This window comes from Melanostigma gelatinosum, assembly GCF_949748355.1.
Source record: "Melanostigma gelatinosum genome assembly, chromosome: 21".
Lineage (NCBI taxonomy): Eukaryota > Metazoa > Chordata > Actinopteri > Perciformes > Zoarcidae > Melanostigma > Melanostigma gelatinosum.
Genome location: NC_136654.1, coordinates 12,892,668 through 13,003,961, shown reverse-complemented (window position 1 = coordinate 13,003,961; position 111,294 = coordinate 12,892,668). Strand labels below are relative to the sequence as shown.

The 111,294-nt window shown below is 43.8% G+C and overlaps 3 protein-coding genes across 5 annotated transcripts; 1 reads left to right on the top strand and 2 right to left on the bottom strand.

Moving 5' to 3' along the window:
* Positions 1 to 3,716: 3,716 nt before the first annotated feature.
* On the bottom strand, positions 3,717 to 38,180 carry LOC306795221 (1-phosphatidylinositol 4,5-bisphosphate phosphodiesterase delta-3-A-like; the record flags this gene model as incomplete). Its single annotated transcript, XM_079293664.1, has 16 exons — positions 3,717 to 3,930; positions 4,404 to 4,553; positions 5,029 to 5,164; positions 6,613 to 6,791; positions 6,968 to 7,084; positions 7,578 to 7,731; positions 7,821 to 7,964; positions 12,367 to 12,519; positions 12,705 to 12,849; positions 18,575 to 18,776; positions 20,247 to 20,472; positions 20,627 to 20,756; positions 22,102 to 22,330; positions 28,442 to 28,553; positions 28,640 to 28,695; positions 38,090 to 38,180. The coding sequence occupies 16 exons, from the start codon at positions 38,178 to 38,180 to the stop codon at positions 3,782 to 3,784; spliced, it is 2,373 nt and encodes a 790-aa protein (XP_079149790.1). The 3' UTR covers positions 3,717 to 3,781.
* A 1,721-nt stretch (positions 38,181 to 39,901) lies between these two features.
* Positions 39,902 to 49,268, top strand: acbd4 (acyl-CoA binding domain containing 4). Its single transcript, XM_079293668.1, has 10 exons — positions 39,902 to 40,073; positions 40,510 to 40,640; positions 41,236 to 41,356; positions 44,855 to 44,939; positions 45,098 to 45,215; positions 46,592 to 46,689; positions 46,809 to 47,019; positions 47,696 to 47,913; positions 48,414 to 48,473; positions 48,567 to 49,268. Exons 2-10 carry the CDS (start codon positions 40,550 to 40,552, stop codon positions 48,693 to 48,695), a joined length of 1,131 nt encoding a protein of 376 aa, XP_079149794.1. The 5' UTR covers positions 39,902 to 40,073; positions 40,510 to 40,549; the 3' UTR covers positions 48,696 to 49,268.
* Positions 49,269 to 50,030: 762 nt separating this feature from the next.
* Positions 50,031 to 71,029, bottom strand: LOC306795219 (rho GTPase-activating protein 23-like). 3 transcript variants are annotated; one of them, XM_079293663.1, is made up of 23 exons: positions 70,841 to 71,010; positions 69,323 to 69,353; positions 68,953 to 69,045; positions 68,046 to 68,124; positions 67,879 to 67,939; positions 66,018 to 67,470; positions 62,931 to 63,039; positions 62,716 to 62,755; positions 62,481 to 62,618; positions 61,006 to 61,308; positions 60,856 to 60,917; positions 60,503 to 60,609; positions 59,828 to 59,940; positions 58,263 to 58,415; positions 57,554 to 57,632; positions 57,266 to 57,339; positions 57,079 to 57,168; positions 56,857 to 56,982; positions 56,736 to 56,780; positions 56,508 to 56,601; positions 54,660 to 54,684; positions 53,265 to 53,296; positions 53,010 to 53,148 (listed from the first exon to the last, which is right to left on the bottom strand). In XM_079293663.1, the coding sequence occupies exons 1-22, from the start codon at positions 70,952 to 70,954 to the stop codon at positions 53,272 to 53,274; spliced, it is 3,414 nt and encodes a 1,137-aa protein (XP_079149789.1). In that variant the 5' UTR covers positions 70,955 to 71,010; the 3' UTR covers positions 53,010 to 53,148; positions 53,265 to 53,271. The 3 variants fall into 3 exon arrangements, with proteins under 3 accessions (XP_079149788.1, XP_079149787.1, XP_079149789.1); XM_079293662.1 differs by lacking the exon at positions 54,660 to 54,684 and having other exon boundaries at positions 50,031 to 53,148; positions 67,885 to 67,939; positions 70,841 to 71,029; XM_079293661.1 differs by lacking the exon at positions 54,660 to 54,684 and having other exon boundaries at positions 50,031 to 53,148.
* Positions 71,030 to 111,294: the final 40,265 nt, after the last annotated feature.

The following is a 111,294-nucleotide window of genomic DNA, read 5'->3' as shown; positions in this document are numbered from 1 at the left end:
AATGCATTGATGTTATTCCTACGGTCAGTCAGTGCCAAAATGTGAGTGACCATGAACAACTCTCTCCTAAGTCCCAAAACGAGTGGGCTAAAACTCAAACGTGTGATGTCATCAAGTGTAAAGTGTGGAACTGCTCCATAGGTAGTGATTTGTGAAAGGTGTTATAGATGACACAGGGGAATTGTTCTAAGTAAATGGGTACATGTTCTGTCGCACAACTGAGAACACTACAGTAGAATAAAGAACAGCCATTCTGTAGGTCCACAAAATCAGTCTCTCATTCATTGGTTGCTTCTGAATTTCCACACTAGCACCTATTTAGTACGTTAAAACAGTATGTACGATTTTTTTTTGCATGTCTGAAAACTTGGGCTTGAAACCAATTGTACATTTTGCGTATTCTTGTAAAACATTACAGCATGCAAACACTTACGCATTAATATCACACAATGCAGTGCGGTATTGATACCAATATTAACAGACAATAGCGTCAATAACGCTTCAATTTAAACTCAAACAAGATTTCCCTTTTTCTGGCCGTCATATATATTTTTTGGAATTAGTTCAGACTTTATGATTCCCACAAACATTGTTTGGTCACATGGGGTTGGCACAGGTTACCATGGTTACGGAAACGTATGTAACGATAGTACACATGTATTGATTGATTTTGTACATTATACCTGATGACTTCACATGTTTTGATGCTTCCTTCTCTGGAGTCGCTCATGTTCACAAATACGGATAGAACCTTCCTCGGAGATTTAGGGGGTGTTCCCCTTCAAACTGGATTCAAGGAAACATGCTTTTATGATTGAGATTTGAATGAAAAATACAAGCAAGGGCAATATCATGCTGAATTTATACTTTTATTATTTTTTTTCACCATAAAAAAAAACAAACACGTCATTTGGAAGTGTTCGTTAACAGTTTGGTTAAGAACATTACTCAAATACCATCTGGCAGATTCTTCACTTTGTTCAACTATTTTCAGTGTTTTTAATTCCATTTGTATTCTATCATCGTGTATATTACCTGTTTCAAGAAATAACATCAGATTGACAGCTGGTTTATGACAAAAGCAAACAGTATAATACTTCAAATATAATAAATAAACAACAATGATGTCAATGCTTTGGATTTGTACAGTTACAGTTTTTGTTATCATGACTTGCTACAGTTAAAAAAACACACCGTTGGTATTTAACCATGTTTCTTACACTTACAGCTCCTGATACAAGTGAGAAAGTGCAGTGTCATCAGACACAGGGCTGGGATTTGTCTGAGATGGTTAAATATTGGCCCAATTCTTCAAGAGCTGTCTGATAATCTACTTCGTCAAATCGAATCAGACAAAAATGTTCCTTTAACAGTCTTCTCACGATGCCAAACATATTTTGAAGTTGTTTTTTCTTTTATTCCAAAGATTTAGAAGATTGGAGACTAATACTGATCTCACTTCATCTCCCGAGCACACAGTCCTGATTCGGTAACACTTTCTATGACGCCCATGTTTATAATACATCATAGACATGGAAAGTGTTGCCAAATATTCCTGCAATTCAAAAGGTTTCTTCATGAGATTATCCTAGCATAAATATTCATAGTTCTTCTTGACATGTGTAAATCAACAAAAAAGAATGTTCTAAAACCAGCTCCAATAAAACAAAACAAAAATAACACGGTGTAAATCCTTTTCTTGAACATAAGATTCTTCATGAGATTATCCTAATATAAATATTCATAGTTCTTCTTGTTATGTGAAAATCAACAAAAAATGAATGTTCTAAAACCAGCTCCAACAAAACAAACGGTCCGTCCTCAATAAAAACAACGCTGTGTAAAACCTTTTCTTCAACATAAACTACAGCAGATGACTTAACAGTGTGATGTCTAACATAGAGACACGTCTCATTATCTGTTCAAACACTGACACTAATAAAGCATTTTATTGCAAGCCAATGCAAGCCAGGCTTGCATTGCACAGTACGTATCTAAGTAAATTAAAGACAAAGTCAAATAAAGCTAAGAAAAGTAATTGCTACTATGAAGCACGTACATGTACGCCTTGTCTAACAAGCTAACAATAAGGCAGCAAATGTATCTAGTGCATCATCATCTATTGCATAACAGAGCTAATTCTATTTATAGTACAAAACTCTAGATGGCTACTTAATAATGTAGTTTGGTCATTCACTGATAGAAAGGATGAACAAATTGATTGTGTCGAGCTAAAATACAGTCACTGTGAATCAAACATTTAACAAAAAAAGTTATCTCTTCAAAACACATTTTACATTTTATATAACAACGCTGAGCTACATTATTAAAGTACTAGGATGGAATTTAACTGCCAAAGGCCCCTTCAGTTGTACAGCGCATGTCAGACGGGCAGAAAAGTTTCTTCATCATCTACAGTATCATCTTCAAAAATCTATCGTTATTTTCCACATGGCTTTTGCTTTATAGTATTGGGGAAGTTGCCACGTTTGAGTATTAAACTTCAACGTATCCTCATACAACCATTTGTATGATATCTTACGAAAAGGGAGTTTGTCATTTTTCGTGCCCCTGCCGTGTTTAGGCAACAAAACTACTTGGTTAGGTTTAGGAAAAGATTGTGGTTTAGGTCAACATAAGTACGTACGAAACTTACGTGACAAATAAATCAACAATTGTGTTAAAATAACTACGGAACTTATGTACAAAAGTTATGTGATAAATAAGTCATCGTCTGGGTTAAAACAACTACATAGCTAGTATAGTATAGCTACGAAGAGTGAAAACAGAATGAAAACAGCCTGCAGATTAACACAGAGCTGTATTAGGATACGGTGCTGCTGCCTGTACACACAGATTTCCAGTATCCGTTATTGGAGTGCCTGTAAACATGTTCTCAGATTACCTGCGTAACCTGGTTTCTCTGAGTAACCTGGTTACTAATTTGCTGGTTACGAGTATTATGTGATCATAAACTCCACAATGCGCTTGGAAGTAAACCTTGAAATTACAATATACAGTACTACTATGAGTTACTGGTTGTTGTAAATATGAATCCTGTCATTATTAATCCTTTTCATAGTGGCTGTGAATAGATCCTTTTTAATGTAACTCTACTGTAAGAAGGCTAAAGCTAATATGAGGCTTTAGCTGTATAAATATAACCTTCCAAAGTTACAGGGTCGAGTTTGAAATTCACTTTTTGTGTTTCCCCTGACATTTTCTTCATCAGCTGCGACAGAGGGATACTTTTTAGTAGTTGCATTGTTGACAGGACAATGCACTGGCAAAACACCTACACATGACTGACAGGTCAAAAATAACATCAGATAAAATATACTGCAAGAAGATGATTATGGTTAAAAATAAGTCATTCCTTCAGAAGGCTGGAGACTTGGCATGTTTGAGAGGTTAGCAAGAACTAGTATGTTTAAAATGTCATGACAAAATCTAGCAGCAAACTTTGGTCACGGTCTCATAGATCAATAGACTGTAGGCTGGTTCAATGAGTTGTCGGTAAGTTCTCGAGTCTGTGCTCTGAAAAGCAAAACCTTCATTAAATGGGGGATTAAAGAGACACGACACTATCCTCTCGTTCCATAAAATGCAGACAAGTTATGGCTATAGCTGCAACATTTGTAAAACAAGGTTATAATCATTCATTTGATCAATTCGGGCCCGGATCTTTTTTGTTGTTGTTGCCTGGATCAGGGCAGATATGTCTGGGGACCCATGGCAGCTTCCACTCTTCATATTGCTACTGTATGTGGGAGAGATGGGCTTAGGGTTTCTTGGTTGAAGACTTGGCCGGTGACTTAGCTGATGATTTTGAGGGACTGCTCTGACATTGGGTGACCTTAAGATGGACGAAGAGGGAGGAGGGCGAGAGGCTGGAGCCATCCAGCTTGAGCAGTCGGACGTGACGGTAACCTGCAGAGATAAAGGAAAGGACAAACTGAATCGAGTGCTGACTAGGAGGACGTCCTCTCATGTCAGTAGTAAGAGGGCTACTTAGCTGTTATCAGACAATGTTCTGCAGTGTTTTTGGCTAACAGAGCTAACAGCCAACGAGGCTAATTCAGCTTATGGCGCTAACAGCTAACGTAAGTGTGAGGAAGTGTTACACAGCCAACATGAAGCGTTACACAGTCAACTACAGTTCAGCTGCACAAAGCCAGTGCAGATAACTGCATGAATTAAAATGAGAGCATAATATGTCAGCGGTCTAGACTTGGGGCAATTGTGGATTGCTTTTATTCAATCAAACACTACAGCAATGCTCTTTACACACCTGGCAATGATCTGAACTCTACTGAGTGCACTAGCTCATACATATTTGCACCCTCAAATAAGTAATTGGTACAGTCCCCTTAACAGCCAGACTCTACCATCCCCACACGCACCTGTGCGGAGACTCGTAAAAGGCAGGGTGAATTGCCCTAGGAAGTCATTGCTTGAGGTATAGTCATGGTCCTCCACCATGAAGCGAACCAGTGCCAGGTCAGGGACATGGACGGTAAAGTTGAAGGTACAGTCCCATCGTGGGTTAAAGCCTGGAACAATGAAAGACCACATGCTAACAGACTTATTCACACCAAATTTGTGCAATTTTACTTGCTCATGTTCTATCATGCTCATGCAGTAAGTGCTTCCCAACCTTGATGTACCTCCACAGCCCTGTCAGATGAGCTCAAGTACCCCTTTATCAACACATCATGTTCCAAATGTGTTTTTTGAATTTGTTTTGAATTGATGTTAAACTGGGTGGTACTTAACACTATTAATTGTATAAAAGTGGATATTGTTACAACTGTCAATGCTTCGGTTAGTTTGCATTCCTTATTCAACTGTTTTCAACCAGGGTCCATTTACAGTTTTTTCCTGGAGCTTTCAACTAGATCGCATGGTGTTTTCAGCGACAATATCAATTGTAAGACATCTCTCAAGCTGTGTAGAAATTCCTATATGATGTTGATGAAGCCATTTCATTTGACATAGGGTATTTCTTTCAATAGGGTAGGTATTTACCATTGTTGTCGACATGATGAGTTTTCTTCTTGTTGTTGTCTATGGGAACACCATGTACCTCCACCCACACCTGAGGGTCCACAATTGAGCTGGGTTTGTCCCATTCTGGTTTCGGCAACTGCTGAGCTGAAATGACCTAGAACAACAATAAAATCAGAGCTTGATCTGATTAAAGCAGCAAGAAGAGCTTATCCAGCAACAGTTCTGACACTTTGATGCAGTGACACTCTTTGAGTATACTATTGTGGTATAGATTTCCACCATGGCTTGTGTTTGTATTGAAAATGTTACAACTCCCTAGAACAGAGGTCTTCAACAGGGGGTCCTGCAGGGTGTCCGCGAAAGTTTTGGTTGATTAGACAATTTAAAAAAATTAAAAAAATTCTCTAAACATGAATCTGTCCATTATTTTAATAGTTCAGTTTTGTATGAAAGATAACAGGTATGTTTATGGATGGCAGTGGCACTAATAGGCCATCACTCATTTTTCGTTTCCACATTTATGTTTTAAATGAAAACATCAATTTGTACAGCTTGTATGCATGATTATCATGCAATTGACAGACAATGTTGATATTGGCATTGGTATCAGCTGACAAGTGTTATGGGAAAATATGTCATGGTCTTATGCTTTAGGATTGAAGAATGTAAGTCTTTAAAAGTGCAGGCACAAAACCTATTTGAGTAGATGATTCTATCCGTTTTGCATCCAGGTGTCTTGTTATCTGTTATCTTATCTGTTTTCCTGTGCATTGTTTCTGTCTTCAAAGACGGCGACACACAGAGGTTTAGATTATGGTACTTCCTGATGAGCATCAGCTGAAGAGCATGACCCTCTGTATGTATATGTGATGTGTGATGGTAAAACAGGTTTATTCAGACTCTGTATTTCTTGTATCTGAACTCTTTGATTGGGTCACAGTGACCCAATCAAAGGAAGCAGTATAAAGGTCCATGTATCTGACTATGTTGTCAGAGCACCTCTTACAGATGACGGTGATGTATCTGTGAGACAGTGTTCTCTTTGCTTGCAAGCAAATAAATTGACTATTACAACCTTGATCGTTCATCCAGACTCTGTTTCATTTGACATTGATTTGATAACACTTTGACACTCTTCTCCCGACTTTTCATTGAAATATTCCACAACACAAGGTATGTTTATAAAAGGCAGTGGCACGGCCTCCCTACTCACTGTACCTTGCACATGTTTAAAATAAAAACATGAATATATGAACCTGTGTCTTATTTGAATAGCTTAGTATTGAATGCACAATAAAGAGGTATGTTTATACATGGTACTAGGCCCATTTAATATAAAACACAATTATATACAATATATATAGTCGGGGGTCCCTGCTCCATCTCTCTATCAGTTCGGGGGTCCTCGGCCTGAAAAACGTTGAAGATCCCTGCACTAGAACCATTGCAGTAAGAAACATTCAGGCCAGTCACGATGATTACATTATCGACTTATTGTATGATATATGGACTTAACCTTGAAAATATTGATATTATCAATATTGTACAATATATGGACTTGACATTGATCATTTATTTATCATTCATCATTAGGCATCTTACCCGAACAGTGAGCAGAACAGGTCTGTGGCCAGAACCTCCACCAACATTCTCCGGGTTGAAGGTGCTGTCGGGCTGGCACATGAAGGGAGGTTTCAACGTGTACCCACAGTGATTGTTCTGCAGGAACTTGCCTTCGTTGAGGTCCATCTGCTCACCAGGTGTCTGAAAATTTAAAGCAACTGGAGAAAGCACAACTGTGTTACCAGCATACAACAACCCTGTTCTTTTGATGCTACTGGGGCTGGGATGTGGGGGGTATGGGTAGCACACAATGAGTGGACTAAGAAGACTGTGTAACAACTCTTGTTTACTCTGTCTGCTTCTCTTGTGAATAGAAAATAAAATGAGCTCTTACCAATTTGACAGCCTGCGTTCCACATCTCCTGAGGGTTGTAGTTGGAGGACTGGAGGCGCTGGCCTGACGGGTAAATCCTGCTCAGCTGGTGGCTGTTGTGACGGACAAAATACATCCCTGGAGGGACAGGACAAGAAAAGTCCAATTCATTTAGTAATTGTTAAAGAAAGCTAAAGAAGCTAAAGAAAAACTAATTTAGCTTTTGTCCTTGTGCTGCCTGAACAAGATAGAATCAATCGGTAACTGTTTGTATCAACCAAATCTTAATCATTTGTGGGCAGCATGCAAACTATTTCTCTTTAATTTTAGAAAGATATACCCTTTTTCCACCAACATTATTGCGTATATAGGGAAGCCAATGCGGTAGTGTCCCAAAACATGCATTCTGTCTACTGACCACCAGGGGGCGACTCCTCTGGTTGTATAGACGTCTATGAGAAAATGACTCTACTTCTCTCTTGATTCATTACATCAGTAAACATTGTAAACATGAGTTTATGGTCTCAATCTCTCGTTTCAAGTCTTCTTAAATACAGCATGATGTTCATTTAGTGAATTATGGTCCTTTTAAGTTTGCTTAGTTTAGTTTAGTCACATGCACACATCATACCTGAGTCCTTCGCGTGCCTGAGCGCTTCACTTTCGGAAAAAGACGACATGTTAGTTGCAGGGCCTTTGGCTGCTTGCTCAAAGCTTTTAAAGGGAACACTGCGGGTGTACACCACCAGCTCTGACAGCTCTGGACTCAGCTTAGACACACCTGGCTGAGATGACACACACACAAAGCCATCACATTACACAAAAAAACATGATGGGGAGCCACTGCTGCTACTGCTGGTGGTGCCGTACCCACCTTCTTGTCCTCTGTCTTTTGGCCGGGTTTGCCTTCGGCGCGGCTGGCCTCCTCGTCTGAGGAGCTGAGGTCTGAAGAGCTGGAAGAACGTTCCTCAAACGCATGTTCCTTCTTCCCCTTCACCAGGATTTTACCCTTAAGATCCTACGCACGCAACCAAGACATTTACACAAACGATACATTAACAACTTGTTTGAAACTGATTCTTATTTTGTTGTGCATAGAAAACCGCTAGAGCGGCAGTTGCAGCCACCATGACTGCTACATTACGATCCCCACTCTTATTAAAGCAGTGGTGGGCTGTCAGGGCCTGCAAGGCCTTCTCTGCTGGCCTAAACAGAATCACAAAGCTATATATATTTTAGAATTTAATAATTTTTCTTAAATACACCATGTATTATAATTTATAAAAATATTTTTCCCATTATCTTATTGTCTCATTGCACAGCTCCTGTCTTCCTCAGTTGCTCTGCTTCCAGTGCAGCTTGTTTTAAGTAGAGCTTTTATCCAATCAGATCTCACCTCTGTGTCTCTAGGTAAGAACAGAGCCAGAGGCCTGCAGAGTCTCACCTGCATCCATGTGCAGTTTAAGTGAATGGGGACGATGTTGTTGATTGTCATCGTGTTCAACCAATCAGATCTTTAGTTTGACATGCTGGGTGTATTCTTTGAATGTGTCAGAACCTGCTAGCTGGCCTACAAGTACGTGATTGGTCAGTGGGCTAGCCTGACGTGTTGGGTGGTGACAATCCCAAAATCTGCTGCCTCTGTGGAGCGGACATTTTTAGCCGTCAAACACATTAAAACCTACTCAAGAAATACAACTATGGAGGCTCGACTGTCTTCACTGGCGTCCATGAATGGAGAAGGACTTCTTACTGGAACTAAAACGCACGGATTTACTGAACAACCGTGAGATTAAACTCTGTTAACAAAGAAAGGAGGATGCACTTTGTCTTTAAATAGTGAACAGCAGCTCTGGTAATTAAATGCGTTTGTTTTTACATCTGCAGTAGCTTTAATATGCTTGTTTATATATTATTATTTGTAAAACTTGTTTTTATGAAGATTTTTGTTTGGTTTTATATGTGATAGTCCAATGTTGCACTGGGGACATATTTAGCAGGTGCCAGTGCTGGCAACTTGGCGACTTTATCACTAAATCTGGTGACTTTCCAAACCCTCATGGAGACTTTTTTTGTCAAAAGCTACTAGTGACAAATCTAGCGACTTGTTCTGGTGTTATTGGAGAATTTTCTGGTGTTTTGACGTTAAAGCAGTACGTTCTGCACTGTGGTGAACGAGCAGCGGGTGCTGCTGTGAGCCCCTCCGCCGCCGCCCACAGAAGCCTTGCGCTGCAGTCAGAGCAGAGAGGAGACGCACTCTCGGCAGATAGTGTATTTATAGATGTTGGCTTCATTTTTACACGAAACAAATAATAAGCGTAGCTGTGTTTCAGCTGCAGGACAGCAGTGAAGGCCCAGGTATAACATGCACGGCCCGCCACTGTATTATAGTAATACAGCTACTACCACTACTACTTTATCAGAGATATTTATTTTCATGCATGCTCAGAACATCATGCTTGTTATCTGTAGTCTTTGCGGGGTGGTCAAGTGCAACTTTTTGGCTCAGAGGCGACCGTCGGCCTTAGTTCTTTGATGGTGATTTGGTGTGTCTGATTCCTAACATTAATGCTCCAGTGCTGTGCTTCATTTCAGACCAAGCCACTCCCTCCTGCCTAGCAGTAACCCTTTTCCTGCCTTTTCCATCACCTTCCCCGCCCACATACTCACCGACCTCCCATTTTCCCGAATCCTCCTCTGAGTATATTTACCAGCCCTTTTCCACACACACAGATTGTGATGTTGCATATGCCCTTACTTCCCAGCCATCTGAACCTTAGCCTCTACATCATCTGTACTACTTTATTGCTTTCATACAAGCCCTGTAAAAAATACATATTACACAGTATTACATGCATTATAAAGAAACTAAGGTTGAATATCCAGTAAACTATTTGATTTGGCTGCAAAGATTTTTAAGACATCTTGTATCTAAAGCATCTAATAATGAATTGGCCTTGTTTGTATAATCCCTAGACATGTAACCAGTGCTTTTATTTGTGAACTATTTGTCACGCGACCTCTTGCGAATGCTTCACTATGGGGGGATATAACCTAAGTTTCAGGCCTGCCTGCCTGTAAGCTTATGAATCTTCTCGTCATTAACCGCTCCCGTTTGCCTGGGCTGTCTGCATTTGGGTCCTCCCCTCATCGCTCCCACTTGTGTGACACTTTTACCAGGACTGCCAGTTACATAATGAGGTCTGACAACAGTTATATAAGGACAAAACAGTACGCAAGTGTGAGATCAACAAAGCAAACGATCTCAGTGTGATTACAGGCACACGGGTGAGGTGCCCCGAGGGAGTGTGATTACCGGGGCACAGATCATGAGTGCATGCACACCAACTACTCACACACATGTTGTGATTCTGTGGAAATGTAGAATAAGTGGGACTAAGAGGTCGGATATTAAAAAGTGTGTCAGAGTGAAGTCCCTGTGTGGGAATCTCACTGAGAGACATTTGTTGGCTATTTTTAACCACATCCACATTCCACTGAAAAGTGGCAACCACACTCCAAATGCTTATCTGGGCATGGAAGGATCATCATTGTGTGCTTCCAGAGTACATAGGCATAATCTGTCCCAAACAAAGAAGCTATTCATTTCAATCAATTAGGGATGCACGGTTATTATTGAATAATAATCACGATTTTGAATTTCCACTATTGAATCGACTGCACTACTGGTGTTTAAAATGTGCACTCTGCTCACAGGGAACTCATGTGCAAGTCAAACTAACAGCCAGCCACCAGATGGAGATATTTAGGTTTCACTTTTGGGGAAGCTGTCACGCTGTTGCGTGTGCACCCTACAGCGACAGCCTGTGACGAACTTTCCTGAATGTTGCGGCTGCAGTCCAGAGTAAGAGTAACAGAGTGCTGCAGGAATGAGCTCTAAAATTCAGAAATGCGTCAGCATTTTCACACTTCCCTCGTCTCAAAGTCAGTATGTCTTTTTTCAATGTCTTTTTGGTTCAATGCCGGAAATAAGGTCTGTGGTTAACACAAGCTGTATAGGTTTTGTTCTTATATATAGTCTATGGTTCTAGCACATAAAATACGTCAATAAATACCCCTTGAAGCTTTTAACTGATGCGGAAGTGTCTTAAAATGTGCATTCTCTCTACTGACCAGCAGGGGGCAACTCCTCTGGTTGCAAAAAGAAGTCAGATTGTATAGAAGTCTATGAGAAAATGACTCTACTTCTCTCTTGATTTATTCCCTCAGTAAACATTGTAAACATGAGTTTATGGTCTCAATCTCTAGTTTCAAGTCTTCTTCAATACAGCATGATGTTCATTTAGTATACATGATAATACATGGTCCTCTTCTGTTCATCCTCTACTTGCTCCCTCTTGGTAACATCATACGTCAACATGGACTTCACTTTCACTGTTACGCCGATGATGTCCAACTCTACATCTCCACAAAAGCCATCACCACTGCTACTCACTCCACTCTCACCAGCTGCCTCACTGACATTAAATCATGGATGCAAACCAACTTCCTCAAACTGAATCTGACATGATCATCATCGGTCCCAAATCCCTCACCAAAACCTGTCACAACTTCAGCCTCACCATCGACAACTCCACTCTGTCTCCCTCCCCACACATCCGCAACCTTGGAGTCATGTTTGACAGCAACCTCTCCTTTGAACACCACGCCAAACAAATCACCAGAACTGCCTTTTTCCACTTAAAAAACATCGCCCGTCTCCGCCCATCACTCTCCTCATCTGCTGCTGAAACTCTGATCCACGCCTTCATCACCTCCAGAATTGACTATTGCAACAGTATTCTTTACGGCACATCATCCAAAATCCTACCTTGTGATTGACAGGTCGCTGCCTCAACCAGAGCCATATACAGCATCTCTATGTCACTACTCCGCATTCCAAATATGGAAAAAACAACATGGCGAAATTCAAAACAACGTCGCCAAACTCGAGGCTATAAAATGGCAGTCCACAAACCAGTGGGTGACGTCACGATGACTACGTCTACTTCTCATATACAGTCTATGAGCAGTGAGACCCCCGAGGAGCAACTTCGTGCTCAGAGTCTAAAGGGCGACCCGCTCTACCCTCTGAGCTACAGCCGCCTCTCTGTAAAGGAGATGGGCAAAACTAAAATGCACTGAATTCAGGTGAAGAAGAACTTCATTCTATATCTTATTTTGATGCAAAAATGTGTTAATACGCAGGAATGCATCGCAGCTTTAAAGTGAAAGCAGGGCTCGGTTCATTTAAATGTGAAAGTGCAATAAAAATAGTTTGTCCTTAAAATCAATGATTAATCGTGATAAGGGATCCGCTTCTCAAGATTGAAATATGTAAATCATGCAGCCTGCGGTAAATACAGTCAAACTTATGGAGACAGAACTTTCGTCTGGTTCAAGGACAGTGTCTTCCTTGCCTCTGGAGAAGGAAGGTTTTGAGGATCCAATCCGTCGAGGGGCTGGGTGAGCAGCTTGTCTCCCAGGATGGATCGCAGGTGTCGGGCCATCACCGTCTGCTGCTCCACGGAGCAGTGGTTCTCCAGGGACAGGATCAGAGGGTAGGGAGACGCCTGGGAGGGAGGGATGATGGGGCAGAGTTGGGTACAAAAGGAGTTTGCCATAGAACAAAAGAGAGGAGGGAAATTACCATTTGAACTGTCAGCAGAATTGTCAATGCACATAAAACTCTTACACCGCATAGATTTTTAGAAGTATATAATCTTTGTCACCACAAATGAATTAGCGAAGTACTCACTTTAAAAGCATAGTCGTTGATAGTCTCAATGACTTTGACAAAGGGTACTTTGGAGGTGAGTGTGTGTCCGTGATAGAGGACTGGCTCTCCTTTATCTCCATCCCAACAGTCCAGCTCCACACAGCGGCAGCCATGTTTCAAGGCTCTAAGAGAAAAAGGAAAAACATCATTTGGAACCTCTGTGACTCACTCAGTAAATGTCTCAATTTAGCAGCAACATCCAGAGACTAGCTGTGTTCCTGTCCACATCACGCATCCCTATCAAAATGCATCAAGGCCCAATTGGCATCTTTTCGATATGTTATGGTGAAATAAGAAGTTTCATCATTAGAGGAGTTTTATGTTGAATTTTACTTGTGCTCATGCACCGTGAACTACATCTTTGGGATGTAGTCTGGCCTGGGAGCATATCTATGTTCCAAGGGCCCTAAGTTCCCCGGTTCTATATTATTTTAACACCTTAACTCTCCTATTGTGATTTGGTTTGGGACTCATTTCAAGTTGGAATGTTTCATAAAGATGATCCTGTTTTTTTAGTTTTTATTGGAACAAGGCTTTAAAACAAAAACAAGTTATATATTTTTTTTTATTTTGAGGGTCTCTAAAGTCTTGTTTGGGTTTCCAGAATGTTTTATTGCTGCTCCAGCAATAAAGTTGCATAAAAATAATTGTTTCTTGTAGTGTTTTGTATGAATCGAAAAAGAGAGGGCAAATTCGACCCACAAATGAAAAAAGGGACGTGTCGTCAGGAATTCACGTTCCCATGTTCAACTCCATGCTATGTTCCCTGACTGTTTGTACGTTCCCTGAACGTACAAACACCCGCTCGGATTTTCTGACACAAGTTCATAATTTCTGTAATTGTGTTTGTGCATGATAGTTTCAAAAACATATGTACTCGGCTAGTTTTCGCCGAAGGAAGCATTAAGCTATGACGTTTAGTTTTTCCATGACTCCAGTCGTTTGATAAGTTCCCTCAAGTGTAGGCCGTTTTGTATTGAGAGCCATACAGCGAAAAAATCTGTTGACGAGTTCCCACAATAACCCATGTCATAATAAGCGTGTGACGAGCTGGGGAACATCTTTTTCAGGTTACCATTATGTGCTATATAGAGATAGGGAACATAGGACCCTGAACCTGTCCCTGTCATCTAACACAGTATTTTTGTCTCATTTTTGTCACTCTCTTTGTGCCCCCCTTTTAACTCTCCCATGCCCACCTTGGGGAGATTCGTCTCATAGTTTGAAAACTCTGCTCTAAAGCAGTGGTTCTCAACTGGTCTGGCTGCGGGACCCACCATCACCCCTTAATGACAAGCCGGGACCCACGACCCAAATTATATATCTATATATATATATGTTTGGGTCTGACCATATGGCTTCAACATGTGCTGTGGACAAAGAGAATCAGGCCTTCACTTTTTCAAGCAAAGGTTTCATCCTGATTTGTAGTTTGATAAGAGCAAGCCTCCTCTCGGAATTTCACACAAGGGTGTAAATTTCCCCCCCCCAAAAAACCATGGTCACCTGAATGCACCGCTGCAATCTCATTGGCCGAGAGCCAAGAGACCCCAGGACCCCTGTGGTTCAACCACTGTTCTACAAAACCGCCTGCAGTACACACCTCCAGGCTTTTTCCGTTCGACCTCGGTTGAGACAGGGAGCACACAACGCTCTCTTCGCCCTCGGACCCCCGTCCAGGCCACAGAGAATCCAGCTTTCCCCGCCAGCGCGACGCTGGGCACGAGGAAGCAACGGCCCTTCACCCCGCCTCAAACCCTGTCAGGTCATAAGCCATTTCGCTGGACGAAACAGCCGTGTTCCACGCTGAGTAAAGGCCCACTCCGCCCGCGATAACGAATCCGCTTCAGCGATCCGTTCTCCGCTTTTTGCTTTTCTTTTGGTGCACACATTCCGGCGAAGGAAAGACGACCAAGCCTCCCTCCTTCACCGACGATTCCCGGTAAGACGCACGGACCACGCCGTCAGCCGAAGTTAGATCACCCTCCCTGCAGCGAGGATAGATCACGTCTGCGTTTCGCTCCAGAGCGAGCCACGCCACGACGGCCCGAAGCCGGCTCAAACGCCACGCCGACCCGCAAGCTCCCCCAAAGCCCCTTCCTGACGAGGAAACTGACAACTTCCCCAAGAACACTTCAACGTTGCAACGAAGCATCGACAAGTAAGATTCTTGGCATCTGGGCGTAGCTTAGCTTAAATTAATTTAAGTTTAATTCAGGCCATTCATTTATACGTTGATATTCCTGTGTTTTTGTGTGTTTAAGTTACTGTCGCGTGATATTGAGACATTGCGCAACTCCTTACGGAGCAGAGAAGCTCCGCGGCATTGTGTATGAACTGCTATGACTGTTTGCTTGGGATTTATTTTGATTTATTTTGATTTGTTTTATTACACTTCGTGTGGTATTCTCTCCTCATTGAATCAGCTCTGTAAGTGAAGTGTGGAATCTCGGCTATCGTACATAACTGCTGGCAGTTCTACCGACAACGGCACGTTGTGTACGATACGGCCAGCGATCCCCATTATCACTATAACGCGGACCGCACGCAGAAGTTTGATTCATGACCCCCACCTTTGCTCTCTTTCTTGTCTCTGCCCCTGGGGAAACTCTGTTCAAACGATCGCCAGCCTTAAATCACACACACACACACACACACACACACACACACACACACACACACACACACACACACACACACACACACACACACACAGACATACACCCTCATCCATTTTATTCATTGTTTAGGTATTAGGCATATACAATTGTATGATAACGTTTGTTGGTTGCAATATTAATTGAGTTGACCATTTATTATTTTGATTTAATAAACTCTGTTATACTTTAAGGAGCAGTCGTCTGTGATTACTTGTGCATATGTATTTGATAAGACTGTATGTAGTAGCCTGTGCTCGAACTTAAAACCTTCACTGTCACTGAATGTATAGTCATACGCAGACTATTGACATTATGAGTGACAGTTTATATATATATATATATATATAAAATTTGGGTATATCTATATTCAAGAAGTCTAGTAGCAGTAATGTATCTGTGTAGTAAATAACTGTCAAATCAAATAAAGAAAGTACACATCAATTATATTTCAACAAATATTATTCTCATTTTTCAAATTTAACTGGATGGATTATAAATAACACATAGAAATACATGAATAAATGTTCTGGATTAAAAAATGAATTACTAAACGAAATTCATTTTAGCAAAATAATTTTCACTGAATTGCCCTGCAGCTTTAAATTCAGTTCATTCAGTGTGAAGTGAAAAAGCCATAATATTATATTTTTCTCATCTTCTAAAAAGAGAAATTAGTGTTTGACTGGACAGACTTTTTCAGAGTCTAATGACTCTGGTCTCTCTGGCCATTTCTCTCTTTTGGAGATCGTCCTATGATTTGACTTTCAAGACTCACACCTCAATAAATAGTCCTGCTCTGCTCTCTGTATCCTCGTCTCTCCCCGTGTGTCACGGTGTGTGTACATCTCACTCAAGTCAGGAAACTTGTCAGAATACTCATATTTGATTGGCTGAGCTGCATCACGTGATGTGATTCACACCGCATTGGTCGGTGTTTCTCCTGCACTGCTGAACAAGTTCCGTAAATGCTGGAATAATTCCGCTGCATAAAAAATGCCCTTCAAAATAAAATCACAACTTTTTTTTTTTTTTTTGTCAGGCAAAGGCCCACGACCCACTGAAAACGGGTCCGCGACCCACCAGTTGAGAATCACTGCTCTAAAGGAGGCTTATCATGCCGGAGCCCCTCAGCGGACTTCTTGTGAAGCAAAGGAACAGGGTTCTATTCTGGACAATCAGCACTGCTGTTCTTCTGGTCCAACCAGAGTCTCATTTCCAGAGCCCTTGGCATGAGCTTTCCCAGGGAAGCTGACATCCCTATAACTGAAGCAAAGCCACCATTGTCCTTTTATAGCGCTGGGGAACTGTCTGCTAGTCCTCAGGCACTGTTCCCAAGCTCCACAAATCACTGAGGAGCAGTGGCGGGCCGTGCATTTTATACCTGGGCCTTCACTGCTGTCCCGCAGCTGAAATACCACCTTGTAACCACATTGTGGCGCCACAGCTCATTTTTAAGGCTGTAACTATGTACGTCTTCGTATTAAACCGTTCGGTAAGAGTCGTTTGAATAAGGCTCGAGCATTTAGAGAATGCAAAAGCCTAAATTCAGGAAAATATAATGTTCTCAGCTGGTCTGGCTGTGGGATCCACCGTCATTCCTTAATGACAAGCCGCGACCCACAGAGAGTGACATTTTACTTTCACAACATGTATGTTGAGCGCACCTCTCTGCAGTGTCTTTCCTCCTCTCAGCACCTTGTGTCATGGTGCAGTTCAACTCAGTCAGAATGCATTTTGATTGGTTGACCTAAAGCAAATTATAGAAATGCACTGCAAGAAGCTTACAACGGAAACCGTTTCCAGCGGATTATGAAGTTCTTGAAGTCGGCTAGCTAGTGTTCGAAAATCACCTCAAGCTTTTGGGCTTATCTAACATTGTGATGCAATGATTCAGATACTATTCTTAGGGCATGGGACAATGTGAAAATGTCATGTCACAATTATCCTGGGCACAATATTTATAATTCACGGTTTTATTCTGCTAATCATCAGAATATGCTACAAACTCTTAAAATGGCACTAAAACATACTGGAATTGCTTTACCTTGTATTTTTTAAGAAACAAACATTTGTATTGTTTCACAGATACACGTCTTTCTTTAGGTAAACAAACTATTTCAAATAAGGTAATCATAAAGTCCCCTTGCATCAAACAAGGATAATCCTTTTTTCTTTTAAAACAGCAACATTTTATTCGTCTTTTCTTTCTTTCTTTTTTAATGAGGCTCTATTTTTCACTTCTCTACCATGATAGTGAGCTAGAGAGCTTTTTAAAATCACTTGTGATGATATTTATTATTAGGCCACCAATGGAAATTCACCATGATCAACTTATTGTGTTTGAATATCGCGATCTGCGATAAAATTGTCCCATCCCTAATTATTGTAGGCATCTGCTGTTAACCTAGCGTTACCCTTTTGCTTATTATTCTAATACTTCATGTGATCATGATGACAGATAGCAGGCTTCAATGACCACAACAACAAGCAGCCGTGTGCATCACTTTTTAGTGTCCCATTGTCACATTGATGTTGTCGTGTGTCGTTAAGTTGGTGAAGATGTTTCTTGATTTGCTTGACCCAGCACTGAACAACACCTGCTGCCTGATCACTGGCTGCTTGAAACCCACCAACACAAGCAACCTTCACCTCCTCACTGGCATTGCCACTGCTGATATTAGACGGGAAGTTGCCAGCCGAGTGGAGAAAACAAAATCTACTAGTGATGAACGCCATCTCCTCCATGGATGTCACCCTCCGGCCCAACGGCTAAAATCAAGAAGAAGCTTTCTCAGCCATGTCCAGCCCCTAATAAAGTCTCGGGAAGAAACCAGACTCCAACTCTGGAGGGAAAAGCTTGAGAATGACCCTCCTCCAACTGTCATGGGAATACCCCCCACTGAAAACCTTCCCCCTGGCCCAGAAGCACCATTGGCTCAATGGAAAACACTAAACCGCCTCAGAACAAGAACGGGACGATCAAAAGCTGCTCTGGTCAGATGGGGCTACAAAGCTGGCCCAACCACATGTGAATGTGGAGAAGCAGACCATACTATCCATTTGCATGTGTTTTTCTTCATTTGCAGTGTGTTGAACTCTCAAGGCCAACGCACGATTGCATCCTATGAAGCCGAACATAGGATAGGATGACTCAGCTCTCCCATTTGTTAGCAAAATACAGTTACTTACCGGATGTATGGCTCCGTGCTGCTGTCCCCAGTCAGCTGGTCCTTAGTGAGGTAGGTGTTGTGGGAGGACGAGATGAAGTAGTGCGCCAGTGGGCGTTTCATGTCTTGGTAAACCCTGGCATGTTCCGGGTTAAACGCACAGTTCTCCTTAGACAGCATGTACATGGTGAAACCATTGGGGGTCATGAACTGGTTCTTCTGGGCTGTACTGGGCAAAAGGCACAAACACAAGTCAATAAAGGAGGGCAACTATTATATCGTGAGCAAACTGGTCATCATAGTGCAGCTTGTAATATACAGTTCAAAATTTTACAATTTTAGCTCAAACATATGTGTTTTTCTGACATTAAGCTGATATGATAGCATTTTCTCAAATAAAAGAGAACCATATTTTGTCTTGTTTTTGAAGGCTGTTTAGAGTCGGCCAGGTCAGGTTATGCTTTTCAGAACTCGTTAGAATTATGTTTTGATCGACCACGTCGGACATGAAATGCGTCTATAGTTGTTCAGAACAGCCTCACTGTAATGTCGTCATGAAGCTGAACAGTCACTGAAGTGGGCGTCAATGTTGGATCGTTGATCGAGGAAAGTAAGTAAATTTCATCGTTTTGACTTTAGAGTTGGTCAAATAAAAGTTGGTAGAGTACTAGGAATTGTAAATCTGTGGACCGACATTTTAAAAACTATAAAGGACCACTGCGATATTAAATTAGCAATGAATGTGCAGCAGTTTCTTCACTAGACTTTTGCCGCCAGACATTTTCTTGGGCCTCTGTCTTCTAATGCCCGTACACATGCAAGAAATCTGGGTGTCTTTTTCTATTCTGTTTTGGAGGAATACTTCACCCCCAAAATGCCGATTTGTATATCAAATACTCATGGGTGTTATGTTGAATCTTTGAAAACCACTGTTACAGTGTTAAACGTAGCCCCCATTTACTTCAGTTTATCAAGACTTTTGATTGTTTTGGATTGTCCCTTCACCTTCGAGGCACGAGAAAAAGGTTTTCTTCAAGAATACAAGTTGAGTGAATTCATATTTGAATTCACTCAACTTGAAGTCATTTTGGGTGAAGTATTGCTTTAAAATATGAATTTTTTTGACAAGAATGCCAGTTGTCGACGTTAGTACACATTTCCACATAAAATCTCTCTTTTGCATGACTGGAGACCATCTTATATGCTTTTATCTCATCCTGTATTGACGACTGAATGGTTCTTTATGTGGGACTCAGTCAGTCATCCCTAGATCGTCTGCAGCTAGTTAACTCAAATTACCACCCTCACCATTGTAGGCCTCCACCAACCATGTCATGGTTTGTGCCAAATTTGAAGAAATTCCCTCCAGATGTTCACAAGAATAGCACTTGAGTTTTAAGCAAAAATGATCTTGTTGAAAGACCCAGCAAGACGTGGAACAAAATTAGCATTCATTTGGATGGATGGAATTGTTTGTTTTTTTGGCAACCTGACTTATCCAAGTCCAATATTCACTCTTCTTTTAGCTCTATTTTGGTCTCTACCCACTTATTAGAAGAGCGGGACATGTAGTCACAAACTTTGTCAGTCTCCCATTTGGTGCTGAGCAGGTAGCGTCTAACAGGTTTGGCTCAGCCGCTTTGCTGAACCAGATAGGTCGGTGACTTGCAATATATTGTCACTTAGCACCGTACCCCACTCATTGAGTTCATAGGTGAGAATGAGGCTTTGGGCGTGGATGAGTGAAGCGTCCTCCCCCTGGTCCTTCAAGAAGTCCCTCAGGTCCACAGTGGAGAGTACACAGTCGTTCGCGGAGTAGCGAATGAACACGGTGTCCAGGTCTGGTCTCCGTAACAACTCCCTGCAGAACACCTCAATCTCTCCGTGGTCCAGACGACCATCAGCTGACTGGTCACATTTCTATCAGGAGGAACAGAGTCAGACAAAGTTGATCGCTCTTTGATTAGTTTGCCACGGTGGTCTCACTTCGTCCAAGTGACACAAAGTCAATCAGATATGTACGTGTGTGTGTGTGTGTGTGTGTAGGTGTGTGTGAGAGTGTGTGCTCCGCTACCTGGAAGAGGCTATGGGCATACTGGTCACTCAGGTCAATATTGATCATCTGCAGCAGCGTCTGGACCTCGTCGTAGCTCATCTTGTCATCGTGGTTCTGGTCGGCCCGACTCAGATAAGAATGAATCCAGGTGACACACAAACAAGGTCAAGGAAGCAGCAACAGCTGGAACATGTGAAGTGTTTGGTGGCGTTTTACCAATATGGAGCTTCGAAGCACAGAAGTCATTCTTAATTATTCAGATTCTGCCTAGAGATACTTTGTGTTGTATTCCGGGGTCTTTTAGACATTTCCTTCAATCAAAAAAGTGGAGTGCGACAAAAGTGCAAACATATATTTTTACTAGATGTTGACATTCTGGTTCGGGACTTGCAAAGGTCCTTGCAGGACACTTATGGAGTTTCCATAATTTATGAAGTGTTATACTCACTACTGCTGCATTTCAGTAGTCATTAACTACTCTCAAAAATTAGTTGAATAATCGATTAATTGCAGCAGATACATAATTATTTCTTTCACCAAATAACAAAGATCAGTTCTCGTCAAAAAGGTCTCAAATGACCAGTAAAAGAGGTGAGGTGGGAGGTGAAATAGCAGAGTCCTTGATTGGCTCTGAGAGGCTGTAGACAAACGTGCCACGATCTGATTGGACTAAACTCCCTGTAGGCTTGTCTGAGCTGGAGAAACTGTCTGACATCAGTAACAGCAGGACTGGAGATAAGTCTGCAATGAATTATTACTATTCTACTATAAAAAAGACATCGGGTGCAATTAATATGCTATAAGATATCCATCTACAGGATATCATTTATTAAATATAATTTTCAATTTTAAAAAAGACATACATATACTGTATATATTCTACTGTAATTGTATATGACATATGTACATATATATATATATGATGTATGATAATTATTGGCAGTATAGAGAGCTGCAGAAATAATGTCTAAAACCCGTAAATGAGCCAGAGTTTTTTGCTTTACCAGTTCTCTCGTCTCATTGTCAAATTGTTTTTGGAATTTATTTTTGGTTAGCTGCTTGAAATAAGGTCTGTGGTTAAGAGATTTTAACGTTTTCTTCTATGATATAAAAAAACGAATTTCGAAGCTTTTCAGTGTCTTACAAAAGGCGGTTGCTAACAAGTGGCTAAATAAGGATATAAACATTATCCTGCCGAATGGAAGACTGCCTTTTAGCTTAGTGGTGGTGACTTGGAGTCATACAACTGTGGTGTAGTTAGTTTCACACTTTTTAAATTGCAGATTGCATTTAGGCTCCAAAATCATAAAGGTATCAAAAAAGTTGTTTGCCACAGGGTTTATTTTCTGCAATAATTCAAAATCGAATGTAAGATCCCACCGGCTCTCTGTCAAGGGAACCAGTGCTATGCTAACTCCCTAGTTAGCCTACACAAATAGCACTCTATTGTCTCTGCATATGCAGTGTAGACAAATGAACAACAATTAGGATATTGGTTGAGTTTCTCCTTCTGAGTCATGTTGTCCACCCTCCCCTGCAGGGTTCGGATGCCGCGGGCCCAATGCTGAGCCTCCTCTTGGCTCTGGCACAGGAGATCCAGGCTCTTGCGGGGCCCTTTGAAGACCACCGTCAAACACCGCTGCTCAGGGACGGAGCCGACCATCTGCCGCAGCGTCTCTGACTGGCAGCCCTCACGCACGCACTCGACCTCCATGACGGAGACTGGGGATGTGTGAGGGGAACAGAGAGGAGGAAGGTGGAGGAAGAGGAAAAATGATGACTACGTCCACTTCTTACAGTCTATGGTTATTGCTCAGTTTTTCTGAGGTACGGTTTTAGTATTGATCCTTAGCAAGAAGATCACAAGATTGGAGTTTGGATGGAAAATGAATTGAAGAATTTCTCTGAAATCCTACCCAAAAGACTAAATGTCCTCTGTGGGTCTGCTATAGAAGAGACAAAAAGAGTTTCCGCGGTCAGGGCTGTGTACCGCTAAGGTTTCTGACACGTTCCTACTTGAAGTAGTTGCTGTTTCAGCAATACAGACGGAACACTTTGAAGATCCCTCAAAACAGTCCCAGTGCTCCACATCATGCAGTCGCTGAACTCTACCGTTGGCATGAACGACATTCCTTTCAAAAGATATTCCCTCATTTGTGGTGGTGGGGAGCGCCCGCGTGTGTTGGTCTAAGATCTCACCATAGGTGTTCAGATGGGTCGAGATTTGGTGGATGGGCAAGGCATATGATTTACATAATTGTTATACTGTCAAAGCATTCGGTGAGCCCTCGAGCTCCTTGTGGTCAAACCATGTCCCCGGGCAGAGCGTTGATACGGCTGATTTTGAAAAACCTGGGATACGTTCAATGATTACGCTTTTCAATGTTCGACGCCATCAAGTTATTTTTCTGTCTTTCTACAACTCTGGTATGTTTGGTCTTGGTTTATGGAAAGGTTGAGAGTACAGTACAGCAGGTATCTATTTGATCTTCCCGACATTTCACCAGGGTGTGCCGTATATGACGGTATTTAAAGGATGTAAAGGGTCTCAAGTCTTTGGTCTGTACTATCAGTAAAGAGTTACGATAGCAACACAGAGTGAGATACACACAGAGAAAAGAGGTGAGTAGGGTTGTAGCTTTTTTCGGAAAAAGAAAAATTCAAACTAACACGTAAGTACCTTTGAATTAATTTGAAAGCAACCCATGGAGCGTAGTGCATGAGTCTGAGATACAGTGAGCTGTGACTGACACATATCAGAATTATGTTCGCGGGAAACTAATTTTCCCACGGATTACCTTTGATTTTGGCGTATCAGAATCAAATAGAAGATAAAGCAGGGTATGCTTTAGGCGTGGCTACTTTGTGATTGACAGGTCGCTACCACGGCGTTGTAAAATTTGGGTTGGCTGAAAATGTATTATCCAGCGTTCTGTTGTACTTAGCTCCACCCTCTTGTCTCTCTTCTTGTTCCAAACAACCAAGATGGCCACAGCCAAAACGCCAAATTCAAGGCTTCGAAACCTTCGTCCACAAACCGATGTGTGACGTCACAGCAGTGGTGGGCCGTCAGGGCCTGCAAGGCCTTCTCTGCTGGCCTAAACAGAATCACAAAGCTATATCTATTTTATAATTTAATATTTTTTCTTAAATACACTACATGTATTATAATTTATAAAAATATTTTTCCCATTATCTTATGTTCTCATTGCACAGCTCCTGTCTTCCTCAGTTGCTCTGCTTCCAGTGCAGCTTGTTTTAAGTAGAGCTTTTATCCAATCAGATCTCACCTCTGTGTCTCTAGGTAAGAACAGAGCCAGAGGCCTGCAGAGTCTCACCTGCATCCATGTCCAGTTTAAGTGAATGGGGAATTGTTGATTGTCATAGTGTTCAACCAATCAGATCTTTAGTTTGACATGTTGGGCGTATTCTTTGACGTGTCAGCACCTGCTAGACGGCCTATAATGACGTCAGCATTACGTGCAACTCATGTGCAGGTGCAGTGTGTGCTGTGATTGGTCAGTGGGCGAGCACGTGACTAAAGTGAAACTTGTGCTTGCCAGCAGAACTGAGGTTGTTAGCAGTCAGAGTTCAAGTGGAAAGATATGGAAGAAATTATGGCATTTTTAGTTTTTTTTACTTAGCTTTGTTTTTTTAACATCAAATGGCGGAAGGAGGAGAAGCTGATTTAGTGGCGGAGTTACTGGGAACGCCTTTCTCAAGAAGGACATTTCCGGACAAACTGGACATTGTAAGAAAAGGATTTGTGCGCCACTTTCAGTCGGCAAACTATGAATGGTATTCCTGGCTGCCGGGGTCGGAGAAGAGCTGCAAATTGTATTGCTGGGAATGCCTGTTATTTGCGACTGAACATCTTGGTGTATGGAGCCATGCTGGATTTGGTAACCTGAGCTGCCTGAGCAAAGCCGCTACACGACACCAAAGTACGGCGGGACACTTGCAAGCTACGGTGCTCTTAAAACCGTTTGGAAGGACCCTAGTGGATCTCCAGATCAAAGATCAAGTTCGCAGGGAAACGGAGCACGGATGTACTGAACAACCACCTCATTGAACTCTTTGTGAACAAAGACAGAAGGATGGACTTTGTATTTAAATAGAACAGCATTCGGTCAGTGAAACTGCTTTTGTTTTCTTTACATCTGCAGTGTGTTAATTTTGCCGATCGTGTCGTTTATGGATATTGTTCCCTGATGTAAATAATATTTGAATGGCTCTTGCTCTTTAGTGTGAGTGTTGCTGGATTGTTTTGTCATGCCTTGTTTTAAATAAATGTGATTCTTTCTTGTGAGTTAGCTCTTGTCATCATGTTAATTACATCGATTTTGACCATATGCATTGTCCGTTAATTACGACGCATCCCGTCCTGCGTGGGGTTAGGGTCCGGATCATTGAATCAGTTTGGGCTGTTTTCTTTTACAAACAAGAATGATGGTCTGGAGAAATGGGGATTGTGTGCGATTGCTTAGCCCTGTTTGAATCAGTAGGAACAGCTAAACGCTGCGGGGAGAATGCAGCGTGAGTTTGTGCGTGTTGTTTTCCTTAAGCTAGTTTAGCATAGCCTCGCAGAACATTCGCGCCTCAGTTGTGTTTTGTTTAGTTTCCGGGTCAGACGCTGACCCGGAAACTAAACAGACAGACAGACCGGTGTCTCCACCGAAAACATTATATTTACCACAATTTAAGCTTCTGCATTTTCCAAATGCACCAGTATTATTGTTCGGTTCGTAAGCCTCGTATCGAACGGTTGAAAACGAATACGTGATGTTACACCCCTAGAAACAAATAACCGTAGCTGTGGAGCCATCATGAGGTTATTTGGTGGCAAGACAGCAGTGAAGGCCCAGGTATAAAATGCACGGCCCTGCGTCACGGTGACTACGTCCACTTCTTTTATACAATCTATGATTATCCACATATTTAAACAATTATATCTCTATCTCTCTGACGACTGAGTTTTCACTGAACCTTACATCACTGGAGAAGAAATAATGAGAGAAAAGTGAACCTTTAGTCTCTTGCGCAGCTCTTCCAACCACAGGGCATCTTCATGCTTGAACAAATGCATTACACAGTCACAGCTCTGGCTTTTGACCTTTTCTATTTGTGACATTCACTTACAGAGTCAAACCCAGGTCTATTCGCAGTTTCCATCTTGCATTCTCTGCATTATCTCTTAACAGTACTTTCGTGGTAGTATTAGTAAGATACAATATCATCATTATTGTGTATTAATTTTGCTCTGTGCACATCTACAGTCTACATTCTAGCACCAATGGCAGTTCACTTTCTCTTTCATGCTGTTATTCTCTGCGTGGTGTGTATTTAAGGTGGTCATTTTGAGTCACTAAAACACACAAACATATCATTTGGACAGATATTGTATTGACACACACATCTGAGCAGCATAGAAAGATAATAAAATATATCAGAAAAGATAATAGTATATTGTCTCTATCCATTTATTTACTTTTGTTTGACTAATCTTAAACTATTCATTTCTTTTCGGTATCTATGTACTGATAATGCTTGTCACGCCACTTTTTACAATATGCCGTAGCTTCTGCGCTCAAGTTGGATTTCAGTTTGGATTTGGTGCTGTATCCACACACTTATTCTACTGCATGTCAACAGGGAATCATGGCTATGGGGTACGAGGCGTGGCTCCAGGACGGGCTCCTAGACCTGTTGGGTCTTCTTTGTAAATACCACCTTGTATTTCTGCAGGATCCTGAATGTGTACGGAGACAGTGGCTTGGCTGCGAACAGCCCTGCACTGTTGATTCTAATTCATACTAAATGTGGACACTGTGGTGAGCTGTCTGTCTCACACACACACACGCACACACACACACACACACAAATCCAGCGAGGGTTCCACCAGTGCTTCCCTCACAAACAGGGCCGTTTGTGCGTTATTTTTCATACTTTCACAATCTCACCCCACTGTCTCGGGATTTGAATGAACCAAACCAAACATCACTGTTGCCCACACGTCAGCTGGTGTTTGCCCAATCTCTATTTGCCTGCGGTTTCACTTGAAACTACAGGAACAGCCTTGTGCACTGTGTACCTGACAATACACAGACAAAATACTGCTCAAAATACATCTAATGCTGTTCCTAAGGAAGATGCTCAGAGAGTCTATGTACATGATCTCTTCAAAATGTGATGTAATTTAATTTCATAAATATATATATAAGTGTCTATGAAGTGTCTGTTATATTATTAAGGGGATTATAAAGCAAAAAAAACCAACATATTTTCATTTTCTAGATACTTTCACCTCTTCATAATTCCTTCAAAAGAACCTCTCTGGGATTAGGGGCATCAGACCTTACCTCATCTTAAAGTGTCAGAAGACAAAAAGGTTGGAAACTACTGCACTAGACCACCCAGTCACAAAACACCAAAAACAAAACTAACATTTGATCTAAAACAAGCAGAAGGAATTACTGGGTGTGGCTGACAGGCTTCCACTTTTCTGTTACCTACGTGTCGAGTCCAAGTAAATCAGCTTGGGAGTTTTTTAGAAGCAGGTATTGATCAGAGTACATACAATTCAGCTAAAACAAGACATGAACAAGCAGAAGGTACCGGGTAGCTGTGTTCGGATGAAGAAGCCACATTTTTATTTAGAAGATACAAGTGAACCAATATAGAGGGTGTCACCCAAACCTGCACACCAAACACACGCCGTGCCACATCACAAGCATATCTAGTCTTGTGGCAATTAGAGGCTCTTGCCCTGCACTTGGGAGAGCTAACCCAGTAGTAGAGTCGTATGGTAACTATATAGCACCAAACCACAGGAACCAGGGCAGACTCCCACCACCATATAATGTCCTATAATCTCACTGTTTGAACTGCAGCAGCGTCGGGTGCCATTTATGGGCCAAAACTAGTTGGGCTCTATAATCAGGGCACCGTTTGTGACCCTGAGAGAGCGGAGACGAGGGGGGAGTAGATGTGCAAGCAACAAGTGAGTGGCATTTTAAGCGAACAAAAATAGATACTGTGTAGCCATGTTTTACCTGACACACCCAGCACTGAGCTCTTCTGGCAGAGGAAAGGCCTGCTTGTTACCAATTATCACTTGGAAATGGTTCTTTACCTCTGGGTGGGGTAGGTTGGCTGAAACTCTTTTGCCACCAACATTAGTGTGTATATATACAGGGTTTTTTTAAATGAGGGAAAACTCACATAAAATAGGTGATATACTCCTTTCCCATTACCAGTACAGGAGTAGCATTTCTGTTCTTTTTTTATTCTGGTGTGTCACGTTCGACGCAACAAAAAATGTGTCGTAAACGAGCTTGGTAAACAATGATTATGTTACAGCGGTACTACTTTTTAAAAATATCTGCTACTTATTCAGTCTCTCTTTCAAACTCTAAAACCAGAGTTGGTGATTGTTGGAACAGTAGAAAGGCCAACAAAGACGGATTTGATGAGTTTGATTTGATTTGGTCAAGTTTGAATGAAGTGTGTTTCATAACGAACAAATTGTGTAAAACTGAGCAGGTCAGCCTATTCCTATTCAGCAATCAAGGCACGATCTGGAAATGCGTGACTGATTTACTTTTGTTTTTGGATCCATTTGCCTTATACTGTCACGTGAAATGTAACTTTAACAAAGCACTGGGGCACTGGGGACATATTTTGATGTAAATTGTCTTACTCGGTCAATCTGTGGTCATCATGAGCAAGTCTAAACGGTCCTCTGCCTCGTATCCTGCATGTTGTGGTTGTATATTTTGTACAATGACCTGTGCATCAATAAATTGCCTCCGATTGATATAAAAGGACACTTACAGGATTGCTGGTCCTTGGCCCAGCTGGAGGTTTTGTGGGACTGGCACCAGACAGTGACGCCGTCTCCCAGCAGCTTCAGAGTTCGTCGCTTCTGCCAGCGAGGCGAGCGGACCTTTTACATGTGAATGATGAACCCATTAAATCTCATCGAGTGATCACTAACAACCAGTAGTAGATTCTACTTAGCAAGAGCTTTACCTTTACCATACTGGAACCCTGCAACATCCGCTTCACATCTTCATCCTCCTGCACTCCTGGAAAGCAAAAAGACAAAAGGATGGTTGAAGAAAGACGGATATGATGTCATGAAAACTTGACTCGATTGTGTGCAGGATGGCAGTGAGTATTCACAGAAGCTGTATAACTCAGTAGCACTGGAAGAAGACTGGAAGAGTGAGGAGAGAAAAGGGAGGATGAAAAGAGAAAATAGAAGGGTAGAGCATAGTTAGAATTCAAAGTACGTGTTGTGGCAGCCGGGGTGGGCGAGCCCAGGGAGTAGTGATGGCAGGAAGATACTACAGACTACCAGAGAGAAATGGATTGCACTTTGCACACGCCCCCTTAGTGCCAGCAGGCAATCAGCGCAACAAGGCACACCTGAGAGAGCCGGCCAGGGGAGCTTCATGGGCGGATATAAAAGGAGAAGGAAGATGTGAAGTCAGGGGAAGTAACTTAGGTGAAACCATTCAAGACGGTGAGATATTGTGAGACTACTTAGCCAACGACCCTGGAACGGAAGACTACCCCCACTGGATTGCCCCCGGCTACTGACCCCTGCTTGGAGGAGAACGACGCCCCTGCCCAATCCCTGGACCGTACGAGAATTGCGCCTTGTGTATCAGACCCCGGAACTGCACCTAGACCCTTCTCTTGCTTAACGGACTTGTATTGGCTGTGTGGCTGCTGTGTCGTTACCAATACCCCAGTAAAGTATTTGATTGCCACGTCTTTACGTCTCCGTGTCTTTATAAGTATTGCATATTGTCCAGTAACACCCCTGACCACCCCGGGGCTGTTACATTGGTGGAGAATGTGGGCATTCTAACCGGCTTCTGGACAATATCTAATATTTATATTACGCGTCGTATCGACATCAAAATGTCCGCGCCCAACCCTGTGCAGGAGCTTCTCGCAGGTCTCATAGCCAGCAATGCGGAGACTCAGAGGAGGCACGAAGAGGCACTGCAGCTGCAAGTACAAATGCTGCAACTTCAACAGCAAACCCAGCACCAACACCACCAGCAAATGGAAAAATATATGGAGGTGCAAACCAACCAACAGGAAGTGAAACGACTGGAGCGAGTGAATCCCTCGCGCTTCCTGGTCAAACAAACAGCCAGTGACGAAGTGGAAGCTTTCCTTCTGACTTTCGAAATCACTGCAAAACGTGAACAATGGCCCGAGGAACGGTGGGCAGACTTGATCGCTCCTTTTTTGACGGGCACCGCGCAACGGGCTTACCAAGACCTAGCCAATATTTCACCCGTCACCTACGCAGCACTGAAGGAGGAAGTGCTTCAGCGTAGCGGGGTGACTCTTCTGACAAAAGCGCAGCGATTTCATGAGTGGAATTATGATGCCACCCTCTCTCCAAGAGCGCAACTGTATGATATCACGCGGATCACTACCGCCTGGCTGATGTCGGAGCCCCTCTCATTTTCCCCCCTTGATCGGGTAATCATGGATAAGTTACTGAGGTCATTACCGTTTGAAGCAAAAAAATTGGCAGGACAAAAAAATCCCCGCAGTCTCGAGGAACTGACTGAGGTAGTGGAGGGCTGGCAAGCGGCGCAGGCTCTGGTGCGTGGGGGAAGACCGCCCAAGATGGAAATATCCCCCCGGCCCCGACTGTTGAAACATGGAGATTCCCCACGAGAGCCGGCCATGAGGACCCCTCCCGTGGAAACCCCCCAGCGCAGATCCCTGTTAAACCCCGACACCCGCAGGTGTTATGACTGTGGGGAGATGGGACATATTGCCTGGAACTGCCCACAGCGGGGGGACGCCCCCATGCCCACAGCTAGCGAGACTAGTCACCCCTGTGGACTACTGACCACCTGTTGGGCCCAACAGGGCGATTTGGCCCCACTCACCCCAGTACGAGCGAACGGGCATGACGCGACCGCCCTGGTCGACTCCGGCAGCGCCGTCACCCTCGTCCGCCCCGACTTCGTCGAGCTACCCTATCTGAAAAGTACAGTATCAGTCACCTGTATTCACGGGGAGACCAGAGACTACCCCACCGCGATCCTAGAGCTTCACACCACCCAGGTAGGGAAGGTCGAGGCGATCCGGGAATGGCCCCGGCCCCGCACCAAGAAACAAGTAAGGGCATTTATTGGACTGGCGAGCTATTACAGGCGATTTGTCCCCCACTTTTCCTCCCTTGCAGCTCCCCTGACGGACCTAACAGGAAACCGGCTGCCAGAGCGGATCCAGTGGACAGCAGAGACAGAGGAGGCCTTCGAGAACCTCAAGAGGGTGCTGTGTTCAGAACCAGTGTTGGTGACCCCGGACTTTGAGAAACCGTTGGTGGTCCAGACCGACGCATCAGAGACCGGGGTAGGCGCCGTCCTGGCCCAAGTACAAAATGGTGAGGAACACCCGATAACATACATCAGCAGAAAACTCTTGCCCAGGGAACAGAAATATTCCACAGTGGAAAAAGAATGCCTAGCCATCAAGTGGGCCCTGGGCGAGCTCAAATATTACTTATTGGGACGAAAGTTCACTCTGGTCACCGACCATGCCCCATTGGTATGGATGTCGAGAAATAAAGAAAATAACGCCCGGGTCACCCGCTGGTTTCTGTCTCTGCAGCCCTATGCCTTCTCTGTCGTCCACAGATCCGGTGCCGCTCACGGAAACGCCGATGCCTTGTCCCGCAGGGACGCCTGGTGTTCCTGGAGCAGTCCTCCCCCCAGGTCAGATTTAAGGGGGGGGGTGTGTGGCAGCCGGGGTGGGCGAGCCCAGGGAGTAGTGATGGCAGGAAGATACTACAGACTACCAGAGAGAAATGGATTGCACTTTGCACACGCCCCCTTAGTGCCAGCAGGCAATCAGCGCAACAAGGCACACCTGAGAGAGCCGGCCAGGGGAGCTTCATGGGCGGATATAAAAGGAGAAGGAAGATGTGAAGTCAGGGGAAGTAACTTAGGTGAAACCATTCAAGACGGTGAGATATTGTGAGACTACTTAGCCAACGACCCTGGAACGGAAGACTACCCCCACTGGATTGCCCCCGGCTACTGACCCCTGCTTGGAGGAGAACGACGCCCCTGCCCAATCCCTGGACCGTACGAGAATTGCGCCTTGTGTATCAGACCCCGGAACTGCACCTAGACCCTTCTCTTGCTTAACGGACTTGTATTGGCTGTGTGGCTGCTGTGTCGTTACCAATACCCCAGTAAAGTATTTGATTGCCACGTCTTTACGTCTCCGTGTCTTTATAAGTATTGCATATTGTCCAGTAACACCCCTGACCACCCCGGGGCTGTTACAGTGTATATATATATATATATATATATATATATACATCTGTTGAACCGCAGCAGCTCATATGGGAGCTCTGTAATTCATTTTGGTGCTGAACCACCATTTGGGTGCGGTTAGAGATGAGACGATATAGACGGAGACATAAAGAAAGACAGAGACTAGATGATGAGGAGGAAAAATGAGGAGTGAGAGATATAATGAAAAGGTTGGTGATGGGACAGAGGAGAGGACACTCCAATTCCAATTAGCTGAGGGCTTTTGGCCTGTTATGAAAGAAATATCCTGTGACACCGTTCACGAAGATGACACATTTTAACCAACCTAATTATTCATTTCAGCAATCTTTCTTAGCTTAACCCTCTGAACCCCAGAACCTGCCGGCGGGATTGAAAAGCATGTTTTAAACAAAACAGCCAGAAGTTTTAAAAAACGTCTCTCGCCCAGAGTAAAACTTTAGCTTTAAACAGGTCCTGTAAAAAACATAAACTTCTGCGCTCAAGGCAAGGCAAGTTTATTTGTATAGCACATTTCAACACGGCAATTCAAAGTGCTTCACATAAAACCAAAAAAGCATCAAAACATAAGGTAAAGAAAAGGAGATTCATTCATTGAAACATTAAAAACAATCGTAAAAACACTAAAAAGCAAATATAAAATACAGTAGTAAAATGTAGAAATGCAGAAAATGTATTAATATCCTTGAATCTGGTTCAATTAAAGGCAGCAGCAAACAGAAAAGTGTTGAATCTTCAATCTCAGCGCGTTTCCACTTCTATGCAGATGACGGCGTGCTTTGTAATGGAGTCGATACTCATGTCAATATTACTGCTGGAATTAGCTTGACCCCGGTGAGTGAATCCACTAATCACAGTGATTTCCTTAAACTGAACTGAACCATAGAGTCTGAATCTAATCTGAAGCTGGATATCAACCAGTGATTTTCATCTACTTACAATGAGATGATTATATGTTTGAGAAAATATCAGTATGACAGTAATTTCCACGACAAGTTCTTCAAATGACAGTTGACAATGGAAACAGTGGAGACGTATCTCTACTCTCACAGATGATAAATAACTCTGGCTTCAGATTTTGTTGCCGAAATCAGGGGCACATATTTACATGAGGGAATAATGGACTGCGATCATGCAAAGTGGAGATGCAAAATAACAGGATAGTCAGGTCCTGGATTGTTAAACAGACTCCTGATGAGTCTTGTAAACATATTTTGTTACCATGACTAAACTTATTTCACCCACTCATGCAATCAGAAGTCATGATAATATTCTGCATACCATCCTGTTAGACAATATACATTGTAACTTAAAATAATAAATAAATAGAACCGGGGGAAAAAAAATGACACTTCAGCTGAAATCTTTCAGAACTCAACATATGCATGTTGCAATGGCTGTCATGTCAGATTTATGAAATACCAAGATACAATGTTCTTTGTCTGTTTAAATGTAGCTCAAGCGCAAGTTCAATCAGGAAGACACTCACTAGTAATCTCTGTCTTTCCTCTCCTTGTAAGTACTCTATCAGCTGATTGGGGGCGTGCACTTTTAAGTAACCAACCAGATTCGGCACACCGGGTCCTCAAGCCAATCATATCGTTGCTGTCAATCTTTAAATAGTGTTCTCCTCTCTGCTGCTGTCAGGTGTCATTTCAGCTAAGCAGATGCAACCCTCCTCCACCCCAGTCGCCTCCAGTCAGCATCACAGTCGTGCTCCTGAGTCAGCATCAGATAGCAGCGACTCCTGTCATCACCACCACCAGTGTCTGGACTCCAAGGGGGGATTAGGCCTGTTGGACCTCAGTATCCCTACCCTCGGTGATAGTACTTCAGGATGGAGTCCAATCGCCAAAGACTTTGCACTTTTTCATATTTGACGCTTGTATAATAAATCATTGTTAAACTTATGAAACAAGTCTCTCCTGATTGAAATGAATACAGCTGCAACTTCCTTTGTATACTGCCAGACTATACTGTGCAACATCTGTTAACCCACATCCAGATGATGACTGGGATTATTAGAACAGTGGCAGTCTTGGATTGGATTAGCAGAGGGGAGCTCAGTAGGAGGTGATGCAAAGTGTTTGATGGCAAAGGTCTTGTGATAATCCATGAATCGTTATGAGTTAAATGATAAACATGTTTCAAGTACATTCAACAGCTTTAGACAACCAGTAAAAGACAGAATCAAGTGCATGAAACATATTTTAATTTTAGGAAATTTCTAGTAAATGTTTTTATGGAGAGCAAGATTTAAAAATATATAGAGAATAACAGTCTTAAAAACAACCTTAAAGGCACAGTGTGTAGGATTTGGTGGCATCTAGCGGGGGTCATGTAACATAATAGCGTGAAGGGCTCTCTCTGGAGCCATTGTTGGTTTGTCCGTTTTGGGTTACTGTAGAAGTTTATGAATATTATATTCAATTTCTGCCAATAGATCCCCGAAATGCTACACACTGGTCCTTTAAAGCATTGATAATAAACGTACAACATTAAAAATATTAACACTGCACATATTATATTTTGTAGGCCACTTGGGGGCGGTGGAGTAAGCTGAAAACACAACACCTCTAAAGCACACTAATTACCATGTTGCATCTTGTTTGTTTATTCAAGAAAACAGTGGCTTTAGAGGTGTTTATAGGCACATTCTTTTCAACTTTGGACAGAACCAGACCTTTTAATGCACAAACTTGAGTGATGTCATTCCCCTCATCCAACTCAAGAAAGCAAAAACTGTTTGCTAACAATAACCATAACAACTTATAAAATGATGTATCAATGTTGGGTTTATGGCTTGTTCACTGTCCCCAACTGGCCAAAAAATGATTAATGTTATATTTTATTATAAATATGTAAAAACAGGTTATGGGAGGGTTTCCTTTGTGTACTGGAACCCCACTTAAAGCCGAGCAATCTAATCAGTGACCATCCGGTAATTGCAGTGACCAATAGCAAAGCAATGTCTTTAAATGTGAACATTATGATGGTCTCAATACTGTGGCAATGTAAAAGGTTTGCCATGTGTGGAATGTCATGTATCTCAAGTTTCCTTTGAGTAGGGGCTTAAAATGGGCCTGCATGGGCCGCTGGGATTTGTTATCATACGGCGTGTTTCAATGTGTAGCGAGGGGAATAGTACGTTCTAACTTATGTTTTCTAGTCCACTGCAAAACGGTGTCCGTAACAAGTGCTGCGAGTCTCCTTCACAGACACTGCTGAGTCCTACGCTGAGTAAGCAGGAGTCAGCAGCTGAAACAGAAGCCTCACTGTAGTTTGGGAAGTGCTGGGTCGCTTCACCCACAAAGGGGTCTTGAGACTGGGAAAACACACGCTACATGCAGACACACACACACACACTCTGTGTACAGAGCTACTGTAAATGAGGAGAGTATGACTACAGCGGGGGGTGAAATTCAGTGGGCCCCTTTGAAGTGACTGACCTCAAAACCGCAGAAGCTTGTTTGCTCAGCAGGTGCGATGAAACCGTGTGGTCTTGACCAATGACAAACGTTCCGCATAGCAGCTTTAAAAAGGTCGCGCAATGAAACACAATGAAGCAATACCCGCAGGAAAAACAATTAAATGTTGTAGGCAGTCTAAATTGTACTTGATCAAAGTTTTCAAACTCGATGAACTAATATGTTTTGCTTGTGGAATCTTAATCTGCAAAGGCATAAGTAACTGTAGCTAATATGTAGTGAAGTAAAAAGTATACTATTTTCAGTAGTCAGTATTGGAGTATAACTACACAAACAAAGTACTAAGAGGCCGCTCTTAATAAGTTCAAACTTAGCTAGGTACAACACAAGTGTTCACTAATATAAAATGGGTTGCGACGGACAAATTCACTTTCACATTGAGATTATCTTTACTAGATATTTACATATTTACTGACTGAACCAACTGACAAAAGTAACATTAGTTTGCAAACAGAGTGTTTGGAGTGAAGAGTAAAAGACGCATCTGACCCGATTTAATAATGATGTCAGCTGGAAATAATTTCAATTAAACGTCAGATTTTTGCTTCGTGTCGGCCTCCCTCCTGCACCTCTGGATGTAGGGGTCCTCCATAGAGGGCCCTTACCGTATGGCAGTTTCAACCGCCCTCAACCGTTAGCGACATCACCAGGCAAAGCTTTCTGTCACTTATATTTCTGAGGATTTATCACTCTTCCCACATTGACTGCAAACAGCGAGAACGAGGCTGGTGCACAAACTAACAAATACACGTGTCGGTAAAGCACAGCTAGAGCCTTTCAGCAGCCCACACATGTTAGTGGAGGCCAGTGGGCAGTGAGGCAGTAGTGAGATGGTCTATATTTGTTGATGCTGCTGCTCTGCACTACCAGTATTAACAGGCTTCTCTCTGACATTTAGGGGCTCAGCGGGGCTGCTGCTGCTGGTGTAGTATCTGCAGACAGACAGGCCAAACTATGGTGGGTTTATTAAGGATCACAGCTGGGAGCACGCGGGAGAACATACAGCTTAGCCCCTTTGACCAGAGCAACATGGTTCATTTCTTAATTTAAAGTTACAGCTTAGAGGGTCAGTTCACCCAAATTACAAAAAAAGAAGGACATTTTTTTCACATTTTCCCTTTGTCGTATTGAGCCGTTTCTGGAGTTTAATTTGTGACGCTTGAAAAATTTTAAGTTCACACTGTAAACTCTTTCCAGTTAGATCATCCATAGAGCATGTTGCTTTCATTGGGGACAATGGCTTTAGGATAAAATAGTCACAATCAAACTGCAAATTGGCACTTTAAGATTAAGACAAATTGAGACATTAAAGGGTAACTTTGGCACTTTTCAACCTGGACAACTATTTATGAAATTGTTTATTGAACAATCTATAAACGGGCTGTAATGCGATCGCTCGGGGAAACTCCTCTCTGTCACCGTACGTCTACTTAATTGTTTATCAAAAGTGACGACAACATTATGGAAAGGGCCCTACAGAGAAATAATAACCACGAGAGTTCACTGAGCATGCAGAGCCTGAGGAGGACAGCAGTGAAACCTGGAAACATGTTGCCCTAAATACTCTGGTTGGGGAGAAAATGTGCTTAACCAGCTGGTAAATGTTTACGTTTCCCAACGTGGGACACCGAAGTTTAAAAATCCCTCTGGATAAATACACGGCACTACATGCTGTAAAAAAACAACACAATACTGACCCTCATCAATAAAAAGACATGAGCTCGAATGTCATGAAATCAATCTTCAATTTTCCCAGTTTACAGACACTACGTTTACTCACGATTAGTCTGTCGCCAATATTTTAAATCATTTTATTGATTTTTTTAGTCGGTCATAAAACAAAAAGGTCAAATATTCACATAGTTTCAGCTTCTGTGATGTGAAGATTTGCTTTTTTTCGATATAATTTTAAATTTACTATCTATGGATGTTGGACAGTTGGTCAGAGGAAACAAAACAAACTGTCATTTTTCACAACATTTTGACATTTTATCAACTACGATTCATTCTGATTAGTCACATTAAAATAACCAATTGCTAAAGAAGACAACCATTCACTGCAGCTGTTAACTTTATATGATTTTATGCTGGGTTTCATGTTTGCCATTGGTCCTGATTTAAAGTATCACACACTATGGTGTGTGCGTGTGTGTGTGTGTGTGTGTGTGTGTGTGTGTGTGTGTGTGTGTGTGTGCGTATGTGTGTGTGTGTGTGTGTGTGTGCGTATGTGTGTGTGTGTGGGTGTGTGTGTGTGTGTTCATTTCGAAGGAAGACAGACACAGAAATACAAAACAAAACATCGAAGTTTGAATAACATTTACTCTCTATTTCCATTATGGAACCTTCATGTCTGAACCTACTTTTGTACTGAGGACACAAATAAAAAAAATTAAATATTGAAGTTTAAATCACTGTTTTTAAAACAAATGTAAGTAATTACATAATAATTAATGTTTTTAGAAGAAATACGGTAACATTTTTGCTATGCTTGTTTTTTACTGAGGTTTATTCCTTGTATCTATTCTGCTTATTGGAGAGGGGGGGGGGGGGGGGTAACGGTCCACTGTGGCGACAGTATATCAATATGAGTATGTCAGAGAGGAGAGGGGGGGGGGAGCATCTGTAACAACATCTGTAACACAAACACTCACCCAGACTCCTCAGAGGATCAATGGCCTTTGATTCGGACGTCCCGGCTCCGTTCTTCACCGCCGGGGCCGCTTTCTTTCTGTTGCCCAACATGCCGCAAGGAAGCTGCGCTTGACTTCGCTCTGCCTCCCTCTCCCTTCCTTCCTCAGCCTTTTCTCCCCCTGTTGGTCCGGGGTCCTGCGTTGTTCCTCGGGCTGCGAGATAAGCGGTCTAGCGGTTCAGCTGCACGGAGACCCCGCAGGAGGAAGACACGAGCACCTTCATGTCGGTCCGCGCGCTGCACCTCATGCTTTTATCCTGGAGGAGTCTGGGCAAACCTTTCACCCTGCTGATGTCACTGAGATGAATTTATAAATATAGAGCTGTATAAACCACAACAGACAAGGGCTTCCTGAGGGGGACTTTCAAAATAAGAGCCGTGGAGGTCTCGTAAGGGTTTTGATGTCTGGTGCCTTATTTAAAGACTCAATCAACAGATTTACACACAGCTTTAAAGTAGCATAGTTGAAAAATAAATCTCACTTTATTTCTACCTTTTGGATTCGATTGATTTTCTGTTGTGTCAATCATATTAAAGCAGGTCATTGTCAACAATGTAGCAATTTGTTATGCTTTTGTTTTGACGGGAAAACTATTAGCACTTCCGGGTGTCGTATTGTGTGTCTGTGGTAGCTTGACGGAATCCTAAACGGATTATAGACCGAGGAGAGACGCTCAATGTGTCCACGGTGAAATAGCCTTCCTCTTCTCGGTCCACTGGTCTCTCATTTGATCCACAGTATGATTGATGATAACTGGAAACAGCTGATCCTCTCACTCTGTCCCCTGTAATTGGGGCGATGGTTGCCGCGGAATGATTTATGCACAAATTGGCCCGCGTGCGCAGTAATACGCGGACTGCAGACGCTCTTTAATGAATGGATGTCTCCAGTTGAATTGACGCAGGTCCAGCTTCTGTGCTGCTATCGGAGCCATTTATTAAATTGCACTGGCATTATTACAGATTATAGCTTTTAAACAGTGATAACGACAATTCCAAAACTAGCTCGAGGTACTTGCGAATTTACATTGTATACAACTGTATCAGAGGCAGATATTGAACTTTTTACACTGTTACATTTGTCTGAAATCGTACAAATAATTTAAAAATAGCAATTGTTGGTTGGTACCTTCCTGTCCAGTGAAATTCACGTATCTCTAAATTTGGTCATTCAGAAATTTCGGACGAAGTGTTCTTTTGCAGGTTGAGAAAAATCTCCCAATTCTTAATATAAATAAACTATTAGAAACACACTGGATTATTTTAGAAATGCATCGCCACAAAATGTTCAAAGACACGGGGCTTCTCACAGGACAGCGACGCTACAAAGTGATTTTATTTAATATGATGCGTTGCTGTAGACTAAACTACCCAACAGTACACTAAGTGGTTAGAATTACCACAACCATAATCTGCAGCAGTAAAATGCCACATGCACATCAATGCAGCAGTAATATTAATCCAAAAACATCGCCTAACGACCTCTTGCGAGGTTCTTTTACTAGCAGTGGATTTTCACAGTGTGTTATTGGTTTTATTTTAGGAAAAGATCAGAATAATTTTTCCGCCGTGCTTTGTGTGTCACGTGCTGCTTTTCTCGATTTAAATGTATGTTGTATATATCATTGTATGTGAGTATTATTATCATTAGTATTCATAAATGTACATTTATTTTTAGGGGTGCCACTTTAAATGTACAAGTGGGCGTGGTCAAACGTGGGTCACATGATTTGACACGGAACTCGGCTCTGTACGTTACAGTGGCTGGAGATGGTTGGTTTGTCCCAACGTCCTACGACCCAGGTAGGTCCATGGGCAGTTTCGTCATGCAACGTTTACCGTCAAAGGAAGTAAACCCAAACACAGCCGAGACCACCATTCACTCAGAGTCTCTCTGATACAGACCAACTACAAGTGTGCCAGTGACAGGGCACACAGCAACTGACGTAAGAGAAGTTAACAAGCTAACTGACGATGCTGTGGCTAAGCTACACCGGCCGGGGTCCGTACCTCGGTCAGCTAACGTTATAACTAAGTTAGCTGAGCAAGCTAACTTAGCTATCGTCAACTCCCATTTGTTGCACTTGGTATTCTTGTTTAGTCTTATCCAACCAAACCTAGAATTTAAGTAACGTTAATACTGTTGTTTCTCGGCATACGCGTGCACCAGAATATCACGTGTATGATAACGTTATGTGCATGTTTAAATTCAGACATGCGTTCCATAAATACAACAAACGGTGCTCGGTGTTGCATTCTGGCGTATGTCAAAAATGTGTGTCGTTTAAGCGAACTGTCAATGTTGGTGTTCCATTCCACTCTCCTAACGGACGGTTGCGTGTGTGTGTGTGTGTGTGCGTGCGTGTGCTCTCTCGGCTCCAGTAGCACTCGTCCCTTCCGTTAGATTATACGAGTTAGTGTCATGCCAGTCCTGGCGATGGCAGAGCCCGTGGTTGATCACCAGAGACGGTTTCAGGCCGCTGTGGACGTCATCCATAACCTCCCCAAAAATGGTATGTAGCCTTTTACAACCATCAACATTATTTCACATACCGTGTGTTTGTTGTGACTACACTGTAGCAATGACTCATTCATCTTTACTCTTGTGGGGTTTACCGACACTTTGCTATGCTGTACAGAGAGAGAGAGAGAGAGAGGGTAAAACCAAACGTCATTTAATACAAACAGGAGGCTTAATGTAAGACTTATAAGAACTATGCATTATCTCTTGTATAACTGGTCACATCATACTATTATTATTACATGCATGTCATGGCGCCTCATGATTTGTTATTGTGTACTGATACCAATAAGAAGGCCACACTAAACATTAGTCTTTTTCAATGGAGTCTGGTGTTTAGCACATTTCATTGCAACAACTACTCTGAAGTTGACAAAATGTTAATTGCATTTGTTGATTTATATCGTCAGCCAGCGATATTGCTTTTAACATGTGAGCAAGAAACATTAACTGTGAAATGTCTGAGTACAGCTTGAAGTCTCCTCTGACCTTCTGTAATTCTAGACTGCTCTCCTTTATGGTTTCCCTTTGTCCCGCTCAATGGAGCAATAAGCAGACAAAGCTCATAATGGTCTGTTACCCTGCAGGTTCCTACCGACCGTCCTACGAGGTCATGCTGCGTTTCTACAGTCTGTACAAACAGGCCATGTGTGGACCTTGTTCAGTGCCTCGACCCAGCTTCTGGGACCCAGTGGGTCGCTACAAATGGTGTGTGTGTGTGTTTGTTTGTTTGTGCGCAAGGCTTGTGTGTCATTGTCATCAAGAGTCAGCTTGTTTTTCATAACGCCATGCAGTTCGTACTCTACATCGTATTTCCGTTTCAAATCTTTTTCATTTTATTTTTCAATATTAATTTGGCCAGTGGACATGATGACACATTTGTTGCGTGGAGTTTGGTGTGAGGTTCTCTGTGGGTTGGGTAGTTTGTCTTGTTAGGTATACGTCTCCACACTTCGTCTCCTTCTAGTTCTCTATCAGGAGCAGCAGCAGAGAGGTTGTGTTGCACGTTACGTCGATGGAGAGAGGATCAGTGTCTTGCTTAAGGAGATCTTGACCGGGCACATGGCTTAACTCTGAGGCTAACGTGGGGTCAGTTGAACTTGATGGTCGCTAACACATCCTGTCAGTTCACTTCACTTCTAACAGATTAAGAAGGTGCGAGCAAATCCTTAAAGGGACAGTTCTGGGTTTTGAAGTGTGGTTGCATGAGGTACTTTGGGTACATCCCAAGTCTCTTAATTGCATCCCCGTTTCCCTCACTTGGGTCCTTTCCTTGCGTCTTAGTCCCTCCCACCAGGGATGCATGGAGGAGACCATGCAAGGAGAGAGGAACGACGAAATCTGTTTTAAGAGACATGAGATGTTCTTTCCTCAGTTGCGTCACTTGAAGCGACGTCTGTTTCTGATGACGGAGGATCAGCTGATCACAGCTGGATCAGCTGTCAGTCAGCTTTAACAGCTGGAGAGACTTTTGAGAAGTTTGTGTCTGTTCACATGATCACTGTACTTCATAATATAAACTAATAATAACACTAATAACTAATAAAGACGCACAGTAATCACCACTGTAGAGGTGTTTCTCTCTGTAGTCTGTTAACAAACAGTGTTCTGTTTATAAGCGCAGGATCGATTTCTACCGGCGGAATGCGATCGTCTTATTCATGAATTATTTGCGTCTGTACGATTTGAAATTCAGATTGTGACGTCGATATTAAATAACCCAGAATATGATTATTGTTTCCCTTAAATGAGCTAAATAAGAGCTTTGGGACGGCCGTCAATATGGCGGCACAGAACAACTTCCGGTTCAAGCGAGGATCGAGGAGCGAGGAAATGAGAATTAAGAGACTTGGGATGTACCCTTTGATCCAATCCCAAAGTCCCCCGAAAGCCTTGAACCCTGAACCCTCTGGGACTTATCTGAAGTCACCTGTTAAATGTTTGAGTGTGAGAGGCTACAAAGGCTTGAAATCGTGTGAATACGAATGGGACAGTACTTTGCTGCGACATATAAAACGTCATGTTCTGCACAGTCGTGGGTATTTCTTTTATATTTTTTTATTTTGAACCGGAACGTCTTCCACGCTCTTTCCTCAAGAGATGAGTTATTCGTCAAATAATCTATTTACTCGTTTTTGTCCAAATAGCTTTAATAACAAAATTAAATGTTTGATGACTAAATCGGTGAGCTATAGTCTCTGCTTGGATTCATCATCTTTGTGTTTTTATAGTCTATCTTTAATCCCTAATGGTTATGTGTAAATGTAATATTCCAGGCGCAACACCCACGTGCCGTCCTCTTTATCCGACTTCCACTAGTAACTCCGTGATTAACGTCACATTGCTATGAATTGTGGGTAATTCCCTGAGGCAAAGTCTGCAAAAATGCAGCCTTGTGAAAAGTGTTCATAACGGGCTCAAAATGTCTGCCAGAGAGTCCTCAGACACTCGACAAACAGTGCCTGACTTTAAACCTCACAGTCTGTGATGTGGAGTATTTTGAATGTGAAACTAATCTATACTGGGTGGTTTTGTTTTTTGTTCGTGGAGTCTTGTGGCTTTGGGGAGAGCATCGATTAGTTTCACTTTCAGGTCGGATAGGGCTGTCTGACAGCTAGAAGAAGGTGAAGGTACTCTCAGTACTGCCTGTTAAATGCGAGTAGTGCTGTCGCTGTGTACTGGCATGTACAGTCATATGTTTTTAAAATAACGGCATTAAAAGGAATAATAACTGAATGTAATTACATTCTTTTTATCTGGCTGTGCTCTATTGACAGGTGTTCTTCTATTTTTCTCTGGTTTAGTGGATTTAGAGCTCGTCATGGTTAAACGTTGTGTAATAGTGACACTCGTTTCCCAGAGATGTTGTAACGAGACCAGAGTAGGAAATTCACATCTTTTTTTGTGGGCAATTTTTGCCCCCACTGACTGAAATCCAGGGGCATTTTCAAAAAATACAATATATGAGCAATTGTCATCAAATGGCAATAATAAGACGAGTAGTAGCCTACAGATTCAAAGCGTTTTCTTAGATTTATTTAACAAAAAACAAACAAATCAGACAATCACATTCAATTTTATTCTTATTTCTTTGTGGTTATTTATTGTTATTATTAAATGTTTTAAAAGACGATGAACAATTATTAAGTCAACGATGCCTTGATTACATATATATCAGCCATTGTATGGAATTATTGAGAAAAAATATTTTTGTAGCACCTCAAATATTGTGATATTACCCATTTTGTGCTGAACTTATGCATTTGTCATTGTGTGGAATTTTTGAGAAAAACATTTTTATAGCACCGTCAAATTTTTAAAAATGTGCCATTTGAAGGTACAAATTCAGTTCAGAGTTTTTACTGAGTAAAATATCTTAATTGACTGTCAGTCAGGTATTATTCATTTCCTGCAACCCTCAAATCAAAGAATAAAGACACTTTACGCATAATTTAGGTGTATTTTCCCTTTGACGAGATGCAGGTAGCATGTTTTATACTTAATGTGAATATAATTCATACTTTGTTGGCATCTTATTCTGAAAACCGGATGTTCGTCTTAAGAGACCGGATGTTGTCTCACGTTAATCTTTCCGCTAACTTTCAAAGTCCTTCGCTCGCTCCCGATCTGCACCGTTTAAATGCGTTGACCGTGAATGTCAGCATATAGGTGCACTGACATGTAAGTGTCTGCTGAGTTGACCGCAGTCTCGCAGTCACAGGTCTGATTAAGAAGCGCTCCATTTTTTTCAGGGCATTTTTTGCCCCTCTCCTAGTGATATCAGGGGCAAAATGATATTTCTTAGGGGCAGTTTTGCCCTTTGCCCTCGTGTATTTACGACGCTGAACGAGACACACATGAGGCAGTTTGAAATCCTGGATATATCCTTCAAACGCACATTGTAAAGCTTTTTGTCTGAAGGTTAGATCATATTTAGATAATATTTCTTTCTGCCGTTAGTGACAGTGTGGGCTCCGGGGTAACGCTGAAAGCTTGATGGAGTAGCACCAGGGGGTGTGGCTTAGCAAAGGGTCAATTGACACTGAAGAATGAAACTGCAAAGCAAATCTTGAAATACATTAATTAAGAATTCCCACAGCATAGCATAGGAGTACAGAAGACTTTGTGGTCAGAAGTACTGTAGTTTATGGGATGACGTGTAACAGCCGACTGTTTGTTGACCGGTGGTTCCTGTGAACGTGTCAGGGACGCCTGGAGACGCCTGGGAGAGATGAGCAGTGAGAGCGCCATGGCAGCATACGTGGACGAGATGAAGAAAGTGGCACAGGAGGTACACAACGCACCTGTTTCAATACAACACCATGAGTTCATGTAAAGACTGCATAATAAACCTCCTTCTACACCTTGATGTGAGGCATGAAGACAGCAGATGAACACAGCGACGTGTAATTGGACTCTAGTGATGAATAGCGTTTCCTCTGACTGCAGGTGTTCGACGCCATGCCCATGAACGCGAAAACGGCCTCGCTCTTCCAGCACTTCGAGCCGCTCTACCTGGTGATCGATGACATGCCGCGGCCCCCAGAGTCTCTGCTCGCACTCGAAGGTCAGTGACCCTGAACCTAAAATAACAAAAGTCTGTTTGTATACATACTGTTTACATTACACCCTGCAAGCACTTTTGGACAAATGTTAAAGTAGTGCTAAGATGTTACAGGGACTGTGATGAATGCAATCTCCTGTTCTGATAGCAGGTTTTATGTGATATTATAGTTTCTATGTACAATTGCACATCTTCAGTCTTATTGAATGGTAAGCGTTGTTAAGCGCAGGACATAAACAGACCTGTGGTCCATGTGGACTGTTCATCATGGTTTTCACATTGTCACCCTGTAGGTGGTAAAGGCAGTGAGCGGGCAGCAGAGGAGGGGGAGGGGGAGGAGCAGGGTGGGGCTGATCAGGAGATGAACCTGTCTGAGGTCATAGACCTCACTGGCAACACCATCCCTAACGGTACGTAATGGATGGAGCGCGACTCAACCCCCCCCCCCCCCCCCCCCCTCTTAGTCTACTCTCTGGTCTCAGTGAACACCTCAATCTTCTTCTACGTCCTCTTTAAGTGGCGAGCAAAACTGCACCACAGCCAACATCTGGTAAGGGTCACAACGTCGTCTGACACAATCATAAATATAGGTTAATAATAATCTATAAACGGCTGCAGATATCTGGAGGCAACGTGACAAGATTTTAGTTTCTGTTTGAAGTGAGAGACGGCGAACAGTCGACTGACTGGACAGCTACTCTATCCTACCTGCCTCTGCTCTGTGTGATCTATATCTATATTTGGGTCATAACAATAGGTTTCACTTTTAAGCCGAGTTTAAGTTTAAAAGGCGACTGTGGCTCTAAGACCTGGTTCAGAGAGGAACTGAAAATAAGTCAGTTTAAATCCTCGTGATCCCACCAAAGAAAAGAGGAATCTTCAAGTTTCGTGTGAACTGCTCACTACAGCGTCTGGATTATCTTGAGTGACCGGATCACCATTTCTGTGTTGAGTTTTTTAAATGTATGTTTTGGTGCTTTGAGCACCACAAGCCGAGTAAAATCGAGTCCCATGATATTAGAGAGAGGGCAGACGTCTCTACAGCATCTGGATAGATAAATAGCACGACAGGTTAAAGGAGGGATTTGTATTCTATTTTATTTTGGGGGAGAACTGTCCCTTTTATTTTGTTTGCTTAAACATGATTTATTAAGAAAACAACCCGTCTCGAATAATGAACCAAGCTTTGTCCAACTCAAAAACAAACTTCCAACAAAAAACAGATCAATGTCCTTCTTTCAAAGTGCTAAAATATAAACCAGGAAAAATGAATGCAAAAGAAAGGAAAAAACTCCAAAAAGGGAATGGAACTCACTGGGTGTCGGGTTGGGTGAAATACTAATCGGCCTCCTGTATACAAAATGCTTGTGCTCCGGCAGACACTGGTGTGTGTGAGGGTTTGGTGTTGACCAGTGACTCAGAGAGCGAGATCTTCTGCGACTCCGTGGATTCGGTTGAGCAACTCGGCAACTTCAAGGTACGACTCGCATCGCCCAACACACAGACCAGACCAAGTACAGCCAACTGCCCCGTGAGCAGGAACACGACATGTAAAATGTCTGTTCAACCATTTCAAAGACTGTCTTTCAATTGCAGATTCCTTTCGTCAAGACCAACAGTTTCCACAACGGCCACCCGTCCCTGGAGCCGGCTCCCGTTCAGAGCCACCAGCTGGAGGGCGGTGTGGGGGTGCGGCAGGTCGGAGCAGGTGAAGGTGGAGAGGGGGCAGAGGATGGAAAGGGTCCCGGTCCCAACAGGAGGGGTCGAGACACCGGGCGGGAAGGTTCCCACCACAACTGGAGAGAACGTAAGCTGCTCCAACACGGGAAAGGTCAATAATGGATAACTCTAAGGCAACCTTGTTAAGCTCGTTCTGGTTGTTGAGTTTAAAGGGACAGTTAACTCCCAAATCAGAAAGAAATATATTTTCCTCTTGCCAGAAGTGCTGCTCATCAGTCTAGATTGTTTCAGTGCTAGTCGCCTAGCTTTGGAGATTCATAAATGAAACGGCTCGCAACGAGGTGTGTGGACGACCTTCAGGAACCGGGTCATGGTCTCTTAAGGGACGTTGCTGTAGAGTTTTTGTTTTTTGTTTTTTTGGGAGCTTTGAGCACCGCAAGCTGAGTACAATATAGTCCCATTATATTAGAGAGACGTCTCTACGGCTGATATCGCCAACACTATCTAGATAAATGGTACTACAGCTGAGGTAGGAAACACATTTGTTTGGGATTTTTTTGATTTTGGGGTGAACTGTCCCTTTTTAAAGGGATTGGCTGGAACTTTAAAAAGGGGCATTGAATGGAATTTCCAATATGAAATAAAAATCAAATCCATGCATTATTTACATGGTTATTTATATTATAATCTTTTCTTTTATTCATTATTGATCACAACAATGTTTGCAACCTTTTCCACTTTTATCATTACAGCAGGGCCTCACTCTGTTGTTACTGAGACTGTATGTACCCTTGTGTCTGTAGGTGGTGTTCCTCAGGGCAGTCCGAGGTGGAGGGGCCTCGGTGGTGGCGGTGGCGGAGGGGCCGGCCGAGGAGGAGGGGATGGTTCAGAGGGCGGAGTCGAGAGGCTCCACGACACCCAGCTCCAGCAGCAGATCATCCTGGCCCTACGGAGGCTCAGAGAGGACATGAGGAGCGTGATGGACCGGCTGGAGGTGGTGGAGCGGCTCGCCGCCACCCACGTAAGCACCAACAGCATCATTGTTCTCTGTCCACGGCAAACAGCTGATGTCAATGCAGATGGTCAATCTCTACTTCTGCTTCATTAAAATGTCGTCATAGAAGTCCAGAATGCTCACGTGAACAAATTTGTCTTTAAGTTTCAAATGTAAAAAAACGTATTAAAACCATATTGTGGAAACAGTGCATGTGCTGGGGACTATTTTCAGCAGCGGATTGAGACACATTATAGTGCAGAGTTTCTCAAATGAGGATAGTAGTACATAGGGGTAATTTGGAATACTTTAAAAGGATATGTGAGATTTGTTTATTAAATATATATTAGTCATGCATAGTTCCTGTTATGTAGTTCATAGAGAAACAACTTATTTTTAATATACCTATTTTCTTTTACTGCAACAAACACCTTTTTCTTTTTCTACTTAAGTAGTTTCACGTATTTCAAAGTAAAATCTAGAAATATCCAGACTTTACTCTCTAAGCTGCTGTTTATGTGCGACAGGCCCAGACTTCAGAGTGGAGGCCGTGTCTGCAGTGTGCAGCCGCAGCCTCGAAGCAGCAGGTTAGTGTCGGCTAGATATCCTGGAAAGTTGTTTCCGGTACCGGTATCACAAATGAGTGTTGTGATTAACGAGGCGTTTGTCTTTCCCCTCAGGAGGAGAGGTGGTGGCTGTTTGACGTGTCGGGTCAGACCATCGTCCTCTTCCTGCTGTGGCCGTTTGTCGCTCAGGGTCTGGTCTCCCTGCTGAGGAAAGTCCAGCGGAGAAGCCGCACGTCTTCATGAGCTGGCGGAGACGTCCGGCCGCTCGCCTACACAGGGATCCACCGGTGCAAGACGTCTCGTTTTATTCGGCAGCGAAGCATCAAATCAAATAGGAATTGACGGGGAGGACTGGTCCTCCCTCACACGGGCGCTGAAATGAAGGGACTAGCTGTCTGCTCGCAGAAGAGATGCACACCTCCGAATCCAGAGACCCTCTGTCACTACAGCACATAACTCTGTTTAAATTATTCTAGTGGAATCGGCAGGAAGCAGAGCATGACCTCGTCTCTACCAAACCTGGAGAAGTGCAAATACTGATCATGAGCCTAAATTATTGGTTATTATTTAATCTGAGCGAGACACCATCAATGTACTTATGGATTTGCCATAAGATCTGTGTCTTTTGTAATATACTGAATATTATTATTGTCCACAGTATCTGCTTAGAGATGGAAGAAGAAGTCAGCGTACAGGTGTGGTTGCCTCATCATTTCATGGGAATCTTTCAATCTGATTCTTGACCTCAGATTGTTTGGTCAGTGTCTCTTTTATGTAGTACACTGAAAGGATCAAGTATAATACCAATGCATGAGCTCAAATTAATAAATCTATGTTGAATAGAAGGTCGTGGTGTGTCAAGTCTTGGTGGCAAATATTAAGAATGTAAACACAAGGCCTCTGGTTTAATAGTGACTGTGTAGATGCACTGATATCAGGCCGATACCGACGAATTGATTTATTCAAGTCTGTTTCTATCTACTGTAATTATGATTCCTATGTGACATGCTTATCTATATTATGAATTTAATATGAGTAAAGTCATGTATATATCACTGATAACAGATAAATATAAGATGCTTTAAAATGCTATAAGTCACATAGAAATGTGTTAAAGCTGCTGAACCCTAGCGCATGTTTTAAGGCTGACTTGGATATTATCGGACGATCATAAGTGAACTAGTGAGTGAGCTACTTTTTACGGTCCAGGATGGCTTGAGTGTGTTTAAACATCCAGAGATCCTCTGGATGAGACGTGAAGTCTCTATACTGATATTCTGTGATGAATCCTATTTAGTTCTGGATCAAAAGGTAAGATATAGGAATACTGTACATTACGGTATATAACGCATCTGCTGCTGCCCTTATGTGATGTATTTGACATAATCGGTTTCACATTCCACCTTAAGGCCTTGTTTATTGAATGCACACAGAATGGGACAAATAAGCCTGATGAGATGAGATACTTAAAAGGGTGACGTAATATATTTGTGTCTCCGCTATAATTGTTTCACTGTGGAGGTAAATGCACGTTTAAGTTCAGTTAACCACATTACAATCCAAAAAATAAAACAACTCTTCAAAAACAAATAATTTAATATATTATGTATAATAATTATATACACAGGTTAACTTAACAAGGCTTTGTACAACTGTTACAAAAATTGGTCCACGCACAGCCACCCACGTACACGCACAGGGGCACAGATGAGGGACAGACATGGAGTGTGGTTGGATGCCGGCGGCAGGCAGTAGTTTGGTTTCGCTCCGGTTTCATTTCTTGAGTCTAGACTCAACGGGAGAGAAAAATACTGAAAAAACATCACTCGGTTAAGACTGGTTTTGTATTTAAGGAGGTAATTCACTCACTTGCACTGCTCCCGTGACGATACTGCTAACACTGATATGATGTATAAAGTGGAGCCTCTCTGAGGTTCTTTCTTTGCTCTAATGTTGTACACAAATGACCCAAATAGAAGACAACAGAACATTTTGGCATGACTTCGCATAGCTGCCTTAAACACGTCCTCCGATGAAACAGGCCCCCCCCCCCCGACATACAGAAACACGATATGCTTGTGTTGAACACTTAGAGTTTGCATATTTTAATGTCACTGAACCCATGCACACAATATATATTTCTATATATTTTAAGTCCATGGAAGCTTTGGCATGACGCCCAAAGTCCCGTCACTCAGAGACAGTGGTGGAGGTCCCTGTAGATCCACAGGAGGCTTTGCAAGAGCTCGTAAAGGGCTGAGACGGAAACTGAGGAGACGTTTCCTCTGAACTGGTGCTGTGATATTTGCCACGTGGGTTACGTTAAAGACAACAGTCGGTTTCCAATGAAAGACGGGAGTCTGCTGGTGTGAGGGTTCGTTGTAACAGCAGCTCGGCTCTGGAGTTGAATTTTAAATGTCTGATATGGCTTTCTCTCAATTTTTTGAATTTACAGTTGATGGGTTTCATTCCAAAAGATGATTTTAGAACTGAACGGTAAAGGCATTTTAAAAAGGTCCTTACTTGTGGCACCACCTAGTGGTTGTAATAAGAACAGCACTGTGAAACATGGCAACACGTCTCACCGAGATTGTTTCACTTTCTTTACATCAGAATCCATTGAAAGTGAACTGTTGTTCGTTGGAGAGAGGTAGGTTTCCTTGTCATTACTTCCCCGGGAACACATCAAGCTGGATTCCAGCTCTAGTTTATGAAGCTACATTTGAAACCATGTCAGCGTGTTGTCTTGGTCGTTTTAAGATTGGATGTTTGTTCTACAACACTTAGTTAAGATGATCTTCTGCCTTCAGAGACGTATTTCTCTTTTCTAATATTGAGGTCTGCGTGTTGGATTATCCCATCGTTTTCACACAGATTTAGCTTTTTGCCTCGTTCACGTAATCTAAAAAGAATAGTTTGCCGCACAGCTGAATACACAGTTATCATTCAAAGTCATTGGGTGTGAAAGGGTCTCCAGTTACAGTGCTGTGAAGGCTCGGTCACACCAGCTTTTAAAACGGAAAGATTTTGCTGCAAAATCAATTGATTGGAATGGAATCGTCGTGATCAGGGAATTGGCCTAAAATCCTCGAAACTTCAATCTTTGAATTTGCAGCGCTGACCAACAGCAAACTGTGCTGACCTTTGAGAAATGGAGAGCTGGAGAAGCTACTGTAGTTATTAGATGTGTTCTTCTATTCCACCTCTTCTACGGGAGTAAAGTGTTCCACACACTGTGAATTTATTGTCCTTTTAGCGACCAAGCTAACACGCCACTAGCGTGTCCTCGACTGGTTATATAAGACGTGTGTGAGTGTATGTGAACATACAAGCTAGGGGAATCTCTGCTGAGAAAAGTCATCAGATTTTGGTGAGAATTTGCCTCAAATACCAGGATCTTAATTTGCTGTGTCAGCCCTAATGTCCTTTTGAAAACATACAACATGGATAATTACATCTACAGTTATTCTGTCAGTAAAGGGTTAAAGATGAGTAGCTTTAAAAGTAGTTGAATGGTAGAATTTGTATGTTAAGTAATGAGTTTCACATTTTTCATTTTGGAATGAAACTCTGCAGCTGCGCACAAAGACGTCCTTCAGCGTGAGATCAGGTCTCCAACTTCAGAGGCAATAAAAAGTCCAGAGGGAAGAGTCTCCACAACGCAGATCCCCATGGCAACATGATGGACACTTCAGAAGCAGTGACACGGGATCCAGTGTTTGTGAGTAAAGGGCTAGTACTTGGTACTGTGTTAGTAGATGAAACACTCCGATTAAACGACCACAGTGTGACGACGCCACGCCCTCCTCTTGTCCCGTGGGTCCAGGGCCGATCTCCTCAGGACCACAGCGTGAGACTCCTGGGCAGGATGAGGGGGGGGGTCTATTTGTTGAACTGACCCAGGACCTACAGTCGATCCCTGAGGAACCCCAACACGTCCATGCTGACCCGGTGTTCCTTCAATGGCTCTGATCACCTCCAGCCTCTCTGCTCTCCATCCTTTGACTCGTTCCTCGCTCCTGCCCAGCTCAAGCTCCACATTCATGGAAATAGCCCTTGTCCTCCCGCCTCTTGTCTTCCTGTAGCGGACTGGCGCCGACTGGTTCCAGTCCGGCTGCTGGGTCCCGTAAAAGCTGGAAGCCTGGAAGAGGTTGGGGAGCCTGGTGGGGCAGATCCAGAAGGGGACTGTGGGGTGTCCTCTGGCCGGAGCGTGAGGCCTCAAGTGGGAAGGAGGATCAGACATGGTTGGGGGTCTTGGGTATGTGGCGCTCTGATGGTGCGAGCAGAGGAAACTGTTTGGACGAGGTTGCGTGGCCGTTCTTCTCCTGCTCTCTTCACATTTGTTGGCCGTTCTGTTCCCCTCTTCCTCTCCAGACAACGATTCTTGTCCCTCAGCGACCTCTCTAGCTGTGCCCCCAGTCTCCTTTTCATCCCTTTTGTCTTTTTTCGGAATAGTTTGTTCTCCCTTGACCGCATCTTTCTCTCCTCTGTTCCCCTCCTCTTCCTCCTCCCCTCCCCCGCCTTCTCCTCCCCCGTAGTTGCCGGTTTTGACCGGCTCGTGCTCGGAGTCCTCGTCGGCGCTGCCGTCCTGCAGGTGGGTACTGAGGCATTTTTTACGTTTGCGGGTCACAGCAGAAATGATGGACTTGGGCAGGAAGTCCCTGGCGCTCAGGTCCTTCTTGGAGAGCGAAGAAAGCTGAAAAGGTTCAACATTCCAGTCACATAATGGTCACTTCTTACTTCATATTCCAGAATCTGTGACCCTATTCACATACCGGTCCTTAAAGGACAAGTGAGAGGTTTGTTGCTTACCTTTGATTTAAGTGAATCGCTGGTGGTGGAATCTGTGAGGAAAAGGAAAGATTTGGATCAGAACCGCGTCAGCAATACACGAGTGGCGCTATAGTGTTAGGAGTGTGACAATCACAGCACACACTAGCAGCACTGCAAGCTGTGAGGAGAACTCTCGCCATTATCGGAGGATCTGCCTGCTGTTCGTGTAAATGGCTAGAGTTCCCCTGTAACATCAGTGGGTAGGGGTGTAACGCTGCGCAGGAGTCACGGTTTGCTTTATGAGTCATGGTCCGGTGGGAGTTTGGTAACGGGGGGAAAAAACGATGATACGTTTCTTGTCATTTATACTGAACAGACGTGTTTCCATTCACATATTTACTATGCACATTCTGAAGGTATGGCCCACTTCAGGTGGTTTTGGTCTTTGACGAGAGTTGATGAGTTTGATGGATTATGAAAACGCCTATGATGTAGCGAACATTGACCTCACGTGACTGATCAGCTGTTCCTAGATATATATTTATGTTGTCTTCGTCTCCAGATGAAACATGGCCACTACTAGCTGACATGAAAGAACAATTCAAACTCGCTCAATTGAAACAACTTCCTGAACACCTCTCTCCATTTTTCTATTGCAGACGCTTAGAAGGCAACTTATTTTGTTGGGTTAGGGTTCGCAACCTCAACTGTAATTTCCCCACTGAGGGACTAATAAAGGATTATCTTATCTTATCTTCTTCTACTCCTATTACTGGTGGAATACAGCCATGTGTAGCCTACAGCGACAACTTCTGACCAAACCAAGCTGTAGCCAAGTTTACTCACTCCAAACCAGTTGATGGGAACGTGCCCAATCCGCTTTTCTTTTTTTCCCCGACATTTTAAAAGTTGCTTAAAATGTGCTTTACAATTGAACGGAAACACGGCTACTGACGGACTGAGGGAGCGATTTGCCCACTTGCAACATTTAGTAAACTATTTTCAATGTCAAAATAAGGAGCATTTCAAACATGTTTTGTATTACACTGTATGAACAAATAGTTTCCCAAAAGGCTATAAAACTAAAAAAGCATATCTTATGGCAGGAAATTGAGTCCCGGTGATCAGCACATGTGGGGGTTCGTTAGAATATTCAATGTGTTTCTATTCACGTCCCCGACAACAGTGGAGCCATGCAGACGCACCATGTTGACAGATGACAGCTAAAGGTTTCCGGGGCGGAATTTGAACGTGCAAACTTTGATTCTGTTCTGCACACGCAAACCGTTACAGCCCTATCGGCAAAACAGGAGGATGATGGTACACTGGTGGGAGACCAAAACTGACGGAAAAGTCAAAATGAATGGAAAATGAATTGAAGTGCAATAGAAACAACCAAACACAAAACACAGAAGGAGGAAGACCTGGTCCTACCGAAGAGGCTGATCCACTGTCTCAGCTAGAGAGAGCAGAAAGGTCCGGGGAAAGAGAAGGAAGAGAAGGACAGAGCTGAGTCTCGCTTCATAAGACCACCGGCAGCATGAGTAGTACACAATGTAGAGCGCAGGTTAGATACGGAAGCAATTCAACATTAAGGGTGTGATTCAGCCATACTCGTGATAAGCTCTTCACTTTGAACTGTATTACAGACGGAGTGAGGATATACACTTCACACGTTTCCTCGGATTGGATGTGTTTGTGTAGGCTCCTCTGGTTCTCTTGCAGCCCTATGTAGAAGGGCTATGGGTGCTTCTCACCTGTTTGTGATGTATGAGAAGACCTAGAGTGGTATTAACACGTTGGCTCTTTCAACGATTATACTATACTAAACTATAATAAAGGCTTTTGAATATGTGCGTCCTTGGATTGCCTTCCCGATTGTCCCGTATTAAAGACGGTCCCCGTGTTCCTTTGGGGTGAATGCAAACCATCAGGATTCTGGTTTCTGTAGTCGGCTCAATCTGAACTACAGCGGCCCTACAGGAAACAGAAGACCCAGATAGGAAGGCTTGTGCATTTGTACTGTGGCAAACCAGGGGGAAAAGCCGAGCCGACACAGCACAGGAGGCGGATCCCCAAGCTCAGGTTGGGGGAGGTGATAGAGGGAGTATACTATCCGGTGCAGGTGCTGCAGCCACGAGGCACATGGCAGTGGTCACACCTGCAGCCCGTGAGCTAATTGGAAGGAGCATATATTCCCAGGGCTGTGAAGCCTCTGGGGGAAAAAGAGACAGACTGACAGACTGGGCAGAGGATACAAGGATCCATGGAACCTCTGGAGAGGAGCTTCAGCAGACGGGAGGTAACGAAGCATACTCACCTCTCTGCTCTGCCCAAACAGGACGGAGGAATCGTCTCACGCTGAGTGTAGACCGAAGGCCAAAGACCCCGACCGGGAGGAATCTTTTGTTTAGTTTGACCCAATCCTGCTTTACCCTACCCTGTTTATTAAAGGACACTTTTGGTTACATGGCTACTGTCTCTGAGTCCCCTGTTTTATCGCTGAATCTTGCCTCCACGTCCCCCGGGTTGCCACAGTACCTAGCTTTGGATTAGTAGACATCAAACAGAGAGTTTCTTGGATAATTGAACAGCACCTCGACCAACGCGCAAACATTTATGGTAGAAATAAGGAAGCCTGTATAGAGAGGTACGACACAGCGTTGTACCGTCGGTGTCTGATTTACTTGAAACTGAAAAAACACTGAAGCGCTACATTGTTTAGTTGGCTCAGTTTTCACAGTCTTTCTCTGTGTTTTCTTGCTGCTGCGTTTCAACCACAAATCCATTTTCTTGATTTTTGTCTATCGTTCAATAATAAATAATGAAGATTTGGCAAATTTTTCATAGGCGCAACCCACATCCTCCGCTCATCTCACAAATGCGTGTTCCTTACAAATGTGGCACCATTTAAAAAGGGAACTGAACAGGCTTTCCACCGGTATACGATTTATTGCCAGGAAGCATTGTTACAACAAAGAAATAATCTACCAAACACAAATGTCCTTACTTTTTGTGCTCTGTTAGTATGATTATTTTAGGAATTAAAAATGACTTTTTATTAACATTTAAAAAAACAATCTCTTAAGTAGTACTCCCATTTGAGAAACCCTGACCGAGGATAAAAGTGCCATTCTGTTCATTTTGCCAGTAGAAAACGTCATCAGAATAATGGAAAACCAGCAACTGCACAGGTAATAAGTTAATCAGATGGATGAGTTGGATCCTCTCATAGTGAACATGTATCCTTCTGACAATATCACAGATTAGACACTTCCTCACCTGACGCCTCTCCTGGCATGCCGGGCCTGCCGATGTTGGACAGCAGATGGTCGATGTTGGGAACAGGCTGCATGTCGCGCTTATCCTCTGGGGCCTGCACACACACACGCACACACATCCAGAAATACACAACCATACCCAAAATGAAAGTGCAAAGTAGAAATGAGGACATGTGAATACAAACAATCCCTCTGATGGGGACGTTCTCTGCTCTTTCGTCTGATGTACCTTCTCCTCTTCATCGAGCTCTCCGGTAGTGAAGAACCAGTCGTGCTGTTGAAGGAACACAACGCGGCGTCACTGATGAGACAAACACACAACTGGTGAAGAACGGCGCAGCGGGTCTTACGTGCAGGATGAGCGTCTCCACTATCTTGTAGCGGTCGGGCATGTGGGTGACCATGTCAGTCATGTTGTCCTCTGACGTCCTCACCAGAGTGGGACCAAACACCAGGGCCAGGTTTCTCGGCTCCATCTGAAAAATGACATCAAAGCACCGCTCACGTCCGGCTCCATGAATGACCTTGAAGACACAAAAACCGAACTTGCTAATCAGAGGTAGTGAGGTTACCTTATTCTGTTCACAGTGATCTGCCACCTTCTTCAGGTGACCCACCAGGAACTTCAGAGTGTGATGGTAGTGATCTGGGAGGTCATGGAGCTGGATGAAGAAGGATGGATGAATGGAGCAGAGAAGAAGGTGAAACAGAGAAGAAGCGTATTCCTTGCTGGATGTTCTGCTGTCCTTTGACTCGTACCAGTTTCTTCATGGTCTTCAGTCTGTCCTCCGCGTCTTCTATCCGGTTGGCATCAATGAAGTCGATGTATTTGTCTGCAGACAGAGAAGACGTTTCATTAACAAGCAACTGATAATTGGAAATATTTCAGCATTTGGTATGATATTCACATGCAAACGACAGGCAGCAGCATTTTTAAGAAATATTTGTATCCAGAACGGTGGAAAGTAATCCTGCTTTTATATTCTACGCTTCACAGGTTGGTTGTGATTCATGCTACGCTCCATCATGAACAATGACTGAATGCACCATCAGTGAACAGCGGCTCGGGCAGTTTTCGGAAGAAGGACTTGAGCAGGCTGCTGATTACGTTCAGGTCCTGCCATCTCTGTGGAGACAGGAAGAGTGAGGGTTCAGTATTTCTGGTGCAGTGAAAAGAATGACACATCTGATCAAACAAAATGATGTTTGGTACAGGACTCTTCTGAGCTACGACTCCAGCTAACGCGTTTATTGAACGCTGCAGGAATGCGCCCTAGAAGCCGGAAAACGAGTCAGCGTTTTTGTGCTTCCGGTTCCCTCCTCTTGATAGATTTTAACGTTGTGTTCTACGGCATGAAATACATCAGATACTCCTCATGAATTTTGAAGCTTTTACGTGTCTAAATGAGACAACTAAACATGATCACTGGGGCACTGGTCCGCCTTTAGCTCAGCGGTGGTGACGTTGAAATCATGGTACAGTGATATCGTTTAACAGCCTCACGTTTGCTTTTCACTTCAAAAATCATAAAAGTGGTGATCCTTTGTGAAGAACAAAATGTGTAATTATCCAGCTGTTTTCTGCAGATAATCCAGAATCCGATGGAAAGATCCCCTCTGCTTTTTGTCGAGGGAACCAGTGCCATGCTGACTTCCAGTTTGGCCTAAATATGTCATCCCTGCAGCACTCCGTTTCAAAACAGGTTTAAAAAGCGCTGCGATAATCGTGAACCCGTTCTCCATGCATCCTGCACACCTCCTCAGCAGTGTTGATGTCCATGCCCTTGTTGAGATGCTCCTGCAGGTTGGACACCATGGCGTTGTTGCCCGGCACCCGGTAGATACCGGTGTAATCCAAACCCGTCTCCTCCACCACGCCACAGCACATCTCCACAATCAGAGGGACAAACTGAAGAGGGGGGGGGGGGGGGGGAGGGGAAAGGGAAGAAATGAGAGTGGAGGGATGAAGCGACAAAAGGGTGTTTGGAATGAAACCAGAAAGTAGTATTCTAGGTTTCTACTAGAACATGTTCACATGCTTTAATGCCACTGCTGGCTCATTCCTCTTTGTTCATACATAGCCTGTTTTATACAACATTATATACATAAACACATGGCTTTTTATGGCTGGCTTAGAGTATTTTCTGATTCATGGAGTGATTCAAAGATATATCCAAATAATTTCTTCTGTAAACCTTCTTCTGAGTCAAAGGTGTTTACAGTAGAAATTCAAAGGCTTTGACTCTAAGATGTCAAACAAGAATCTTGAGCCTGGCTTTATCCAATGTTCACATTTCTGTTGTGGAAATGTATGCAAATTAGATCATAATTGTTACCTAATTTGTATATTTAAACAGCATTTCAGAAAACTTGTTATATAAAAAACAAAAAAGAATCTAAACGTAAGTAATCACTGGGGAAATTTCATGGTGAGATCTATTTATTATTATTTTTTTTTTAAACTCTTTTCACTTTTAGTCCCCCCTTTAATAAAGATAAAAAATATTAGCGTTACAGTCCTGCTTATTGTCAGCTTGGCAGTACTGATTCTGAAGAATCACTTCCCGACCACAGACTACAGAAACAAATCTCACAAGAGCCTCCTCAATAATAAACTAATGAAAACAAGCCAATAAAGTAGATAAAGGTTACTTTTGGGTTATCAGCACAAACTCTTGCAGCTATGGCACTTAGTGTGCTCTGATGAAAGGTAACCTAGTGGAAAGGTATTCTCTATTCACTCCGGCTGGATTTAGGAATGCTCAAATTCACCCTCAACCACAATAGTTGACAGCAAAGTAGTCTCAAAACGGCCCTTTGGAGTTTCTGGCTGACAATATCTCCAAAAAAAAAATCATTCAAATGTTATATTTTACATTCCCTGTTTGAAAGAGAACAAGAGAGGATTTTTCCAAACCCTGCATATCTTCCAAGCATGTATGTTACGAGAGAAAATGAATAAAGAGTCCATTTAGACCTCCGTTCTACTTCTTCATCATTTAATATTTATGAAATGTTAAAGTATCAGCTACGTGGTTAGTGATTTTGTCTACATTACAGTCATTTAGCAGACGCTTTTATCCAAAGCGACTTACAATCAGAGTCTATCACATTTCTACACCGTAGGCACAACTACGGGAGCAATTTTGGGGTTAAGTGTCTTGCTCAAGGACACATGCGACTAGCAGAGCTAGAGCCGGGGATTGAACCACCGATCAGCTGATTGAAAGACTGCCCTGCTATCCACTTAGCCACAGTCGCCCACACTGTTTAGACACTGAAGTGGAATTTGTGTAATGTTTATGTTATGAATCACGTTACTTTATGGTTGACAGCGGGCTGACAGTCCTCCAGCCGCACGCCAAAAGCCTTCGGACTGCCTGTCTTCTTGGCCTTCTTCATGATGTTGATGCCCCACAGCGCCTTGTTGTCATCTGGGCACACACACACACACACACCACATTTCAATTTGGTATTTATATCCACATGGAAAAATAACTTTTAATGAAATGACAGTGTATTATCACGAAGTGGCCAGATTTTCAACAATAAAACGTCTCCAGCCACACTTGCAGCTCTACAGGGCACCTCAATCAAACACAGGTGTTAGGAAATATTGGTTTTGCTCAAATAATTTATATATATTTTTTGCTGTTGCTAAAACACAATTTCTGAAACTAGGGCCCTCTTTGTCTGTACTTCATTCAGAACAATAAAAAACTCTTTTAAAAATGCTCTTTTTGCATCAGAAATGTACACGCAAACACAACATGTCTATGAACACAAATGCAAAGGGTTTATTCTCAATGCTCGTCGACTCATATCAGTATCAGACACATTTACAGTCCTCTAACTCTCTCTCTGTGATCTAATTGGTCGTTTTCACAGGTGCATTCTGCGTGCCGTCCTTAGAGCCGCAGTGCTAGCATGGCTAAAGGGCTGTTAGCATTTTGTTGTATGTTGGTGAACGCAGACCGGAGTCGTGTTTGAACCCACCAGTTCTGGAGGCTCGGTTCACGGAGGTGTTGTCGGCCTTTGTCAGGAGGAAGGGAGGCATCATACGGTGGGCTCTGGGAGAGGAGTCCGGCTTACTAACTGTCAGACTGCACCCAGGGACAGAAATAAAGACAGTTAATAAGAGGGTCTTTTCAGGTCGGAATACCTCTTGACCTCAGTCTTATGTAAAACATTTTAAAATGGACACGCTTTTATTCTTGCTTTTTGAAAATTGCACTCAAAGTAATTGTTTCTGACAGGCTTCCAGCCCCGAGCTACAGTGACTCCTGATTACACAAAGGATAAGGGACGGTTGTGATCAAGCCTTTCTTGCTGAACAAAGCCGCGCTGACCTGTGTTTTCTGTAGTCATTCAGCTTCTTGTTGATGAGAGCTTGTCTTGAGAAGCCGATCTCCTAGAGCAAACGGAGGTGAGAAATTAGTTTCGCACGTAGGTCTTTTGTGTGGAAATTCCACAAGATAAACTGGGTGTGAAGATCTAACCTCGTTGTCGGTCTTGCTGTTCTCCCTGATGACCCTGATCCAGGCCAGCATGTCGTCCCTGTCCTCGGCCTGCAGCAGGTACTCGCAGTAGTCCTGCGTGGTCAGCCTCAGTGTGTGCTTCCGCTTGGTTTCGCTGTATGCGATGTCGATCAAGCAGCCGCGGATGCTGATGGGAGGGTGTTCGTCCTGGCCTGGCCCCGCCCCGTGAAGGACCGCCTCTCGCTTGTCCTTGTAGAGGAAGAGCGAATGCGAGCGGAGCACAGAGAAGACGCGCTTCCACGGTCGCATGCCGCCACCCACTTTCTACAATTAGGAAATACAGAAACAACCTGAAAAAACACGATCTGAAATAGAAAAGCTCCCTTTTTAGCTGAGCAACCGTAGAACGGCCTGTTAACGTTGGATTTCTCCAGTGGTGGGCCGTCAGGGCCTGCAAGGCCTTCTCTGCTGGCCGAAACAGAATCACAAAGCTATATCTATTTTATCATTTTTCTTAAATACACTACATGTATTATAATTTATAAAAATATTTTTCCCATTGTCTTATTTTCTCAATGCACAGCTCCTGTCTTCCTCAGTTGCTCTGCTTCCAGTGCAGCTGCACTTTGCAAGGTGGTGTCTTTGTTTTCACCTTCCAAAACCAAAATAGAAGAGAAAGGGGCGGGGACTATATGAAACTGTGTTTAGCTGCTGTATCATAATCAGCTAACTTTAGCATGCCTGGCTACATGCTACAAGTTACACAGACTCACTAGCTACTTTATTTACATTGCATTGAGTACAAGTACTGAGGCAAATGCAGTGAGCTAGCTGAATGAATGTCTGAAATGACTTGGCCAAACTCATTCGTTTGTTAATATCTTCAAAGTTTTTATGTTAGACAGAAATAAGAGTCTAACATTACATTTATTAAAATAATGTAATGTTAGACAGCGCAGACACTTGGCTGCTCGCTATCCGCTCTGCTTTCATTCTTTTATGGATATTCTTGTTTTTTTCTACAGACAATGATGGGTATCTCCTCCTGAATGGCTCATAAATCAGTTGGATTTAAATGAAAAAGCATGTGAAGATTATAAGATAGCAGTGTTAATTTGATCGGCTCTCAGAGGTTCAGCAGTGAGTTCAAAGTTTGCGTATTCTTGCCCCGCTGTGAGTTAGTAGTTTCTTATACATTGCACTTTTAATGCTGAATTAACATATGGAAGTAGCCATCAAATGTATATTGAAAACCATTTTGCAGAGTTAAATCTGCCGGCCAAATTTCAGCTGACAAAATGGACAGCTGCTGACTAGAAGTGAGAAACCTGTTTTTACCTGAAGTCAGTGACTTTTGTCAAAAACTACTACAATTTCTAGTCCGCCACTGTTATAATTGTAAAAAGCTTTTAGTAGAATGGAAAGCTTGACAGGCGCAGTAACAGTAATGAGACGGGGGCGGAGTTTAGCTAAAGTGTGTACAGGCAGTGTCGTACCTTTCCCTTCTCGGTGAGGATCTGTTTGTAGTGCAGCCAGCCCTCCTTGCGAACATCACTAAAGGTGATGGTTCCCAGTTCAGAGGTGGAGTGGCGTTTGGACCGTGCCTCCTCCTGGGCTCGCAGGCTCTCCAGAGACTAAAGCACAATTTAGGGGTTTTATGGGTTGCACACCAGTGTTCTTGTTTGCTGGAAAATTCATCAAGTGTAAGGATCAACTTTGTTGAACACTCACCCCATCAGTGAAAAAGCTCTTGACCCTTTTTGGTAGTTTGCTGTGAAACGGAAAGCACACAAGTTACATAAACAGCACTTCTAGAGAGTCTAACAGGGTGAGTGTAGATTCATACACTGATGACATGGGCTACCATGCAAGGTGCCACCTGCCTATCAGGACTATCTATAAAGACCCATTCAGTAAAGAATGCAGTGTGTCCTCTGAGTTCTTACGAGAAGACGCGGCCTTCTTCTCTGAAGGTGTTGAGACCCTCGTCACAGGACTTGGATCTCTCTGTGGTGATGGCCAGCAAGTAAGAGGAGCGGCGACTTTTAATACTGCCTGAAGAGAGAGAGGACAAGTCAGAGAGGAAAGGAGGAGGACACTAAGTGGTTCACAAAATATGCACTGTATGGTAGTGACATGTGAAATGACAAGAAGATGAGTGATTGCAGTGATTTGTTGTCTCAAACTGTGAGTATAACATGAGCCAAGTGACTGAATGAAGGGGTTAAATGTACGGACTGCATGTTAAAGGAATACCGTGACATTTGGATTTGAGGTTCCTAGTTTTGGATATAAAACATACAATGCCTCTTTGTTGTCAGAAGCTTTGAATGAAAATTAAGAAAAGAAAGAGAAAACGCTTTTTCTCCAATGAGGCGAGCATACGGTGAAGAAAACACACTTAACTTTGTTGTTTTTTATGATTATCGCAAACCATTTTGATGCCAAATAACAAGAGAAGTCAACAGTGACCGAAGGAGCATTTTAGAGACACGTCCAATCATGAAATAAAAATCATAGAATTCTGTTGCATGGACAACCAACAGTATACAAAATTCTGATTTTTAGAAACTTAAGAATACATTCACTTTAAAGTCATTTCAACTTGTTTTGTTCCCAACTGCAACAACGAAGCATTCTGACTTTGTTCCAGCTGCCGGTTGGAGTAACCATGGTAACCTTTGCCAACCTCGTGTGACCAAACTAGTCTGAAGTCATCTTAAGATATATAAGAGGCCTAGCAAAGAAAGAAGCTGTCCATCATTGTCTGCTATGAACACTGTCGTCACTGCCTCATTGCATTGTGGTAGATTTATGCTGGCGTAATGCCCAGGCTTTGCATATTGTAATATTCGACCAGAGAGAGTATGCAATTTGCATACTATTAGAATCAAACTAAGGCTTCAGACATACTAAAAACATCTCACACACTCTTTTAGAGTACCAAATACCATGTTCGCATGGAATTTGGAATGCAACCAAAGATTTTCAAATTCCTCATACAGCAGCTTTAAATACTTCAAACGATGAATTCAAGGGTTCAGATTTGTTTCCCCAAAAAGTGGAGGGTATTGGCAAATGTCACTGCACTCCTTTAAGATGAGTCGGAGGCTGGACAAATATATCAGTGTGCCTTCAAATAAAGGCATTGCATAAATGCTTGTCATTTTGATAAAAAAAAACGTTGGCAGTAATGCTGAGCAGTGTCGGTTCAAACATACTGTCTATATTGGCCCAGCCCTTTGTGAGGCCTTGCAGTATTTAGAGTGGGTGAGTGAGACTCACTGCAGTCCCGAGGACGAAGTCGGACAAAGGGGGAGATGGAGGAGAGGGTGGGGGAGACAGAGGTGGAAGTGAGGGTGGCCATGGTGGAGGCCTGTGAACTGGACACAACAGAGCGGGCTGGTACATAGCAGGCCTGTAGGTCAATACTAGGACCGGTGGGCTCATCTGCAAGTCATCATCACAGGTGGGCAACAAGCGATGAGAAATGATTAAACATGCTGACAGGACAAGACAAGAGGTTCCTCAGGTGGAGATTAGGTAGTTTGAACATCTCGTGGAGGCAGACCTGCTCTGGAGGCAGAAATAACGGAGAACCACAAGTTTTTCATCTGCTACCTGACAAACCTTAATGGCAGTACATTTTACTGTACAATAAAGTAATTGGCAATTATACGATGATGGCACATTAAATGTCACTACATTTTCCAAGAATCTCTCATCAGTTGAAAGACATTTTCTGAAAGAGGCACTTTGTATTTATGTCATTCCCAAGATTCTGTCTTGTTTTCTTTAACTTAAATCTAGGCCGTAGGTTCATTGTACTTGGACTAATTGTATTTATGGGAAAGATAGTTATTTGTTTTCCATACAAGTTCAATGTGTCTGTATGTTTGCAGTATCCTACTTTAAAAACTGACAATGTTGTTGAAATTATGTGGAAATGCACGTTGATTTAAATTGATACACGTAGTGGTATTCTATTGGACGCAATCTACACATTATGTGGTTCTGACCTTCGCTGGGTGGAAATGTTAGTGATTGGACCTCTTTCAATTTGAAGTGAATACCCGTGGTATAGACTATAATTACCAGAAGCCTTGTGTGAATGTCCGTTTACGTCTCTTATTGTACTTGTACTGACAGCTACACTATCTCCCATTTGGTGTCAATGGTCAATTCCAGAGATGAAAAATGAGCTAGCTATAGCGTTACATAGTTTTTAATATTATCTTGACTGACTTGTTAGCAAACAAAAAAAATAATGTAATGCAATTTTAAATATAGCAAATGAAGGCGAAGATTTCGCTGGTGGTCTGGTGTGACCACGAGGCCAGCAGATTGGGTAGCCATCTTGGAAATATACATTCATCTAACTAATAATGAGAGGTTTTCCTGTGAGACTGGCACAAAGAGAGGAGTCATGAAGTCAGTGAACTGACCCACTAATGTCCGTTACAGTACACACTGGTGTTTGCTCACATTAGCCATCTGACCTGCTGACTGAACCTGTAGGACTATTTCTGACTCTAGAGCAGCTCTATTTCTAAGAAATGTTTCCAGAACTTTTACAGGAGACAAACATTGGACATGTAAACAATCAAAAACGCACTAGAACATTCATCAACACAAATTGAAACATACAGAAATGCACTGACTGTACACGTGTTATTATTGACATGTCTGACACAGACAGAAATGTGGGAAAGGATAGAATCACACAAAGAGAAAACGAGCACGACTAAAGCCTCACATACATTAAGAGTAATATTTTAGATCTGTAGCAACAGATATATGGATATATATGTATATATTAACTGTTCCAAACATAAAGATGTTCCTGTTTTTATTTAGTTTTTGATAATACGAAGTTAGTGTTATCTTATCTCCAGAAACACAGTTGTAATTGAGCACCACTTGTAACATAATGACGTAAATGAATGTAAAATGAAACTGCATTATCAAGACATTGTTTAGGTTGATTATATCCTGACAGCAGCAGCTGTTGCTAGAAAGGAAAGGTCACTAACCTATGAAGGGAATAGAGGCCAATGAGTTGAATGCATGCTGTGCAAGGCTACCATTAGCCCTGCGGTTGGTGCTGGGTCCCCCGGAGACAGGAGAGGGGGTCCCTTGTGTAGGTTCCAAACCGGGGGGCTCGGGTGACTCCACAGGTGCGGTGTAGTGGGGATGTTGAACGGCCTGAACAGGGGTTCGGCGGCCGGAAGGCGGCTTCTGCCTCAGGACCACCTCTTGATTCAGGGAGATGGGGGAGACGAGCTCCCTGTCCTCACCCAGTCGGGCTCTCTCCTCCTCTGGCGCAGACAGAGCCGGGGTAGACCGGGGCCTGGGTACCACGCCCCCCTCGCCGTCCACAGGGCCGCTTCTGCTGCCGGGGCTCCAGTTGAGGCGGGGGCCGCTGTAGCTGGGCTCTCTGAAGGAGTGGGCCTGCTGGAGGAGGTGGCCAGCTTTGCGGGAGAAAGACGGGCTGTAGCTTTTGTAGCCCACCAGCTCTTCTTCTTTTACTCGTCGTGTTTGGGGTTCGGCTACCTGCTGGCCTGACCGCCTGCCACTAGGAGGCACTGTGGAGGAGGCTGTGATGGGGTACATCACTGTGGTGTTGTGCTGATGCCCTGCCGTAACCTTCTGATCTTTCTGCTCTCTGAATTTCGCCGTTTGTGACCCGTGTGAAGAGTGTTCGCAATGCGGTGACACCAGTGCAGAGGCTTGTGCCAGTGTTTCCACAGAACGCCCGTAGTTATGCTCGTACTCGGCGTAGGCTGCTAGGAGGCTCTCTGAGCATGATCTGCTTCCTGGTCCTGATACACCGCCCCAGCCCCCTAACCAATAGGAATCATGGGAAGCAGCAGCCGCCTGGTGGTGGAACTGGAGGGTTTCCCTTCTGCGTTTCTCCACGGAGGTTGTGGAGGCAGATGCAGGACCGGGGCCGAGGGCCAACCCCAGCCCCAGCTCCGCTAAACAATCCTGAGATATGCTGCGGTGGCGGGGGGACATGCTCTCTGCAGCCTCGGCCTGGCTGTAGTACCAGTCCGACAGAGCCTGGTGGCAGAGAGTATCGGCGTGGGTGTGGCCAGAGGCCTGCAGGCTGCTCTTCCGCGGTGGAGGCAGAGTAGCAGAGGCGATGGCAGCATTGTGGTTAGCAAAGTGAAAGTCCAGCACGTTGATGGCCGAAGAGGAGCGGCCCCGGCGCCGGCCAGACGGGGCGAAGTGTCCGCCGGAATCCTCGGGATCCCCGGGCCAGCCGGGGACGGGAGTGGAAGCGGCGGGGGGGCGGTTGTCCAGTGGGGAGGCGGCGGGGCCCGGTCGGCACTGCCAGTTGTCCGGGGGACTGTGGGGGTTGTGCTGTGGGGCGGAGGAGCTGGGCTTGGTGGAAGGGTAGCAGAGAGGCGGCGGCGCAGGGAGGTTCTGGGCCACGCCTGAATATGGCTCATTGCCTTTCAGGTAGGCATCCTGGGAGTACGCCTGAGGAGGAGAGGGGTCGGGACACGATGAAAAACATGACAGGAAAGATAAAAGATGGAGGGAACGGCTAGAGGACAGAGTGAGGCCGATGCAACGTGCATATTTCTATGTTTTGTCCTGTTACATTTTTGTCTATTTCAATAGACAATAACATTGTTTGACAATGTTTTTCATTTCATGGCCCTGATTCACTGCAGCCGTTCATGCATTCTTTTATACCCACAAACTCATTTAGTTGTCTGCCGATCGACAGCGGTACATTTCTGAAGTTAACCTTTAATAGGTGGCTCCATGAATTATAATAAAAGCATGTCATGCAAACAGCCCAGCTTACTTGCTGTGACATATAACACGGCAACAAGGTGAAAAGCAGGAGAGAAGAGAAAATAGAAGAAAGACAATACTCACACTTACCAACTGCAACACATCCTCATCTTTGGGCATAATAGAGAGCTCCAGAATGTTTTCACTGCAACGCAAAGACCAAAATACAATATAACATAAATATATGAATATATGATAAGTAACGGGTCAGACGGAACGTAAAACAAGATTTGTCAACACCAGTGTCTCGCCTGTTTTGGATGAGCGTGATCACTTGAGAGTAGGTTTTACCCAGAATGCTCTCCCCGTTCACCTTCACCAGCCTGTCCCCTAGACGGAGAAAAAAGAATCTCCTGTTCACACTGACGTATTACAAATGAACCAAGAGTAAATAGGAAGTTAAACAGACTTGTTTTATATATATATATATATATATATATATATATATATATATATATATACATACACACAGTATATATAACTAGAAAATTTCGCAGCAAATTTTGACAGTGTGGCTTCTACTGCCCGAAGACGTCGCAATATACAGCTACACACGCTGATGTTCGATTGAGATATCGCTTCTCTCTTTTCTGCATTTTAAATTCATATTCTTGGATTAAATCTTGTATTCGTGATGGACAGTCCACAAATGGCTCCCATCATGTCTGCACTAAACATGTACATCTTTGTTTAAGAAGCCTTTGGAAATTGAATACATACGTCACTTATCCAGATGGCGCATTCTAAGTTTGCTCGCTGAACAATTTACAAACAGCAGATGGATTTATTAGTAGCTTAGTTTATGAATTCATGTTAATCTGCTGTCACAAAAGCCTGTGTTTGGTGCGACTGCAGTCCAGTTGGTGTCCTTAGAAACCTCCTGCTGGTTTGCCAAGAAGAAGAAAAAGAAGAGAGTGTTGAAGAGAGGTACATAATTAGTCTTTAGACAAATGTAAAAAAAAAGCCAAATGGTGTTGAACTCATGGCAAACCAAGTGAAATGGAGTGTGGATCTGGATGTGTGCATGCACAGAACGCAGATGGATGCAGACCCTCAATTGTAGCATAAATGGAACTGCCTCAGTCCTGAGCTGAATGTTGGTGATATTTCAGTGTGATGACCCTGAGGTCTGCTGTGTCTTATGTCTATGTGTTCTACCTGTACACAGTCCAGCCTGTTGCGCGGGGCCGTTTTCCTTCACGCTCTTCACAAAGATGGTGTCCATTGGCTCCAAACGAGACTGCTGGCCACCTGCTCCACAAAAACAAACATGCAGATACAGATTTCTTAAAATATCAGCAAAACCTACAAAGTTGATTCAGCTCCACCTACACATGGAAACATACAGCCCCCCCCCCCACACACACACACATCCTGATCATTCGTGCATTATAAAACAGACCACAATAGATACAACAGATTCGAATGAGTCCAGAAGGCATTTAGAGACACTTTAAGAAAGCGTGATGCTGATTCATCAGAGCTGGATGCCTAATCATTGGCTGGTGAAGCCAGCAGAAACACTCACCTCTTCCAGTTGCGTTCCCGTTCTCTTCATCCTGTGGGACACACAGAGCAGGTGTTAGAGGGGAGGAGGACCACAGCGAGGAACCGCTCAGCTCACATTCAACCCGAGCCTTTACTCCCAGCCCAGGTCTGACTCACTCCAGCTGACTGGGCAGTTTGGATGGCTGCTCAGCTGCCTGACTGACTGATTCACAATCTGACTGAGTGTCTGACTGTCTCACTGAAAGACATCTGGACTTTCTGTCTGTCTGTCTGTCTGTCTGGCCGGTTGCTGGGTCTATCTGGAGGCTTTGGTGCTTTGCTGAGTTAGCTCATTCCTGACACACAAAGGGCTCTGCACACAGACTGAGGTATGCTGCTGCACAACACCGACCTCTCTCCAGGACAGAAGGACGATACCATGCTGTCTTCAGTACCACGGTACCCATGAGTGTGTGTAGATGTATAGACTGGAGCCCAGTCGAAAAATGTTTGTTAATAGATTCTTCCAGGCATGAATCTGGGAAACATATTGCAATATTCAATTACGTTACAGGTAAGGTGGATATACATGAAATTTAAACTCTGAATTCCATGTCTGCGAGTTAAGTATTGAGCTAGAGCCGGGAGAAATTAACTTAGCATAAAGTCACATATTTATCTGAGGTTGTGTCAGTTTAAGAAGCATAACTGTTGCTAATATAGACTAAACACAAAGTGCAGCTGAGGCTGATGGGAGCCGGGTCAAAAGGTCAACAAAGGCATTAGGAATCATCCTCTTGATTGTCTGTACAAAATTTGCGATTTGTCTAATATTTGCCAAGATATTTCAGTCTGGACCAAAGTGGACCAACGTACAGTGCCATACATAGAGTTACATTCATACAGCTGAAAGGCTGGTGACCAAGTTCTAACTCTCACAATTCAACTGACTGGCATTTATTTTGAAAAGTGACCCATTTCCAAAGCAGATCTCCATGGTGAAAGAATATTTAATAAGACTAGCTCAACCTTATACTTTTGTTGGAATGGCAGTGTACTCTCAAATACTAATTACATGTTTTTACTTAATCTGGCTACCGGCTGCTTGAGCCACGAGCTGTGTTTCCATTAAATCATCAAGCAAATTTTGAAATGTCACAAAAAAAGAAATGCTAATTACATCTGTTTCCATCGACTGGTTTGGAGCAAATAAACTCTGCTACAGTGTAGTTTGGTCAGAAGTTGGTGCTATAGGTTACAGAAGAAGTAGAGGTTGCAAACCAGAAACAAAACAAGTGGCCGTGGCCATCTAACCCATGTACAATAAAAAGGTGGAGAGAGGTGTTCAGGAATGTGTTTTAATTGTTCTTTAATGTCAGACATTGCCCATGTCTGGGAACCAAGACAGCAGAAACAGCATGTGAGTTAAATGTTTACTATGTTGGAACTCAGCAAAGTTACTTCAATAATCCAATCAGCACATCAACTCTTTTTCATCAAAGACTTCTATGTACACATTTGGGTCCAGGCCAGAGACACCAGAGAAAAGTGTGCTAACCTTGAGGCTGTGGAGGGAGGACTCTGGTGGGTATACAATGAAGTGGCGCAGAGTGAAGCCGAATCCCTGTGAGTTCTTTGGGACGAAAATGGTCCGTGGGCCCTGCCACGACATGCCCTCCACCTCGCCCGACGACAGCGGCCGGCGCCTGTTCTCATTGGACGACACCATGCCATCTCTCCGTCCTTTAGCCTGTTGAGAAGAGAGGATGGGGGAAATGTTTAGATCGATAACGCTGAGCGTTCCCTTTTCTCTCGGTAGCTGAGGAACACTGACAAAACCTTACCATGGGAATCCTAAAGTTGGGCTGTGCACCCCTCCATTGTTGAATGCATTTAAGGGAGGAGTGAGCGGGAGGATGTGGCTCTATGTGCTCCATTCACTGAGGACTCTGCCCAGATCGGACCAGGGCACAATTACACCTATGCCAGGAATTTCTCAGAGACTTCCTCTCTCTAAAGAGGAAGCTCTATTTTCAACAACCCCACCTATAATCACATTTATTACCTCCAGCCCACAATGGGAGAGTTAAAAATATATACCGTCTATTAATAACAGTCGTGGAACAACAGGAAATTATTGGGGCTCATAAACACAGACCAGAGGACCAGTAGACAAAAGGAGCCCGCTGATATTTCGGTATGGGCTCCAGGAGGTGAGAATGAGGCCAGTGTTTCTCACACACTCACACACTCACACACACAGTGGATTGTTCAACACTGAGCACAATTGTTGTCAATCCACATGAATGCTGAGCATCGTCAAAGGGATATAATGTAGCTCATGCTGCTTAGAAATTATAGTTATGGTCGTAAAAGCATTGATCATTAGAGTGGGGCAATTCAATTAAAAATAATATTCAACAACACTAAAAGCACACAGTCATTGTACATGAAATCAACTCAAACCCGACGCAGCCAAAAACAACAGGAAGTCTGTTTCTTGAGACAGGAAGTGGATGGCCGTGATTTGGGGTAATCCTTCGCCTCTAAGAATGCGTCCACGGAGAGCAGGAAAGAGACGCACACTTTCCACAGAGGGAGGCCAATCAGTTTAGATTAGAGGGGAATCCCACCTGGATTAACAGTTCCAATCTGTTGAGTCCATGGCCGAGGAAAGTTCAATCCATATTTGTGTTTCTCTCAAAGCTGGAAACCAGAGAAGGAAGTCTCCAACAGGTGAAAAATGTGTAGCTGCTCCATAGGAAATGAAGTCAATGGGTTATTATAAATGTGATTTTGGTTAGATGCCTGAAATAAGGTGTGTGTTTAACACAAGCTGAAGAGATTTCCACGTTTTGCTCTACGGCATAAAATACGTCACTAAATATCACACTCGTGAACTTTGCAGCTTTTATGCGTCTTTAAAAAAAAGTGAATTGATGAGACTGCAGAGAGACAATAACTAGCGATTGCATTCACGCTTCAAAAATTATACAAGTGGTGTTCATTTGTGAAGATTGTCTTGTTGAACAAAATGCGTACGTATCATTTGCCCCAGAGCATATCTTCTGCAATAATCCATAATCCTATTCTGGTCGAGGGAACCAGTGCGTTGCTAACTTCCGGTTGGCCTACAAAAATACATTAACCCTGCAGCACTATTTATTGTGTATGAACCAGAATTTATACTTGATGACATCACAAATTAGAGTTTTAGCAGTCCAGTTCTTGGATTTGGTCACTGCTAAAACTGTCTTAGATCATAGGAATATCATATCTGAATTCTGAAACAGGGCATAGTTCCCTTTAAATATATTTACATTACATCGTCTACATGTGGTAATTAATGGGTAATTAATATGAATTGTTATCAAATCACTGACAAGCAGTCTTAGTTGATGGTTTTGGCTTTCTTTCTGACCAGACCTCATCTGAATATCAGAGGATGGACAGAATCCGTTGGTTGATTTGTAGTTGAATCATAGGCTGTATGTAAGAAATAGACTTAGTCATCGTGACGTCACCCATTTGTGGACTGATATTATGAAGCCTCGAGTTCGGCAATCTTGAATTACAGCCGTCGCCATGTTGTTTTTTTTGCAGCCAATGAAGAGAAGTTACTATATTTGGAATGTGGAGGAGTGAAGTAGACGTCGTATACGGCTCTGATAGAGGCAGCGACCTGTCAATGACAGTAAGCCCCGCCCTAAAACATACCCTGCTTTATGGTCTGTTTGACTCTAAATGGACCATCATGTACGAAATGAACATCATGCTGTGTTGAAGAAGACTTGAAACTAGAGATTGAGACCATAAACTCATGTTTACAATGTTTACTGAGGAAATAAATCAAGAGAGAAGTAGAGTCATTTTCTCATAGACTTCTATACAATAGGACTTCTGTTTGCAAGGAGGAGTCGCCCCCTGCTGGCCAGTAGAGAGAATGCAAGTTTTAAGACACTTCCGCATCAACTTCACGCGGCAGAACTGGAGAATGCCGCCTGAGCTGAATATAAACCTTTTTTAAAAAGTTTGTAAAGGACCCACTCTTACAGCATTACATAACATATAGCATCCAAACAGAATGAAATAACCCCAGAGGATTCCTGCCCACTGACATTTCTCTGTGTGTTTGTGTGGCTGTGTTGGAGAGTTGTGGCGTGTGAAGGCCCCAGAGCATGAAGTCATCGTATCTGTGTGAGTGTGAGACAGTTGGGTACATTGTTGTGTTTGATTCCTCATCATCCGACATCTCTGCAGGTGGCATTTCACACATGGGTGAATGTAAACGCAGAGGTGAGATGCCGTACATTACCTCTCTCTCTCACTGGCACAAACTCGCCCGCCCACTCACAGTGTGAAATGCCGTCATGCCAGAGTGTGTTTTACAGAATGCTCGTGATTTCTTTTGTCAGCTCTCTCTGTGGCTTTCACAGAACTAACATCATCCTTATCTGAGTCCCCTCAATTCCTTATGCTGTTGCTTGGTTCATAGCATATGTTTTTTTTTTTTTACTTTTCTTATTGAAAGAGACGGAACAGAACGTATCAAAAGTTAAGTAATGTGTGGTGTACATTCAGGAGAAGAAGAAAACATAACAAACAATGCATAACAAACAGAAACTGTCCTGCTGTGCGTTTAGCTCTGTTAGCTGTATTAGCCCCGTTAGCTGTTGTAGCTCTGGTAGCATAAACACACCGCAGGGCAGCTAAGCTAACTAGCTCTCCTCCTAGAAAACATACGTAGACGTGCTCCGTTGAAGTCAGTGCTCGGTTCAGTTTGTCATTTGCTCAGCAATAATTATACATACAGACAATTCCTAATCAGTCGCGGAAGCAACAGTCCAATCTGAAAAATATGTATTGAGATGTATATGAGAATGTTGGTCACACTGGTATTGTGGATGAAATTCATTAGATGGTACAAACAGTAGTTAACCGCTATTCTAGCTTTTTATTAACGTAACGTTTCATAAAAGAAAATGAAACATAATATTGTTGAATGTATTTCTGCCTCTTAAGAGTCCTTACCTGATCCCGAACACTCGGCCTGATTGTGCAGCTCTTGTAGGGACAACAAGGGCCTGTTGTGCTGACTCAAATATAGCGCTTCATTAACATTGGACACAAGCTCAATTTACTCTTCTGGTCTGCTGCACCAGTCGCTTCAATTTGCTCACTTGGATTCGGTAATTTGAATCGCAGACCGTGTATTTTGTCGGGTGTTGAAATTATTTTGTTCATTTGACATTCAGACCACAGCTGAGACGAGCTGAACTGAGAGACGATGCAAAAAAAGGACACGTATCCACCCTGCAGATCAGATAACACAAACTGACACTGACACACACACACACACAGTGTATACGATGAGGTGGATTACTAAAACAGTCCCTCAACAAGCAGTGTATTGGGAAACTGTATGATCCTCGATGCATACTTGAACAGATGATGTAAAAGCCCAACCACACACACACCCACATATGAATACACCTACAATATTTCATCTAAAGCTACATGTGCGTAGTGAGGACATCAGTCTCATCTCCCTTCCCCTCTGCTAGTCAACAGGCCCTCTCAGAGCTACATTACGTAACACCGTAAGGAGGCATGGAGATATGGCATGACACACACCCTCGAATGAATCAAAACCCTCACATGCCGAACCGTCCTCCAGACTGTACATGATGACGGGCTGGTAATAGCCGTTCTGTTCCGAGTCCACTGGGCAGCCCTGTATCCTGAAACAGGTTCAAGTCACCTCGAATGTTGACAGCAATGACATCAACTTTGGCCCCCCGATGATAAAACCAGGACACCCGCAAGGTGGGTATGGTCAATAATGGCGTCCTTCCCTTCCACTGATTAAAGCAGACAGGAGAGGGTAAAGCAAGATGGCGGAAGAAGAATCCCAGAGGAAACACAAGAGCTCGTCCAGTATACTGGACTTATGCCACAGCTCAGCACCAAACAGCAGACAAAGTTCGCAAGTAGCTCGCTGGTGAACATAGTGTAACATTCAGCAACTAAGGAGCCAGATATTTTACTCAGGAGGTGGTGGAGACCCAAAACAGAGCTAAAAGAAGAATGAATATTGGAGTTAATTGATTCAAGTTGCCAGAAACACGTCGTTAGATTTGTAAAAAAGACAATTCAATTTATTTGTATAGCCCAAAATCACAAAATTACCTGAGAGGGCTTTACAATCTGTACAGCATACGATATCCTCCATCCTTGGACCCTCCCATCGCTAAAGAAAAAACTCAGCCCAATATGGCCAAAACTTGACAACTTTATAAGGCCACAATATATCAAATGTGTATGTAATATTCAGCTTGTTGTGTCCTCCCCTCTTACCCAGGACAAGCGGTGGCGCTGTATGACCCTCCGAGAGCCCCGTCTTCTTGGTGATGCGATGGGGGTTGGGCGGGGTGAGCGGGGTGAGCTGTGAGGCGAAACACCTCTCAAAACCGCCAGCCAGATACAGCGGGGTTCGGCGTCGCTACAGTCCACGCCGACGGAACACTGAAATCGCCACTCGTGGCCCGACGGAGCTGGTGCGACACCTGACACACTCAGCATAGCACCGCCACATTCACACGCACACGCACATGTACCGTCGAGGCAGCCAACGCACGCCAATGCACGCCCACCGGGGGTCACGGAGCTTCAGACCCCACAAGGGAGATATCCGGTCACCTCAGCACGGTCTCTGATGGAAGCGTCATGGCCGGAGGCGAAGATCGAGGGTAAACCGATGGAAAACACACTTTCACACATGAAGTCAACTACTAAAGTGTCGCGATCAGCACCGGGGATGGAGAGCACCAAGTCTTGAATGTGTAATCATTGAGTTGCTTTCATCTTGAGCTTCATGACCACTCATCCGATTGTGTTTCGTGAATGTAAAAAATAAGTGGTCAAGACTTGTCATATTTTGTACAGTTTTCTACCATGTTGTCTCGAGCTGGTCCTCTTTTTTTTTTTCACCAATCTGGGTCCTTGTTTTTGAAATGTAAGGCAGTTTTCTGTGACCGAAACAGACAACCTCTTCCTGTCTTCTTTCACCTTTCATTTAGTCCGGTTCACAGTTATAGGTGACAAATTAGGCTAGTCAAGCCCTGGAGCCCTGACATTTTTGACGTGAAAGTGCATCTGAAGCAGCACTCGTCCTGCTGTAACCACGGCGCCAGGCATTAGCCGACAGCTCTCTCAAATGTCAACTAGTCCTCTCCAAAGCTTTCAGAGCAGAATTGTCCCGATGTCAGAAAGAGTGCACTCGTTTCCCTGAAGTAGCGGTTAGTTGCTGCTGTGCGATCCGGCTTAGATTTAGTGCTCGACTCTGGATTTCGGAAGCGGATCCATCCCCAGACCGGTTGGATTCTGTTGCTGGACCAGTTGAGCTGAGAAGGCAGTTTATTGTCGGACCAGATCTTTAGAATTGGATACAATCCCAAGTTGCTGCTAGGAGGTCCAGTGTGTCCCCCTGCATGCTCTGTAGTACAGCGCTGGCTGTGGCTGACTATCTTTATTGCTGCCGAAGTATAGTCCTCCCTCCTCTCAACCCTGACATGCATCTCTGCCTCTCTGTCTCTCTTTCATTCTCTCTCTCTCCCTTGGGTGTATTTGCTGACATCCCTGCACTCTCTCTCCCTTTCTCTCTCAGTCACATTCCTCTCATCCTTTTTGCTCCACAGTCCAGCCCGATGGAACGGCAGTGAGCAATGCTCTCTCTATCTCTCTCTCTCTCTCTCTCTCTCTCTCTGTTCACTCAGTAAAGTGTAACACCAGTGCATTCATGTAGCGGAAGTGAAGATTTTTTTGGAGATGACGTTTTGTTTGTTTTTAACATTGGGACAGTACTGTGGAACTGCCTTCCATTAAACATGAGGTTGACAAAAACAAGAGATCAGGTCAGAGCTTACTCATGGAAGAAAGGGTCATTAATGATTTGTTATTTTGCGCTATTTTGGTTTTCATCTATATATAAATATATATCTATGTATACATAAATATATAAATATATATATATTAGGTGTGGGGGAAAAATTGATTCTTAGATACATATATTATCTCAGATATATATATATATCTAAGACAATATATATGTATATAATAAATATATATTATCTTAGATATATACATATATAGATATATTAGGAGTTTAGCCTAGCTTAGCAGAAAGACTGGAGGCAGTCTTTCTGCTAAGCTATGACTACTAACACCTCTAAAGCTCCCCAATGAATGGGTTAAACAAGAAAGATACAACGTGTGAGTTAATTGGTGTGCGTTAGAAGTGTTGTAAACATATCTCTGAACTTTGGAAGGAGCCAAGCTAGCAGGTCCCAGTGAAACTAGTCCCGACGTGTTATCTTCTATATCACGAAGGTGGCTTTGAAGATGAGCCGCACTGTAGCATCCAAACCATGGACTGTATAAAAGAAGTGGACGTAGCCGTCGTGGTGTCACTCATTGTTTTTTATATTGAAGCCTCGGGTCCGGCATTAGTGCCGTCGCCATCTTTGTTTTTTTTGCAACCAGTGAATGGAAGTGACCCTATTTGTACTGTTGAGGAGTGACGTAGAGACGCCGTATACAGCTCTGATAGAGACCTGTCAATCACTGTGTAGCCCCACCCTCAAGCATCCCCTGCTTTATGGTCTGTTTGACTCTAAATGGACCATAATGTACTAAATGAACATCATGCTGTATTGAAGAAGACTTGAAACTCGAGATTGAGATCATAAACTCATGTTTACAATGTTTACTGAGGTAATAAATCAAGAGAGAAGTAGAGTCATTTTCTCATAGACTTCAATACAACCAGAGGAGTCGCCCCCTGATGGCCATTAGAGAGAATGCAAGTTTAAGGCACTTTTGTATTGGCTTCACTTTTTAGGACCGGAGGTTGCCACCTTGATTGTAAAGTGAATGAAGACATATCCGGCTTTACCGGAAGTGTTGAAAAATAAAATACTTTGTTGGCATTAAAAAGGCGACAAGTTTGCAGGTATGTTAACGCACAGACAGAAGATTGATCGTCTCAAATCTCTCTAGAGGAAGTGCATTTATCAAATTGTTAAACTGTTCTTTTAATCAAGTTGTCATATGTGTGTATAAGTGTATAAGAATTGTGATGAAGTGTAAATGTGTCTGTGTATTTGTGTGCTTGTCTGTTTCTAAGTATGCCTGAGAGAGCAAAACAAATATTACAACCAAACTGTCAGCTAGCATTAAGTATTTTAGTTTCTTGAATAACCCTAAATGTGAACCCAGACTGTGTGTGTGTACACGTGACCAAACCCTCCATAAGAAATCTAGACCTGTCAGCCCCTCAGTCCTCTCTTCATTGATACCTGAGAGCAGCTAAAACATCACAGGCAGAGAAGGAAAGACTGACGATAAAGAGGGAGAAGTGGGATGCAGAGACGCTAAAAGAGACTGACGTCCGTACAAACATCATCCAAGCAGCCTCTGCAACTCTCATCGCCTATCTTCCTCTGGCCTTTGCTTTCCTTCTTTTCTTATTTCTCCCGTCCAGTACTTTATCTTCCACCTCTCTCCAAACACCCAAACACCATTCTTTGCTTTACATGCTTAACCTTATGTGCAAAGCAGAACCTACACAGCCTGAAACCGAGAGTATTATTCTGGCATTACTGTGTGCATGTCAGGAGTGTAGGTTTGGGAAAGGCATTGCGACCAATTTGTGCCCTTATGACAGCGTTCTCCTGACTGCGAGGACTCATAATCAAGGAGGAGTCAAGCCCGAGCAACAATAACATAATGTGATATGTGAGTCAGAGGAGAATCTGCATCCGCTCTGCTCTGTTAGGACTCGGCTGGAGCTCGAGGCGAGCGCCGCCGGTACGAGGGCGACAGACGGCGAGATGAGAAATGCTCATCTCTGGCTGCCTGATTCTCTATTCTTCTCAGTTTATGGCAAAAATATACGAGGACCCTTCGACCAAAGAGAAAAACTACGCATGTAAGGGTTATGGGTCCTACTGAATGTGCTACTGGGGTTTGCTTTCCATGAGAGATAATACTATCCACCACAGCTCTAGCTATTAGAATTTGAACTCTTCAATATTTTAACAAAGCTAAACGACAAATGATTTGTTGGCATACAAAGAACTACATCAATATTTTTACTATTTTTGGAGGTTCTGTTTTTATGTCAGGTCTTCATTGAGGGGATTTTTCTTCCTCAAACACTACTGCTCATCTGGTAAGACTGCAACATCTATCAAAGAAATACTTTCATCCTATTTCAGTTCTTAAAACTAGATCAGGCAACCTTACATATTCTGTCCGATCAGTTAACTAAATGTTCCAATGGAAATGGAAACATGCTCACCGAAGCGAGAGGGAAATAAATGTGCAAATGAAATACACAATCTCTTGTCGACATAAAAATGTAACTCTCCCACTTTAGTTAAGTTGGTTGTAAACTTGTAAATGTTCTGCAGTCGGGGTTGAGTGAGTACTTGAGGAGCGAGGAAGAGAGCAAGAGAATGAGAAGAACAAAGTAAAGGAGCAAGGTAAATAAAGAGCTGTCAGCCAAAATCTCAGTCTAAAAAGTAGAAGACACAGAGAGGGATGGGGGAGAGGGGGGGATGACTCAGTTAGACAGCAAGTAAAGATGAGAGAGGGACGCATAGAGAGAGATAAATCCTGAAGGGCAGAGAGGGAAGACAAACTCATGCCACTGAGGCTACACTCAAGTGTGTAAACAGCTAAATGTGATCAAAAAAACACAACAGGGGAAAGTCGACCAAGACCAACAACTGAACACCTGAACTGACAGACGGCTGGCGACTTCCTGTTTTACGTTTGTTTGTTATATTCAGTTCAATTCAATGTATCCTTATTGGCATGAAAGCAAAAAAAGAAAAGAAAAACAATGTTACCAAAGCATCAAAATAAAAAGTGGGAATATTGACATAACATTACGATTGTTCGATTATAATACACTGTATATTGCCTATAATTATCATGGAGGTCCCCACCTAACACAGCTGAATGAATGGTCTATATATCCGGCAAGGACGTTTTCGTATCTCATTTAGTGCATCACCTCTTTTCCTTTGTTGAAAAAGTTATTTTCTCATTTGGATTCAATCTAACAAACAAACTATCAAAAAGGACACAGACCCCGGTCAGTGTCACAGTAAACACAAAGATGGCCAACGTGAACTAGAAGCCGACGCCACACCAGTGTATCATTAGATAGCGCTGCAGTAGTATTTGTTCGGCGCATGTGGCCAGATGGTACACACTGCAGAGTTTAAAGTCGTGTTAAATAGAGCACAACCAATACCACATTTGTTATGCTGCGTTCACACCGGTCGCGTTGATTTTTTGACGCACTGCAAAATCGCGTCCAACGCACTGCACAATCGCGTCCAACGCGCCGCCGGTTGTGTTCACACCAAACGCCGCAAAATCTCGTAGCGCCGGAGAGGGGGCGTGGTTTATCGTCCTGGAAGCCGTTCACCTGGCCGCCATTTCTTTCCGCTGTCAACCGTGAAAGGAATAAGGACAATTGCTGCTTTGTACGTGTTGTGGAAGTCCCTCAAACATCGGAATGCCAAACGCCGTCATGTCTGGTTCATAATATTGTTCAGAGGAGCTCCGTGGATTGTATCGAGCTGTATTCACTGTCTAGCAAGCCACCGGTCGCTGTTTACTACAGCTGTAGGAACACTAAATAAACTGATTTGGCTGTGATTCAACGGCAATAAACCAACAAAAAGGGACTCCGAAATAACTACGTAATGATGCCGATTTGTAGGTTACTGGTCTTCTCAATGGAGCTCTGATGGATCGGTGCTAGGCTATGCTAACATCGTAGCAGCTCCACCAGCACTCAATAACGTCTCGTAGACGTAAATACGGCAGCGTCTATTCATTGTTTGTACCGTATGGTTTACACACACTCATGTATACACATAGTTTGGTCCGGTCTCTGTTGATATGAGGTATCGTAGCGCTCTGGGTGAACACAGACGGCTACAGGATTTATTTCCTGATTCAACAACGGCAGGAAGCCAGTGATGACAGGGGGAGCAACTCAACGCTGATAGGCTATCGCGCCACAGCGTCACGCGATTATGTCGCTGAAGTTGAAATATTTCAACTCGCGCGTTGGCGATTTTGCGGCGTCCACCGCGTCCACCGCACTGCAATAACGCGTCCAACGCGCCGCGCCATCGCAAAATCGCGGCGCGCCAGTCTCATCGCGTCTGTGCATAGACTTTGTATGTAATCTCGACGCTCGTCAAAAAATCAACGCGACCGGTGTGAACGCAGCATTAGGCTCATAGAAGTGAAAAACCTAATATCAGCTGATCTTGTTTTTAATTATTTATTCATTTTACATTTAATTATCATATACAAACTATGGAACATTTTCATTGAGGGGAAAACTGAAATATTGATAAATTAATGTAAATAACTAAATCAAACAATTCAATTGGTTATTAAAGGATGAGGTCTACTATTAAATAACTCTGGCTATCAGTAGCGTCAGAGTTAGTGCTTCGCCACCAGGGGGTGGTAGAAACGAGTTGAAAGCACTTTCACTTGACACGCAGTTGTCTGATTATATGTTACCATGAAGTGGTTGAAGTTAGTCTCAGTGCTGTTTCAACGAGAGGAGAGAAAATACCAAAGACGTGGGGACAATATTGTCACGTTCATTGATGTGAAGAAAGCTCACTATGAAGTGAAACTGACAGCAGCTTTCAGGAGAGAGTGACAGAGACAGAGAGAAAAGAGACAAAGAGGGACGGCATGAATAGAGAGCTGATGACAGGACGAAACTCACCAACGCAGCAGCAGAGGACGCTGAATAGAGATAGACACACACACACACACACACCAAGCCACTGAAGATGTCCTCACATTAGTTTCACTGTGAAACAACACAAACTAATTTGTGTTTTAGAAGTCAAAATAGTTACTAACTAAATTTGTAAATGCTTTATAACAATGTGAGAACAATAACTGGTTACACAAACCATGGTGTTACACCCCCCCCCCCCTTCCTTTCCTGAGAAAGATCCGGAACACCAATCTGTTGATATCTGATGACCCATTGTACTGGGAACGCTTCCACGCATGCAGGGAGAAGACAACTTTTCCATCATTTGTGATCAAACTACAACTAACAATCTCCAACTTTTGAAATATGTATTTTTTTGCATAAACAACTTTTCAGCTCGGATACAAAGAATAAAAAGTGATGATTAAGAGTCAACTTTATATCTAAACTTCAGAAGATCTCTTTTTGAATGCAGCAGTTTTGAGTCCTCTGCCAATCATTATATTTTGACAAAAGACAAATCTTAAAATACCTCATGTTGTCCTTTAAATTCTATGTTGTAGTCTGTCTGCTTTTGAATCATAATATCTCATTTACTGAAATATCTAAACTGTTAACTCGGGGGATTCATATTGTATGACATGTTTTTGAAACTACAGTTTGCACACAGGATATTGTCCCAATCATTATGTTTCTGAAGATTATGTGCAGATATATATACATACACATAATATAGCAGCAACAAAGTATCATATTGACACTCGTTTTTCAGCACTGATTTTAATCAAGACATAATATCAGCCGCGATTCTGAAGGCATCCACAAGTGGGCAGCACTGCATTACAAAGAGCAGCAGTGACCAGCACACAGAACGGTGAATTTGTACAGCACATTTAAAACTTTACACTGGTTTGAACTCTTGGTGCTTTTCTCACTAACAAAGCCTCAATCTACGCATTTGTCACATTTACAGTACTACTTTTAGTTCAGCCCTTCAAACCTGAAATGACCTTCAGTTCCTAGATCTAAAGCAGCCACATGAGTCTGTACATTAGCCCGATGACACAATAATACATTGAATATATGGGCTTAATATTGAGTCTGCTGTACTGCTGTCTACATATTCTACATCTTCCCTGATGTCTGTCACATCAAATAAGAGCGCCGACTAACTTCACCTGTAAGTGAAACATGCATACAGTGCATTGGCGGAAATGAATATGCTAACATGAGTCGGATGGGGTCTGGAGGCATAAATGAGTATCAAAGGAGGGCACATGCACTCATAATGTGTCTCTGACGAAGTCGGGGAGACGTCTCTAATTTACCTATTTTTAGTCAGCTCTGAAAATCGTTCCTAAAAATAACTACACTACAAATTACACTCCACTTTTTTTGCATTTCTTTTGAATTGTTTTCATTTGGGACACAGCTGCTGTCACTAGGCCGGTCTGAACAACCACCTTCTAAACATTTAGATGTGTTTATTGTCTCTTTTTCAGGAACTAAGGAACCAGTCGAGCTTAAACGTACTGTGAGGAACTTTTCACTGGTTATCTTAATTTACCGGTAATACTGATTCCTCTATATGACCCTAAACGACACCAATGAGACCTTTGGCTTTTTCTATGTAGTCATTCTTAATGCTTGCCATTGGTGCAAAATCAGATGAAATCCTGCAAGTTCACCAGAGACTCCTTCAGCCCGGACTCAAGCAGGGCCTCCAGCAGAGACCAGCCCAGATCCGGCTGAAGTAGAGAGCTGATCCGCCGGTCCCCGTTGGGAGCCAACACCAGGCCGTATTGCTGGAGCCACTGGAAGGGAAGGAAGGCACGGGAGAACCAGAACCAGGACTGAGCGGGGCAGACTGTCAGACCCTGCTGCAGTAAAATGAGAGGCTTTCTAAAGGGACTCAGAAACACTAGAACTTTTGTACACAGGGACCACCAAAATCAACACAAAATGAAAGTTCCTCATAGTAGCTCTAATGACAAGTCATTCCTATGGATATCCAGTGACTTTCATGAGGTTTGATCATGTTCTCCATTCACAGAGGGGCAAGGGTTCCTTAGATTGAATTTAAAACACACAACTGCTGACCTTAACCTCTGAAACTACACAGCAGAGTACAGGAAAGAAATGATCTGCATTAGACCAGATGTATTTGAGCTGACACTGATTAGACTAGGTTACTGATGCTGAGAGTGATAATTATGTTCCATGACTTCAGGAATCTGTGGAAGAAGAAAACTAAAAGGACCCAACGTGAACACAGCAGCCAGTGACACTGGCCTGGGTTCGCTGACCACAGACCTCCAAGCTTTCCTCATTGTTGTGCCCTGAGAGCGGACTGGACCTCTACTATGCACTAGTGCTGACCACAGACCAGCCGAGGGGGATGTGCAGGGACATTGTTTTGCGTCGGACAGTGGCTCTGTGTGTGTGACGGCACAGTGAGACTGAACAGTTCGGCTGTTTGTATTTCAAAGAACGCTGTGGTAGAAGGAAGGAAACAAGAGCGGAGCACGCCACACTTCACAAACACGTCGACAACAAGGGCTCAGTAGCATTATTGTTCCAAAGCATCACTGGAAGGTGTTTCTAAGCTGGAAGGACAGAAATAACTCCCAACATCCCCGTGGCACCTTCTACTATCGGAGGACATTTCAACGGAAAGACAAATAGCATTAAAGACCAACATTTTAGATTAATTTCACAGATGATGAGCCCCAAAAATTCCCCTTGGTTCCACGTCTTTTGATGCACTGACAGTGTTGCACCAAAACAAATAGTCTTTGGATATTATATTTGCTTAAAACAGCAAATCGTCCGCTGGAATGAAACAATCTCAGTTTTTAAATGCAGTTTGTGTTGTTACAGGAGTCTGTTCAGAAACGACAACAGCGCTCTAAAACCAACAGAGGTTGGTGTCCATGGGACACTCGGAGTGGTCACATGCAACAGCTGTGGGGGAACACTGCATCAGTGAGACGAGAGGACAAGAGACGGAATGAGCACCAGAAAAACATCAACATCAGCTGTCTGTGTGTGTGTGTGTGTGTGTGTGTGTGTGTGTGTGTGTGTGTGTGTGTGTGTGTGTGTGTGTGTGTGTGTGTGTGTGTGTGTGTGTGTGTGTGTGTGTGTGTGTGTGTGTGTGTGTGTAAAAAAAGCACCTGTGCCGTTATGGAAACATTCCCACTGAGAATGATGAGATCTGCGGCCCCTTCACTCTCCTTGTTTTGAATCTGCTTAGCTGCATTAGCTGCTCTGCCTTCCACTGACCTGGCACGTCTGACAGGCGCTGCGTCTATTTTAGGATCCGTGTTTTGCTCAGACACATTTGGAAATGATGAAATTGGCGGATAGCAGGCGGAGCTCCCGCCTTTGATGCTGCCCACCCTAGAGGCAACAATGTCTTCAACAACTCAGATCAGTTTTTACAACAGTAGCCAATCATATTTTTACACTGGTATCAGGAGTGATGACTGTGTGACTGAGTTAACTTATTGGGCCTTCATTCCAAGTTCCACTTTTCATTTCATTGCCGCCATGAAGTATCGCTGCATCATTCGTGTTATTCCACACTTTAAGCATGGAATGCTTTCCTCTCTCCAAGCACATTGTATTTGTAACACAGAACTTTCCCTCACTTATGGATTGATCACGACTACAAGGTCGGCAGGCTGGTTAACAGAAAATATGGTTTTTAGCCACTTTATATTTTGAGTAATCAAGCTACAATGCAGTTATACGTCACTTTAATCATGAAAATGTGACACCTGTGTGCTGTTTGCAGTAACATTTTCAGTTCAGCTCAAAGGTGCATCTCCTCCTGAGACTTTCATCTGGTTCTTTGTCGGTTGAAACAATATGTGCAGCTTTGCCTGGATCCAGACTGTAACAGCAATATTCAAAAGATTGCTGTCTTTATTTTTTTTAAATGGTAAAAGATGGTTGCCACTGATGGCAGCTAAAGGCCAAGAACCTGGCAACCCTGAGTGCCGAGCCCATAATATCACAACTTCAGGTTGACACCTTTTGCCCAGTTCCACTACAGTAAAGCCAGTCAGAGCAGTGAGCAGCAGATTATTGAAAAAAAGATTTTTAAAAACCGATGGAGGCAGATATGTCCTGCATAGCCCCACTATGTGTCGACCTTCAATGGCTGTTTTCTTATGACCGTCCCAGTCTGGTAAACGCCCTCATCATTCAATCTCCATATATATAGAATAATATTTGTGCAATGGGACATCTCAAGCTCCCCTACTCCCATAGCAACATAAACTCCTACTAGCGATCAGATTAGAGACAAAACAGCCAATCAGAATTGACCTACCCTTATTGTCCGACTGGTTTTGATTGGTGCTTGCTTTTGGCTGGAATGTTTTCAACATGGCGACCCAGAGTCACAAACTAACAAACACTAAATATTTTTTCTGAAAAAGAATTGAGCCGAGAAATAGGAAACGCAGTAACACCGGGTCAGGCTGCCGGTCAAAGTTCACCAAAGTTAAAATCTGCACAGTGCAAATATGCAAAATTAGCTTTACCACCGGATGCAAATGTTTTATCCCCCGTTGGATTGGCACAGAATGGGAGACGAATATTTTGGGCTTTTTGGGCTCCTAATGCTCTTTTAAGTCAGGCAAAGTTGAAAAATGCACAGAGCAGGGATGTTAAGGGCAAATGAGTGAAACTAAGTGAGATCTTATTATTGTGCACTTCAGTGTATGTCAACAAACACAAATACACCGACTGAGAACTGAATACATTTTGTTTGTTCGAATTTTGAAACTTTGTGTGATCGTTTTTTTATCCATGATCTCAATGGCTTCTATGTGTTCCCGTTGCACGCTCAGAATGACGACACAAATGTAACGCCACGCATGCTCAGATTTTACAGCTTTCTGCTTATTTGCAGTCTCCCATCCCAAGCTGACAAGTTGTCATGCTGTCATACAGGGCTACATCAGTGCACCTGCAGACTTTCAAGCTGGTGAAAGACGAGCGTCGGCCCGTCTCTTTGTATATTCTGAAGTGTATTAATGCATCATGAGAATGTTAGTGAGGCCTTTGGGGGGGAGTGGCAGGGCTGCAGTGTGGTGCCTGATCCCAACAGCGCAGTGCACCAGCTGGGTGCCCAGATGGGGCCGGACCCTGCCCCAGAGATCCAGCTGGAGCTTTCTGGATTGGCAGGGTAAAATGGGGGGGGCGGCATGTGTACAGCCATACACACACACACACACACACACACAGTTAAGAGCGGACAGCAGCAGTAATTTACTGCACCTGATCCCTACTGAGCACGCAGGCCCTCTTTTCACTGTTTACCGGATTTCATCTCTTCCATCGATCTTTTTCCATCCGGCTCAAACGGACTAAACAGATGTTTCTCTGTTGCCCTCCTACCTGCCTTCTCCTCTGTTTTTTTGTAACATCTGAGAGTGTTTTGCTCTTTCATTCCATTCACCGACAGTCTTTCATTGACACATTCCTAAGCAGCCCACCTGTTGGAAGAAGAAGGGTCCAGTGTTGGGGAAAAAGAACCCCCTCTCTCTTTCTCACACACACAGAGACACACACCTTTCCTCCATGGGTTTAGGTGGGAACCATCAGCATTGAACAAGGCTGTGCTGGCCTCATGTTCGACCTTTCAACCTTGACCCACACAGCATCTACCCACATCATTCCTCTCTTCCACACACACACAAACATGCAGTGCACACGGCTGAACAGAGCTCCATTGTCACACATTTCACAGCAAGTCTCAGCATGCCCCCCCACCACACAAACACACACACACACCACCCTCCCATCGAACAGCCCCCCTCTCTGGCATACAGTGCAGGTCCGAGCCCCCGCGCTGAAAAGAAGCACAGCTCAACAATGACATACTCATCCCAATTTGATATGGCTCATGTAAACATCATATTCGATCTGGATATTCTGAATTAGGCCTCATTCTGAATGGAACGTTTTCCGATTCAGACATGTGGCATGTGCTGATATTATTCTGGTTTTAGGAGCATTGTTTGAACATGTTTACAGCTCATTCAGAATATGCGTCTCAATAGAGGGTTTTACGCCTCTTTCCTGTTAATGACCAGCTCTGTGCGTTGAACACAAACCAACTAGCCAACCGTTTGTAAAGCTGGAGTAGAGACGCATGCCCAAAAGAAAAGTACACATTTGTGATCGGAAGGAGAGACACACATACTTTAAAGCATTGTGAAAGAATTGGATATCAACAAGTTTTCGGACAAACATCGCAATGGCGAAGCTGGTTGAAGGAATGAAAGCGGGAGGCTGTATTCACACGGTCCAACAAGTCCACCGCCGGTGGAAAACTCTGCCCTGGTGAGGAGGGTGCGGCACGGGGTCGTTTTACGTTAATGGAAATATGCACGGCTTCATGTAAACTGGAATATTAGTGAAATATTCACTTTCTTTAGCCGTTAAAACAGCTTATTAGGAATATTGTCATTTTTGGAATAAGAGCAAAAAACTGAATATTTGGTGCATGTAAACGTAGACAGTGACTGTTCCCCATCTGCAGTCCCTCCTGACCAGCCTGACGCATATACAAACATTAAAGTTAGCAATTCACCTGAAGTACATATCCTCGACTGTGGGAGGAACTGAGAAGAACATCGATACTCCACACAGAATAGACCCCACTGCCTGACAGCTGTATTTCAATGTATTGCTGACATAATATGAGTATTGCTCAGCATTCGTCTCGTTGATTTTTGAACCGTACTCAGGAAGCTGCAGTACAAAGCATGTAGACAGCAAATGAGATACAGGGATGGTGTTGTGAAAACTGGAGTCGGTTGTTGATATTCACTGCTTTCTAATTTGGACTGCAACAGCGTCGGAAATACACGAGGGCAAAGGGCAAAACTGCCCCTAAGCAATATCATTTTGCCCCTGATATCACTAGGAGAGGGGCAAAAAATGCCCCCAAAAAAATGGAGTGCTTCTTAATCAGACCTGTGACTGTGGTCAACTCAGCAGACACTTACATGTTAGTGCACCTATATCCTGAAATTCACGGTAAACGCATTTAAACGGCGCAGATCTGGAGCGAGCGAAGGACTTTGAAAGTTAACGGAAAGATTAACGGGAGACAACATCCGGTTTCTTAAGACCAACATCCGGTTTTCAGAATAAGATGCCAACAAAGTATACATATTGCATAATGGAAATTAGATTAAATGAATTATATTCACATTAAGTATAAAACATGCTACCTGCATCTCGTTAAAGGGAAGATACACCTAAATTGTGCGTAAAGTGTCTTTATTCTTTGATTTGAGGGTTGCAGGAAATCAATAATACCTGACTGACAGTCAATTAAGATATTTTACTCAGTAAAAACTGAATTTGTACCTTCAAATGGCACATTTTTTATTTATTTTAAGGTGCTATAAAAATGTTTTTCTCAAAAATTCCACACAATGACTGATATATATGTAATAAAGGCATTGTTGACGTAATCATTTTTAATAGTTGTTTAAAACATTTAATATAACAATAAATAACCACAAAGAAATAAGAATAAAATTGAATGTGATTGTCTGATTTGTTTGTTTTTTGTTAAATAAATCTAAGAAAACACTTTGAATCTGTAGGCTACTACTAGTCTTATTATTGCCATTTGATGACAATTGCTCATATATTGTAAGCCTAAATAAGTACATGTATTATTTTGAACAAAGGTTAAATGTTATTTCACAAGTTTCAAAAAACACCCCCAATTTTTTGAAAATGCCCCTGGATTTCAGTCAGTGGGGGCAAAAATTGCCCCCAAAGAAATATGTGAATTTCCTACTCTGGACTGCAAACACTTTAACAGTCTGTGTTCTCTACAGCGAGAGAACTGAAAACTAACACTGACGGAGTGTCAGTGGGCTCCACCTGAGGCCAGCTTATGCATCATATGCACCAAATGCTTTCAACAGCCCGACTGAAAGATGAAAAACAAGCTCAGTGTTTCACTCAGCGTGAATTTGCGGGAGACAAAAAAAGAGAGGGACAAGCTAAGATGTTCCTGCAGCACAGAGACAGGCTTAAAGCAGGAGTGTAAGCCAAAAAAGTTGGAATAGAAATATCATATGGATCATATTATCACATATAAAGATGGCTATGTAACTGATGTGATAAACATTATATGTTGGTCACAGAACTTCATAAACAGCAACAACAAAACTGATATCAATCAGTCAATACAAACAAGATGTCAATAAAGACTGACTTATGAAACTATATTGATCACAGTTAGTGTTTCCCAGAATGTAACCTAACCTAGCAATCAGTCAGCATCAGCCAAATGCTACAGCACTCCCAGGTCTAATGGAACTCTCTGCCCTCAGAGTAAATCCTCTCATCCCTCTTTTCCATAAGAATGACTCTGTCATAGCACTACTTAGTCTCTGTGCATTGGGAGTGCTGGTACAGATGCTCACTATACCTACTATCTCCATGGCTGCCGCTGAGTCAGGTGACCATGAACTGAGACCCTCCACTGTAGGGGTCAGTGACATTTCCTGCTCACAATCAATCAAGTGCGACCGTGGCGCACTGGGTTAAGAGGGTCCTCTGGGAACCGGAAGGTCAACGGTTTGATCCCCGACTGGGACGTGTCACGTGTCGACGTGTACCTGAGCAATACAATGAACCCCCGGCTCCCCGGGGGCCGATCAATGGCAGCCCACTGCTCCCTGTATACAGGGATGGGTCAAATGCAGTAGTCAAATTTCGTGTATGTGTAAAATGTATATGACAATAAAAATAGTTTCTCCTTTCTTCAAGGATCAATCGAGGAAGTGCCATACAGACCAACATTACTGCTACACCATCGGAACATTTGACAGAGGTAGCAAAGCCTCTCAGTCTGCAGCGTAAATGTGATCACGTGAAGTGAAACCAGCACAAACTAATTACCTGTTGCTGCCTGAGCTACGGGCAACGTTTGGCAGCCTGACGCAGGACATAAAAGGCATGAGGAGCCTGCTCGACTGGACACACAGAATCTGATGGGGGGGGCCTTAGATAACACAGACGTTTTGAAATACTGGCAAGAATAAAGAATACAGCCAATGGTTATTAACAGCGTGATGAGGAATTTGTTCATATGGAAACTGCTGCGTTTGAGCAGTGGCTTATGCTTCTCATTACTAAATTTGCCGGAAATTGTCAGATTCACGACCACGGGTCAATTTTTCATGGGACAAGGAACCGCTCACAGAGAAGTTAGTCATTTTAGTACAGGACTACCAGGAGCTTTACTATCCATCCTTCGCCATCCAAGGACATCACAACATCCGCTTGAAAGGTTTAGCCAAAGTTGTCACACCCTAATCAAGCAATGCGAGGGATATACAGTGCTGGAAATCCATTTATTTTTGTTTAGTTTAGTCACTGAGGCTTACTGCTGAATAACCGCAACTTTATAATTGTCATCATGGCAGCGCAACCCACCCAAACACCTTTGATAAGTTGTGACACAAGGGCCATGCAACATATGAGCAGCCCCTTACACAAGGGTCAGTAACGTATGTGTCACAGTTTCCACTCAGTCGGGCTGCCACGAACAGGAAGACATGTTAACATGTGACAGCAGGAAAAGCAAAGGTGTAAATAACTAAATGAATGGATTCCACGAAGCTGCTTCAGTTTCAGGGTCCCGGCATTGTTCAGGCTGGCTCACTGTAACACTGCCAAGACTCACCGAGCCATCGTTAATGTTATTAGTAACTCGTGTGCTGTTCCTATGACAAGACAAAGTGTGACAATAGCCTATAAAGAGTCAAACTAGCTTTTGATTGTGGGAAAAACTTTGTCATGATATGTCTTCACTCAAATTAGAGCTGAAACGTTTCATCAACTAAACCCAGTTGATGGACAGAAAATGAGTTGAACAGGACACCTCCTGGACGCCTTCCTTTGGAGGTGTTCTGGGTACGTCCAACTAGAGGAAGATTCCGGGTTAGACCCAGAACACGCAGGAGTGATAATATATATTTCTTCTGGCTGACCCTACTGCCACTTGGGTTTGGCGATTGGATGAATATATTGGCGATCAGCGATTGGCTGAGTACATCACTGGTTGTTTTGGCACGTCATTTTGCTAATTTCTTGCCACTACTCAGCAGGCAGAGACAAAAATGAAGTGCACAGCAGAGGGGAAACAGCATACTTTTGTGACTTCAGGATTTATTTAGAACAAACCAGAGATAGTGATTGCTGGAATAGTGGAAAGACCAACCAAATTGCCGGTTGTTGCGTTTGGGTTGGTGGCCAGCTGAAATTGTTTTTGCTGCTACTGCAACTTTAGGAGCATGGTTTGGATTGTAGGTGGCAGAAAATGGATGTATGTAACTAGAGAGGAAACTTTACATTTTAGCGAAAAAAAGATCCAACATCAGTAAACTGATATCTAACAACAGGTTAGAAATCGGCTATAAACTGACCCACTTTCTCTCCTTATGTGATATCAACAGTATTTGATCCAGCATGAAAATGTCACAGATTGTCACTTTGCTTGGAAAATTCCACCACTAATGACCCTGGCCATGACCCTGATGCTAGCTGGGCCATGACACAATCCCACAGTAATAAGCTGTGAACAATATGAACACCGCACAGCGAGCGAACTCATACGCTCCGAGCGAAGAACAATGCGCCATGTGAGGGAAGCGATCAAAGTGACGACAAGAAGGAACTGTCAAGATTCATTATTCGTAACAGCCCTCATTAATATTCATCGCGTAATTCAATTTCCATGCCAGTCGGGGATTGTTATGAAGATATTTCTGGAATATTGGGTCATATCTGAATGATTTCCTTTTCCACTGAGAGAGAGAGGACCAACGGCTACAATGTGCCTTCTGTCACTGACTGTGCATATGTGGGCTGGCATATGGAAATACATGCATTCCAGACCAATTTCTTATTGTCTCTCTGCCCACCCACCCGTACCTCATCTCTGCAATTGGGAGTGGGGGGTGTAAAACTGTCACAGCAGAAATATGTGCTGCATTCCCTGAACTCAAGGACAATAGTGCTTTGCAGAGTGCAGCATATGATCCGCTGGTGGTCGATGGAGAGGACGTCTGCATTGTCCTCCCTCTGCCTTCAAACATACAACAGTGCACTTCAAGTCATCACTTATTCATGGCTTAACTGTGTGGTTGAACAGCTTGCACAGTTTTGTGTCGAGCTGGGGAATTTGACAAGTTGCATAAGACACGGAGAAGTGCACGAGAACATCTCCAGAAGGCACAGCCCCAGCGGCCAGGGTGTGTCCCCGGAGGAGACTATGCAGCTCGTGACGTTGTACGAGGACCGTAGTAGTGCGGGAAACTTACTTTATATTAGCCTGTGACTAGAATGCAAAAAGATGGACCATTAGGGTTGACTGAAAAATATTAAATAATGTATTGTCTTTGAAGTTAAAGAAAGGGTTTTAAGGTTGTTTGCAGATGGTCGTATGTTACATCATTTGACACGGACTCGGTTATTACGGGTGTATATAACGTTACAGCGTTACACTTTGACGTTAGCTAAAGATACGTTAATCTAATGTATGGTTGTTGGCAACCGAGGGAAAAAAAACCCGCAAGTTAGAAAAGGGAAACACAGAACTGCAGCACAATAAAAACACTATATCGTGACATGAAACGGAAAATACTTTCAGTCATGACCGAGACAAGAGAAACACTGTAGTCAGTTTTGGACTTACTTCAGTTTCTGAGTGAGGTGGAATTCCAACAAGGCAAAAAGTAACTCCATTCATTGGGTTCTCAACGTCTGGTAACGGTGTATGTGAGCCGAACAAAGAAACTGTTTGAAAACTACTCTGCTGTCAACATTGTGGACAGTCCCGTCGTTGATAGCGGCTTCTGCACGGACTGAACTGGTCCTCCTCTCCCTCTCTACAACGTAAACAGTCCCGCTACGAGAAGCGTCAAGCGGCCATATTAAGACCACAATAGTACCGGAAATCTGGCAAATTGGACTTCAAAATAAAGGCGTAAAAAAAGAGATCACTTTTGGATTGAAAGAACCCCAGCATAACTCTAAACGATGGAAGACCATTTCCGCCACTGTGATGACAAAAATAAAGATCTTGTAAGTCAATATAATGAGAAAACTTCTCAAAATATCAAAGAATTCTGACTTCCTATCTCATAATTCAGATTTAGCAGATCATGATTCTGACTTACTATCTCATAATTCTGAATTAGTATGTAATAATTAGGACTTAGGAAGGCAGCTTCTCTTCAGCTCTGTGTTAGTTTGACTGAGGGTGGGGTCTTTGCAGTAGCACCGAGACCAAAAAGCGGCAGATGGTTTTATAAAAAGAAAGAAAACACTGAAACCAAAATGTCAGACACATTGAACACATGAGACACAAAAGATGAATGCAATAAACCACTTGCAAAATATAGTTTACGACCATTATTTAAAAAAAAATGGAAACGCTAAAATTGAGAATGTTGCCCTTTACAATGAAGTAGAGGCCTGCCTGCTCCTTTGAGAACTTATGAGTTTACGATAAACCTAAAAATCCATCGACAAACTCCTGAAATTGAGCTTACAGGATCATTCTTGAACTTGAAAACTGTTTTTAAATAAAACAAAAATATAAGTCAAGGTCCACTTACTAGATTTCTCTCGGGGCTTTCAGCCACATCTTATGTCCTTCATCACAGGATGGAGTTTGCTCAGTTTTAATGGATACGGTTCCATTGTCAATTGTCATTATATGAGGTAAGTATGGATGTAATAACGTGGCTGCATGACAACTGAGCAAAAAACTGTGACGTCTTAAAGGACCATACTGGCAATTTTTGGATCACAAAAACATTTACACTGCCCAGATCTACCTACGGTCATCTGAATGAAGAGGGAGAAGAGACACACACACGGTAGTGGAGATCCTGAGTTGCTCTGTCAACATTTTTTGTGACTTGGTAGATTTGTGCATTAAAAACAATTTTAATGATGTTGAAATTATGTGATCGAGCTGGCAATAAATTTCTCTCAGAAATATTTGATATAAAACAATTGGTAGTACATAAACACAATTTCTAAGAGACTGGGTCGAATGCTTATATACGACAATCACAACGTGGTTAAAGAAAAGATCATGTAGTGGCCATTTGTAAACTTAAATCAAACTTAAACAAATAATAATCAAACGCCACTGATTCATTCACTAAACGTTACAAACGAAACGTTATGTAGAGGCCATCACTGTGGTTACAGACTCTCAGCATCATTCAGCTCGTGTCCATAAGCAATTGGGAAAAATGCACCAAGTTCAAGGTAAGTGTCACAAAAGTAGCCTAAGTATTAATTATCATTCAACTTTTTACAGGTTCATGTTCTTGGTTTTGAACTCAGATGTATTTCATTACATTTTGTCAGTCTGCCTTTCTATCTTACTGCACGCTGTGTTGGGAGTTTAAATGTAGTTTTATAAACTTAGTTAAGTAACGGGACCACGCCCAGAACACGGCTCATTTCCTTCTGATCCTTCTGACAACGACCTGCTCGAAGACGATTCACCAGGAATCCCGGAGACGGCACCATCTCCTATTATCTCTCGCTGCCAGCAAACTCAACCGAGATCAACCATCTACGACCCCCGCGGCTCCCGACATCTCTTCTCGGACCATTCCGATGTCGTCGATCCTTCGCCGTCCAACAACCCCAGGGGGAGATCCCGATCTCGGCGTCCGAGGGACATCGTCCCTCCACAACGCCGCTCTCCCACCCGCTCGAGATCCAGCCGCTCGAATGACGGCCAAAACCAGAGCGACCCTCGTCCACGCCAACACTCCGATGGCCCCATACATCCCGCTTTTCCGAATGGACAGTCGCTCGCCTGAAGCAGGCACTCACCCAACTCAATATCCGTTTCCATCAGTCCGACAGGAAAGCTACACTTCACAAACTACTCACGGACGCTCAGCAACACACCTCCCGCGATCGCCGAGCCACCAGAGCATTTCCGACATCATGACGCTCAACGCGGACAGTCAAGGCAAGTCATCCACACCAGCCCCTCCAGAGGGTCGGGTCGTATTTAGCATCCGCCCAACCATCCCCCGTGCCACACACGCTCAGGCAGCAGATTCTCGCAGGTAACTATATCGACCTTGCCCAACTCATTCATCCATCCACCTGCAATCCCCTTATTCCGAGGGAATTAATCACCGCGTTTGGACCCATCGGACTCTCACAGCCACCCCCCACCCGATCCAAGGAACTCACCACGACCGAATTTGCCTACTCTTTCTCCCTATACCATCATCTGCTCCGTCATCCCCGACCGCAGGGCCGAGTTGGATGACTACTTGGCACTTATACTCAACCTAGCCTTGCGGTTCGGAGGCAAAGAGTTCTACAACTACCACATCCTTTTCTCTTCCGAAGCCGCTGGTCGCGTGCAGCAGTTCAACCAGGGAACATACTGGGGAACACTCGACCCAGAACTGTACTGCAGAGTTTTCGCAGGTCATACCTCTCTCAATTGCAAGCACTGCGGCGCACCCTCTCATCCGGCCACCACATGCACCCTCATAGCACCCCTGCCCTCCACCCCAGCTTCCCGTAAACGAAGCCCCCACATTTACCGAAGCCTGCCTCCATTACTTCCCCCATCATCCATCACCCCTAAGCCAGAGATCAACCAGCCAACCACTGCCGGTGGTCCCCCCAGAGGCATGGACAAAAGAGGTAGACCAATCCTCTTCCAGGGCGGGAGGATGGTCTGCAACAATTTCAACGACCTAGGATGCCAATCCTACAGCTGCCGTTTCCTCCACACCTTCTCCTTCTGCGGGGGGGCCCACGCAAGATCAACCTGTCCCCATAAACCAACAAAGTACAGCAAGTGTAAGTATCTCAACACATCAATAAACATCCACGCCCTAGCTTCCGCCCTTAAAACTCACCCAGACCACCAGTTCACAAACTTTCTTATCCAGGGTCTTACCCACGGCTTCCACCCAGGCGTGCAGGTGAAGCCAGAAACATCTTTCACTTGTAAAAATTTGCAATCGGCCATCTCTGAACCCGACACAGTCGACAAACTCCTGGCCCAGGAAGTCAAAGACGTATTTATGATAGGCCCACTCACTAGCCCACCTTTCCCTATATTTAGAATCAGTCTAATCGGCATCGCTACTAGAAAATATTCAGGCAAAAAGAGACTAATTATAGACCTCACCTCCCCCCACGGCTCCACAAAATTTTTTTTTTTTCGATTGCCTTTCCGAAGCACTCTGCGGGATCCTGATAAACGTCCATAAACTCCCGTACGTCATCCACCTCCTAGACGACTTCCTCACGGTCACGCCACCGTCCTCTCCCCCAGCACTTCCCCCGGCCTCCACACTCTAAGCACCGTATTTCAGGAACTCGGTGTTCCCCTCTTCCGTCTAGACACATACCTGAGTCCGTATGAACCCATCCGAGATTACTTAATCTCAAGATCAGCCAGCCAAACTTCTCCGCTAGATCCCCTTTTCATCACTGAAACAGGCAATGGGGCCACGCGGCCCTGGTTCCACCACCACTTCCGCTATATACTAGCCAGATCAGGAATACTCCCAGAGTTTTACTCGGGTCATTCATTCCGCTCCGGCGCCGCCTCAGCCGCCTCGAGTCAAGGAATTCCAGACCACATCATTAAGATTCTGGGTCGCTGGTCTTCCACCGCGTACCTCTCTTACATCCGCTCCAACCTGAACGATATCAGAAACGCCCACCAGCATCTGTCCTCGTGAGGCTATTTTTGGGGACTCTGCACCGCCAGAGATTCCTAAGAGACGGGCCCCACCCAACAGTCTCCGTTCCCACCAGCCGACGGACACCAACGACTGTCCCCACCTCATCCCTTCATCCCTACCCTACCCTACATCCCTACCCTACATCCCTCTACCTCTACCCCTACCCTTCATCCCTCAACCCCTACCCTTCATCCCTTCATCCCTGACCCCTACCCTTCATCCCTTCATCCCTTGACCCCTACCCTTCATCCCTTTATCCCTCGACCCCTACCCTTCATCCCTTCATCCCTCGACCCCTTCCTCTTCCAGTCTTAGAATCATCTCATTCCGCAATAAACCTCTAAACTCATACTGTTATTGGCGTGATCCTTGTTAGTGAATGGGAGAGTTGTCGTGCCTGAAAGTGTATGTGTTTGTGCGTGCGTGTGTGTGTGTGTGTGTGTGTGCGTGTGTGTGTGCATGTGTGTGTGTGTGCGTGGTCATTGTCAGTGGAGCGAGACACAGCCCCAATGCTGATGCTGGCCGACAGTGCCCTCAGGACAGAGGAAAGAGCATGCGCAAACAAGTACATATATTTATATACACACACACACACACACACATACATGCACTCACAAACTTGCACAGGCTGAGTCATTGTGTCATACCGGGGCATAGAATCATAGGGGAGAACGAGAAGAGAGAGAACTGAGAGTGTCGACGTACACTCTCATACACCCTCTACTGGCGTCACACTGCACTCACACACACACACACACACACACACACACACACTGACCAAGTATTTTCTCAAAATCACATCTTACATCACTTTGACATGCAATCATGCATCATGGAACACAGGAGAACTGTTAAATTCTGTTATGTAAGCGCTGGTCCTCTGACATCATGAAAAATAAACAAATCTATTGGAAAAATAAGGAGGGTTAGACATCTTGTCTCTGCAGACTGTCTCCTTATTCTTTATTACAGTATCATTGATCCGTATCTTTCATACTGTAATATAGTTTGGATCAGTACTTTTCCTACTACTCTGCAAAAAATGCAGTCCTCCAGAAACGTTTTGCTTGGATCGCAACCCGATCAGAGTCACACTTCTCTTCTGCTCCTCTATTTCAGAAATTGCAGATTCTTACCATTTATGACATAAATATTTCACAAACTTGTGTTTTCATTTATAAGATACTTTCAGGTGAAGGGAATATTCCTGATCATTTCAAGACCTACCATAAATTAATTCACAGGTTCACTCTCACTCAACTCGTCAATCTTCACATCTGCATCCTCCTAAGTCAGGGATTCCCAAAGTGGGGTGCGCGCACCCCTGGGGGTGCGCGAGCTGCCTCTAGGGGGTGCGCGAGAGGAAAAGTGTAATGGCGGTCTGATGGTGTAATAATATTAAATATAAAAAAAAATGTAATTTTAATTTAAAAACTGTCAGGTGGGACATCTGAAGCTATCAGTCGTAAAAGAGGAGAGGGACAGAGAGAGAGAGAGAGAGGAATCGGAGGCGAGGGGAACGGAGAGGTGCGTTGGGGGGAGAAGAAATCGAGCCAGAGTCAGAGGAAGATGAGACGGCGCAGACTGGGAAAAAAAGAGGAAATATGATGAAAAGTATGTGTGTCTGGGCTTCACTTGGATTGGCAACGCAGATTCCCCAAAGCCACAGTGCGTGGTGTGCAGTGAGGTTCTGGCTAACAGTCTGAAGCTCTTATTTACGTCGCCACCTGAACACCAAGCATGCCAGTGCAAGTCAAAAGCCCCTTACATTCTTTATATCGAAATTGGAGGAGTTACAAAACAGCCAAAAACAACTGGAGTCTCATTCATGTGTTGGGTCTATAAATGACGCACTACGGGCTTCATATCTGGTTACAGAATAGCGAGAAAGGGGCTACCGCACACAATCGCCGAAGACGTGAGCTTGCCAGCTGCCAGAGAGATGGTGGAATGTATGATTGGAGAGAAAGAAGCAAAAAAGTTGGACATGATCCCGGTGTCCAACAACACTGTGTCGCGCCGCATCGATGCTTTGTCCGAAGACATCCTGGCTGCATTAGTCGGTCATTAATTGTAAATTAAATGTGATAATCTGCCTCTGAGCCTGTGCGTGTGTCCTCGCATCCGTATTGCTCTTTAAAAGTGACGCCTTGTGTCACTGAAAGTTATTGAAACTTTGTTGCAGTGTTTCAGGGCGTTTTCACACCTTCAGTTCGTTTGCTTTGTTGCAGTTGCTCCTTTGTTCGGTTTGTGTTCACACTGCAACATTTAACAGCGGACTAAATCTTGTAAACAAATGCCACGCGCGAGCAAACTGTTCTCTCATTGGTCCGATTATTATGCGGCTATAAAGGCTTAAAAGGCTCTGTTGCTTCTTTTTTTTTGTTTTTATTAAGGGGGGGGGGTGCGCGAACCCGGTCGGGATGTAGAAGGGGGTGCGCGGCCTAAAAAGTTTGGGAACCGCTGTCCTAAGTTACTGACTAGCAGAGGTCAGATTTAGGGGTACCAAACTATGGAATGACTTTTCCCACCTAACAAAAGAATGTCCCTCTGTAAAATGTTTCAAAAGATGCCTAAAAGAACATCTAATTGCTGTTTTGTAACAGTTTGTTTATGTATTAGATTTCATGTCTTTCTTGTTTTAGTTGTTATATTACACATGCACACACACACACTCACTCACACTCGACACAATTACATTATTATTATTATATTATTATTATTTTACTTTTCTTTCTTTCTTTGTTTTGTTGTAATGTAATGTCTTATGCATATTTTATTTTTTCTTTGTAATTTTGTGAAATTTTATTATTATATAGGTGGAGGCTTCAAATAAGACAAGTTGGCTTTCTGTCTCTTCCTGCACTGTGATTCATTTATTTCTGTTATGTTTGATTCTTTTTAATTTTGTTGTTTGAATTGTGCAAAATAAATGACTCTAAATAACTCTAAATACTATTTAACAGTACTGTTTGTTTCGTTAGCGGTGGACTTATATTATTTTACGTTTCGTGATGGGTGTATGACGTTAGCGGACATGTTTTTATATATCATGCAAAACGTGGTTGAAGGAAACGATAATATCACGGGAGTGAACGCAACAGTTATGGTAGGCTATGCTACGTCTGTGTATTTAATGACTAGTGCCGTTGTAACAGTCTTTCCAACACACTGCCATAGTTTATTTCACATGGACGCGAGTAGCCACCAACTTCATTCAACGTTCATTCGATTCCAGTGAAAGTGCTTAAAAGCTGCAGCTGCGCGTGCAAACCCCTCACTGAATGCACAAATTAACGACATTTCCTTCCCCCCCTCGAGCTGTCAGCTGCATTAAGCTGTCTGTGACTGACAATGAAGGAGAAATCATCTCATTCTCCATTTTGTGGTAACGTAAAACTAAAAAATCCCACAATTATATCGAGGAGGCTTGTATACGTTATACGTAATTTCTTTTGTCTGTCAGGGATATTGGTGGTCTTAGCTTCTTTGACCTGTGTCAAAAAGAAAAATCTAATGTTTATTTCACAGTGCGTGTACATTTATTGTTATTTTTGTTGTGTTGGAACACTACTGCTAAATGAATACGGAGGAAATGGTACTTTTGAATTGTTTCATGAATGAGGCCTCAACTATGTATTTCTGGAAATGGATTACATTTATATCAATAGTGTGTGTGTATGCATATATATATATGTATACAAACAAAAAAACAAGTATTTTCCTGTGATGCCAGTACATTTATCAAGGGATTTGTCTCTAAATAACAACATATAAGTCGAACTTCCTTTGAACTTAAACATTCTTTGTCCTTTTCAGAAGAAGTGCTCACGGTAACTGCCTGAGGGTTCTTGAAGAGCTGCTTCGTCAACACGGCATGACGGTTCACTAAAGGTGAGATGCCAGTAGCCTATAATTTGGAGGATATTTAAGCTTAAGGAGTTCTAATCAGCGGTAGAGCAGTTTTTGACAAAGCGTTAACAATGCTACAATTTTATTAGAATTAATAGACTAGCTCGCTATAGCAAAAGTGAAATCAAAATCAATTTTCAATCAATACTTTGTCCTGTCACTCAGCCTGGTGACTAAATAGCAGTATGCTATTGATTAAATTTGGCAATTGCAGTGATGTCAACAGTTGTGATGGTGTTTTTGTTTGCAGAATGGTTTTCAAAAATGTCCACATTGGTCGAAGCCGATTTAGTCACTCTTATGCTTTTTTTCTGTGTGTTCTAGGTGTTTGCAGAGTTTAACTGCAGAATGACCTGCAGAATGACTTTTTTGATGCTGTGGACCGCTACACAACACCGCACTTTGTCACAATCTTCAAGTCCAAGAACGGAAGTGTTGGAGAGACATCTGCTGAGTTTGTGCAGCAAATTGATTCACGGGTGAGTCCGTACTGTCAAACAAACATTCTGGTGACACTTGTTTCATTGTCACATTGACAAACATATTTGTACGGTCAGATTTGAATGTTACATAATCTTGAACTTTTTTTGTTCATTATCCACTTCTAGAAACCAGATGTGACAGCAATGTGCTCCCTCGTACTCAGAGGCCTCCCTGTTCTACTTGGTGATGACCCCAGTCACTTCTACCACACCTGCTTTGTAAGTTCAAATAGTTACATCTTATCCTAGACATTTGTGTGAAATAGTCATAATTAGCATATGAATTCTTGAGTTATTGCCAGACACGTGTTTTGTGAGGTCACGGTGACCTGTGATCTTGGACCACCAAATTTCGACCTTGAGTCCAAGTGGACCTTTGTTCCAAATGTGAAGAAATTCCCTCAAGGTGATCCTGAGATAAACATAATGCCTCAAGATGTATCACAGCAAGGCTGAGTCCCAACCACAGCGGCCGGAAATTGATTTGGACGGAGGCCTTCGCTGCATGTCATCGCCTCTCTCATCCCTGCCTTTTCTGTGTCTCTGCTGTTACTGTTGAATAATGCAGAAATGCCCCCCAAAAAATGGTTACAATTTTTTTAATGCATATCAATAAAGGTGTATTTTCCTGGCTTCACATGAGCTAGGCTGGTAGCATCACCCATAAGGTGAAGCAGACATATATTGAACTAACTCCGTTCGCAGTCCATGTCACCGGGTTGCTCAGCTCAGCTCAACGGTGCTAAGCCTGCTTGCCATCTCCGGTTGTGTATAATGCACAAGAGGTAGATCATATCTCTCCCTCGAATACTAGGGGTGGGAATCGCCAGAGATCTCGCAATACGATATTATCGCGATACTTGCGTCACGATACGATATTATCACGATACTTCGATATTATCACGATACTGAGATATTATCACGATACTTTCACGATACTGCGATATTCTGAGTATTGTGATAACATATATTGTGATTTATTACTTTTTTCAACTTCAAATTATGTCCCCAAAGGAAAACTGTGTCAACAACATGTTTTATCTGTTCTTACTTAATTTCTTTAATCTTCTTTACTGGACATCAGTAAACTGGTCAAAACTGTTTTAGGCCCACTAATGTGGATACAACTACTAAATGCAGGTGTGTGTGAAAGGAAAACATTATGGGCAAGGCTGGAAGGCAGCGTAGACGGGACATATGACACAGTGACAATTTATATTTCCTTGTTGTAATGTTGTTTCTGTTTGGTCTTACACAAGATTCTGACAGGGATGATGCCTGGGCACAAGTATCTGTTGGGGTGCTGACGAACATCAGTGAAGATGTCCCTCTCTCCAAATCTACTCCACCTTGACCCAGTGTCTACTTCCATCATTGTTGAGGAAGGTATTGTAATGGATGATCTCCTGAACCTACCTCAAGCACTTTGCCTCTTGTTTGGGTTGTCATTTTCTTTACACTTGGACTGAATACCTAAAGCCATGAAAAACACTTTCAACTTCATTCAAAGAGTGATGCTTGGCACAAGACAAACTCACACCAAAACTGCAAACTCTTAAAAATAGTTAGAATGTAAATTACTGTATAAAGGTGTTGACGTTTGGCATTAGATTCAGTTGCTTTTTGCTATATTAACTAAATTAAGGCACTTGTTTCAAATAGTTAGCCCATGGATTCATCAGCAAGTCATGTCCAGAGGCTGCCAGTGTATGTTAAAAAAGTGTGTGTGATCCAATGCCAGAGTCCTTTCTCTTTCATACTGTTCTGCTAACTGAATGAAGCCACTTTGTAGTTGTCAGCCCGTTGGTTCTTTACCAAGTTTGGTCTATAAATAATGTTTTATAGCTATTACAGTAGTAACAGCGTTGTTTCAGGACTGTATGTTAGGTTAACGATCAGGGTTGGATTCTTTTTTTTTCAGTATTATAATTGCATTTAATTTTATAAAGCCCAATTTATACTACAGCTGGCAAGTATTGATGGCAGATAACTGGCAGATACCATCACTGATTTTGATGCTGGCACATGTAGGCTGATGGGGGGGGGGGGAAAAGACAGTCCAGCAGACTCTATTGTTCACAATACTCTTATAGCAGTGAGTTGGCAAAGCAGTGTAACATGGCTGAGCATTTGGTGTTTTAAATTGCTGTTGTGAAAAAGTTGTTCCTCTGTGAAATATAAAACCTCCAGTACATGTCTATTTGATGATCAAATTGTACATTTTACTAAATGTTTTTATCTGAACCAAATCCTAATGTTAAAATAAAAAAAATCATATCCTAGAACTTTGAACTGTGTCACTACCTTGATTCATTATGTGTAAATGTGATTGTTTGAAGACAATGGAACCTGTTTTTCATTGTTGTTTAAAGGATGTTTGACATACTTAAGTTAGACGAGTAACATAAATTTGGTTGTTTCAAGGCAACCGGTTTGCATGGTTTTACCAAGTAAATGATTTTAGTGTTCAAGTAACTACAACTGAGAAATATTAAGTAGCAGTAAATGTCACATAAGTTAGCCGGACTTAAATAAATGTGTTGCTTGGAATACACACAAAGTATATTTCACTTGAAATTATTTAGTTGTTTGAAATAGTAATTCTGAGTAGGCTTTACTAAGTCAAGAGTACATCTTAAGTAAAGTTTCAAGTACCCTTCACTCACTTTTTTTAGTGACTGAAACTCAAGTGTAAGTGTACTACGAGAACGCACAGCTAGGGGGGCCAAATCGTTTTGGCCCCACACTGAATCTATTTGATGGCGCTGATTGGCTAAATTGTATGTCACTCATTTATATCTTCAATCAGCAATTGGCTAAACTGCTTCATAGACCCGCCTCTTTTGGGCCAAAACGATTTGACCCCCCTAACTGCGCGTTCTGAGACGTGTCGTGCACACAGACAGAGAGCACGAGCAGGAAAAGCATATATTTTGCGCAGATATCATATTTTACACACATTACTGGGTACATTCCATAGTTCAAAAACACAAATATTGACAATTTGTATAATTTATGATTATTATAATTTTTTATTTTTTTTGTGTGGCTCAAGGTGGGGCCAGGCCCCATGGCCCTCTATTGACCAGCCGCCACTGTATACTTCTCAAAAAGCCCATGTCAGGCACCCACATTACTCACCATGTGTCAACACTGCAGGGTTCTTTCTCCCTGTAGCCGATAGTTGAAGGATTGTAAGTCATTCCATGATGCTCTAAAAGCATGGGTGTCAAACTCATTTTCACTCTGGGCCACATCAGCATTACGGTTGCCCTCAAAGGGCCGGTTATAAATGTAAGACTGTGTAAATGTAACTACTCCTAACATATAGGTAAATAACTCTCTCTGCATTTGATGTCAGGATCCAGGATTCCCCTGTCTGTTGTGGTGTGCCATGTGCTCTGTTTGTCCTCTGCCTTCAGACACCTCCCAGGGCCGCACCCTTAATCGTGCACGGCTGAGGACACTCAAGCTGATCACCTCCTGCAGCCTGACACACCAGACTCAGGGCCCCTTAATGAGTAGCCTGCCACTATATAAACTCTGGTCCTGCAGTCTGGGAGTGTCAGGTCGTACCGTCTTCAACCCGCTGAAACCCTGTGGATTACACTCCACGGCTCTGCCCTCCTTGTGTTTGTGGATGCGCTCCGCCGCTCTGCTCTCGTTGTGGTCTACGGATTACACTCTGTCGACTCCAGTATCGAGCCACGGGACTTCACGCCGTCAACTCACCAGCCCTCCAGTGTCGAGCCACGGGACTCACACCATCGATCTGTCAACTCTCCAGTGTCGAGCCACGGGACATCACACTGTCGATCTGCCACTCGGGTGTCGGACCACGGGCTCCACACCTGCACCCACCTGTCTATAAATAAAACCTGTTTAACATTCACTTCTGTCTCCTGTGGTCTTGCGTTTGGGTCCTATCTGTGAACTCCCGTGACAGAACGACCTGACCATAATGGACCCAGCAAGCACAGGAGCAGCTACGCTGGCCGGATATAGCACGCAGCTGGAGGCACACCAGCAGAGGCTCATGGAGATGCGTCAAGCCCTGCAATCCATGGAAGCTGAGGTCTCTGAGGGGGACCCAGCAACCACAGGAGCAGCTGCGCTGTACAGCACTACCAGGCTGCTGGAGGAGACGAGACGTTCCCTGGCGAAGATGAGACATTTCGCTGCTGAGGTTTCTCGGGTTGGCTGGTGCGGGCAGGAACTAGCCCGGACAGTCAAGTCTCCACCAGTTCCAGCACCCGCACTATTCCCGCCTGTCCTCGCTCCGCCGGTCTGGGAATCCCCCGTGCCGGCTCCGAGTCCCTATGATGGAACACTGGGGAAGTGTCAAGGCTTCCTGGTGCTATGCCAACGGGTGTTTGACCGACATCCCCTGACTTTCGCCTCAGACAGGTCCAAGGTGTCTTACGTGGTCTGCTTACTGCGGGGAAGGGCTTTGGACTGGGCCATGTACACAGTGAGCAGCGACCAGCCTAATACTGTGGGGTATGTGGACTTTGTGACTGCTCTGATGAGAGTTTTTGACCCTCTGGGGAACTCTGAGTATAGGGTCAAGCACCTTCTCAGCCGGAGACGGAGCCATGCAAGGGTAGCGGAACACTCGGTGGCCCGGTCGACTCCGGCTCCCCGTAGTCAGACTGCATTGCAGCCAGCTCCTGTTCCTGTCACCTCTTCACCACAGCCAGCTCCGGTTCCTACCGCCTCTGCGGCACAGCTTGCGCCAGTCCCGGCCGCCGCCGTCTCCGTACCGCAGCGACCTCCAGTCCCGGCCGCCGCCGTCGCAGTGCAGCAGCGACCCCCAGTTCCCGCCGCTGCCGTCCCGGAGCAGCAGCAACCTCCAGGTCCCGCCGCTGCCGTCTTGGAGCAGCAGCGACCTCCAGTCCCGGCCGCCGCCGTCGCAGTGCAGCAGCGACCTCCAGTCCCGGCCGCCGCCGTCGCAGTGCAGCAGCGACCTCCAGTTCCCGCCGCTGCCGTCCCAGAGCAGCGACCGCCAGTTCCCGCCGCTGCCGTCCCGGAGCAGCAGCGACCTCCAGTTCCCGCCGCTGTCATCCCGGAGCATCAGCAACCTCCAGTTCCCGCCGCTGTCATCCCAGAGCAGCAGCGACCTCCAGTCCCGGCCGTCGCAGTCGCAGTGCAGCAGCGACCTCCAGTTCCCGCCGCCACCGTCCCGGAGCAGCAGCAACCGCCAGGTCCCGCCGCTGCCGTCCCGGAGCAGCAGCGACCTCCAGTTTCCGCCGCTGCCGTCCCGGAGCAGCAGCAACCTCCCGGTCCCGCCGCTGCCGTCGCAGTGCAGCAGCGACCGCCGCTCCAGTTCCTGCCGCCGCCGCTCCAGTTCCTGCCGCCGCAGCGCCAGCTCTAGTTCCTGCCGCTGCCACCTCTACGCCGCAGCCCGCTTCAGTTCCTGCCGCCTCAGCGCCGCAGCCCGCTCCAGTTCCTGCCGCCTCAGCGCCGCAGTCCGCTCCAGTTCCTGTCGCCGCCTCCGTGCCGCAGCCTCTCCCACACCCGGCCGCCGTCCCAGAGGCGCAACGACCTCCAGTTGCCGTCTCTGAGCGGCAGCGACCTCCAGTGCCCGCTGCCGTCTCTGAGCAACAGCGACCTCCAGTGCCCGCTGCCGTCTCTGAGCAGCAGCGGCCTCCAGTGCCCGCTGCCGTCGCGGAGCAGCAGAGACCTCCAGTACCTGCCACTGCGGCACCAGCATCCTATTCTCCAGAGGCCTTCCGCCCGCCCGGCCACCCGCCGGAGCACCCGGGGCCGGAGCCCTTCCGCCCGCCCGGCCGTCCGCCGGAGCACCCGTGGCCGGAGCCCTTCTGCCCTCCCGGCCGTCCGCCGGAGCACCCGTGTCCGGAGCCCTTCTGCCCTCCCGGCCGGCCGCCGGAGCACCGGGGGCCGACGCTCTTCGGCGGCCCCGTGGCGGGTCAGATCCTGTCACCCCTCCTCCGGACCCCCGCCGCCCACCCTAGTCGGCCTTATAGCTGTGGGGACATCCCTCCTCCGGACCCCCTCCACCCGCCCTGTGTTGGGTCTTGTGTTACGTCTGGAATCCGTGCCTTAAGGGGGGGGTACTGTCAGGATCCAGGATTCCCCTGTCTGTTGTGGTGTGCCATGTGCTCTGTTTGTCCTCTGCCTTCAGACACCTCCCAGGGCCGCACCCTTAATCGTGCACGGCTGAGGACACTCAAGCTGATCACCTCCTGCAGCCTGACACACCAGACTCAGGGCCCCTTAATGAGTAGCCTGCCACTATATAAACTCTGGTCCTGCAGTCTGGGAGTGTCAGGTCGTACCGTCTTCAACCCGCTGAAACCCTGTGGATTACACTCCACGGCTCTGCCCTCCTTGTGTTTGTGGATGCGCTCCGCCGCTCTGCTCTCGTTGTGGTCTACGGATTACACTCTGTCGACTCCAGTATCGAGCCACGGGACTTCACGCCGTCAACTCACCAGCCCTCCAGTGTCGAGCCACGGGACTCACACCATCGATCTGTCAACTCTCCAGTGTCGAGCCACGGGACATCACACTGTCGATCTGCCACTCGGGTGTCGGACCACGGGCTCCACACCTGCACCCACCTGTCTATAAATAAAACCTGTTTAACATTCACTTCTGTCTCCTGTGGTCTTGCGTTTGGGTCCTATCTGTGAACTCCCGTGACATTTGATTATTGTTTATTCAAGTGTTAAAATATTGTACATACAGTTATATAAATGTAAAAATATATTTAAGCACATTTCTATTATTATGATGATTACTCTATCAAACTATTAAAGAAAATATCAAAGACAAATATCAAACACAGGTTATTACAATAACTTTGTTCAAAGCTTAAAATCCTTTCAAGGGTGCGTTTGCACAATCCCACATGAAGTATTTCATCTGTTGTAAAGCCACGTTTAAAGTAGTCTTCAATGTACTCACAATACATTTCCATGTCAAATGTACAGTAACCAGCCAAAGAGCTGCTTCTATGACTGCTGTGTTTAAGTATCTCATAATTTTGACTTTCTGTCTCATAACTTCGACTTTCTATCTCATAATTTTGGCTATGGGGATATTTTTAATCATCAAGTCTTTTTTTAACTTTTAAAAAAAACAATTTTGCTGGCGGATTCGCAGGCCACATAAAATGACGTGACGGGCCGGATTCGGCCCGCGGGGCCTTGAGTTTGACACCCCTGCTCTAGGCAAAGGCTGCTGTCCACAAATTGGGGACAGACAGCAGATATACTGTATTTTATAACAGTGTAAAATAATCCAGTAGAAACTCCTGACCAATTTCAAAACATACCTAGGGATAAAATGAGCCTCTATCTTTACATACTGGGTGACAGTGGCTAAGTGGAGAGCACGGCCGTCCTTCAATCAGAGGGTCAGCGGCTCCGCTAGGCGCATGTCGATGTATCCTTGATCAAGACACTTAACTCCAAATTGCTCCCGTAGCTGTGCCTACGGTGTGATAGAATCTGAATTGTAAGTCGCTTTGGATAAAAGCGCTGCTAAATGACTGTAATGTAATGTAAATGTACTGCCTTTGTTTGGGTATTCCCCCTCAGTTGGTCCCATGTTTGTCTTTTTTTAATTAAAATGTTACCCCAGACGAAAGGATTGGGGATTAATTGGAAACGCTGTATCTGATCTTCCATCAAAGGAGATTAGCAGCAGCTGTTGACGCAAAAACATCACAAAAAAAAGGTTTTCCAAGAATCAGCAGCCAACAGTCTTTATCCTATGTGCTCCAATAAAAACAAGGCTGGTGAGGATTTAATCTAGACATTGTGTTGGAAAGTGATGATCATCCCGATGTGGAGGGAGGAGGGTGACCTGTGTGTGTGTGTGCATATGGGGGTGCTGTGGAGGCACTAATCTGGCCTTGTTCTGAAAAGAGTTTCATCCCCACTGCAGGGGGGGGCCTGTTAGGACCCAACATCCACATTCTCCCATCATCCCCCAGTCGCGCTCCTCATGTACCCTGTGACCTCCACCCATACCCCTCCCCTCCTCTGTTAACCCTCCGTCCTCACTCCCCATTTTACAGTTTAATTTACCACACAGTGGTACAATGGGCTCTATGTTGCAACGTAGCGTAGCAGTGTCCAAACACAGAGATGAAAAGATCAACTCTCGGTCAAACACAGAACAAATGTCTTTTCGGGTCGATATGTTTGAAAACTTAACTGTGAAGCTGCCAGGTTCAAACACAGCAACGGATGCGGTGGTGGCTAGTGGCTAACGATGCTAACAGCACAACAACGACAACAGTGCTGACAGAGCTAACAGTGTTCACCTTAGCTGGTTGAGGCAGAGACGATAGGTTCATGTTTGGCAATCCTCGTGCTTGAAAGCTACACAGGGCAGGTGTTGCCAATGAAAGCAGTGGGATTGATAAGAACGAGACAGAGACTCACGTGCACTAACGTGCGTGAGCGGCCGGACTGGCAACGTAAACAAAGCACAGAGAAACTTGCACTACAACACATCCCGTATATAGAACCTTTAAAGTTGAATATAATATAATAAGGTATAGTATTACGGTAACTGCTAATATGGTGTAGTAAATATATTGATGCATTTGTAATTGAAATCGATAAAACCCCCTTGGTGCTTTTCATCAATGGAGTCCATAGGTCACTGTAAAACCATTCAACAGTAAACAATCAAAAACGTTTTGCTATCAATGAAATGCAATGGAAAATTAAGAATAGGATACAATGATCTTATTTTGGATTTAAAGTCTTAAATAGAGAAGAGCTTCTTCTGTTCTGTCGTGTTCTGTTATGTTGTAGCCTGGCATGGCAACAGAGAGAGGCTGTGTGTGTGTGTGTGTGTGTGTGTGTGTGTGTGTGTGTGTGTGTGTGTGTGTGTGTGTGTGTGTGTGTGTGTGTGTGCATGCGTGTGTGTGTGCATGCGTGCATGCGTGTGTGTGTGTGCATGTGTGTGCATATTGGGGTCGTGGTGGGGGAAACACCCATCT

Coding starts and splice junctions, on each gene's coding strand:
- acbd4 (XM_079293668.1), top strand. CDS start 40,550: ATGCCAGTCCTGGCGATGGCAGAGCCCGTGGTTGATCACCAGAGACGG. Junction 44,940..45,097: donor TGAAGAAAGTGGCACAGGAG/GTACACAACGCA, acceptor CTCTGACTGCAG/GTGTTCGACGCCATGCCCAT. Junction 47,020..47,695: donor CCACCACAACTGGAGAGAAC/GTAAGCTGCTCC, acceptor TTGTGTCTGTAG/GTGGTGTTCCTCAGGGCAGT.
- LOC306795219 (XM_079293662.1), bottom strand. CDS start 71,011: ATGGTGTCGTCCAATGAGAACAGGCGCCGGCCGCTGTCGTCGGGCGAG. Junction 62,619..62,715: donor AGAGCTTTTTCACTGATGGG/GTGAGTGTTCAA, acceptor ATTGTGCTTTAG/TCTCTGGAGAGCCTGCGAGC. Junction 59,941..60,502: donor GAACCGAGCCTCCAGAACTG/GTGGGTTCAAAC, acceptor GTGTGTGCCCAG/ATGACAACAAGGCGCTGTGG.